At 50.8% G+C, this 128020-nt stretch overlaps 37 protein-coding genes across 37 annotated transcripts; 18 read left to right on the top strand and 19 right to left on the bottom strand.

Moving 5' to 3' along the window:
• Window positions 1-21015: 21015 nt before the first annotated feature.
• Window positions 21016-23963, top strand: CLAFUR5_05857 (uncharacterized protein; the record flags this gene model as incomplete). The annotated part of the gene is made up of 4 exons (XM_047905005.1): window positions 21016-21191; window positions 21283-22168; window positions 22221-22512; window positions 22567-23963. The coding sequence occupies 4 exons, from the start codon at window positions 21016-21018 to the stop codon at window positions 23961-23963; spliced, it is 2751 nt and encodes a 916-aa protein (XP_047762632.1).
• Window positions 23964-24220: 257 nt separating this feature from the next.
• Window positions 24221-24913, top strand: CLAFUR5_05856 (uncharacterized protein; the record flags this gene model as incomplete). The annotated part of the gene is made up of 3 exons (XM_047905004.1): window positions 24221-24571; window positions 24622-24689; window positions 24724-24913. The coding sequence occupies 3 exons, from the start codon at window positions 24221-24223 to the stop codon at window positions 24911-24913; spliced, it is 609 nt and encodes a 202-aa protein (XP_047762631.1).
• Window positions 24914-25372: 459 nt separating this feature from the next.
• CLAFUR5_05855 (uncharacterized protein) lies at window positions 25373-28264 on the bottom strand (the record flags this gene model as incomplete). Its single annotated transcript, XM_047905003.1, has 1 exon — window positions 25373-28264. One exon carries the CDS (start codon window positions 28262-28264, stop codon window positions 25373-25375), a length of 2892 nt encoding a protein of 963 aa, XP_047762634.1.
• Window positions 28265-29962: 1698 nt separating this feature from the next.
• CLAFUR5_05854 (uncharacterized protein) lies at window positions 29963-31668 on the bottom strand (the record flags this gene model as incomplete). Its single annotated transcript, XM_047905002.1, has 2 exons — window positions 29963-30765; window positions 30816-31668. The coding sequence occupies 2 exons, from the start codon at window positions 31666-31668 to the stop codon at window positions 29963-29965; spliced, it is 1656 nt and encodes a 551-aa protein (XP_047762633.1).
• A 1525-nt stretch (window positions 31669-33193) lies between these two features.
• On the top strand, window positions 33194-34492 carry CLAFUR5_05853 (uncharacterized protein; the record flags this gene model as incomplete). Its single annotated transcript, XM_047905001.1, has 3 exons — window positions 33194-33508; window positions 33558-33785; window positions 33836-34492. The coding sequence occupies 3 exons, from the start codon at window positions 33194-33196 to the stop codon at window positions 34490-34492; spliced, it is 1200 nt and encodes a 399-aa protein (XP_047762628.1).
• A 428-nt stretch (window positions 34493-34920) lies between these two features.
• On the bottom strand, window positions 34921-49550 carry CLAFUR5_05852 (Midasin; the record flags this gene model as incomplete). The annotated part of the gene is made up of 4 exons (XM_047905000.1): window positions 34921-42195; window positions 42253-46067; window positions 46192-49259; window positions 49348-49550. The coding sequence occupies 4 exons, from the start codon at window positions 49548-49550 to the stop codon at window positions 34921-34923; spliced, it is 14361 nt and encodes a 4786-aa protein (XP_047762627.1).
• A 229-nt stretch (window positions 49551-49779) lies between these two features.
• On the top strand, window positions 49780-50399 carry CLAFUR5_05851 (54S ribosomal protein L12, mitochondrial; the record flags this gene model as incomplete). The annotated part of the gene is made up of 2 exons (XM_047904999.1): window positions 49780-50019; window positions 50070-50399. The coding sequence occupies 2 exons, from the start codon at window positions 49780-49782 to the stop codon at window positions 50397-50399; spliced, it is 570 nt and encodes a 189-aa protein (XP_047762630.1).
• Window positions 50400-51196: 797 nt separating this feature from the next.
• On the top strand, window positions 51197-52969 carry CLAFUR5_05850 (Boron transporter 1; the record flags this gene model as incomplete). Its single annotated transcript, XM_047904998.1, has 3 exons — window positions 51197-51823; window positions 51869-52048; window positions 52079-52969. The coding sequence occupies 3 exons, from the start codon at window positions 51197-51199 to the stop codon at window positions 52967-52969; spliced, it is 1698 nt and encodes a 565-aa protein (XP_047762629.1).
• A 424-nt stretch (window positions 52970-53393) lies between these two features.
• CLAFUR5_05849 (Pre-mRNA-splicing factor 38) lies at window positions 53394-54131 on the bottom strand (the record flags this gene model as incomplete). The annotated part of the gene is made up of 1 exon (XM_047904997.1): window positions 53394-54131. The coding sequence occupies one exon, from the start codon at window positions 54129-54131 to the stop codon at window positions 53394-53396; it is 738 nt and encodes a 245-aa protein (XP_047761978.1).
• Window positions 54132-54376: 245 nt separating this feature from the next.
• CLAFUR5_05848 (Glucose N-acetyltransferase 1) lies at window positions 54377-55534 on the top strand (the record flags this gene model as incomplete). The annotated part of the gene is made up of 1 exon (XM_047904996.1): window positions 54377-55534. One exon carries the CDS (start codon window positions 54377-54379, stop codon window positions 55532-55534), a length of 1158 nt encoding a protein of 385 aa, XP_047761979.1.
• A 691-nt stretch (window positions 55535-56225) lies between these two features.
• Window positions 56226-58226, top strand: CLAFUR5_05847 (uncharacterized protein; the record flags this gene model as incomplete). Its single annotated transcript, XM_047904995.1, has 1 exon — window positions 56226-58226. One exon carries the CDS (start codon window positions 56226-56228, stop codon window positions 58224-58226), a length of 2001 nt encoding a protein of 666 aa, XP_047761836.1.
• An 840-nt stretch (window positions 58227-59066) lies between these two features.
• Window positions 59067-59511, top strand: CLAFUR5_05846 (uncharacterized protein; the record flags this gene model as incomplete). The annotated part of the gene is made up of 2 exons (XM_047904994.1): window positions 59067-59247; window positions 59303-59511. The coding sequence occupies 2 exons, from the start codon at window positions 59067-59069 to the stop codon at window positions 59509-59511; spliced, it is 390 nt and encodes a 129-aa protein (XP_047761986.1).
• A 3-nt stretch (window positions 59512-59514) lies between these two features.
• On the top strand, window positions 59515-60246 carry CLAFUR5_05845 (uncharacterized protein; the record flags this gene model as incomplete). The annotated part of the gene is made up of 1 exon (XM_047904993.1): window positions 59515-60246. The coding sequence occupies one exon, from the start codon at window positions 59515-59517 to the stop codon at window positions 60244-60246; it is 732 nt and encodes a 243-aa protein (XP_047761984.1).
• A 610-nt stretch (window positions 60247-60856) lies between these two features.
• Window positions 60857-62704, top strand: CLAFUR5_05844 (FAD-binding monooxygenase ktnD; the record flags this gene model as incomplete). Its single annotated transcript, XM_047904992.1, has 3 exons — window positions 60857-61035; window positions 61088-61524; window positions 61575-62704. The coding sequence occupies 3 exons, from the start codon at window positions 60857-60859 to the stop codon at window positions 62702-62704; spliced, it is 1746 nt and encodes a 581-aa protein (XP_047761985.1).
• A 125-nt stretch (window positions 62705-62829) lies between these two features.
• On the bottom strand, window positions 62830-63855 carry CLAFUR5_05843 (uncharacterized protein; the record flags this gene model as incomplete). Its single annotated transcript, XM_047904991.1, has 1 exon — window positions 62830-63855. One exon carries the CDS (start codon window positions 63853-63855, stop codon window positions 62830-62832), a length of 1026 nt encoding a protein of 341 aa, XP_047761982.1.
• A 237-nt stretch (window positions 63856-64092) lies between these two features.
• CLAFUR5_05842 (Carboxylesterase 1E) lies at window positions 64093-66102 on the bottom strand (the record flags this gene model as incomplete). The annotated part of the gene is made up of 3 exons (XM_047904990.1): window positions 64093-65415; window positions 65464-65800; window positions 65855-66102. 3 exons carry the CDS (start codon window positions 66100-66102, stop codon window positions 64093-64095), a joined length of 1908 nt encoding a protein of 635 aa, XP_047761983.1.
• A 1200-nt stretch (window positions 66103-67302) lies between these two features.
• CLAFUR5_05841 (D-amino-acid oxidase) lies at window positions 67303-68603 on the bottom strand (the record flags this gene model as incomplete). Its single annotated transcript, XM_047904989.1, has 4 exons — window positions 67303-68160; window positions 68217-68355; window positions 68410-68523; window positions 68572-68603. 4 exons carry the CDS (start codon window positions 68601-68603, stop codon window positions 67303-67305), a joined length of 1143 nt encoding a protein of 380 aa, XP_047761980.1.
• A 667-nt stretch (window positions 68604-69270) lies between these two features.
• Window positions 69271-69992, top strand: CLAFUR5_05840 (uncharacterized protein; the record flags this gene model as incomplete). Its single annotated transcript, XM_047904988.1, has 2 exons — window positions 69271-69510; window positions 69576-69992. The coding sequence occupies 2 exons, from the start codon at window positions 69271-69273 to the stop codon at window positions 69990-69992; spliced, it is 657 nt and encodes a 218-aa protein (XP_047761981.1).
• Window positions 69993-70077: 85 nt separating this feature from the next.
• Window positions 70078-71771, bottom strand: CLAFUR5_05839 (Sugar transporter STL1; the record flags this gene model as incomplete). The annotated part of the gene is made up of 4 exons (XM_047904987.1): window positions 70078-70284; window positions 70338-70450; window positions 70481-70828; window positions 70877-71771. 4 exons carry the CDS (start codon window positions 71769-71771, stop codon window positions 70078-70080), a joined length of 1563 nt encoding a protein of 520 aa, XP_047761693.1.
• A 307-nt stretch (window positions 71772-72078) lies between these two features.
• On the bottom strand, window positions 72079-73425 carry CLAFUR5_05838 (uncharacterized protein; the record flags this gene model as incomplete). Its single annotated transcript, XM_047904986.1, has 1 exon — window positions 72079-73425. One exon carries the CDS (start codon window positions 73423-73425, stop codon window positions 72079-72081), a length of 1347 nt encoding a protein of 448 aa, XP_047761691.1.
• Window positions 73426-74371: 946 nt separating this feature from the next.
• On the top strand, window positions 74372-76140 carry CLAFUR5_05837 (putative aspartic-type endopeptidase OPSB; the record flags this gene model as incomplete). Its single annotated transcript, XM_047904985.1, has 3 exons — window positions 74372-74588; window positions 74646-75104; window positions 75155-76140. The coding sequence occupies 3 exons, from the start codon at window positions 74372-74374 to the stop codon at window positions 76138-76140; spliced, it is 1662 nt and encodes a 553-aa protein (XP_047762091.1).
• An 829-nt stretch (window positions 76141-76969) lies between these two features.
• Window positions 76970-78247, bottom strand: CLAFUR5_05836 (putative acetate kinase; the record flags this gene model as incomplete). Its single annotated transcript, XM_047904984.1, has 1 exon — window positions 76970-78247. One exon carries the CDS (start codon window positions 78245-78247, stop codon window positions 76970-76972), a length of 1278 nt encoding a protein of 425 aa, XP_047762568.1.
• A 621-nt stretch (window positions 78248-78868) lies between these two features.
• Window positions 78869-79639, top strand: CLAFUR5_05835 (uncharacterized protein; the record flags this gene model as incomplete). The annotated part of the gene is made up of 1 exon (XM_047904983.1): window positions 78869-79639. The coding sequence occupies one exon, from the start codon at window positions 78869-78871 to the stop codon at window positions 79637-79639; it is 771 nt and encodes a 256-aa protein (XP_047762567.1).
• A 338-nt stretch (window positions 79640-79977) lies between these two features.
• CLAFUR5_05834 (Vegetative incompatibility protein HET-E-1) lies at window positions 79978-80538 on the top strand (the record flags this gene model as incomplete). The annotated part of the gene is made up of 1 exon (XM_047904982.1): window positions 79978-80538. One exon carries the CDS (start codon window positions 79978-79980, stop codon window positions 80536-80538), a length of 561 nt encoding a protein of 186 aa, XP_047762566.1.
• Window positions 80539-82364: 1826 nt separating this feature from the next.
• CLAFUR5_05833 (Vegetative incompatibility protein HET-E-1) lies at window positions 82365-83219 on the top strand (the record flags this gene model as incomplete). The annotated part of the gene is made up of 1 exon (XM_047904981.1): window positions 82365-83219. The coding sequence occupies one exon, from the start codon at window positions 82365-82367 to the stop codon at window positions 83217-83219; it is 855 nt and encodes a 284-aa protein (XP_047762572.1).
• Window positions 83220-84015: 796 nt separating this feature from the next.
• On the bottom strand, window positions 84016-84735 carry CLAFUR5_05832 (Transcription initiation factor TFIID subunit 9; the record flags this gene model as incomplete). The annotated part of the gene is made up of 1 exon (XM_047904980.1): window positions 84016-84735. The coding sequence occupies one exon, from the start codon at window positions 84733-84735 to the stop codon at window positions 84016-84018; it is 720 nt and encodes a 239-aa protein (XP_047762571.1).
• A 465-nt stretch (window positions 84736-85200) lies between these two features.
• CLAFUR5_05831 (3-hydroxyacyl-CoA dehydrogenase type-2) lies at window positions 85201-85989 on the top strand (the record flags this gene model as incomplete). The annotated part of the gene is made up of 1 exon (XM_047904979.1): window positions 85201-85989. The coding sequence occupies one exon, from the start codon at window positions 85201-85203 to the stop codon at window positions 85987-85989; it is 789 nt and encodes a 262-aa protein (XP_047762570.1).
• Window positions 85990-86052: 63 nt separating this feature from the next.
• CLAFUR5_05830 (U3 small nucleolar RNA-associated protein 11) lies at window positions 86053-86829 on the bottom strand (the record flags this gene model as incomplete). The annotated part of the gene is made up of 1 exon (XM_047904978.1): window positions 86053-86829. The coding sequence occupies one exon, from the start codon at window positions 86827-86829 to the stop codon at window positions 86053-86055; it is 777 nt and encodes a 258-aa protein (XP_047762569.1).
• Window positions 86830-87734: 905 nt separating this feature from the next.
• Window positions 87735-89559, bottom strand: CLAFUR5_05829 (Manganese transporter SMF1; the record flags this gene model as incomplete). Its single annotated transcript, XM_047904977.1, has 2 exons — window positions 87735-88587; window positions 88640-89559. The coding sequence occupies 2 exons, from the start codon at window positions 89557-89559 to the stop codon at window positions 87735-87737; spliced, it is 1773 nt and encodes a 590-aa protein (XP_047761958.1).
• Window positions 89560-90757: 1198 nt separating this feature from the next.
• Window positions 90758-91597, bottom strand: CLAFUR5_05828 (uncharacterized protein; the record flags this gene model as incomplete). The annotated part of the gene is made up of 1 exon (XM_047904976.1): window positions 90758-91597. One exon carries the CDS (start codon window positions 91595-91597, stop codon window positions 90758-90760), a length of 840 nt encoding a protein of 279 aa, XP_047761959.1.
• A 227-nt stretch (window positions 91598-91824) lies between these two features.
• On the bottom strand, window positions 91825-97045 carry CLAFUR5_20207 (Pectin lyase; the record flags this gene model as incomplete). The annotated part of the gene is made up of 6 exons (XM_059463044.1): window positions 91825-92438; window positions 92488-93080; window positions 95543-96375; window positions 96430-96570; window positions 96618-96658; window positions 96715-97045. The coding sequence occupies 6 exons, from the start codon at window positions 97043-97045 to the stop codon at window positions 91825-91827; spliced, it is 2553 nt and encodes an 850-aa protein (XP_059319003.1).
• A 1088-nt stretch (window positions 97046-98133) lies between these two features.
• Window positions 98134-99291, top strand: CLAFUR5_05827 (uncharacterized protein; the record flags this gene model as incomplete). The annotated part of the gene is made up of 1 exon (XM_047904975.1): window positions 98134-99291. One exon carries the CDS (start codon window positions 98134-98136, stop codon window positions 99289-99291), a length of 1158 nt encoding a protein of 385 aa, XP_047761954.1.
• Window positions 99292-100482: 1191 nt separating this feature from the next.
• CLAFUR5_05826 (uncharacterized protein) lies at window positions 100483-101886 on the bottom strand (the record flags this gene model as incomplete). The annotated part of the gene is made up of 1 exon (XM_047904974.1): window positions 100483-101886. The coding sequence occupies one exon, from the start codon at window positions 101884-101886 to the stop codon at window positions 100483-100485; it is 1404 nt and encodes a 467-aa protein (XP_047761955.1).
• A 582-nt stretch (window positions 101887-102468) lies between these two features.
• CLAFUR5_05825 (uncharacterized protein) lies at window positions 102469-103983 on the top strand (the record flags this gene model as incomplete). The annotated part of the gene is made up of 1 exon (XM_047904973.1): window positions 102469-103983. One exon carries the CDS (start codon window positions 102469-102471, stop codon window positions 103981-103983), a length of 1515 nt encoding a protein of 504 aa, XP_047761956.1.
• A 1434-nt stretch (window positions 103984-105417) lies between these two features.
• On the bottom strand, window positions 105418-106475 carry CLAFUR5_05824 (Glutathione S-transferase omega-like 2; the record flags this gene model as incomplete). The annotated part of the gene is made up of 2 exons (XM_047904972.1): window positions 105418-106203; window positions 106224-106475. 2 exons carry the CDS (start codon window positions 106473-106475, stop codon window positions 105418-105420), a joined length of 1038 nt encoding a protein of 345 aa, XP_047761957.1.
• A 678-nt stretch (window positions 106476-107153) lies between these two features.
• On the bottom strand, window positions 107154-108273 carry CLAFUR5_05823 (Carboxyvinyl-carboxyphosphonate phosphorylmutase; the record flags this gene model as incomplete). The annotated part of the gene is made up of 2 exons (XM_047904971.1): window positions 107154-107915; window positions 107974-108273. 2 exons carry the CDS (start codon window positions 108271-108273, stop codon window positions 107154-107156), a joined length of 1062 nt encoding a protein of 353 aa, XP_047761951.1.
• A 789-nt stretch (window positions 108274-109062) lies between these two features.
• Window positions 109063-110022, bottom strand: CLAFUR5_05822 (uncharacterized protein; the record flags this gene model as incomplete). Its single annotated transcript, XM_047904970.1, has 1 exon — window positions 109063-110022. The coding sequence occupies one exon, from the start codon at window positions 110020-110022 to the stop codon at window positions 109063-109065; it is 960 nt and encodes a 319-aa protein (XP_047761952.1).
• Window positions 110023-128020: the final 17998 nt, after the last annotated feature.

The raw sequence follows: 128020 nt of genomic DNA, 5'->3' as shown, positions 1-128020 counted from the left end.
CGTTAGTGCCGTAGCCTAGGCTACTATTGCCTAGGAGTTGCCTAATGTAGCTAGGCACCTCCGCGGCGTTTAGAGCTGAAGAAATAGGGTGAAGAGAGCTTCAAGCTGTCTAGATTGAATGAGATAGAACTCCCTTAGTCCTAGGGGTAGTGGCCTACTTTATATATCGTTAGAATGGCCTTTATCGTTAATATATAATTAGAATGTTCCTAGAGTATTGTATAGGCCGAAAGGCATTACTATACACTCGAATTAACTATAGCGAGTACTAAACGTAGTTTTCTATTTATAGCCCTCCGTAATACGAATACGGTTAAAGGTAGAGATGATATCGAGTTTAGTAAAGTACTTCCTCCTATTTAGGCGGTTTAGCGTTTCTTAGAATAGCGGTATTAGGTATCTACTTTTGACCGTAAGGGCGTTAAGAGCTCTATAGTCGATATAGACCCGTAGAACGCCGCCTAGTTTACGTATAATTAGTACTAGTATAGAAGCCGGGCTAGTACTTCGTTATATCGCTCTAGATTCTAGCTAACTATCGACCTACTTCTTAATTACCTTATTCTCGCGAGACGACATTACGTATAGCTACTTAAAAGGAGGTGACTTAGTTTCATCTTTAAGGTGTATTTTATAGTCTTTACTAGAGCGGTAAGGTAGGATCTTCGATATATCCTAACGGTTAAAATAGTCCTCGAAATCGTATAGTTCCTAGGGTAAGTAGACCTTAGTATCTTAGTCCTTATCTTTGCCTTTTATAAATCTATCGAAGTCGCTATTTACTATTATTATATATAGATTAACTAGTCAAGGATACTCGGAAGAGGGAATCATCGATCTCTGCGCCAAAACACGACACATTCGAGAGCTCTTATCAAGGCCATTCCAACGATATAAAAAGCAGGCCACTGCCCCTAGGACTGAGGGAGTTCTACCTCATTCAATCTGGACAGCTTGAAGCTCTCTTCACCCTGTTTCTTCAGCTCCAAACGCAGCGGAGGTGCCTAGCTACATTAGGCAACTCCTAGGCAATGGCAGCCTAGGCTACGGCACTAACGGCGCCTACGGCCCTACAGGCGAAGCCCCCCCAAGACAACTGGCAGCAACTTATAGAGGACGCAAAAAGCATGGAAACTAACGATCAGCTCCCTTACCGGTCTCTATAGGTAATGATCACTCAGCTACGCACGGCGCTTGTACTGTCGTATCACCGAGGGCAATAAGAAATGAGGACGACGTCCTAGGCGATTAGCAAGGCCACCCGGAATCAACACCCCCATAGCTGGGCATCGGTCGCGGCATCGATACCAGGCCCCCGCCCAACGCACGATGCAGTTACGATCCGCATTGCAGCAAAGGAAGACCAGGCCGAAGTTGCGAAGCTATCGAACAAGGAGCTCGCCTAACGAATCAACCAACTAGGGGTGGTCGCAGTGAACCAACAGTCCAACGGCACTCTACAGATCTATACTAGCTCTGCTACTGCTAGGAGGCACCTAGAGGCACAGCCACAGTGGGCATCTAAGGTTGCGGCATCAGCGAAGGTCTCAACGAAACAATTCACGATCCTAGTCCACGACATGCCTAAGGAGTTTGACCCAACCAACCAGGGTCACCTACGCGCTCTCTAAGAGGACAACCCGGTCACTCTTAACTCTCCAATCCAGAAGGCGACTTGGCTCCATAGGAAATGGCCAGAAGGCAAGAAGGCCTCGGCGCTAATAGTATGGCTACAAGACGCGAAAGCGGCGGATCTAGCGATAGAACAAGGCCTGGTCTGGCAATACAGCCTCAAGACAGTAGAAAAGCACTCCTCATCCTTTCGTGTCCTCCAATGCTTCAAATGCCAACAGTATGGACACCAAACCTACACGTGCACAAACAAGCAGGCCTGCTCGAACTGTGCAGGAGACTATATGTCTAGGGACTGTACATCGACTACGAGACGGTGCGCGAACTGTCCGGGGCACCACCCATCGTATAGTGCGGAATGCCCACAGCGGAAACTAGCGAAAAACAAGGCAATCACAAACAGAACCGTCGCCCCAAGATTCTACGGCGACCGTGAGGCTAGCCCACACCGGAACTAACTAGCGGCGGTCGGGCACAAGCGCCCTAGGGCCGAGAACGATATAAAGGATGCGCAGCCTAGGGCGTACGGGAGGCCACGTGCTCTACTAGCTACGGCGAGGGAATCTAACCAGGCCCGGCTCCCCTTTAGTACACAGCCGATAGGCGTAGACCAGGACGCACAGGGCAGTAGGACATAGGACGATACAGAGGAAATGATTGTCGATACCGATGACTAGCCTCGACACGCTTAGCATCATCCAGTATAACGTCAACCATAGCAAGGATATAGTCCAGAACCATTTCCTACACGAGGCGGACCCGCGCGTCCACCACGTCCTTGCAATCCAGGAGCTATGGATTAACCCGCACTATAAGAGACTAACGACCTGCAAGTCACCAGGCTACACGACATGCCTACGAGGCGACGGCAGACCCCGCACGTACTTCTATGTCAGCAAGGACATACTAGAATCCGACTGGGAGGTAGTATACTACGCAGACGAGGAAGGCGGGGGCGATATTACCTCCCTCCACGTGGGTAGCACCTGGATACACAACCTATACATGCAACCGCCAGCCTCGAGGTCTAGCCGCGACCTAGGGGTCTGCAGACACCTAGACAGTGCGCTCAAGAGACAAGGGTGCCACATCGTAGTAGGAGACTTCAACATACACCACCCTTCCTAGGAAAGCCTTATGCAGCCGCACCCTATAGCCGACGAAGTACTCGACTTGATGGCGAGCAACGCAATTGCCCTCAATACCCCGAAGGACCTGGGCACCTGGAAGAGAGGGGGACTCCAAGGCACGATCGACCTCTCCTGGATCTCAGATAGCCACTACCACACGGTAACCTACTGTGGGATCGAACATGAACTCGAGGCGTCGTCAGACCACATGCTAGTCAGGACCTCTATTGCGACACAGATACAACGCACACCAGCGAGAACCCCTAAGCCAAACTGGGGAAAGGCCCACTGGGCCAACATCCAGGCGTACCTCGATGACTCTAAGAGGCTAGTCCAGATCGCGCAGCAGCAATACAATAGTAAAGACGAGATAGACGAAGCAGTCCAGGGGTTGACAGACGAAATAAGAAAAGCGACCTCACTTCACGTTCCGCTTGCCCAACCAACGACATGGTCCAAACCATACTGGACGCCGGAGTGCACTACGGTAGTAAGAGAAGCAAGGAGAGCCCGCCGGGTGTGGACGAGCAGCCATAGCGAGGAGGCCTGGAACGTATACAGGGAGGCATGCCAACAGAAGAAAGCCATAATACGGAGGGAGAAAGCAGTCGGCTGGAGGGCCACAGTGGAAGAAATCGCCGGCAAGCCAGAGAGGATGTGGAAGCTAGCGAAATGGGCCCGACAGGACCCTACACAGGGCCCCTCCTTCTCTATCCCAGCGCTACAATCGCCTAGTGGCCCGGTTAGCGACCCCGAGGCCAAGGCGCGTCTACTGGCTAGCAAGTTCTTCCCACCCCCAGTCGAGGCTGATCTAAGCGACATAAACAGCTCTACTCCCCTAGCCCCTAGCATCGCGGTCCAACAGGAGGTGTCCGAGGGAGAAGTTACCGCTATGCTGAGGAAGTTGCCGGCGAAGAAAGCCCCGGGGCCGGATGGGATCCCAAACGAGCTACTAAAGAAGTGTAGAGATCAACTAGCCCCAGCAGTTGCAGCGATCTTCAACGCCTGCCTACAGACCGGATACCACCCGATAGCTTTTAAACAATCGACGAAAGTGGTCCTACGCAAGCCGCAGAAGGAAGACTATACGCAGGTGAAGTCGTACCGCCCAATTGCGCTCCTTAACACTCTTGGGAAGGCGCTTGAGAAGCTGGTTGCAACGAGACTCTCCGAGGCGGCAGAGGAACTCTCCCTACTCCCGGACACCCAGATAGGTGCGCGCCCATAGCGATCGACGCTATCCGCGATAGAACTTATCACCTCTCAGGTAAAGGCCATCTGGTATAAGAATAGGGACAAGGTGGCTTCCTTACTTAGCCTAGACATATCGGGAGCCTTCGACTACGTGTCACACCCGCGGCTTCTCTACATCCTAAGGTCGAAAGGACTCCCTGAGTGGCTTATTAACTTCGTACGGTCCTACCTCTAAAACCGTAGTACGTCGATCCTAGTCGGTTAGTATAAAAGCTTATTTCAAGTAGTCTATACTAGAATCCCGTAAGGCTTAACGCTAGTACCTATCCTATTCCTCCTCTTTATAGCGACGCTACTCCTAGCCCTAGAATCCTAGAACACCGCTACGAGCGGCTTCGTAGACGACATAAACATCCTAGCGTAGTCTTCCTCGACTAAGGAGAACTATAGGCTACTAGAAGAGAAGCACAAGATCTACGAGGACTAGGCTAGGAGGCACGGGGCTCGGTTTGCCCCAGAAAAGTACAATCGGATACACTTTACGCGCCGGCCACGGTTCCACAATATGCAAGTTTCTATCCAGATACAGGGGCACACGACTAACCCGGCAACTCAGCTCAGGATCCTCGGACTATGGGTGGACCCGGCGCTACGGTGGAGGAAGCACGTACAGGCAATATTACGGAAAGCTGAACAGAATATAGCATCATGCCAGAGGCTCACTGCGTCCACATGGGGGGCGGACTTCCGGCAGTCACGACTTCTATATACGGCTATTGTACGGCCAGTCCTTACCTATAGCAGCCAAGTGTGGTCCTTAGGCGAGAGGGCCTGCCCATCGAAGGGACTCGTCGCGCCGCTAGCGAAGATCCAAAACCAATGCCTAAGGAAGGTCACCGGGGCATATAAGTCGACACCAACGAGGATGCTTGAGCACGAGACCGCTATACCGCCGATCGACCTATACATCCAGGGACTACGGACCTCCTACTTAGGCAAGTCGGCACAGTACCCAGTATAGAAGGTCATCGCCAGTGCAGTCGCAAGGGCCCGCGAATTAGTACTAGCGCACAAGGGCATTCGACCCGGAAACGAGCCGAACTACCGGGCAAGGGACGAACAGCTAGCAACACAATGGGAAGGTGAGAAATCGTTTGTAGAGCAACTATGGAAAGAGAGGTGGAACAACCAGGATGTAGGGCATAGTGGACGCCCTCAGCCAGCGGGACAACCTAAGGAATGGTCAGCTACAAAATCCGCGGTCAAGCACCCCCCGAAGCTCATCTACTACCGCCTTACGAGGGCACAGAGTAGCATAGCAACCCAACTGCGAAGCGAACACATCGGCCTCCAGGGGTACCTATCATAGAGGAAGGTTCTAGGATACACGAATACTAGCTGCCCCTACGGCTATCGCTCCCAGAACGTACGGCACGCACTCCTCGTCTGTCCGAGGTGGTCGCTAGGAAGGGGGGAGTGGATGGCAAAGGCGAGGAACCGGACGATTGGGGCACTTCTTAACAACGCTGAAGACCTACGGCGCATTACGAACTGGATACTAGAGAAGGGCTGGCTAGAACAGTACCGCCTAGTAGGAGCAGTGCAGGAAGAGAGGACACGACGCAGCGCGACGAGACCGGCTAGGAGCGGGGGCTAACGGGGTAGTGACATGGACTACGTACGTTCAGAGGGAAAGCTAATCTAGACAAGGAGTAGTCGGGGGCGGGAAGGGTTTTCACCTATTCGGGTTTCCCTTTGTACATAACAATAGATATATACCTGCATAGGCCGGATAGGGTCCTAGAACAGGGGAATGACAAATCTATCTATCTATCTATTATTATATATACTATTAAGGGGTTTGCTAACTATACCTTTCGAAGGTTTATAGCGTAGAGCCTAGTAGGATCGAAGTCTTACCTAGTTACTACTATTACGTAGGCTCGTAATAGATTAGCGTAGTACTTCTAACTAGGTAGTATAATCTATATTATATAGACTTCCGCTCCTTTCTTACGAGCTAGTTTTACTACGTAGGCCGCGGAGATATTTACGATATCGATCTCTAGTTCTAGCTCGATAACTCGTTACTTTTATTTCGTATATCGGTACGGTCGCTTTAACGTCTTAACGCCGTCTACCGGTAACGGTTATCGAGTATATATACGGAAGTTATCCTCTTCGTCCTCGAACGTCGTATAGAACTATAGTTAGGGTATATACTTAGGTAACGATAGCGTAGGAGCGGTGACTTCGTCGGGGTTATCTTCTACTATCGGCGGTCGATAATTGCCTAATAGTACTAGCGTAGCTAGATAGTTAATAGATTATACTATTAGGTACTTATTAGACCTCTAGTTTGCCTTATAGGTACGGCATTTCAAATGATTTATTATTATAATGCCCTTCTCCTATTACATTATTAGTTCGGAGTCTATAAACTAACTAGAGCCGAGTACGATATTATACTCTAGTAATTCTACTAAATAGTAGCTAAGGATTTCGACGTAGCCGCCGATATTAAAAGGAAAGTACGTAGACTCGGTAATAAGCTCGTTAGCGGAGCCGCTATTAGCTAGTCCTAATTAAAGAGGTTCTTCCTAGAGTCGAGGAAGATTATATATACGAGCGTATATAGAATTTATATACTAAGAGGTAGCACTATAATTAAGGAAGGTAAGAGCTTAATTACTATCTATACTACTAGGTATTATAAGGTAAGGGGACACTCTCGGCCTCAGTACCCCTCGTATAATAGGCGGTATTAGAGAGCTTACTAATATACGTAAAGCGTACTCTAGTCCTTATATTACCGTATCTCGCTAGATTTCCTTCTTAGTATTATGTTCGTAAGTAGAACTAACGGTTATTATACTTAAGCGTTAGTCTAGCTATTTCCCTATTACTAAGGGTTAGTCGGTATCTATATTATAGAGCTAGTATTTACGCGCGGCGGAGGGCGCTTATACTACTTAATAGGGTAGTCTAGCGAGTATAAGTTATAGTCTATATAGCGGTAGCGGACATAACCGCCTACTACGATAATGCTAGCCTTCTCCTTAGGCTCGAGCTTCTTAAGTTCCTTAAATTCGCGCGGTATCTAAGTATATAGCTTAAGGCCTAAACCTTAGGCTACGCCGGGCGCGGTAGGTATAGTACCGTTACTACCGCTAGTACTACGAGGTAGTCGTAGTATAGCTAGGGTCTTTAACTTTAGGCGCTCGAACTTAGCTTCGAGCTTATAGTATAGGTCGACCAAGTCTTCGCGGTCCTTAGTCTCTATAGGCAGTGCCTCTATATATTTATAGTTAAGCTTACCCTCGAGTAGGCGGTAATTAGTCTTAGCTAATAGGTCGTATAAGTTACGCTATTCGTCGTACTTAGTAATAAAGATAGAAAATAACTCGTTCTTACCCTACTATAAGACCTAGAGCTTCTAGAAGGCCTTGCCTACGACGTCCTTCTTACTATACCGATCGATAAGGAGTTAGATCATCCTATCGATAGACTTAAAGGGGTTAACGTAATTGCGCTTAGTACGCTTAGAGGGTACTCGCGGATTATATAGCTAGTATAGGTACCCGTCGAGGTAGTTAAGGATATAGCGTAGTCCGTCCTTAATAGTCTAGAACTATATTACGGACGGCTTGATCTCTAGCTAATTGAGCTAACGGTTAAAGTTTATATTCTTATTATTAAACTTACTTTCTAGGTCCTTAACTAACTTGTTAGTATAAATAATATTAACGGAGGGTTCGATAGTAGTGAACTAGCTAACGGCGGTATTGCTAGTTACCCTAGAAGCACTACTAGGTATGCCCTAGCGTTCTCGTCGTAAGGAGTTACGGCGTAGATAACGGCGTAGTCGACTATTATCTCTACCCTTATCGTTATTAGAGTTGTCTCCGTCGTTATCGCTACTACCTCTACTACCTCCTCGTCGGGTACCTCTACCTATATAGTCCTACTAAGTAGGAGGCGTAGTTGATCGTAAAACACCGTTACGACGAAGGGAGTAGACGCGGATCTAATAACTACGGTTATTATTATTATTACCGTTAGTACCGCTAGTATCGCTAGTACCGTTCGTGTCCTTAGCTACTAGCTAAGCCTTTTGCTCTACTACCTCCTTGTTTAGAGCCTAATTACGCTTAGACAGGGCTTTAATGTCCTTAGGTGATATGCCTACCTACGACTCCTCGACCTATCCGAAGAGCGTATCGTTATCCTATCGGAGGCGCTAATTAGCTTCCTTAAGATCTTATATCTAACTCTTATACTTCTAGTATTTATTAAAGTAGAATGTAAAGAGGCCCTTAACATCCTTATCCTTTTCGAGTTGACTAAGACTCTCGGATACAATATTACGTTCCTTCTATATATCGGCGTACTTACGCTATATAACCTTATTAGCCTTCTTTAGGGACTCGACCTAGTTAAAAAGTATAATAAAGTCTAACTTTATCTAGCGAACGAGGTAAAACATGATCTCCGGGTATACTATAGTACGAGTCGCGAACTCGGCTAGGCTCTTAATAGTAGTATACTCTAAGGCAATTGCCTACTCCTTAGGTTAGCGTATATTATTAGTTTTACTATCTTATATAGATATCTTATCTCTTGACTCTATGATCTTCTACACCTTAATTCCTCCTTCTTCTAAGATCTATTCTTTATCGAGGAACTATACGAAGTTAATAGGGTCGGAGGTTAAGGTAAACTACTATTCTTTAGGTAGTAGGTCCTTCTCGATCTCTTATTATTCGACGGCGAATACGTTCGAGTCGTCGTCGGAAGGGAAGGCACCTAGGGCGCTATAAGTACCTAGGTTATCGAGTGTCTACGTTTTAGTAGATACGGTTAGGAAAAGCTTAGCGCGTATAAGCGACTAACGCTTATACTTACTAAGATCTAGATAAAGAGGTTGCTTAGGTAAGAGTACCCCGTTAGTAGTACTACCGGGTATAGTTATATTATACTATTACGTAGTAGATAAGACTACTCTCTTAGTAGGTATATAAGGGCCCTATAAGAGTAGGGAGGCGCGCGTTTCACGCGAAGGAGAGAGGTAATCTATTAACTTAACTAATACGCTTACTTACGCGACTATAGTTATTATTAATACGCCTATACGCGCGACTCCACGGTTAGTAACTATAGTAAGCTTAACCTACCTTAATACGTACTTTACTAGTACGATTTATTTATAACTACTAGCCTAACTAGATAGGCCGCTTATAAGACCGAATAAACTATTACGGGTAGTAATCTATAAGACGATAGTATAGGGTTACCGTAAAACAAGCGTTATTCGGTAAGGCTACGAAAGAGAAGCGCGAAGCGCGCGAGATATATAAGGAAGCGCTAAGGCGCTAGTACACGGGGATACGGGTTCCCCGCGGGGAAGAGCCGCGGCGCGACGTTACGGTAGTAGTAAACCGTAATAGCTATCGAAGTATTACGAGGCTATAGTAGACGAGTATAGTAGTAGTTTATTAACGAAGTCGATAGCTAAAGAGAGAAGGTAGTTCTAAGAGAGAGAGGGCTTCTTAAGGGAAGCCGCTCTCGGGTCGAGCTTAGTTATCGATAATACGTAATTACGAGTTACGTAACCCGATCCGAATCCTCTACTTACGGAGCTACCGTAATAATACCGGCGTATTTGTCGTATATCCTATAGCCTCTTAACGTAGTTTATTTTACGCCGTTAAAGCTAAAGTACTTATAATACGTACGACCTCTTAATAGTATTATTGAACTCGAGGGGTACCTATTATAGAGGAAGGAGGGAATTATCGATCTCTACGCTAAAACATAACACATTCGAAAGCTCTTATTAAGGCCATTCTAACGATATATAAAGTAGGCCACTGCCCCTAGGACTAAGGGAGTTCTACCTTATTTAATCTAGATAGCTTAAAGCTCTCTTTACCCTATTTCTTCAGCTCCAAACGCCGCGGAGGTGCCTAGCTACATTAGGCAACTCCTAGGCAAGGGTAGCCTAGGCTACGGTACTAACGGCGCCTACGGCCCTATAGGCGAAGCCCCCCTAAGACAACTAGTAGCAACTTATAGAGGACGTAAAAAGTATAGAAACTAACGATTAGCTCCCTTACCGGTCTCTATAGGTAATAATCACTTAGCTATGTACGGCGCTTGTACTGTCGTATTACCGAGGGCAACAAGAAATAAGGACGACGTCCTAGGCGATTAGTAAGGCCACCCGGAATTAAAACCCCTATAGCTAGGCATCGGTCGAGGCATCGATACTAGGCCCCCGCCTAACGTACGATATAGTTACGATCCGCATTGTAGCAAAGGAAGACTAGGCCGAAGTTACGAAGCTATCGAACAAGGAGCTCGCCTAACGAATTAACTAACTAGGGGTGGTCGTAGTGAACTAATAGTCTAACGGCACTCTATAGATCTATACTAGCTCTACTACTGCTAGGAGGTACCTAGAGGTATAGCTATAGTGGGCATCTAGGGTTACGGTATTAGCGAAGGTCTTAACAAAACAATTTACGATCCTAGTCTACGATATGCCTAAGGAGTTTGACCTAACTAACTAGGGTCACCTACGCGCTCTCTAAGAGGACAACCCGGTCACTCTTAACTCTCTAATCCAGAAGGCGACTTGGCTCTATAGGAAATGGCTAGAAGGCAAGAAGGCCTCGGCGCTAATAGTATAGCTATAAGACGCGAAAGCGGCGGATCTAGCGATAGAACAAGGCCTAGTCTAGCAATATAGCCTTAAGATAGTAGAAAAGCACTCCTTATCCTTTCGTGTCCTCTAATACTTCAAATGCTAACAGTATAGACACCAAACCTATACGTGCACAAACAAGTAGGCCTACTCGAACTATATAGGAGACTATATATCTAGGGACTATATATCGACTACGAGACGGTACGCGAACTGTCCGGGGCACTACCTATCGTATAGTACGGAATGCCTATAGCGGAAACTAGCGAAAAACAAGGCAATCACAAACAGAACCGTCGCCCTAAGATTCTACGGCGACCGTAAGGCTAGCCTATACCGGAACTAACTAGCGGCGGTCGGGTATAAGCGCCCTAGGGCCGAGAACGATATAAAGGATACGTAACCTAGGGCGTACGGGAGGCCACGTGCTCTACTAGCTACGGCGAGGGAATCTAACTAGGCCCGGCTCCCCTTTAGTATATAGCCGATAGGCGTAGACTAGGACGTATAGGGTAGTAGGACATAGGACGATATAGAGGAAATGATTATCGATACCGATAACTAGCCTCGACACGCTTAGCATTATCTAGTATAACGTTAACTATAGCAAGGATATAGTCTAGAACCATTTCCTATACGAGGCGGACCCGCGCGTCCACTACGTCCTTATAATCTAGGAGCTATAGATTAACCCGTACTATAAGAGACTAAAGACCTATAAGTCACTAGGCTATACGACATACCTACGAGGCGACGGTAGACCCCGCACGTGCTTCTTTATTAGTAAGGACATACTAGAATCCGACTAGGAGGTAGTGTACTACGTAGACGAAGAAGGCGGGGGCGATATTACCTCCCTCTACGTAGGTAGCACCTAGATACACAACCTATATATATAACCGCTAGCCTCGAGGTCTAGCCGCGACCTAGGGGTCTATAGACACCTAGATAGTGCGCTTAAGAGACAAGGGTGCCACATCGTAGTAGGAGACTTTAATATATACCACCCTTCCTAGGAAAGCCTTATATAGCCGCACCCTATAGCCGACGAAGTACTCGACTTAATAGCGAGTAACGTAATTGCCCTTAATACCCCGAAGGACCTAGGCACCTAGAAGAGAGGGGGACTCTAAGGCACGATCGACCTCTCCTAGATCTTAGATAGCTACTACTATACGGTAACCTACTATAGGATCGAATATAAACTCGAGGCGTCGTTAGACTATATACTAGTCAGGACCTCTATTACGATATAGATATAACGTATACTAGCGAGAACCCCTAAGCTAAACTAGGGAAAGGCCTACTAGGCCAACATCTAGGCGTACCTCGATAACTCTAAGAGGCTAGTCTAGATCGCGTAGTAGTAATATAACAGTAAAGACGAGATAGACGAAGTAGTCTAGGGGTTGATAGACGAAATAAGAAAAGCGACCTTACTTCACGTTCCGCTTACCTAACTAACGATATAGTCTAAACTATACTAGACGCCGGAGTACACTACGGTAGTAAGAGAAGTAAGGAGAGCCCGCCGGGTGTAGACGAGTAGCTATAGCGAGGAGGCCTAGAACGTATATAGGGAGGTATACTAATAGAAGAAAGCTATAATACGGAGGGAGAAAGCAGTCGGCTAGAGGGCTATAGTAGAAGAAATCGCCGGCAAGCTAGAGAGGATGTAGAAGCTAGCGAAATGGGCCCGACAGGACCCTATACAGGGCCCCTCCTTCTCTATCCTAGCGCTATAATCGCCTAGTAGCCCGGTTAGCGACCCCGAGGCTAAGGCGCGTCTACTAGCTAGCAAGTTCTTCCCGCCCCTAGTCGAGGCTAATCTAAGCGACATAAACAGCTCTACTCCCCTAGCCCCTAGTATTGCGGTCTAATAGGAGGTGTCCGAGGGAGAAGTTGCCGCTATACTAAGGAAGTTGCCGGCGAAAAAAGCCCCGGGGCCGGATAGGATCCTAAACGAGCTACTAAAGAAGTGTAGAGATTAACTAGCCCTAGCAGTTATAGCGATCTTTAACGCCTACCTATAGACCGGATACTACCCGATAGCTTTTAAACAATCGACGACAGTGGTCCTACGTAAGCCGTAGAAGGAAGACTATACGTAGGTAAAGTCGTACCGCCTAATTGCGCTCCTTAACACTCTTAGGAAGGCGCTTAAGAAGCTAGTTATAACGAGACTCTCCGAGGCGGTAGAGGAACACTCCCTACTCCCGGACACCTAGATAGGTACGCGCCTATAGCGATCGACGCTATCCGCGATAGAACTTATTACCTCTTAGGTAAAGGCTATCTAGTATAAGAATAGGGACAAGGTAGCTTCCTTACTTAGCCTAGACATATCGGGAGCCTTCGACTACGTATTATACCCGCGGCTACTCTATATCCTAAGGTCGAAAGGACTCCCTAAGTAGCTTATCAACTTCGTACGGTCCTACCTCCAAAACCGTAGTACGTCGATCCTAGTCGGCTAGTACAGAAGCCTATTTCAAGCAGTCTATACTAGAATCCCGTAAGGCTTAACGCTAGTACCTATTCTGTTCCTCTTCTTTATAGCGACGCTGCTCCTAGCCCTAGAATCCTAGAACACCGCTACGAGCGGCTTCGTAGACGACATAAACATCCTAGCGTAGTCTTCCTCGACTAAGGAAAACTATAGGCTACTAGAAGAGAAGTATAAGATCTACGAGGACTAGGCTAGGAGGCACGGGGCTCGGTTTGCCCTAGAAAAGTACAATCTAATACACTTTACGCGCCGGCCACGGTTCTATAATATATAAGCTTCTATCTAGATATAGGGGTATACGACTAACCCGGCAAATCAGCTTAGGATCCTCGGACTATAGGTAGACCCGGCGCTACGGTAGAGGAAGTACGTATAGGCAATATTACGGAAAGCTAAACAGAATATAGCATTATACTAGAGGCTCACTACGTCTATATAGGGGGCGGACTTCCGGTAGTCACGACTTCTATATACGGCTATTATACGGCTAGTCCTTACCTATAGTAGCCAAGTATAGTCCTTAGGCGAGAGGGCCTGCCTATCGAAGGGACTCGTCGCGCCGCTAGCGAAGATCCAAAACTAATGCCTAAGGAAGGTCACCGGGGCATATAAGTCGATACTAACGAGGATACTTAAGTACGAGACCGCTATACCGCCGATCGACCTATACATCTAGGGACTAACTTAGGTAAGTCGGCACAGTACCTAGTATAGAAGGTTATCGCTAGTATAGTCGTAAGGGCCCGCGAATCAGTACTAGCGTATAAGGGCATTCGACCCGGAAACGAGCCGAACTACCGGGTAAGGGACGAATAGCTAGTAATATAATAGGAAGGTAAGAAATCGTTTATAGAGTAACTATAGAAAGAGAGGTAGAACAACTAGGTTGTAGGGTATAGTAGACGCCCTTAGCTAGCGGGACAACCTAAGGAATAGTTAGCTACAAAATCCGCGGTCAAGTACCCCCCGAAGCTTATCTACTACCGCCTTACGAGGGTATAGAGTAGTATAGCAACCTAACTACGAAGCGAACATATCGGCCTCTAGGGGTACCTATTATAGAGGAAGGTTCTAGGATATACGAATACTAGCTGCCCCTACGGCTATTGCTCCTAGAACGTACGGTACGTACTCCTCGTCTATCCGAGGTAGTCGCTAGGAAGGGGGGAGTAGATAGCAAAGGCGAGGAACCGGACGATTAGGGCACTTCTTAACAACGCTAAGGACCTACGGCGTATTACGAACTAGATACTAGAGAAGGGCTAGCTAGAATAGTACCGCCTAGTAGGAGTAGTATAGGAAGAGAGGATACGACGTAGCGCGACGAGACCGGCTAGGAGCGGGGGCTAACGGGGTAGTGATATAGACTACGTACGTTTAGAGGGAAAGCTAATCTAGATAAGGAGTAGTCGGGGGCGGGAAGGGTTTTCACCTATTCGGTTTTCCCTTTGTATATAACAATAGATATATACCTATATAGGCCGGATAGGGTCCTAGAACAGGGGAATAACAAATCTATCTATCTATCTATAATACGTACGGGACTTAGCGCGTTAGCGCGTCTTCTATATTAATAAAAAACCTTCCTTCCGGCGTTTAAAGACGCGCTTTTCGACGTATTTACCGCGTTAAACTATAAGAAGGCCTTTAAGGCTATAGAGTAAGTTCCTATTAACGCGGAAGTAGTACTTAATCGCCTTAATATACGCCTACGAACCCCGCTAGGACTACCCCCGCCTTAGACGACATTATAGTAGTCTTAAACTCCGAGTAATTCGAAGGAGTTTACGTTATAATCTAAGCTTATATACGACGCTATACTAAGTAACTCTAAAACAGCTTATAATAGCTTCTCGTAGCTTATAAAAGGCGGTGAAGTAATATTATAAGAGAATACGCTTCTTAGAGCTCGTAACTCTAAGCTTAAATAATAAGTTCAGACTCTTATAAAGCGCCGATCTCGTAAACAAAAGCGTATCTAGTACGGCGGAGTCTTAGAGTATAGAGTTAGCTCGTTATAGGTAGTCTTTAAGTCGTTAAAGGCTATAGAATAGTTAAAGAAGAGTCGTAGGTCAGAGGGTACGAAAGAGGGCTAGCTAAGTAGACGGCGGTATAGTAACTACGGTCGGACTAGCTATAACGTACAAACGTACTAGGAAGATAAAGAGAATAATTCTAAATCGGATAAGAGTATTAAGTTCACTAGTTCTCTATTTAATGGTAGTCAAAACGATTAATAAAGAATACGAGTTAGTCGTACTAAGACAAAATTCCTAGCTTACTAGTGTTCCTAGCTTACTAGTGCTTTACGTTAGGTATAACTATAACTAATAACGTGCTTTACTACCGAGCGGACTATACTACCGAGCGGGCCACTTTTACTAAGAACTATACTACTTCTATAGATATAGCTATATAACTACTATTATAGCGTATATTATCTTTAAACGAGGCCAAACTGACCTTAGCTGTCTAGGCCACGAAACGCGACGCGATAATCACGAATCGACTTGCTATAAAGGTATATAACGCGTCTCGAACTATACTAGGGTATCGATTGAATAGACGACCTCCTCGGGGTGACTACGAGCCTAATTCGAAGAAGCTTATAGAGCTAGAAGAGAGGGTGATACTTGAGTATATACTCGAGCTAGATCTTAGAGGTTTCCCGCTATTAAAGGCTAGTATATAAGCAATAGCCGATTTATTACTATAAGAGAAGGGTCTTAAGCCCGCTAGTCTTAATTAGATAGACAGGTTTATTAGGCGGCATCGTGAGCTAAAGGTTTGTATAATACGTAGGTACAATTGTTAGCGAGCCCTAATAGAAGATCTAGACGTTATCGAGAAGTAGTTCTTACTTATAGGTAATATAAAGGAGAAGTATAGTATCCTTAACTAGGACACCTATAACTTCGACGAGACAGGGTTTATAATAGATATTTTTACGTCTTAGAGCGTCGTTACGGGTTTAGAAAGGCGTAGTAGGAAGAGGAAGGTCGTTTAATAGGGTAATAAAGAATAGGCAATAGTGATTAAGACTATCTATATAGACGGAATAGCGCTCCTACCCTACGTTATCCTTATAGGTAAATAGTATATTAGTACCTAGTACTAAGACGGTAACTTAGGCCTAGACTAGACAATCGGGCTAATAGAGAACGGCTAGACTAATAATAAGTTCGGTATACGGTAGCTAGAGCATTTCTAGAAGTATACTATAGCTCGTACGACTAGGGTATAGAGACTACTTATTATCGATAGCTACGAGAGCTATAACTCGAAGGCATTCTAGAATCTATATAAGGAATACAAGATCTTGGCCCTATATATACTATCGTACGCCTCGTACTTACTCTAGCTATTAGATATAGGTTACTATTCGCCTTTAAAGAAGGTATACGGTACTTAGCTCTCGGGCTTAGTACGCTAGCGTATTACTTATATCGATAAAGTAGAGTTCCTACGCGCCTTCCGGGTAGCCTATAACGCTATATTTAGACAGGAGAACATCCTATCGAGCTTTAGAGGCGCTGGTTTGGTTCTATTTAATCTATAGGTAGTAATAGATAAGCTTAATATTAAGCTACGTACGCTAACCCCTCTAGCTCCGGACTCTACCCCTTAGGAGTTAAAGATACTACGAACTATAAAAGAATTCGACTCTTAATCGACACTAGTAACGAACAAAATACGTACCCGGGTAGGTTTATTACTAAACTCGTTATAGGAAGGGGTATATTAGCTTATAAAAGGGAGTAGAGAGATAGCGTATTAGATAGCTCTTATATAAAGCGAGATTAGTAAGCTACGTAAGTCTAACGAGGCCCTTATATAGCGGAAAGCACGAAAGCGCAAGTATATTCAGTCTAGAGGGTCTCTAACCTTCGATAAGGCGTCGTAATTAATACCTCTAGAGGATACTAGGAGGTAGGAAGTAAGTAGAGAGTCGCTAGATAGTATTCGGCTAGTACTAAGGCTACGATACTATAAGCGATATAGCGAGTCGGGGCATAACGTACGTACCTATTAAGTATACTTACTAGATAGCGAAGAATCTAAAGAGTAATTATCCTCCTAGTAACGATTCTATAGGATATCGTCGTATTAAGATACCGTCGTAATTAAAGTAGAAGTGGTATAGTTCTTAGTAAAAGTAGCCCGCTCGGTAGATATTACGAGACTATAGTACGAGGGTGCAAGGGTGTAGTATTAACAAAGTCGATAGCTAAAGAGAGAAGAGAGTCTAAAAACGAGGCCTATACTTAAAGGCCGAGGTGTCGGGCGTCGGCATCGGGCCGAGCTTAGTCATTTGGGTCACGTGCCCCAGGGTCACGTGACCCGATTCGAATCCTTCACTTGCGGAGCGGCCGTGACAGTAGTATAGCCCGCTCGGTAGTGAAGTATGTTATTACTTAGTTAAACTAATTAATTTATATATATTCTATAGCTAATCGCAAAGCGATAAAAAGTATGTTTCTACCCTTGCTTTATTTATATATATCTAAATCGAGTATAGCACCGGGCCTCGTCCGGCGCCGCTATTGCTATTTTGAGTTGTTACACCGAAGTCGCTAATGGTCGTCCGTAGTCAAGCAGCCTTGGAGTCGACTCCATTCCTTTCCCCGGATCTCAGCCTGACGCTTTTGCTATTGCATCCTGCAAATCACTGGTCTTAACGAGATAGAAATACATGACACGACGACTTGCACGCCTCACGAGGATAATCCTGCCATACGGGCGCCGACACACTCCAATGAGCTTCCTTTACCACACCAACCGACCGGCCGCAAGCAAGAAGAGCCACACGATCGAATCGCACGACGACATGTCATCTTGCACAACACCGAGACGAATGCGACTCGATCGATGCCTGCCTGCTTCGACAAGTAGCACGATGGTCGTATAGCTTGGCGAAGCCGTCGTGAACCAGCAATGCACAGCGCTGCCCAAGTTTGGGGCCTCTGCTCGCAATACCTTGCAACGCAATTGTGAAGGGCATCGATGCAGCACGCGGCCAGTCAATGAGCTCAGCAGAACGACGTAAGACATAGGCGCATGATCATCGGAGCGTGCTTCGTGAAGAGGCAGCGAGGTCCATGGACTTGCGTATTCGTCCCACATTGGCTTAGACATGATTACAGGTACCTCGCGTTCCCAGGTGTGGTGTACGCAGCTGACCGGAATGCCGGCTCTCAGCTCACACTTTCATTCCAGCTCGCCGACGAAAGGCTAAAGAACCGCACAGTCTACGCCCTGCCCGGAATGTGGCGAGATCTGTCTTCAACGCACAAGGTATCGTGTGCTTATGGCTTGCAATCATGCGATGGCGGCATTCCACACACGTCTCCATTCTGCAGCAAGTGTTGTGTGGATCTCGTTGACTACTGAATTGATGCAGTCTTGCGTTCGCAGCAATCACACAGGTCGGGAGGCGGACTTGTGCCTTGTGGCACAACGCTTCCACAACTCACACGACACAGCTCGTGTTCCATCACGGTTGGCAAATGATGAATGCGAGCCACGGCAGCAGTCCCGTGCCAATCTTGGCGAAGCAGCGGATGTCTGCTTTTGCCTCAGAAGTCGAGCTTACAATCATCGGAGTCTGCCGCTTCGCCTGTTGCAATTACACGAGATGTACCTTTTCTACTTACTTCATGGTGGTTTGGCTGGGCAAAAGCACAGTAGCACACAGTGTGACCCTTCACTACAGGTTTTCATCATCGGTTTGTCCCACTAACTGCCCACGTCACGGGCGCCCTCTTATACCGCTGTGTACTGTGCACAAACCTTCATCAGACAGCGAGGCTGCCTGTTTTCAGGCAGCCAGCACACCATCGCATATGTCGTCTCACTGCATGCTGTTATCCACTCACGCTACACCATGCTCTTTGACTCTCGACGTAAGAGGCTCGAACACGATCACACCTGGGATCCCTACTCGACGCCACGCGGGACTGGCGAGACTGCGCAGCATGTGGCAAAATACTGCAGCCGGGCGAAGGGCAGATCGCAGAGACATGTCTGCTGAGCATGCCATACATTGTATGGGGCCTCAATCTAACAATAACAGAAACCACTGCCTGGGGTTGGGTGATGTGGCCCTCCATTCCCAGCGAAATGCCACGAGATGACGAGCCAGGTGAACCAGAATGTATCGGTACACACCTAAGATCCACTGTTGGGATTTCGATCTCCCGCATCTCGAGACAGAGCATCCCAAGCTTGTCTGATCGGAGAGCACATGTGGTCTGGTGGACTCTTGGCTTGGGACGGTATGAACCCTCACTGCATCGACTTTGAGAGTTCACGTCCGCGTGGCAGCCATCTCGACAAGAAGCAAAACCAACGCTCACAGTTGCCGAGGCCTGGCCAATCACTAAATGTGCGAGTAGTCCTGAGCGTTCACCGTCATCTCGGCAGGATGTTGCTGCACAGCTGCACCTTAAGATGACTATCAATCTACGCCACCACTGTAAGGGCCATTTGTGGGGTTCTGAGCAGTGTACCTCATCAATGGGACGCTGTGCGAGGTCGTCTCAAAACAGCCAGATTGATGCCCTCCTGAGCCCTACACAACAAGACCTTGCATCCGCGGACCATGACGGGTCGGTGGGCCGACATCAATCGCCTTGCCGCTCAGCGAACATGGTAGTGCCCTTTCCCTTCGAGCGGATTGAGGTCTTTGACCCGGTGACCGAGATCTGCCTTTCTCCTTGCCCGCGGCAGGATAGCCTCGTACTCCGCGATGACACGAGAATTATCCCCAGAACACGTCAGCAGGTGGCCAGCGAACCGCTTCTACTGACAGCCGACGATTCGAACTATACCAGCCTCCTGACTGTAGACTTGGAACATCCGCGTGTAGATATGGAGCATATTGGCTGGCGGTTCGCGAACGAAGGCGGGTCAGCGCACCAGTCTCCGACGAGGCGTAAAAGGCGTGCACGGATCGTGTGTCCATGACTGATGATGTTGAGTGGACTACATGGTGCCGTCTGATGTGGGAAGGCGGCGAACCTCACGGTTGCCTGATTGCCTGATTGCCTTGCGGCCGCATTACGGCCGAGACACTGTTGCATTCACGATGGATGCGCAATTTGTTATGTCCCGCATTCCTTTGAAGCAAGGTGAAGATGTATTTTCATGGCCGTACGCACCGGCATGGTAAGCGATCTCATGTGTGCCCGTGTGAGCGACTAGTTGTAAAGGGGCGGCCTCACAAAAACGAAGGGTGCGGCAGAAAGCCTCGCAAAAGTAGAGGCCAGTGCAGCGGGTGGCACACATGTGCATATGCGCTGCAGGAAACGCGAACCTGTTGCCTTCTTCCAGCGTTACTGTCTAGTTCGCCCCCGCCTCCGGGCAACGAGCTGAGCAATTCTTCGCATTCCGCACACCGTTTGAGCACGCCCTGTTGCGCCTGCCTGGTTCGCAGGAAGAACGATAACACGGCTGAGAAGCGCAGCTCCAACGCAGTTCCGTGAGGCTTGCTATCATTGTCAGCCTGCATTGTCGCAACTCGTGCCTAGACGGGCAACACCGACATCGCGGCGTCCACGTAGCCACCAGGCGCAGCGCTCCGGAACTTGGACCCTTTGCACGCGTTTCTACACTCGCGGCCAGTCTTCTCCTGCGAATGCGGTCGTTATCAAGGAAACTCACATCCGACTCATTCTTTGCATCAAGGTGAGGTTCGTGAATGTGAGGCAAAGGTCGTCGACTGAGCAGACACACAGGCCGCTGGTGCCGAAAACCACCGGGAGCCTCGGAAGCTGACTTGGTGGCTCTAGCTTGTCAACCAACACCTTGTGCATCGGGAGCAGCGACGACCACGCCAGTCTGATATGAATCACAAGGATCCATCATTTCCTTCATCGAGAGGCCAAGACCAGCGTCGAAAGCACCATGGAGTGCCACTTGAGCAATATGCCCGTGCTGGTGCGACCGATGCCTTCCGGAGCGACTGTTGTCATGCGACAATCTCGCCACAGAAGGCAACAGGGCATGGTCGTCGCGAGATGTACGTAACGATATGACGCATCATCGATGCAGCCTGATACTGGCCCTGCTGCGGCCTCCCGTGACGCCCACAGAGTACTGACAAAGCAAAGGACCAAGGGTGCATATAGCCCAGGGCCCACATACGATTCTCCCTCTGAACATTCTTCGGAGGAGGAGCTCATGGAACTTGATGACAACAACAATGCGTCTTCAACGGACTCAGACAGAGGCGAGAGTCCTCGTGCCAGTACCACTGCCATCTTGGGTCGATTATCATTAGATCAAGCTCGTAGCGGCAACACAAGTCCGCAACGACAGCAACAGCGAGGCATCTTGAGCGCCGCGGGCCATGTCACCAAACGTCGAGCCAGTATCGAGCTTAGCAGGCCAGGTGGACGACAATCGCTGAAATGGTCCGGTGGTGCCAAAGTCGCCGAAGCACTGCGGAGCCCTGAAGTACCGCCTAAGCATCAGCGACGAAGTCCATCAGATCGGCTCAACTTTCATCGGACCACGTCAGGCGAAGGCCTCGGAAGACGGATGATGGAGGCCAAGTGTCATGTGAGCCCGTTTGCTCAAAGTCACGAGAGACTGAAAGAATTCCCTGTCCGGAATGACTCCGGTTATGTTCCACATCCTTCGGGAATGAATACAAGCTCTTGTGTCCAAGGTGCCTCTGTGTCTCCAGGTGCTTCTGTCTCACAGGGTATCGCAGAAGATGTTGGTCAACTACGGTCGAAAGGACGAAAACAGCTGCCTCCTCATGGTCGATATCCGGGACTGATCCTCCAGCCCGACAGCTCCCCGATCTCCCAAGAACAGCTTGCTGCTGAGGTGAAGGGCATCTATGCTGGGCTTGTGATGGTGGAAGCTAAATGTATTAACATTGATGCTGCTCAAGCGGCCGATCCTAATTCGCAACTTGGAGCAGAGCAGTGGCAAGCGTTGATAGCATTACACCGTACTCTCCTTTACGAGCATCACGACTTCTTAATGGTATAGTAGTCAGGACGAATCACGTTAACAACAGTCTCTAATCCCATCACAGGCCACTCAACATCCGTCTGCTACACCGGCACTTCGAGGTCTTGCCACCAAATACAGCATGCCTGCGAGAATGTGGAAGCACGGAATACACGCATTTCTGGAGGTCTTACGCCATCGCCGACCTGGGAGTCAAGACTACATGCTCGCCTTCATTTATCTGGCCTATCAGATGATGGCCTTACTTTATGAGACTGTCCCAACCTTTACAGATACGTGGATTGAGTGCCTAGGAGACCTGGCGAGATATCGCATGGCCATTGAAGAGGAGAAGGAAGCTCACGCCATATGGGGAGGTACGTGTTCATGGCTGTGACCTCGCCCATCCTGTACACTAACGTCCTGCTCAGGAGTGGCTGCCCGCTGGTACATCCTGGCTTCCGACCGTCATCCAGCAATCGGTCGCCTCTACCACCATCTTGGGATATTGGAGAGACCCAGCTTGCGCAAGTTGTGTCTGTACACCAAGTCTTTGACTTGTGTCATACCGTTTCCAAACGCACGGGATTCACTATTGACACTGTGTAACCCAATCGTCCAAGACGAGCACACAGTGCAGACCAGCTTTCAATCAGCCGAAGCTCGTATCGTCACGTTTCACGCCTTGAACTATACTGGGAACCATGAGCGTGTCATCGACCTTGGACGCTCCGATGCGCTTCGCCTTCTGGTCGAACAGCCTACGAAGCTTCGAGAATTTGGTGCCTATTTCGCCATCACGAATTCTGCAGCGATTCTTGAATATGGATCGCCTACCAACCCATTGGCTCAGCAATACTCCATGATCATGAGTACGGTCATGCAGAAAGGTAGACCTTCTGGCTCATCCAACCACCCTCCCTCACCATTCGGCAACAACAATGACACGCCCGACGCCCAAGCATTCCTTTTCGGCACATCTTTCTGGATCGATAGTTTCAACCACGTCTTGCAACAGTACAACTTTGCCACCATCCTGGACAACGCTCTCGGCTTCCTTCACGTCAATCTTGTCTTTCTGCATAGTCTGCATTCTTTACGCCTCCGCCTACTTAATAGTCACCCCCAACATACGTTTCGGATGCCGTTCAGCACAGGGCGGTTGTCTTGGTCTGGTTTGGCGTCGTTCTTGAATGCTTTGCTACAGCATTATCCGATCAGTGCTCGCATTCTGGAGTGTTCCAGGCAAGGCGTCTTCCTGTCGCGCGATCCAAAGGTCGCGGTCCCTCCACTGAGCGAAGACTACCTCATCCGGGGCCTCAGCTGGACTCAATCCTACTTCCCTGCGGGTCTGTTCGACGCTCAATGCGAGGATGATGGAAGGGCTATCGAGACTTCTGTTATGCAGGATGCCAGAGCTGAAAGAGTATTGTGGCTGGCACTGTACCTTGCCTTCCACACTGAGGATCTGCAGTACAACCTGAAGACGAAGACTTTCTCAGGTGGTAATCCTGCTCGACCACAAAGCCATGCAACGCCGGTCCACTCTGCAGAAGCGGATGTCACTGTAGTATATACAGACCAAGTCTCCTCGGCCGAGTCTCCATGCTCTCGATCTTCGCGGACAGCGTCCTCCAGCCCCGAGAGTGACGACGGCTTCACGCTCGTCAAAGTACCCAATTCACAGCAGGGAAGGGCGTCGCCGCGTGAGACGAAAGGCAGGAACGTGAATGCTTTCGGAGTTGCTCGGAAAGGCGGTGTTACAGGTGAGGAGCGTCGCTTTCGGGGCGTGATGGAGGATATACGTATGGGCGGCTCAGGACAGTGACTGGACCGGGCTACTTTCTATGCTTTGCTTCCTGAAAGTTCTCGGTTTTGTGAGTATGGTCTAGTGTGTAATGATGTACATGAATCAGGGCCATCTTCTCCAGGCGACGATATCGGTCCCCTCGGTCGCATACCTCCCCTCTCCGACCAGCAGGATCAACACCTGCAACTTCTGCAAGACACGCGGTTCGGACCGTTGCATCATGTATCGCATGCATATGAGCTCTCCAACGCGTTCGGGGCATTTCCACCATCACAATGTTGTTCCAGCGTCGAGCTATCGTAAGTACAGCACGAGCGCTCTATCCAAACGTCCCACGACCACCCACGACTCTACGAGCATTCTCTACGACACCGGCAACCAGGGGCAAAGACTCCAAGGTCTCGCGTGATCCTCCCAAGCATGAGATGGTCTACTTCCCCAAGCTTACCTCGGAAGTGAGAGCCTTCGGACAGTTCAGGAAGGTGTTACATACCGGCCTCTACAGTCAAGTCGTGACGATGGAGGTCCCAGTGGGAGGTGACATCGGTGACGAGGTCCACACTGTCGATCAAGTCCTGATTTTCACAGGTGGTGAGGGGAAGGCTACAGTGGCAGGCAAGGACCAGGCAAGTGGGAACTAAACGCGTATGCTTGGCTTCCCGCTAACAAGAGGCAGGATGTGAAAGCATCAGACGTCGTTGCTGTACCAGCAGGCACACAGCATCAGTTCATCAACACCAGCACGTCGCAGCCACTCGAGCTTGTGACAAATCTACAGTCCAGCAGAGCACGACCCACAGACCGTCCACAAGACGAAGGAAGGGGGCGATGAAGAGGAAGAGAGCGGCAAGGACGAGGCGCCAGAGTGGTTGCAGCAATCAAAGGATGCGAATGAGCAGAATGGTCTGGTCAAGGAAGAAGGTGGACCATACGAGAATGGCGATGATGGAAGACACCAGATGTCGTAGGAGTACAGAACTTGTAAGCTATGACACTTGGAATGAACACCGCTAGTTAGATATGAGACGATATGAGGTATTGAAAGCAGAATCCCTATTTTCAGAGTACATGATTAGCCAGCGCCGTTCCCCGAAGATACTGAGACACGACTCAGCCATTGTGGCTATCGCGAGGAACCAATTCCCATCCGAAAACAATTAGCCAGCACCCTTTCCCCGAAGATACACAGGCACGACTCAGCCATTGAGGCTATCGCGAAGAAACAATCCAAATCATAATCCCAGAAGCCAGTCGATGTTGTACATATAAAGCAGAAAGATGCCAGTCGTTCTCAGCAAGCGTGAGATGAGCATGACACAGCTCGGTTGGAGCTGGCCTCTGTTGGAGACGAGGACTTGGTAAGTGTTTTTTGAAAGAGTGTCGTGCAAAGAAGGTGTCGGTCCAATCTTTGGTGAGAGCGTGTGTTGTTAGACGTAGTAGAGGGTGTCGCAAACTCCTTGAGCGATGGGTTGAAGGCCAGCCGTGGGGTTCAAATTGCCCGCAGCGTCCCGTGCGAGGTGAAGTTCGGCTCTGTCTGCTGCGAGTCGGGCAAGATGAGTGGGAACGGGCCACTTGGTGTTGTAGAGACCAAGGTGATCGTCACGGAAGACACTGGACAGGCGTTCCAATGCGTTCGCGAAGGCGTTGGCTGCGTTCTGAGCGTTGGCCGGATCAACCAAAGCACTTCGATCCTCTTCGACGGCTGCTGAAGCAACAGAGCCACCAATATGTTTGATAGAGACAGTAGCGGGCGCTCGTGTGTCCTTCGCCAAGCTGACGTGTCGCAGCGAAGCCTTTTGCTCACGCATGGAATCATGGATGTTAGTCGTTCTGAGGACTGTGGTAGCCTTGGGTGTTCGACCAGCATCGGTCCTCTGAGCAGTCGCCTGTGTTGGATCTGTAGCACCGATGATGCTCCTGTCTTCGCCGACAAGAATGTATGCTGCCTGAATCCGCTTCTCTGCAGAGAATTCCTTCAGGTGGCTCTCAAGCTGTGCAAACTCGCGTGCAGCGGTAGCAGTCGATACTGTATGAACATCGGGTGCCTTGCTCGGCTTGACACGGAGCGCGAGCTGAGCACCATGCTCAGCGGCATGCTTGTGAGGCATCACGCCGGAGCGGAAGACGGTGATGCGGTGCTTTCGTCCACCCTTTGGCTTTCCAGCGTGTGACAGAAGGAACGCGACCTTGCGCATTGGATCCATCAGCATTTGATCGTCGACATTGACCAGCGAGATATCGGTGTAGTACTCCGTGGCACTTTCCATGCTACGAGCGACGATGGAGATGAGGAAGAGATCGCTGCTGAGGGCGCCATCCTTGTTCTTTGATATTGGTGCAATATGTACCGCCACAGCCAGGTCATAGACTTGGCCCTTGTCAGGATTGTGAGGCAAAAACATTGCCGGGTTGCGTAGACGCATTCTGTGCAGCACATTACCAGCAGGAGACTTCGATGAAGCGGGCTTGGATACCAGCTTCCCTGAATCGATGTCCTTGTCCAGCTTCTGACCAAGGGTACCAGCGCCAACGATAAAGCTTTGGAGCCCGACAGCCATGTCACATATGTTCTTCAAAGCCTGATAAATACGCTTGTTGTGCTGGCCGGCTGGGATGGCTGCGATCAAGAAGTGCTTACGATCCGGCCGTCTTTCCTTTGCGAGCTTGCTCAGCTCCTCGGTCCACTTATCAATGAGCCCTGAGTCAGCAGGATCGAAGTTGAGCGACAAAGTCTTACACTCTGGCTCGCAGTCCTTCACTCGTATGTGTTCGGCAAGGTCGTGCTGTAGTTTCGTCCAACTGCAGGTTTCAGCACGCTCCCCGTGAGCCATAGTGACTTCAACGAAGAGAAATTCCGGCTTCATTTCTTTCGTGTAAAGGCGCTGGAACTGGGTATCCAAAGTGCTCGCGTCAGGCTTTTTGATCGATTGGGAGACGACGTTGTCTGTGATCTCTGTGTTCTCGTTCGTATTGGCAGTGGACGTTGTTGCCTGCCCGAGTTCTACAGCTGCAGCCCCACGTTGTGGTCTTATACCCTGCTTCGTCTTGATGCTTTGCATGGGAGTCAAGGTGCATAGCTCCGGTGGCATCATGACTGGCCGCTGCATGGCACCAAGGTTGAGTGCAGGCATGTAAGGGAAGAGCAACATGTTGGCTTTATTGTTCGGCCAGTCCTTGTGCTTATGTTCTGGCACGACAGCATGTGACAGGTCGCCAGGTATCTCAGCTATAGCTTTGGTCTGGCTGGAGGTCCGGACGAATCTGCCTCGCAACGTAGAGCGCATGTTTTCGAGATAGAAATCATCTGAGTCAGAACGTGGCTGTCCGAAGCGGGTTTGCAAGAAGTCCGACACTGGTCCCATCGGCAAAAAGGAGTTGGTGACTGACCTGCTCAACATGACCACCTCGCCTACAAAGTTGATGCCGAGGATTCGAGCAGCACCTGTGACACGCTTGAGACCTTGAAGGGTCTCGGTTCGCTTATCGGTCAAATCATAGAACTTGTTGTCGTGACGAACCACACTCTCCGAGCTGATGTACTCCTTGGTCAAGAAAGCGTTGACCAAATCTCTTGCGGCATTAGACTGGAAGATGTTGTTGGCAGTGAGCATGAGACCCACAAGATCGCGAAGGCTAACTTCCTTGGTATGGATCTTGACCTCAACCTGATAGAGGCGAAAGTCGGTGATCTTCTCAGACCCAACCTTTTCGTTGATCTCTTTTTCGAGGACGTCATATTCTACATCCAGCTCGTTGTTGTCATAGGCCGTGTCTTGCCACAACTCGACCTTCGACCACCTGAAGCGTAGGCCATGGGTCTGACGAAGCCTGTGATCCTCTGGCAGGTACATCCGCTTGTAGTCGTTGCTGAATATAGGCCGAGGATCATCGGGCCCCGACGACCGACCAGAGAGATCATCGTGTCGGGTTCGGTATGGATAGCCTTTGGTTTCGTACACCTTCAGAACCGCACGAAGACCTTTCATTTCTTTCAGCACTTCAGCCGCTTCTGGATACGCCTGAGGATCAACGAGAAAGCGAGTCTTACCACCGACGGTAGCCCAGATGTCGAAGCCATTTCCGCCGAAGTGCTCTCTCGCGTACTGCACCATGCACTGGCTGATGTATGCTTCTTCGGCTTTGGTCAGTCCAGATCTGTCCACGACCTGGGCCGCCTGGTCGATTCTTCCAGTGCAGGCAGTGTCGCAGTACAAGAAGGGCTGCTGGACTCCGAACTTAGTTGGCTTGAAGACTTCGTATTGGGTCTGGACATCGATTCGGTCGATGTCATGCGCACTCTGGGGTTGTTGTGTGTCCATTTTGACAGACAGATTCCGGCAGTAGACTTGGTGTTTCTGAATCTTCCTGAAGACTGTGATTTCCAAAGAGGTAGGAGGAGGGGGAAAGAGTTGCAGGTCAAGAGCTGATTGCAAAGCTTGGTGAGAAGAAAGTCCTGAGTTGTGACGAGATGGCTAATCTATATGGGTCACGGCTCAAAGAAGCTCGTGTTTGCTTGGGAGAAATCGCTGGAGCATGGCAGCTTTGATGACTTGTTGACAATCAGAGTGGAGAAAAGAACCATGTTTGCAACGAGTGTGCCAGAGCGAAGGAGACGACTCAGCTGGGAAAAAGAACATTGGAGCAGGTAGGAGAAGCGTTGTTGCCTTGCCGAACATGCTTGGTGATAGGACGAATGTTTCCAGGCCTGCTGTGAGTGTTCATTGAGGGCATATTGGCGCCTGGCGAGATGGCGAGATGGCTCGGGAATCGTGCAGGGAGGAGAGGATGACGCCTGTCATTCTCGAGACTGTGCGCCGTTAGTGCTGTAGAAATTGCAGTGCCGACCATCGTGAAGTTGATGTTCTTCTCTGGTACATTAGGCCATGGTCTGCAAGTGTGTCAACACATGCCGTACATCAGCATCGTGTTTGTAGTGGTAAGGAGTACTGCTTACGACGGAAGAAGTGCGAGTCCAGCCACTTGTCGAGGGTCGGATCGATCATTTGAGCGTTGGAATCATTGTTTGATACTCGAATTTCGCACTCTTTCTGTCGGACTCGACGAAATCGGAGATCAATGTTGTGATGCAGACAGCGCAAGAACAGTTTGGAGATGAGATTGCAGTTTGGAGCTACGAGTCACGTGGAGTTGACTTCACCTCGTCGGGTCCAGCCGTTCACGCGGAGGCTTGGCGTGTGAAAGTCTTTCACCAACACCACTCCACGACCTACGACGCCTAGCAGCCGACAGACGTGCTTGATACGGTATCACGGACCTGAAAGTATGTGTCTGACTCGGTGGCTCAGAAGACTTGGCACGTAAACGTTCTCTATCTGTCAGTCGTCCAGCCTCGCGCTGTTCAGCTTCCTCGACCCGAGCTGTCATGGTGGTGGAGTAATATATATCATTTAATTTCCAAGTTGTTCATCAGCAGTGCACCAGCAAAGCAGCACTATCATATGGTGCATTCATGGTCTAACGGGTACACATTATGTTTCCCATTGAGAATGAACTCAATATTAACGACCTTGAAGTTAGGATTATCGCCTTCCATGTGACAGCGATAGGTAGGGGTTCGACTCCCCTTGAATGCAAAGTTACACATTTATTTTTGGTCGTAGAATGAAACCAATTGGTCCCCCCACTCTTGAGATATTTATGTGATTGTTTCACTTTTTGCTTCCTGCCGTTGAAATCTCGACACCCGCCGATATCCAGCCATAAAGACCTGATCATCCGCTATACAATGAGCTACTCTCGATGTCTTTACGTGCACTATAGCGCGCGCAGTCGAGGTTGATAACGACCTGATGATGTGTATGAATTAGTCTCGTACAAAGACTCACCACCGCCCTGTGTTCATTTGAGCTGGGTTGCGAGAGCTTTGTCGCCGGTCTTGACAGTACCTTGAGGAATCGATCATGACATCGATGGCCTGACAGCTGGAAAAGCCTTCCTTCAAGCAATACAATAGGTGGGTGTCAATCATTACATTACACGGCTGTTTCCCTAACATATCATATCTTCTTCACCAAAGCCACCGGTCCATCATACACAAACCTCCCCTGCACGACGTAAGTCACCATCGCAACAATGAAAACTCCCACAAATATGACCGGTGCCCAATTGAAAGACTCCAGATTTTCACTAGTCGTGCCAACCAGCGTTGTATTCGGCCAGAAGGACCAGAAGCAGGCAAAGGCCGAATAAAGCATCGCGACAACATTTATGGGAAGCCCATACCGTCCAAGAGACCATCGTGCCCTTGGTAATGAGTCCGGATCCTGGATCTTGCGAATCACGACACAAGTGATCGCGATCAGGTAGGATGCCATCAGTGTCGACAGCTGTAAGCTCAGGATGGCGTTGAAGGCTGCATTCGAGCCCAGTTTTATGAGCGAGAGCAGAGTTGTGCATGCTAGCGTCAGGTAAGTTGCGTTGACGGGAACATGCACCCTATTATCCATCTTGGAAATCCATCTCGAGAATGGCAAGCCTCGATCGCGAGCAAAAGACCAGGCCTGGCGAGCGCAGGATGCCGTGAAAGAGATATTGCCAACCATGAGCATTAGCACCGGCACAATTGTCAAGATGTTCGTGCCGACGTTGCTGTTTGGCATGGCCACCTTGTACATATAGAGGAATGGGTAACCAGTGGGGTCGGCAACAGCGTCTTCGACAGATGGGATTGCGAAGAGAATTGTAACCAAGAAGATCAGGCCCGTGCTCCCATTTATCATGAAGGTCCACACCATGGATCGAGGTACTGAAAGACTGGCATCGGAGACTTCTTCGCTCATATGTGCTGCAGCATCAGAGCCTTTTTGGAAGTCAGCAGAAGTTCCACGGTGTAGTGCAAAAGATACGTACACCCAAGTGAAGCAATAGCACTGATTTGACCGACCATCACGCTCAGCCCCATTGATGACCAGCCACCCATGTCCGAGAAGCCTATGAAGACTTCTCGTGCAGGAGGGTGGGGTGCAAGAACCCATAGGACAACCACCACTGCCACAAAGCCCGTAATATGGAACGTCATCGAGATATTATTCATCACCGGAAACCATTTCGAGCAGAAAATGTTGAAGATGCCCGAAATCAGCACCACAGCCAGGACGCACATTGTACTTTGCCAGTTGGGAGCTGCATAATCCGGGTAATTGACCATGGCCAGGCATTGAATGACCGTTCCTGCTAAGAAGAAGCCAGAAGCATTTCCAGCCTGGTAAGACATCGAGCTCAACCACCCAGTAGTGTAGCTCAAGAACTTCTGGCAGCTACTTGGTGCAAACTCGGACACCCAATGATATTGGCCGCCCGACGTTGGAGCCATCGACGCCATTTCGGCCATACTCGCGATAATCAGACCAAATCCAACTAAAGTCCAAAGGTAACTCCAGAAAAGTCCTGCCAGGCCACCGGCAACCAGTCCTTGGGTGTTTGCGGTGAGTAGAAACTCCCAGGTGCCCATGATGACACAGGTAAAAGACAGAATCGAAAACTGCCTAAAGACTCTTCGCATCTCCTGCTTCTTGCCCATGCGCGTCATATCGAATTTATCATGCCTGGTGATTTCTCCAATTTCGCCACGTACGGTCGGTTCAGTCATAAACATGTCGTCCAGTGTCGCCGCGCTCATCGTGGGATTGACGCGCATGCTTTTTGCGCTTTCGTGATACATCCTCGTGAGATCCAGAGAGGACCGCGAGCGATGTCGTGGCATGGCTGCTACTTTCACTTCTTCTCAGTGTGGGCGAGACGCCACAAAACCGCGTACCTGCATGACGAGCGGGAGAGAAGGTGGTACAAACGAAAAGTCCAGCCTACAGGATCGACAGGTCCACATCTTGGCCCATGGCCTTTCATCTGTCATCAGCAAAGAGGGTCTTATTAGCAGTGAGCAGACACGTCGCCGGCCTGTGGTCCAGAGGTTTGCTAGTGATTTTGTTGGCGTCGTTGGCGGGCTTCCGAGACTTCCAACCAGCTCAAACGCATGCCGCAGAGACAGACAAGGCTAATCTGCGCGGACGTGATCCCTAGTCTTTGGTCGGCGGTCGGCTCATCATCAGGTAGCTGGATAGCAGGGAGGAAGATACCCCAGTCATCTGGGCCACACGCTCGAGGGCATGGTGCGCTGCGGGGAGCTCAATTGAGAGAGCATGTCGCAGATGCGTGTTCAGGTTCGATGCGGTCTGGGACCAGACACGCCAGAGTGGCTCTTTTCCCTTCTACCGCGCCTAGGGACATAACGTACTTCATCCAACAGACAGACTCGTCGTTTCGGCAGCCACGATGTTGCGAATCTTCACATTGTCCCCTGGCCCCGGGCATGGTGGCTGCAAGCGCATCGCGCCGGACATCCACGTGGAAACGGCGTGAATCTGCTGCTGCGGAAGCTGGCATCGATCCGGCACAATAACGATTCTCGATGGAGTAACGGCGGTCAAGAGTCGTGAGATGAAACGGAGAGGAGTCTTGGGCCGTTGCGAATTAAGGCTGTGGGTCCCTCGGCTCCAGGCGCGTGGTGGCCGGGTCATGCATCTTCACACTTTCAGACGTCGCCTCCTCCTTTCCATCATGGCAACATCATATTGACCATGGGACATCTCGTGATGGCCATCTGACAGCTCCTCGACAGACCATAAAGCTGCAGATGCGTGCTCGTGTGCTACGGTGCACTTCGCAACAAGACCGGGATGGTCCTATCCTGGTCCGACACGAATGCTCCGATGTCTCTGCCAAACACTTAGCACACTCCTCTGTATGAGACGCTAACTGCAAGCACCGTCTTCATCGCGGACCGGACGATCCACATCCTGCTCGAGCTCTTGTCTGTCGACGAAGACGTCGCGCTCGCAGTCGTAGCCATGATGTGGTAAGTTGGCCTGCGAAGCAAAGGCACAGAACACACTGGCAAGCGTCGAGATCTCTTCTGGACGGTACTGCTCACGTCTTGAGATTCCGAAGAAGGTGACATGGGCGAGCAGATATCCGTCACTCGCCTGCAGCTAGCAAATACCGTTAAAGCCTCCGCTGGCCAACCTTGGCAGATAGATGAAGTACAACCATGCTCGATACCTATCACGCCGGCTTGGGCCTTGCGCATACAGCGGAAGCAGATCGCATATTCCGATCCCACTTTTTATGCGCCGTCTTATCTAGCACTACCTGTTGCTGACTCTGTCCATATGGAAGACCTTCTGTTTGACCTACTCTTTCAAACATGGTCTTGAACAACAGCACCTGCCATGTCGTCGGACGGCTATGCTGCCATAGACACTGCGAACTGGATCCCTGGAACACGGTACTTTACACAGATCACTGAAGAGGATCATTCGGCGTGGCTATCCATCATCACTCTGCTTTCGTTCGTCTACGCTATCATAGCATTTATCATCAGGTTCATCGTCAAGTATGGCATGTATGGACATGACGATTGGGCCCTTCTGGCGTCAACTGTTCTAGCGATCGGGCAATACATCTCCGTTCTAGTCGCCGTGGCTAAAGGCCTGGGCAAGGCGAGTGGTTTGCTGGAGTATGCGGTCGTCCAGGAGATACAACGGGTACGTATACACTGAGTATTTTCGTCGCATAGCTGACTTATCATCATAGTATGCTGCTGCGCATGCATATTTCTTTGTTCTTGCACACTGCTGCTCCAAGGTCTCGACCGCCATATTGACCCAGCGGCTTTTCGAGAACGGGCGGCGTCGCAACGCTCAAGTCTGCTGGGCTCTTGTCATTGTCGCAGCCTCCTTTGGCGTCATATCTGTCTTGGCTTTGGGAATAGACTGTGTAGATGCGGGATACGTTAGCATTCCTGACCACTGTCCACACAGAGTGAGTCAAGCGTTCCACGTCTCTATTCCTCTGCTGACCGCCAAATGTAGTTCACGCGATGGCAGATCCTCATGGCCGTAGACATCATTACAGAGGCATTACTGGTCATCGTACCAATTGTGCTCCTTCTGGACATCCTGATCAAACCCTCCGCGAAGTTAACAGTGACCATGGTCTTCGGTGTGCGCCTCTTCAACGTCCTCTTCGCCGCCATGAACCTCGCCCACATCGCCAACATGCACGACTCCAAAGACGTGGCACTAGATGTAATCCACTCTCTCATGTGGACCCAGACTGAGTTGCTCTGGTCGATTCTCGCAGCATCACTGCCCTGCTTGAAGACGTTCATGCGCCCCTTCCACAAGATCGACGACGATACGTGGCGCACGCAGAACCAACACTGTCCCTCAGCGCGATCCGCGCGATCCGGGCGAAGCTGGAGGGACACAATCAATCGGGCTGGGTTGGTAGCGCTGGGTGATCTCAAGATAAACAAGGAAGAGACAGGACTGAGCGCTCCAGGGTCAGATTCGATGGATTTGCGTCCTGATGTGGCTGGTAATAACGTTGAGATTACAGGGCCGGATGCGAATTCCGAGGAGATCAGGCGCAGTTGGGGAAGCCAGGAGCGGATCATTATCAAGAAGCAGGAAGAGTTTGAGGTGACGATGGGGTCAGCAGACAGGATGTCGTATCAGATTCGATGAATAGCAGGGTCGTGGCTTGAAGCGTGTTGAAACATGATCAGCCTCCATGGGCTGTTGACAGAAGAGGTGACCGGTTAACTCTCAAGAACAGAGCGATAATGACCTGCTAGAAGAGCTCGAAGCAGCTTCGATGTTCTGGACATTGTTGGATAACGTGGTACACCGTGGTGCTTCCACTTCAGAAGCAGTCGCTGTGCTGCGGTGTTACTCTCGTAGCTGACAAGCAACGGTCCCGCTGTTGTACAAGCGGCCAGCTCTGATGTCCAGAGCCCTTGCTCAGTCATGGAAGATGGAAGGGGGAAGTGCACGACAGATACTAGAGAAGGTCAGCAATATCAGAAAAGACTTGTTATTACTACATTGCGCATGCTCCCTATGTGCACAGGTACCGCTTCGTGGCTCGAAGCACATCGCGCGCTACCGTATATTTAACCACTTTCCACCACCTCCGAAAACCATTGCCTCAACGCCCCAGCCAATACACTTGGTAACTCCAACACATCCCTCACAATCAAGTAGTACCTGAAAGGGAAGTGATCCAGATACCGGATCATTTCTAGCTCAGACTCACCATTGACAGTCGTGAATCTTGCCTCTTTCAGATCCATGATACTCTGCTTTTGATCGGCTGCTCCGGTCGCTGGCGCTGTAGCATCGACAACAATGAATACAACCATGATCTGCTCCTCATGAGCTTGTCTTACAAGCTGTCGAATACTCGGGTGATCCTCGCAATGGCCATCTGAAATGATCAGCTGTAATTGCCAAAGATCGCTCGCTGACCCAGAGGCTTTCAGCCTAGCAGTACGGAAGAGGTCGATGGACTGCTCAAGAAGTTTGTGGACGTCAGTCTTGGTCTGAGCGAAGCTGAATTGACGATAGACCTCTGCGCCGGTGTCGGAGGTGAAGGGCATGCTGAAGTCGTGGTTGATGTTGACGGTCTGGCCGAAGCCAACAATACAGAGCTCACCGACTTCGAGCATCGACATAGCCTTCGAGACAAGGGCCAGAGTATCGAAGGCAAGACCTTTGCGTTCGCTTTCGTCCATGGATTCCGAATCGTCAATTGCCAGCATGATTTGATAGGAGCGCTTGCTTGGTACGGAGCGGCGCATCCAAATCTTGTCGCGCTTGTAGGATGAGGCGATGTAAGGGATGATCTTCTTGATGTTGAGTCGCTTTCCTGTTCGGAAGTCGCCGCGCATCTTTGTGGCTTGTGTTGGCTGTAGAATGAGACGCAGATGTTCAGTCAGCACAATGGCCATGTTGCGGGTTCTGCTCTCGTGTTCATTCCAGGCCCGACGAGCGTCCTCGATTGAGAGCAAGTCTGGTCGATCGGAGTCCAGATGGGTTGCCGTTAGCTGCTGGTCCATGTCATCGAGATCCTCAGTCTCATGTTGCTGCAGTTCGTCTTGCCAGGTCATGTCAACATCTGTAGGCTGCCCAACCATGGCTTTGTCTTGTCTTGAAACCATGTCTCCGCCTTTGCTGTCAGCGCCGCCTCCTTCGACATCTTCCTGATCTTGATCGACGGCCTGCTCGGCGTCATGCTTGAGCTCTGCGGCGTTGTCTCGATCATCTTCCTGCTCGATCGGTTGTGCATTCTGCTGATCAAGTGCGCGAGACTGCTCAGCATCAGCGGCACCAGTTGCCTGCATCTCGGTCTCTGCATCATCGGTATGCTCGAAGCGGGCATCATCCATGGCCTCACGCTCTTCGGTCTGCTCAGTCGGCTCCGTAGCGTCCTTAGCAGCCTCGATGTTTCGATGTTGATCGTACCATTTCTTGAGCACATCTCCAAGCTGCTTGTAAGGAAGCGTTTGCTGATCTTCCTGGCCGGCTTCTGCTTGCCCATTAGCAGTGTCTGCTTGCCGACTGCTGCCACCCTCGGCTGTGCCATCTTGCGCACTGGCTTCTTCTTGTTCATTCTCCTGCTCCATTTGTTCCGCGTTCGAAAGTGTACCATTGCTCTTCGCATTGTCTTCTTGATCGTGGCCCTGGCCAGCGTCTGCGGGCGCGGAATCTGCATGATCTTGTTCCGTGTCGTGCTTGTTCAACATGGCAACGTCAGACTTCGAGTCATCCTCGTCGTTCTCAGGCGCTTGTTCGTCCTGTTCTTGTGCGGTGGCCTCGCCATTCTCCTCAGCTTCATCTCCTTCGTCTTCACCCATCTCCACGTCGCCATCGTCCCGTACAGCCTCGTCATTATCCTCAGCAGCCGCATCGTCCACATTCTGGAGATCGTCGCCGTCGTCATCAGAGATCTCACTAAGCTCGTCTTTTTCACCATCCATGTTGATATCGTCAGGCAACTCCAGGTTCTGCTCATCAGCCATATGTGGGTCCGCCTTCTCGGTCTGGCCGGGCTCTGCTTCGTTGTCGACCTCGTCAGCACCGGCGTCCGCGTCAGCATCGGCCTCGGCGTCGTCCTCCTCCTCCTGCTCCTGAGGTGTCTCGTCTTCTGCGTTCTTGGCCTCCTCGCCAGCCGCCGCAACATCTTCAGTCTTGTTGCCCTGACCCTTATCGGCTTCTTTCTCTGGCTCTCCCGACTTCTCGTCGTTCCAAGTCTTCTCGTCAACAGCTCCATCGTCTTCATCTACGTGTCCTGCTTCTTCATCAACTTCAGCATCAGACTGATCTCCTTCTTTGGCTTCATCCTCGTCCTCGGGGCCAGTTTCTTCGTCGAATCCCCCTTGCAAGTCTTCATCAGCCATATCGACCGCATCCTTCTCAGCCTCGGTTTCGCCCTCCTTGTCCTTCGAAGTTGCATCTTGGGCAAGCTCAGACAAGTCCTCGTTGTCTCCGATATCTTTGCTGATGTCTTCGCCACCCTCGCCCTCGCCAAGCCCAGTGCCACTCTCAGCTTGACCAGCGTCTTTTTCGTTGTCTTGTGACTTTTCCGAAGGCTGGCAGAATCCCTGGCGGGCAAGCTGAGTGAACATCGTCGCAAGCCGATAGGCCATCTTGCTGGTAGCGGCGTGAAGGTCGCATGCATTGACTACCGACCGAATCGAGATCTGGGTATATGCATCCAGAATTGGGATGATCTTATAGCAGATGGCAGCGACCTCGCCCAGGTTTGTGGCAGGGTCCGCAACATTACCCAACGAAGCAAGCATTTGTGTGACGTGATCAGACAATTGCTCGATTTGGAGCATATCGATACCGGCTTGTTGCTGGCTCGACTGTTCAAGTAGCCAAGCTTCCTTGCCACGGCGCTTCTTGGTGCTCTCGCTGGCAGCTGTTGTGACTTGCGCATGAGACATACGCAGGTTCTCTAGAGCTTGTACGAGAGCATGGGCCGTGATCTGTACGTCTTGTCCCGCCTCGTGCGCAACGCTCTTCGCGCTTGTGTCCAAAGGCTTGGCCCAGTTGACCAAATGTGAGAGAACGGGTTCCAGTTCAGAGTGTTTGCCGCTGATGAACTTAGTAGTGTCAGGAATAGTGCTACTCACAAAAGCCGAATAGCGGTCCTCAAGCGATCTCAGAGATGCATCATTGACGCCCGCGGGAAGATCAGGTCGCGCGGCAAGCTCAGTACTAATGAGGCTTAAGTCTGCATCGTGACTTGTCAGTTCCGCGATAGCCTGCGAGTAGTCGTTACCGGCAAGCTGGGCTTGATGATCGATGCATCGGATAGTGGCTTGTAGCACAGCGCTCAGTGATGCTGTCTCTGCTTTGAAGTACTCGATCGACCGCCGTGTTGACTCTACGAGCTGGGCTGCTTCGCCCGAGGCGAAATTCTTGAGCTGCTCGATACCGACTTGCAAAGCTGCCACATTCTTGAGATAAGCTTGGAGCTTGTCGTGTTGCTCGCAGGTCATCTGAAGCATACTCTCAAGGAGTGACTTCGCTCGGGCAATTTCAGCCGGCGTAAGATCCTCATTATGCTTGACGGCACTTTCGCGAGCGGCGGGCATGATATGTAAGAGCCTGTGGAACTCTTGATCGGCCGCTTGGGCATTAGCCGTAGGGGCGTTCAGAGCCAGAGGTGTCGTTCTGGCAAGCACTAGATGAAGCGAGCTTTGCTGAGCCAGTACATCCTCGCTGACGTTGGTTTGAAAGCCCATCAGCTGTATATCCTTGAAAACGCTGGCTAAAAGCTTGCGCTTGCGCTGCTTGAGGAACTTGATCGCCACCTTATTGTCTTCAGTGGCTGTGTTTGGAGTCTCTTTCCTTAGCTCTTCACTGTCATCGTGCAGTTCTTGCAGAAATCGTTCGATCTTTTTCGAAGCCCTGTCAGAGGTCGTAGATTTGGTGATCTTCGTGATGAATTCTTGAGCGATTATCTCGGGCTTGCTGAGCAGCTCAGCATACGAATTGAGCCATGGCTGGGCAAGAGGCGCTGCTCCAGGCTTATCAGTGTTCCAGTCAAGTACTTGCGAGGCCTGGGTCTCTGATGTCTCAAACTTCACCATGATGAAGTCGGCCTGCACAATGGACGTGACAGGGTCAGCCAGAAGCTGTCGATACTTCCTCACAACTCTGAACAGCTTGTTGTGCGAAGCCTTCGCGCTCTTCTTCATTGTCAGGATGTTCGTATCTTTCCAACTTGCTACCAGGACAGCATTCTGGATATCTTTCTCGAGCTTCGCACGTCGCTGGCTTAGCTGCTCTGCCACTGTGGTCTCGAAGCGAGCGTAGAAAGATATGAGGTTAGCGATTGCTTCTCGAACTCGAGCGAAGCCGGGCTCGTGCATTGCACGAATAGCGAGGGCAGCTTCAAAGTCTCGTAACAGACGCAGACGAACGCTGTACTCTCCTAGGCCACAATTTGTGAGGAAGTCGCCAAGTGTCTGAACCAGATCGTGGGTGAATTGACCCAAGGCTCCCGGCCTCTGAGCTGCATACTCTGAAGCCACTATAATTGCTTCAAACGCAACGAACCACCACGAGGCGGCAGTTCGTTGGCATTGCTCATCTTCGTATCCGAACATCCTATGCCAGGTTGAAAGCTCAAGCTTGCGCCAGCTGATGATCAAATTGGTAATCTCCTCGAGCAGAGTGGCTGCGGAAAATTCAGAGCTTGCCACCTTCTGCCACTCGTTCACAGTGGCATGCAGCTTCTCGACTGAGGGCAAGTAGCGCATAAGAGGCTCAGCATGGCCGAGAGTAAGGATCTGATCACATGCTCGCAACACTTCCATCGGCGTCGCGTGCTCCGGCCACGCTTTGTTGATAGTACCGAAGCGGTGCTGCAGCTTATGGACGATCCTCACCAGGACTCTGCTCTGTTGGATGTTCGCTTCCGTGTAGACGTTTGCTTTGCGTGACTGCTCTTCTGTAGGTGCAAGCTTGGCGGCAAGTCGTCGTAAGCCGCACAAGACTGCCGTAAAGTCCTTGGTGTGGCTTGATTTCGATGGCATCGACGCCGCAATTGCAGCAAAATCATCAAGCAGGGCGAAGAGCTTTTCTGGCGATGTTCCACTCGCATGATAAACAGCATGATACAGCTCAGCCAATCGTGGAGCCACATCTTGAGCTTTCCTCGTCCCAGAGTCGGGCGCTGCCTGATGCGTACCATTGTCGCCGTCTTCGTAGGTTGGAAACAACTCGTTGAGCTGCGCCTGCTCAACCTCATCTTGGTCATCGTCGCCACCACGGTACTTGAACAAGCTCGACTTTGCAGCGTTGAGCCTCTGCTCAGAGCCAAGCTCGATCTTCCAAGCTCTGTAGAAGTCTCCGAATGCGTTTTCGACGGCAACTTGCATTGCAGGAGAAGCTCGAGAAAGGGATGCAACACCGGACCGTACGCCCACGGCAGCGAGCCAGAACAGCTGCTCTTGGCGCGACGGATGAGCTTCGCGGACCTTCAGAAAATGCTCATCTGACATATGCAGAGGGAAGATAGCATTGACGAGAGGCACAATGCTGTCCAGCGATGCATCTCCACTTCCAGCAGGTGTCTCGTTCTCCGCGACTGACTTGAGTCGTCGAGCCACCAGCAAACAGTCGATGAATCCGCATACTGGAGTGGTGAGATCCGCATAAGGTCGGTATTGTTCTGAGAGCCGGATTCTGATGACTAGCAGATTCTGCCAAAGGTCTGGTTCGGTAGTGAGCAGCTCACCACGTTGACACAATCCTTGCACGACACGCAACAGCGCTTGGAATTCGCTATGCAACTGTGACAGTTTTGAAGTCTGCGGCCTGCATATCTGAATCGTCTGTGGACCTGGTCCCAACGCCTCAAGATCGTCTTGGAGGACGCGTGCTCGTAGAGAATCGCCTTTGCCGGTCCATAGCAGTCTGAATTGACGCAGGGCAGCGAGATTTGTTTGCAGGTAGTTCTGGGCTTGGTGGTGCACAGAACTGCGGATTTCTGCTACCTGGACAGGATCGAAAAGTTGCTCTGGTATGAAGTGGTCGAGACAAGCTAGCGCGAAGGCTGTCCATGCCTGTGATTGCTGGAGAGCACTCTCGCTTTCGAAGTCTACCGACAGACTAGCAGGTAACTCGAGGTTCTGTAGTCGCGCGTACGATACGAGGTGACGAAGACAGGCGCCGAGGATCGGCACGCTGTCGACCTGGAGTCGGTGTGCTTGTGACGCAAGTGAGCGACCAAGATGCTTCGCCTCGTCCTCAAGCAGAGCCATGTTCCGTAGATCCACAGACTTTGTGCGAGATAGGCTGTGCAATACTTCCCTGGACAGCGTGCCGGCGGTATCAGATGATGCTGAATGATTCGAGCTCAACCGGAGCAGGCGCAGTGTACGCTGAACAGCAGTCATGTTCTGCAGAACCCCGAAAGAATCCTTGGTCTTTCTGAGAGCAAGCGCTTCTAGTGCAGTGATTTCAATTGCTGATGGAAGTGGCTCTCGCATGGAGAGCAGCGCAAGATGTTGACAGATTTTTTCAAAACTGCTCGCGAAATGTGGACGTCCACGAGTACCATGATCGTTATCCTGATCGGCTGTGTCGGCCGGCATGACGGCCGTTGCCTTTGCTGCGAGGTCATCCAGATCGTTCTCTGCACGTGAGCCTAGAGCCAGCGTTTGACAGAACGCTTGTCGTAATTCCACGATCTGCTCAAGAGGAAGCTGAAAGGTTGCCATGGCATTGTCGAAGCGCTCGACGACTGCTTCAAAGCGAAGCATGGCTTGTAACCCATCGTTACTGACGGGCATGTCGGGTCTCATGGTCTGCCATAAGATGTCGTAGCCCTGGCCCTTGCTACCCTCCGTCGTGCTTGTGAGCCGAGAAATGGCTGAAGCAAAGGCTTCGAGTAGATCTGCAGCTGTAGCAGATAGACTGCCTTTTGCGTGACTGTAGATGTCTTTTCCAGCGATGAGGCATGCTGTGAGGAAAGCGTGGTCCAGTCCATCCAAACCCACTGCCTGTGTGAAGACCTGCACAAAGGACAGCATCTTGACGATGACGGCCTTCAGGCTTGATAGCTCTACAGCATCACTTGGCTCAACCTTCTGTTGCAGGTACAGTTCGACAGGCTCAAGCATATGCTGTATGGCATCGATGACCGCATTATTCTTAGCTTTGCTCGAGCTGCTTTGTCCTTGGTACAACGAGCGCCAAAGTCGTGCTAGACGCTCTGTACTCTTGCGATCCATGCGAAGCTTGTTGAAGGCTTCGTAGCTGGTGTTATAGAGACTGGTAGTGTCATATTTTGCTGCCAACGACAGAGCAACAGCAAACGCCTGTTGAGAATGTTGCACAAGCGGTTGATTATTGAGAGGGTGAAGGGTCTGGAAGAAAGGCTTACCGTCAGCATTGATACTTACAGGGAAAGCTGGGCGACTGACCTGTACACAAGCATAGTCAGCAGGCACCTGCAGGTGGCTTATCGCTTCGCCGTAGTAGGATTGCAGTTGACCTTCAGCCTGGCTCGAGGCGTCAACGTAGGGCAGCTGAATGATGGTCCCGTCAGAGCCAGCGAAGAGCCCGTCACGGAGCTGTTGCTCCAACGCGGGTACAAGAATTTCGTCTCTCGAGCTCAAATGGTCACGGATGGGTCCGTGTGTAGCTTGATCGAGACCAGCAGTCTTGACGGCACGAAATCTAGCCATCGTGGACTCGCAGTCCAAGCCATCTGTGTTTGCCAGCTCCCGTGGGCTATAGGTGTGCTCAGTCACCAGACAGAGCTCGACAGCGCGGTTGCGCATGGCTCGCGATAGCTCGCCCATCTTGGGATCGACTGTGAGGAAGATCCTGAAGTTGGGATGTGGTCGGAGGACCCGAGCCTGGCCGTCAACGTCGCAATGCTCGTTGATTATGAGCTCGCCGTCGGGTTCTAGAAGTGAGTTCAATCTGTCCAGCACGGAAGGACTGCAAAGGTTAGCATTATCTAGAATGAGCCACTTGCCCTCTTGTAGCACATCGACGAGTGGACCGTCGATCCATTCAAAGCGTGCTTTGTCGATAGCTTTGGTACTGTCAGTCAATTGGCGCAGATCGGAGCGCAAGTTGTCACTCAATGCCGCCGGTAGGTGATGTAGGAGCTCTTCGTGGGTCGCTGACTTTCCTGACTCCAGCAGCAACGACGCTGATAGGACTGTCGCTGATTCGTCTGGTCGGCCTGCGGACGTTAATGCTTTGCAGTGCGATTCGATCTTCCCATGTATCGAGCGCAAAGCCTGCGACGCCTGTCGATGAGGGTCGGCCTGCTCGTAGCCTCCTATCAGATCTAATGCATCTGTCTCAGCACTCATGCCGAGTGTGAGCACATCGGCACCGACACAAGCAGCCAGTCGCTCGATCAGCTTGGTCTTGCCACTGCCTGAAGAGCCTACTAACACCACCGGCCAGCTTTGCTGAACCGACAACATGATAGTTTGCAGTATCTCAAGAGTGCATGCGTTTGGCGCCAGAGAGCGAAGCCAAAGGTCTTGAGGCGTTGCAGTGAGGTCGTTGCGAGGAAGAAGGCCAAGACCGACCTGCAGTGTTTGTGGCGACATGTTGCAGAACAAATCGGCTTGTTGTACCGCCGCGCCAAAGATGTCACTGAAGATAGCTGTCACGCGCGATTGGTCAGACGCGCTGCGAAAGCGCTGTAAGAAGAGCGAAGTGATGAAGTCCTTAAAAGTTCCAGCTCGTAGCAGATCCCGACTCGAAGAGGCGAGCGTTAGCCAGCGTTCGATATCGCGCAAGTTAAACTCCCATGGACCACCACTGGCGCCGAAGGTCTTCCTGTGACTAACCTCCTCGTTCAGCCTGGTAGTGAACGCCACAGCTTGTTGAAGATATTGCCGGTCAAGGTCTGGAAATTTGCCTCCACAGATCAGCAAGAGGTCGTCATGCCGCAGAGACTCCGCATAGACGACTGTGAAGCGATTGACAAACGAAGCAGGAAGGCCCTTGCGCCCTCCACCTTGGTGATGTGGGTTCTGTGCAGCAAAAAGCCGGAAGTTCTGGTGTCGAGTAAAGCTTTGGCCCAGTTCCGGTATGTAGACCTCGCCTCGATGATCTAAACAGGCATTGAGGCCTTCCAGTACAGATTGAGAGGCAAGGTTCATCTCGTCGAGCAAGACCCATTCTCCGTTCTTCATGGCTCGGAGGAAAGGGGCATCGCGCCAGACGAAAGTGCCAGTCTGAGCTCCTTCGACTGGCGCATCAGAGCCGAAGAGATCGAGTAGATCAGTCTGGTCTGACAAGTTGATGCGTGTTAGTGGCATGTTGACTGCCTTTGCGATAGCAGCGACTAGAGTGGTCTTGCCTACGCCAGGACTGCCTTCAAGCATGACAGGCTTGCTGAGTTGCAGCGCCCGAACCACGCGCATCGCATTAGAACGGGTGGTCGGTGGATTGAACGTGAATGTGTCGTTGGCGACAGATACTCCCGAGGGCCTTGGTATGCTGAAAGGACCAATGGCGAATGCAGCATCATTCGATGTGATCTCAAAGGTATGGCCATAGATCACGCTTGCATCGACGTCTAGCAAACTTCCGAGCTTGTTCAGACACGCCTTGCGTTCGTCATCGATGCTCTGCGAAGTGAGTGTAATGAGTCCGGCTGGATTCGCCCCAAGTGTGTCGATGTACACCATTGCTGCTCCGTGAACGACCGCTGCTGCGACATCCAATTTTGCGAAGACATTGACGAAGTCGATCCACGCGAGAGTGTCTCTGATGGACACTGATGCACTTGCTGAAGTGTCAAAGCGTGACTTGAACCAGCTGGCAAAGGCCACCATTGCATCGGCATGAGGATGAGCCACGCTGGTGAGCTTTGCTCGAACGATCTGCAACACATCGTTCATGTCGGAAAGCGCGGGCACCCATATCTCCGTAAAACGGTTTCGCAGCGCAGGAGATAGCTCGCGCTTGCCATAGTCGCCACCAGGGTTCATTGTAGCAAAGAATTGAAAACCCGGCGCCGCGCTGACAGCTGAGTCTAGGCTGCCTTTCTCTGCCAGTAAGATGGTCCGCGAGGATTCGAGGACACTGTTTATCCTTTCAAGAACCGAATCGTCCGCCAGAGAGATCTCGTCAAGCAGAAAGAAGTCGCCGTTGCGCATAGCATGCACTAGGCTTCCATCAGCCCACTCGAAAAGTGCTTTCCACCGCGTCCGCGCAGCCTGTATCTCGAGATGGGTGGTACTGGCTGTGTATCTGGCTTTCTGTTCTGGCTCCGCAGAAGTGATCGCTTGGTCGTATGCGGTCAACAGTGCATCCGTCGTATGTATAGCACCATGTGCCGAGACTCGCAAATTTGACGAGTTGAGCAGCTTCTCTCTCAGATCAGCCTCGGTAGCGGCACGATTGCGAATGGGCCGCTGAGATCCAATGAGATCACCCGTCTCGGTGTTCTGGTGCGCGTTGATCATATGTAGCTCCTGTTTGACAGCATCTGCGAGCATTTGGCAGACAGTGGTCTTGCCACAGCCAGTCTCGCCAACAAGCAGCACTGGCTCGTTGTTAGCGATTGCGCGCGCAACCAGGACGTACAATCTTCGCATCGCGCGAGTCCACACAACGCCGGGGCTTGTGGCATTATGTTGGTATTGATGCACCTCTGGCGCGCCCTCGCCGTACAATGCTTCTTCATCGATGCGCACTTTTGGTCCTTTCTCGCTCATGACCTTCTCAATTGTGCTCTTGAGAGCAGCACGCTCCTCTGACTTTCGAACACGCTCGCACAGCAGCATGAAGCCGTTCGCCGCGAGCTGATCTAGGGTGTCGTTGGGCCGCAAAGCCCATCTAAACAGATCTCGAAGAGTTGCAAAACTCTTCTGCTCGAAGAGGCGATTTTCTTGGCGTAGAATCGACAGTTCTTTGTATACGCCTACGATTCGTCTGCATCTAGATTCAGGCAATTGTGTTCGACGATGTAGGATCTCCTGAAGTTCGTTGACCGGGATGTCGTCGAAATGTAGCTCGAGGAAGCGATTGCGGAAGGCCCTGGACAGTGTCTTTCGTCCGCCGTAGAGTCCTGCAGGGTTCTGTGTAGCAAAAAGCATGAAATCAGCGTGAGGTCGTATTACCTCTTGAGTCTCTGGGATCAGTAGCTCTCTATTATCGTCCAGCAGTCGATTGAGGGCCTCTAAAACATCAGTGGGCGCGAGATTCAGCTCGTCAAGAACAATCCAGTGCCCTTCTCGCAGCGCTTTGACCAGGACACCTATCTTCAGGTCAGCAGCAGTCAGACGTAAGGTGCTACTGTGCAAGAGCGCGCCAGACGCGCGCATCTTCAATGCAGTGGCACTTTCTGGGGCGCTGTTTGCCTCTCACGGGTCATTACATACCTTCTTGAAATTGTAGACGGCCATCTGTACCGGAAACATAGGTCCCCAGATATTCCTGAAGATCCGTGTGTTCGTGGTTGTTGATACGCGTGAAGGTATGTCCGGTACGTTTGGCAAGATACTCGATCATACTCGTTTTGCCACTTGAGGTAGGTCCTTGAATAAGCACGGGGAAGCGACGAGTGCTCGACGCGCGCACTAATTTCTCTAGATTACGTTCGACGAAGTTCGTAATAATATAGTGCTGCTGTTCTTGAAGGGGGTTGGGTCCTTTACGGAGCCAGTGCTTGCTCCTTGGGTGACCTTGGACGTGCGCACGACCGTCGTCCGGCTGTCGGAGCGCCTTCTTGAGCTCGGCGGCCACATTTGTGCGTCTGAAGAGATGCTGTTCAATCAAAGGCTGTACCAAGTTCACCGACTCAACATCTAGAAACGTCAGGAAACTCATCTGAAAGCCTTCATATAGAGCGCGCCGTAAGCTACACATAGACTGTATGTGCTTTGCGTAGCTCAAAGTCCGGGTCAGCGTACGGAGAGAGAAGTGTGGCTTCTGACCAGCGCAGTCCACAAGCTTATTGGCATCAGCTAGTGCGATGATGCTCTGGTACAGCTTGGTCACGTCCGTTGGCACAGAGGCATCGGCCGCGCTCTCTTGTCTCAGATAAGCACGAACAATACTTTGCAAGCTCTTTGCATCCTTGTCGGGACTCTCCACGTATAGCTCGGTGAAGCGCGAACGGATCCCGGGTGGAAGGTCCTTCTTTCCTACGTCCGTGGCCGGGTTCATGGCAGCGAACACGCGGAAGTCAGGATGGGCCTTAACGCGTTCTATCTCTCCAGCCTCGGTGAGCAGTAACGATGGTGCATCCGCGTCTAGTAGGTCAGCGATCGATTCCAAGGTGTCTGGTGAGGCCAAGTTGATTTCGTCCAGGAGTACCCAGTCACCCTCGCGAAGCGCCTTCACAATGTTGCCTTCTACGAACGTGAAAGCAAACGCATCACCACTGGTGATCAGCTTCCGTTCAATGACTTCGACCTTCTGTGAGAAATGATCCCACCTCGCAAAGTCGATAGCCAGCTTGGAGTCAACTTTACGCTTCTTAGCAGGACCTTCGCCCTCGCGTGGAGGTGAGGCAGCGCGCTGTTGGTCCACCATCTTCAACGCTTGTCGCCAAAGCTTGCAGACCTGCTTCCAGTTGCCCTTGATCGTCTGCTTGGCTAGGAGATCGATGAACTGCTTGTTCTTGCTGGCGCTGAAGCTCTCGCTGAAAAGCTCATCAAAGTCGTCTTTCATTGGAACTAGCAGAGTCCGAGCATTGACCGGCTTGAAACCTCCCAGCAGGTCACCTGCTTCGCTCTGCTGTGATAGATTGAAAGGCACCAGCTTCTTGCCAAGATGGTGGGCCAGGTGTTGTACAGCCGTCGTCTTGCCGACACCAGTTTCACCGACTAGCAACAGAGGCTCGTGATTGACGACAGCCGCAGCAACACGCTCCAACATACGAGTGGAATGGGGATTGGTTGAGAATGAGCCATCTCCTGGCTTTGTGTGCTTGAACTTAGGGACAGAATATCGGCCGATCGCAATTTTGGTCTTCTCTGCATTGTACTGCACTTCGCGCGAGTCCAGTAGGTAGTCTCGACGCTGTGGGTCAACTCTGAGCTCCTCGGCGATGACTTCCGAGAACGACGTCCGCGTAGGGCCTGGAGACAGGGCACCAACAAAGCAGTCTAGGGCCTCCAGGTAGATGTCATCAGCCTCGCGGCTGGTGAAGTTCTCGCGTGTATCCAGAAGTTTTGAGACTCGTTGACACCACTTGTACAGATCTCGTGGACTTATGGGCCTGGCGACACCGGTCTTGCTCTGGCCTGCTAACCGCTGTCGGGTGTCAAGGAGACGTTCGTACACTGCCATGAACTGTGGAAGGAGCTGACCGAGGCTTGGGAACAGTGCCTGGGCTATTGAGGAAAGTTCGGACACAGCAGGCATCGCAATAGACACAGTCTGCCAGTGCCTGACTCCAAGCATATGGGACAAGGGCTTACTCTCCTCTCCATGATGATTCACATTGCTGCGTACGGTAGCTAGAATCCGGAAGCCTTCAGCAGCATGGATTGTTTCTTTGCGATTGGGGATCAGAAGTTGACGTTTTTCGATCAGTGGCAAAAGAGTGCCCAATACTTCCTTGGGTGCCCTGTCGAGATCTTCAATCAAAACCCAGCGGCCCTCCTGAACAGCAGTAGTAAGAACGCCTGCCTTCCAAAGAAAAGATCCAGGGGTGGTTCCAGTAGTGTAGACGCCTAGCAGGAGCTTGGCATCGCTTTGTTCGTTCAAATGCAGTGTGACCATGGAATCCAGCTTTCCAAGTCTTTGAGCAGCGCTGTGAACCAGCCGAGTCTTGCCGGAACCTGACAGGCCTGTGAGCAGGAGGGGCTGGCTCGATTTCAAGGCGCGCGCGACTCTTCGTAGGTTCTCCGAAGTAGTTGGCGTGCTAATGAAGCTCGCATCCGTCTCGGTGCCTTTGTCGCTGGCGCGCGGCAGGAGAATGTCGCCAATCAGAGCACATGATGGGTGCAAGAGCTCCAGTGGTATCGTGCGTCCTGGTGACGTTGCGACCAACCTTGTGAGCCTGGCCTCAGAGATGAGTTGGAGAGTCTTCGCGTGGCGGTCTTCCTCCCACAGGCTGAGAAAGCGGTAGTTGATCGTTCTTTCGTCCCATGTGCCTTCAAGCTCAGCAATATTGTCGTTCAGATAGTGCTTGAGCGTCGTCTCAAACCAGTGATCCGAGGCCTCGTGGTGTATCTGCAGGATACGGACGATGAGGTATCGCGCAGGTGCGCAAACGTGATTTAACGCTCGTGTGAGGTCAGCACACGTCACATACTTGCGGAAAACGCGGTGATTAACCCGGAGAAGCCGCCACAGTCCCAGCAGGTATAGAAGGTCGGCCTCATGGTCGTTGTTCTGGCCAAGTGAGTATTCCTCACTCAGGAGGCGTATGGCGTAGGGTGTCAAGTATGGCGCATACGGCAAGAGCCGCCCTATCGTAGCTATCGAGGAAGGAACGCTGCGAAGCATTAGCCCTGCACGAAGCGCGCCGCATAGCTCGAGCGCAGCAAGGCCTTCCAAGCAGCGAATGCGACTGCTCCACGTACCTCCCCAGTGCTCGAAGCGACGCGCATATATGAGGCGCAATATGCTCGCAATGCGCCAAAAGAGCGTATGTATGGCGAGGATCCAGTGCTGTCCGTGTCAGGGCCTGCAGATACTGCTCGTCGGTGCCCATTCGGATAATTTCGAGCAGCTCTCGAGGCAAATCGCTGCATCCAAGCAGCGCATCGTCCCACCGGCAGTCCATTTTCGACACCAGCGATGGGGCGACAGCGGTCGATGGAAGAGTCCAGTCGCCCAAACTTCAGGTTTGCCTCGACAAGTTTGACTTTTGTGCCAAGACATCGACCGGCTAGGCCCGATGCGATCGATGCCCGCGGAGGTTGGGAACTTGGGGGTGCAATGAGATTATGCATGGAGACGCACACGACAGGCGACTCTCTGCCAAAGCATCCCCTTCTGAGCAGCCAGTCGTCATGTCTCTCGCTCCATCTTTCGTCGCACGGCAGTGCACGCAATGTCTTCGATCAGCGCGCTCCCACACACTCCGGTACGCAGCCACGACTCCACGCAGACGGCACGAATCGAGGAGATGGCAATCCACAGACACAGACGCAGCCGTCGCCGCAGCCGCGGACCCCAAGATATCCGGCATTGTTGACCAGATAAGTCAATTGACTCTGTTGGAGACTGCAGATCTGGTCTCGACATTAAAGGTACGCTATACTTGAACCGACTTTAGATACAGACACTGACGGCATTGCAGTCCCGCCTAAACATCCCCGACATGCCCATCGGTGGTTTTGCCGCAGCAGGGCCATCAGTCGCCGCCGCAGCGCCCGTCGAGGAGCCCGAAGAGGCCGCACCAAAACAGGAGGAGAAGACGCTGTTCAACCTGAAGCTGGAATCATTCGACACGGCAGCCAAGCCCAAGATCATCAAGGAGATCAAGGCAATGCTGGGCCTGAGCTTGGTGGATAGCAAGAAGTTTGTGGAAAGTGCGCCGAAGATGATGAAGGAGGCTGTGCCCAAGGAGGAGGCCGAGAAGATCATTGAGACGCTGAAGGGGCTGGGAGGTGTGGTCAAGATGGAGTAGAAGCGCTGTGTAAAGAGCATGTACGAGGGCGGCGTTAGACGTGGCAGGTGACTGCAGGCTCGGGTTGGTATCGCAAGCACATAAGAGCAGCTGATGATGTACAGTATGGCACACACTTCGTGCCAAATTCCTGTCCACAAATCTGGCCACGCGATCCCGTGTACTAATCTGCGAGCTTTGTGGTTAGCAAGGCATTGGCGGGCACGCTGGAAAAGGCATTTTCAAGGAGTGACTCTGGCGTCGAGACCGAGAAATCCCATCTCCGGTCACTGTACGACTATGAACGCAGCAGTCTCGCTCTTACAACATCGAACTTCGCTCAACACGACTGATATACCACGTGGGGGGACTGATGTCGCAACACTTTACGGGATATCCTGAGAATGAACACAAGGATATGATAGTTCCACCGTATGCATCAGCGCATAACAGCAGACTTTACGAAGCCAAGCAGAACAAGCATTCTGCATCCCTTCCAAGCCAGACCACGTGGGCAAAACTCGTTCAACAGCTGGAACACAACCTCGCGTGGCAACAATCTTGGCCAATAGGCGCGGCAGCATATCGAACACTCAATTCGTTCGGTGACACACACTTCAATGCTTGAATACCATGGCCATACCACAATGCTCTGCTTTCTTGGCCAACATCGTAGCCACAGACGCGCCTAGAACGTTGGCACAACTACGAAAATATGTGTCGAAAGTGCCGCGGTAGTGCGACCATGAAAGAACTCTTTGTCAACAAATAACCGTCAGCGACACCACCAGTCCTTGAGACGTAAACCTAGCACCACCATGTCTGGCCCGGAACGAAAATCCTCATACCTCTCAAACGCCCTCAACCCATTCCGCCGCAAGGACGGCCTCCTCCGTCCTGGACGCCTCCTCCACCAAGACCTCAAGAACTACACGCAAAGATGGCCCTCCGACTGGACCATCTTCAACCAACTGATCTTCGCCAGCGTCGTCTACCTCTTCTTCACCAACCTCCTCCCCGGCATCACCTTCGCCAGCGATCTCTACAACCTCACCGGCCAATCCTGGGGCGCCATCGAAATCGTCTTCAGCACAGGGTTATGTGGAGTCATTTTCTCCATATTCAGTGTGCAGCCCCTTACGATCTTGGGCGTGGCCGGTCCTTTCTCTGTCCTGGCGGAGAATATATACGCCCTTTGCGAGAACTCTTTCCAAATCGATTTTTTATCCTTCATGGCGTGGACCTTGATCCACGCGGGCTGGATGCATATCCTCCTAGCGGTATTGAATGCACACGATTGGACGATGCTGTATGTAACGGAGTTCAGCTGTGAGGTCTTCAGTCTGCTCAACTCCATCATTTACTTCCACAAAGCATTGCAGGAATTGGAGCGGGCACATGCTAGGCTTGACATGGCTGCGTTCTTGTACGCCATCATCGGAGCCGTGGGGACATTCTAACTTGCACTCTTCCTCAGCACAGCTGAACAGTGGCCACCGATCTTCCATCGCTACGTTCGGATGGGGCTGAAGGAGTATGCCGCGGCCATTAGTATAATCTTCTTCATCGGAATCCCGTATGCTGGTGAGCTGGCGCAGCTGGACAAGGATACACTGTATACGAGCAAGGATGCGTTTCGACCGAGTAAACCTGAACGGGATCATTTCTATGTGAGGTTCTGGGAGCTGGAGGCGAGGTAGGCAGCTGCGGCGATGATTCCGGGTGCGATCATTACGATGCTGTTCTTCTTTGATCATGAGATCAGCAGTATTATCTGCACGATCAAGCGGTATGGCACCAAGAAGCCGACGGGGTATGCGCAGGACATCGTTGTTCTGGGACTGACCACGGCGTTGTGTGGAGTGCTGGGGATACCGCCGGCGAATGGACTTTTGCCGCAGGCACCACTTCACGCGGAAAGTCTCATGCACGATTTCAAAGGCGAGTATATCGAGGAGGAGGTCGTGGACAGACACGGCGTTGGGAGGATTGTGCAAAGGCCTGTTCAGGGAGTCTATGAACAGCGCTGGTCATATTTCATACATGCTGCAGCGATCCTGGTCTTCATCGCTCCGCCACTGCATCACGTTCTTGGTCTGGCGCCGACTTCGGTTCTTGCGGGATTGTTTATCTTCATGGGTCAGCAATCGCTGTCTGTCAATCCGATCCTGCACAGGACATTCTGGATCCTCACGCCCGCGTCTGAGCTTCCACCATTGCCGCAGGGCATCAGGAACTGGTGGGCAGTGCACACTTATACGCTCTTTGAGATCGTGATGGCGGTCGTGGTGTTCATTGTCACTTTGACAGTCGCGGGACCTGCTTTTCCGGTGATTATCGTGGCTCTGGTCCCTTTCCGACTGCTAGTCATGCATAGAATATGGAATAAGGACGTTTTGAGGTATGTAGATCGGTGGGCCTGTAGGGAGGGAAGGCCAGAAGATGAAGAGGAAGGTGCGGATGGTGATGCTGGCTTGGATGGGCTCCGAGCAGAGGACACGGAGCTGAGGGTAGACGGCAGAGATATCGAAAAGGGCCCCGTCGAGCATGAGAGTGTTGGTGCCAGTAGCGCGGTTGATGGGCTTAAGTAGATGGTCGTGAAGAGCTGATGTATGTCCTACTTCTAGAAGCCTCCCAGATCGCGCGTACCAAGCATACATGCCCACCATTGCGCTAGATCTGCCGGGATTCAGCGTCCTTGCGCGACTCGAATGGCCACAGGACCTCTTCGAAGGTCAAATCGTCGAAGACATGCGGTGCGGCGATGAGCGTGCTGAGCGTGCTGATCATGCGTCGATGCCTACCATCAGACAGTTCGACTTTTCGCCGCTTCGATAATTGGTTAGGCCGGGCCAGATGATGATCGAGTTCATATGGTGATGGCATCCTGGAAGGCCTAGACTGCCGCGATATAATTGAGGTGTTCCTCATCGCTCCACAGCTCTCAATAGCCACCCAAAGTGCTCATTCCCCGCCAGATTCGATGAATGTAAAGCAAAGGGGTATAGAGGCGTCTCAATCGGCATCGCTCATATCATCAGCGCTCCTCTTCCTTGACCCTTCCTCGTGATGCCCATTGCCGTTGAGCTGCACCTCCTCGACCTCTTCCACCTCTCCCTCACTTCCCTCATCCTCCTCTCCGCGATCAAGTTCTTCCAACTCATCACCCAAAGCACTCTCCCGCGGCTCCAGCCGATCCTCATCCTCCAAGAAAGTCCTTGGGTTGATCTTCGGCAAAGTCGTTGCGCACACTCTCGTCTTCAACAAGAGGTCGTCTATGAACTCGTCGACATGTGTCATACTGTAGCTCTCTCTTGTCCGTCTCTTGAGCTTTCTGCCGTCGGACATGTAAGGCTCAAGTGTCTTGTAGACCTCGTCATCCTTCTCCCATGCTAGTCGGATGTAGAATGCTGCGAGTGCCCTGAGATATTTGAACTCCTCGCCCGCGTGTTGTAGGTAGAACAAGATGATCTCGTCCTCCGGGGTGAGCTGCAAGAGCTTGAATGCCAGACAGAGGAAGGCTGTTGGTCTCTGCGCGATGCCGTAGGTGCCGCCGATGGATGACAGCTCAACTGCGCGGTCCAGCAGCGTCGCGGCATTCAGACCGAAGCATTGTTCTTTCCAGTAGTACGAGTCGACGATGCGGTCGCGTACGGGCTTTTCGAAGAGCTTGAGAGGGTTGTCGCCGCGGATGAGTTTGCCGTGGTAGCCACGTTCGTCCAGCGCTCGTTTCGCATCTGCCTGGTGGGCCATGCTGTGGTGTCGATGTGATCGGTGACACGTCTGCTACGGCGCAGGCTGTCTGCATGTAGGTGTAATAGACGTGATGCTGATGCTGCTTGTCTTCACTTCTTCGCTACCTCCCAGGTAGCGTCGGCATTTTTGGCAGGGTTCACGATTGTTGCTCTGCCGACAGTCTCATCAACACTTCATGCAGGCGTCCACATGAAAAATGCATTGGCTAGCATTCCTCACAGCGGCACATCAATGTACCGAACATGCCTTCACGATTATTGTTATCGCAGTCGCAAGTATCAGTCGTAGTTTCGTCCACCGTCGTCGTCGTCTTCACCCTGCTGCTCTTCCTGGCCGGCTACTCGATACAGCAACGCGAAGTCCAAGGCTTGAAGATCGCCATACAACCACGAATACCGAAGGCACCGCAATCCTTGGCGACCTCGGAAGATACGACGCAACAGCATTTTGAACCATCGAGGCTGTTTGGGAAGAGAGATGGGCGCATAGCATACACCGACTTCGACCGACATGTCCACTCCAGCGGCGCTGGCGCCAACATCAATTGGCAGAGGCTGGCACATGTCCAGCTTGTGCGGAGACACCACGATGTGTGTAGTGCAATCATGGTCTTGGCGGAGCTACATCGCATGAGATCGCCTGCAAAGAGGGTATTGCTCTTTCCAAAAGCATGGGCGGAAGAGAAGAAAGCTGGGAAGGGAGACATCTCTGATCCGTACTTGGATAGCACGAGACGGTTGATGAAGCTGGCGGCGAGGAGGTACCACGTCAATCTACAACCTATAGATCCTATTCGAACGAGCGACGACGGCGACACATACTCGCTGGCAAGCGCATACGCATTGACGCATGACTTCGACCGCCTGCTCACGATTGAGACGCCTGGACTGTTGCTTGATGCAGAGCCATTGGATGCAATTCTTGGGTTCAGCGAGAAAGCTCCCTTCGTCATGCTGCACGACACAAACACCAAAGACGGCGTCCACTCTGAAGACCTCTTCCTCCTCGAGCCATCGAAGAGCCGACATGCCGAGCTCACGAAGCGTTTGGTCACACCAGAAATGTCCCAGTACAACGACACACACCTCTCCACACTTCTCACGGAAGCGATACTCCTCGCGTCAAGCAATGAAGACACTGCGCTGATCCGGTCCGTCGGCGCCCTACACGACGTTGGACCGGACTTTAATAAGACATCGTTCATGTCAGATGTGGCCTACATACGCTTCTCGGACCCTAAGCTTCCTGGGCCTGAGTATGAAGTGCCGTGGGCGGACAAGGTCGCCGCGAGGCCAAAGAACAAAGATGCAGACTGGGCTTGGACGAGTCTGTATGGAGACTTTGCACAGAAGAGAATGGAGATCTGCGGGCTGGACCTAGAAACTTGGAGAAAGTATTGATTGGGTAGTTGTTTTGGGAAGCGATGGCGTTGGAGGGTTTGCTTGAGATTGTAGACGGCTTCGAGGAGGATGGACTAGGAGGTAATGACAGGTCAATACTGTACAGTATCACAGAAAAGCTCGCGGTTCGGCCGTTAGAGACGTGCCAATGCCAATGCCAATGCACTTCGGTCCCTTTGCATAGACGGCGTGATATGTACGTCGGACTCGGTGCGATCGACTCGGGTCCGGACCTTACAGACATTGCGTAGCGTGACAGTGATTGAGACCAATGAAGTTCATGTTCAACACCGTTGACCAGTGAGCTCCCAAGAGTCGCCACACAGTCAGTCATGAACATTGCCGCAGGCATGATTGTTCGCGAAATGCCTGCAAATGCCCAAGTGCCGTGAGTTGAGTTGGCTGTGACAGCTCAGACCCAGACCCAGACCCAGACCCCATAGCCTTGGCATCACCGTGATGGTCTGAGCCTCTGAGGATGTCAGTCGCGCTAGCAATCACTCACTCTTGCTCTTCGCCTTCACTTCCATCCATGTCAACTTCAATGTTGGAAAGAACATTTGCCGCGCACTTCTTCTTTGACATCGTGCGATTGCTCTTCTCCTGAAACGTGCTTCGGGAGAATATGGTCCTCCGTCAATCGTGAGACAGTCGGCCAAGTATCGACATACACCTCATTGCATCCGCCACAATGCCACCCATCACTGGACTTGCCATACCGGTGTATCGCGCATCACCGGAGCGGCCACTCACATCGCCAGCGCGACCACCTACAAAATCACGCTACCAGCCTAGATATTACCACGATGCACCACTTCCGATCAGACTGTCAGATCATGCACCTCGCCAAGCAAAGATCACAGGTCGAGTCGCAACACCAGACAAAGTCGCGTACTCCATAGAGATCGGCCGTATGACTGTGGACGACATCGGCATAGACGAGGTTCTGGACTATGTATCTCCATACGAACTGGAACGTTTCGAGACACAGCAATTCGAAGAAGAAATCGAGATGGACAGAATTGTCCAGGAGGCAGCAAATGCAGAGGCTGAACGCAAGCTGGAGCGGCGAAAGCTCAGAGCTCAACGGAAGGGTGTTGTGATCTTCCAGGACCTGGACGACGATCCCGCAGAACCCCAAGAACCCGTGGACGCTGGTAAATATGGTCGCGCTCGCCCCACCTACAAGCACATGTTCAAGAAGATGAAGCAGCGTCAACGTCGGAAGCGCGATCCGCTTACAGGCGAACTCATGCCATTGAGTGGTGATGAGGACGAAGGGGCTGCGGATCTTGAAAGCAGCTCTGGAGGGGAGCAACTTGCACCGGCGACAACGCAGGCTGGACTACCCGAACCTCCCAAGCGCAGACGTAGGAAGCGTGACCCTCATACTGGAGCGCTGCTACCTCTGGATCCAGAACCACAGCAATCCGGATCGAGAAACAGAGACGAGCTTGACGAGGAGCTCGCACTTGGCGTGCCGTATAAGCGTCCACGCCGCAGACGACATCCGATAACAGGGGAGTTGATGCCGCTTGGTTGGCGCTACGACCCCAAAGCAGAAGACGAACGACGTGGAAGTGGCGCTGGTAATGCAAGTGTGGAGTCCATGAGGCGGTCGAGTATCGTTCGTGAGCCAGAAGCGAAACGTCCTAGACTGGCATCGGCATCAGCATCATCTTCCGACCCCCGAGCACAATCTGTTGATCCACTTCGATCATTCACGAATGCCGACGGAAAGCAGCCTACATCATCATCAAAGTCGAGCAACATTGTCGCGGAGCTAAACTCTTCTAGCTTAGATGAGTCGGAAGATCAGTTGCAACGCCCATCACCCACCAAACCAACTCCGACTGGCAAGACATCTATGATGCAGCCGAACCATAAGTCAGCAGTCTCATCAGCTGCTGCGTCTTCTCGAGCAGACTCTTCGCCGGAACCAATTACGCTAGCTTCGTTCTTGAAATCATCGAAGAAGCCAGGTGAAGAAAAGGTAAGCTCGGACGAGAGCTCGTCGTCGAGCAGTGCCGCCCAGGTCAAGAAGATGCCCACGCCAGGGAAGACCAGCATCATGAACCCAACTGGCTCTCAGACAGCGAAGGGGGTGGAGGAGGACACGGAAGAAGATGACCTCGATGAAGATGAGTACATTGTCGAGTCCATTCTTGATCACCATTGGAGCGATCCACGAAGCCACCCTGGCAAAGAATCGACTCTGCTCTACAAGACAAAGTGGGAAGGCTTTCCTGATCCCACATGGGAGCCCGCAGAGAGCTTTCCCGATGTTGGTGTCATCGCATCATATCGAAAGCATGCCGGCTTGGATCAACCAGAGAAGACTCAGATCTCTACCTTGGTGACTAACATGCAGAAGAAGGAGGCAACCGCCAAAGGCAAAGCCGATATCAGACCGTTCCTCAAGACTGCCGCTGCGCCCCAGAAAGCAGACACCGCATCAGAAGATGACGATGAAGACGAAGACGAAGACGAGGAGGATGAGGAGGCTTATGAAGTTGAACGCATCTTGGCCCATCAGAAATCCGATCCGCGAACGCACCCCGGCAAGCCCATAGCCATGCTATATCAGACGAAGTGGAAAGGGTACGCAAAGCCAACATGGGAGCCGGCCGATAGCTTCACAGACCGTAAGATGCTTCACGACTACCAGCGAAAAGCCGGCTTGAGGTCTTGAGAATCGATACAAATCGCGTCTGCGACCTCCGACAGACGCATGGCAGCTGCGACAATATGGCCACGTGATGGCCGTTTCTGGGAGGTTCACGCTATCTTGGCACGGCCAAGCTATCTCATGCATCTTAGAGCGAATTGCTCCATCATCATGCATGAAGGTGCAGCGTTCTAATAGCAAGCGCGAACGAAGACATGATACTACTCTCTCTCTCTCTCTCTCTCTCTCTCTCTCTCTCTCTCTCTCTCTCTCTCTCTCTCTCTCTCATTGGATGGATACACACGGCGTATCACTGCGCGCCTGAGTAGCTGACCTGATCGCAAAGGCTCGCGTCCAAGCTTTATGCTCTACCTAGCAGCTTGTGGTCATCAGCTTAGAAGCTGCTAGATCTTGAAACAATCAAAACATGCTCAGCGATCTGTTAAAGTCTGGCATAGATCTTTGATCAAGTACCTTGATTGACTGCCGCTTCAATGCTGAGCTCGGACATGCTGTCAACGCTTGGTTTATTCGTCGCGGTGGCGACCGTGAGCACGACCGTTGGTCGCTGCTAATAAAGGCTGGCAAAGTGTCGTGAACAGAGCCCGGGTCCTCTCGTATCGGTCTAGTCATCATGGAGCATCGTCACGGAAGCCGACATCGATGATGCAGAAACAACGATCGCACGAGAAGACGCGGGAAGCTTCGCCGAGGAATTCATTCCCTCCCAGCCGAAGATACCTTCTGGTTGGTGAACACGCGCAAGCATCGTTGCCAGGCTCAAATTGAAACCCGGAAGTCGATGAGCGAGGCACAGGACACATCAAACTTACGCCTGAGCGGAAGACGATTGATCCAGAGCATATGGGTGATCATGTCACAGCGACTGGCTTCAGTGTGGAAGACATCGAGTTGTTAGGAGACTTACCCGACTATGCCCGACTCAGCGGCATTCCACTGCCAAAGGCTTACACGAACTTCAAGATCGACCATGCTTTGCCACGACCCTATAGACCGTTCAGATGGGGTTACTTCCAGAACATGTGTAAGCGCGCCGTCTTGCACTTCTCAAGTATTTTTGTCCCTGGCAATACTGCCAGCCCTGTCAAAGATGGAACCTGACTGGTGGTTCGAGCTGAATCGCGACTATGGAGAGACCATCAAATATCGCCAAGCATTGTTTGGAGAACGTGGCCCGAGAGTTCTGCAGACACTTCCCGGGTGCGAATTGGCCGCCAAAGAGTTGATGGAGATGGCCCTACAATTCTTGTGTGCTCGTTATCCTAATCTCTTTTACCTAGACCAGTAGACTATGACTTTTCAAAACGAGATCCTAGGTACTACAACGGATCTCAAGTCGACCCAACCAATGGACTTCCTTCTAAACAACATCCCAGAAGACTTTGCAATCATGACCCGCAGTCCCGAGACTGGTCTTTATAGCTTCCGGGGAGGGATCATCATGGGCAGTCTGGGCTGGGACCTAGGCTCAAAGATTGGACTCCAACTACACGAGATCCACACTCCAGTGCCGGATTACAAGGAGAAGATGCAGTTCTTGATGGACCGATTCTTTGCAAAGATGCCGACTGACAAACCAATACAGCGAGGGTCCTGGGGCCTCGAAGTCGACAAGCCAATGTATCTGCCTTTAGACGAATGCCTTCCCTCACACGGTGAACAGGATCCGGACCTTACAATTGATCGAGTACACCTTCGAGTAGACTGGCAGACTCTGCGGCGACTCCCGTTATCTGGAGCGATAGTGTTCAACTTCAAGTGTCTCTTGACACCAGCAACGGAGCTTAGGGATGAACCCTACATCCCGAGTCTGCTGCTGAAACTGCTGAAGGAAGGGAGGGAGAACTTGATGGCGTACAAAGGGCATCAGACTGATCATGTCACGATCCCGGCTCTTGAGGTGTATGAGAAGGAGCAGCTCGAGAAGGGATTGATTGAGAAGGACTGGGACCCTCATACTCTGGATGAGTCGCCTTCCTTCCCTGGATGGAGGGAGAAGTGGCGTCGACAGCAGGGGGTTTGATACCTTGATATCAACACTTTTCTGGAGCGGTAAGAGGTCCAAGACGCTCTGTGGCACGCATGAACGAAGAGCGCTAATGGTGGCGATCCGGGAGGAAGTCCACCAATGAGCCGACACATAGGGCATGTTGTCAATGATACAGGATCTTCTCAATGAGGACCTGAATGTCCTAAAACCGCTCCTTATCGTTCGCGCTGCTGCTGATTAATCGACAGCCAAGGGTAGCCAATAAGGGCGTCTACATCACGAGTCATGCAGCGTACAGTGTGCCCTGCCCGGAACTCCGTTGACCTCACCCGAGCGTGATGTCCCCACCTTCTCCGCACTTCACACATCTCTCCCCTCTCGATGGCACACCTCATAGGCGCTTGGCTTCTCATAGTAGCACTACCACTGCGGATACGGCATGGTCGCCATGCAGAGCACCCGAGGATGCACAGCTTCCAGCTCCTCTGATGAGGCTTGACAGATGGTCATCGAGTAAGCTCGTTCCTTCCTTCTCCTCTGTACGCAAGAACGCTTTTCTGTTGTCTGCAGCCTGTAGCTCATCAATCGATACATCTACCATACAAGCCACCGCACAGCTTCTCGTCGTCGTACTGCAGTCACCATGGCCGGAGACCTCGCGTGGCCCGAAGTGCCTATCGGCAACAAGAACCATGCAAACGCAGCGGTAGTGATCATAGGCGGTGGAATCAGTGGCATGTGTGTTGCTATTGATCTACTCAAGCGCAATAAATGCCGAAACTTCATCATCTTGGAGAAAAGTGCTGGTCTGGGAGGCACATGGTATGCAGTACAGTCTGCGATTTCATCGGATAATGCTCTGACCGCTTTACAGGAATGACAACAAGTACCCCGGCTGCTGTTGCGATGTCTGGTCTCAGCTTTATAGCTACTCCTTCGCTCAAAATCCGGATTGGACTAGGGAATACCCGGGCCAAGAAGAGATCCTCGCATATCTTCAGCGCGTAGCACAAGAGTACAAGCTCCTCCAGCATTTCAGGTTCAATACCGAAGTGAAAGACGCAACATGGGATGAGAGTGAGAAGAAGTGGAGAGTCAATGTCAAGACTGCGTCTGGAAGTAAAGAGGCGGAGTACAACCCAGAGTATGAGATCAAGACAGATTTCTTGGTCAGCGCTGTTGGGCAACTCAATGTACCACAGTGGCCAGAGATTGAGGGAATCGAGAAGTTCGAGGGAAAGAAGATGCATTCGGCGAGGTGGGACTGGAGTTATGATGTTACTGGAAAGAAGATTGCGTTGGTGGGAAATGGTACGTTGGCTCGAGGACAGCACGAGAGGGGGGTTCTAATAACAGCCTAGGATGCACTGCCGTTCAGATTCTGCCTGAGCTAGCAAAGGTCGCCGACCATGTCACAGTCTTTCAGCGAACACCGAATTGGGTCGTCCCTCGTGCGGACGCTCCAGTGAGTGCGACTTGGAGGAACATCTACAAGTACGTGCCGGGCGTCATGGCCCGTAAACGAGCGGCTTTGATGGACTTTCGAGAGTGGACGCATGGTTTTGTTGCAGACGCCAACTCGGACACCTCCAAATTGTTCGCACAGATGTCGAAACAGATGCTCGAAGAACAACTCCCCAACCGTCCAGACCTACACGAGAAGCTCACACCAAAATACCAACTGGGTTGCAAACGCATCATCATCAGCGACGACTACTTCCCAGCCATAGGTCAAGACAACGTGACCCTTGAAACACGGCCCATCTCCAGCATAGACGGCCACGCCGTCAAAGTCCACGATCCAAACGGCTACCCCGTCCCAGCACGAGAAGACTACGACCTCCTCGTCTGCGCTACAGGCTTCAAAACAGTCGACTTCATGCACCCCATCAAACTCACCGGCAAAAACAACCTCCCCATCGGCGAAGTCTGGAAAGACGGCGCGCAAGCCTTCTACGGCATCACGGTCTCCGAAATGCCCAACTTCGCCATGCTCTATGGCCCTAATACGAACCTCGGCCATAACAGTATTATCCTCATGATCGAAGCACAGTCGCGCTACATCAACGGCTTGATCTCGCCAGTCCTGGACGCGAGGAAGAATGGTAGAGCCATCAGCATTACGCCTCGCAATGAGCCGATGGAGGCGTACAACGCCATGATTCAGAAGGAGTTGCAAAATAGCACGTTCAACGATCCAAATTGTCAGAGTTGGTATAAGAATGAGAAGGGAATTATTACGAATAATTGGAGTCGGACTGTGGTGGAGTATCAGAAGATGGTCGAGGATGTGAAGTTTGAGGAGTATACTGTGGAAGGGGATGGGAAGGAGGAGGTGCAGAGGAAGCAGATACATGTTGGACGCGTGAAGGAGGAGACGGCGGTTAGTGATAGGGCTTTGATGGTGATGGGAGCGCTGGGGACTGCTGCTCTTGTTGGTGGGTGGGTGCTGAGGAACACGAGGTATTTGCAAAGTGTGAGGGTTAGGTGAGAATGTGTTCATGTAGCATAATGCGCGGGGTATTTACGAAGAATAGACGGCTGCCTTGATGGGTTGCTCTGAGGCATGTATAAGTGTTATGGCTAGAATCCGTCGTCCCCCTTGCGCCCCCGACCTCACAGCTTACTCTCCTTGGCCTTATCTCTATTCTCCTGCGCCTTGACGATCAACGCATACATAGTCTGTAACCTCGGCATCTCAAACCCCTTCTCCCTCGCAATCCTGATCGGATTACCCAGAATCACCTCCAACTCCATCTTATTCCCCTTCTCCCAATCCAGCCACATACTTGGCTTACTCCCACTCGAATTCTTCTTCGTGGAGTTCAAAATCTGCTCAGCACTCGCCAACTTCGACGGCAGCGGCTTGCCAAGAACCTTCGGTGCAGTTTCCAGAACCTCTTTCATGATCCCTTCCAGATGTCGCGAGAGCTCAGGGTCCAGGGACATTTCCTGGTTTCCACAACCGCCCGAGAGGACAGAGCTGGGATTCATGGCGGCGTTGATGGCGATTTTGTGCCATCTTACGAATTGTAGAGCGGCATGATCGTAGGACTCTGCATCGTTGATCCCGACTTCCTGTAATAGTCCCACTAATGCATTATTCTTCTCAATCGCAACCTTATCGCCATGCGCAGCACCACTTCCTCCATGATCCAAGTGCGGTAAATAAGGCCCTATGGAAATCCTCGTCCAGCGATTATGCTGAATTACACCATGGCTAGGCTGTGCCGCAGACGCAATCGTCACAGCACTAAGAATCGACGCCTTCGGGAAGCGCTCCTGGTAAGGCTCCTCTACACCGAGCCCATTCTGCACCAAAACGATACTCGTCCCATCGCTCACAAGACCCTCTATAAGGGCACTATCATCGCTCACGTCCGGCAATGCCTTCGTCGCCACTAGGAGATAGTCCCACTTGATGTTCGCCTTCCGTGCCTCGTCGGGTGAACTGAACACATGTTCCGGTCGAAAGACTTGTTCGCCATATTTTGGAGACGTCACTTTGAAGCCGTTGGCTTTGACGGCTTTGAAATTGGACCTGCAGAGGGCTGAGACGGCGGTGTTGGGGGCACAGGCGAGTCGGGATCCGTAGAATGCTCCGATGGCGCCGGCACCGACTATGAGGATTCTTGTTGGCATTATGATGGCGATCAGACTGTCGAGTATGGATACTCAATCTATGATGCGATAGATGTCGTTGTTACCGCGAGACAATGGAAGTTGCTTGGGTGGATGTTGCGATTGCACACCTCGGCAAAAGTCGGCCGAACCCTTGCTCATCGATTGTACGGAATATGTCACTCGAGCATATTCTTGCCTTCTATTCTAACAGGGGTTATCGTTATTATGCACATATCTATGACTCTGTGTATCTATCTATTCCGGCACAATCTCGCCCACAGACTTCCAGGAGTCACACCTGACACCCCTGCCGCCCTCCCACGTATAAGCATTCACCTTCCTAAAGTCATTATACGTACCGGCCCCAGCACAGTAAAAGCGATCCGCAGACCCGACTTGCCCAATCGAGATCCTATTCTCACCGCAAGTTGTTTTGACATCGATCTGGAACGGCGCTTCGATGCTGTATGGCGGCCACGCGGCAGCAGCATTGCTCGCTGCCGCATCAAAAGGATCGGTCAAGCCATTCGCAACGGCGTTCGAGACTGAAGGGTTCGAGTGGATGACAAAGTTGCCATACATCTGGGAGAAGGCTGTGGCCAGATCACGACTGTGCGGTTGCGTCAACGTCTCGTTGTCTGGAGCATTGGCCCATGCGTTGATCTCGTCGCCGTGCAAGCCTGGGACCACAGAGAACTGATATTTGTATGCAGAGCCGCCATTTCTGGAGTACGCCCCAGCGAGCCAGTAGCTGGGGCAAATGAACGTGGTTTCGGCATAGATGTTGTTCGCGCGCTGCTGCTGTCCGGTGGCCAAGACGCTCTGATTGACGGCAGTAGGATTGCTTTCGCCGGTGGTTGCGAATAGCGGCGCGGTGCTGTCAACTGAAGCGTTACTGCTAGGATAATAGTATAGAATCTTGGCGATGTCGTTGGTGCTGAACAAAGGGAATGTCAAGCGGAGCCAAGCTAGGAGATCTTCCTCTGTGTCGATATGCTGTGGTACGAAGTAGGCGCCCTCGTTGGCGTTGTTGCCTGAAAACATGTTCTCTCCATTGACCTCGCGACGACCGAGCTGGCGACTTGGAAGATCCTGTATCAAAGTTCCGTCCGTGACAGGAAGGAAGGCCCAGGTGCCAAAGTTGCCAGACTGAGCAATCGTAGCACTAGCATTGATGAGCGCCTCGGAGCTGACTTCTTGTAAGCACTCGAAGATTGGTCGAGAGCCATTCGCGCCATATGGTAGCATACTGTTGCATCCAGCCTGGGCAGCAAATGAGTAGTATGATTGTGTTGGTACCCAGTCTTTGTACCCATATTGCATTGGCAAGAACGGGCTTGCCGCGATGCTGTTCTGGAACAGTGACGTGCCCAGTGTCCCGCCATATGCTATGTCCAACAACATGACTGATCCAGCGCCCGCGCTTTCGCCTGCTATTGTGACTCTCGTAAAATCGCCATTGAACAGGTGGATATGCGACTGTACCCATTGCAGTGCCAGAACCTGGTCCAGAATTCCAGCGTTCACTACGCCCTTCCGGTAGACTTCGTCGGAGGATAGAAAGCCAAATGCACCCAGCTATGCTCTCGTTAGCACGGACCACGGTTCGGAGACTGTGATGCTTACTCTATATTGTATGATGACGCCCACAAATCGGTTTCCATTCGTGTTGATGAATGTCTGCAAGTCCTGCTGGCCGTTACCAGTCCCGTAGCCGCCACCGTGAATCCAGAAGTGGACAGGTAAGGGCTCAGTAGCATTACTGGGTGTATACACGTTCAGGAAAAGGCAATCTTCCGACGTGCCAGTCTGATTCACGGCTTGTATACGGCCCGAGGAATTGGGGTTTTGCGGACATTCTGCTGGAAAAGTCGTTGCGTCGAAGGTCTCGGTACGGTTCACGGCGGGTGGTCGAGGTGCTTGCCATCGTAAAGATCCTGTTGGCGGCTGTGCGAAGCGAATGCTGGGACCAGATCAGCTAGAAACTCTAACTAGCTTCTTCCTTGTCGTTCCCTACCCTTTGTATACATCTTGGCCTGTGCTGGCATTGTGGTAGCCCTGATAGATGCTGTATCCAAGGTCGACTTCTGGCGAAGCCGTCTCGCCATTCACAGCACCATAGCTGTGTCGCACTTGCAAAGAGCTATGATACGGCTGCGGGTTGTGTTTCGTTGGCTTTGCTACAGCCAAGGCTGCAAGTATCAGTATCCCACAGAGCATCTCAACAAAAGGCCAAAGTACAAGAGAGAGCCTACATCCTGCCATGCAGCGTGGCAGCGACTTATATACTTCAATATGGGCCTCATCGGTTCCAGCTGCATCTCATCAGTGACGCATGCCCTACAAGAGACATGCGAGGGGCCCAGCCATCCTGACGGAAAGAGCAGCTTAGGTCTTGCGGTCGCGCTTGTGGTTTAGGCAAAGCACGCCGGCTCCTGATGGCAGCCGTACCTGCATGCAGCGTGCATCGTTTCGTGTGGTGATTAGCAAGCATCGTAGCAGCGCTTGAGGTAGCGCGAGATGGGACGGGCGCGGACAGGACTACCGTAAGACGTCCGCCTGATCGAGGTACATGTGTTGATGTTGATGTTGATGTTCTTGCGGAGGAGTGCTGAGGGGAAGTCGTCAGGTTGGCCGAAGTGGACCCGAAGAAGTTGCACCTTGCATACTTCTATCTGTCCTCCATGTCGCTGCCATCACACAACACGCACTTATGCCGTGCAATGCATGGCGATCACATTATGCTCGGCATCTCCACGAGCGGAGAATATCGCACGCAGCTGTCAAGAACTGCCGGATGGATTCAGCCGGGGGAGCATCTCTCCAGGCTCCAGCCCACACACCCAAGCGAGCTCAAGCTGTACACCGATATGAATTATTAATGTTAGCAGGCAACCGCTCGAGCCCAACCTCCACCGGGTCATACCTTCCGAAGCGGACCAGATCGTCCTCACAAGCAGAGTGATACCCAGATCCCGTCCGGCAGCTGGCATGGTCTCTATAATAACATCTCTGAGCACCCGCTAGCCATCCTGCTCTCCAGTAGGCACTATGCTCTTGGCGAGTCGTTTGTGCCGACTCGTGCAGGAGAGGAGGACACGTTCAAGCAAAAGGAGGGGGAACTGTAGATTGAAGAAAGCATCATGAGGTGCAAAGAGATACTCGACCCTACTACGAATCGAACGTAGCTCTTCTGAGTCCAAAGTGCAATGTGCTATCAACGGGTTGCCGGCGTGGCCAGCGAAGCGATCCATACGGTACTTGTCTCCCTCTTATGCGTTAGACGTGCTAGCCGCTGCACCATAGGACCTTCATGAAGGCAATGGTTCCTGCAGTTTCTATATGCCATACACTAATGCTTCACTTGGGTCTGGTAGTGATGACACTGCGCGACATAGCATGATACCCACAAGCTTCACTTGATACCGGTATTACAGCTGATGAATTCTCGAGAGTCACCTCTTCTCAAAGCCTCGCGCTCACGACCCCCATCGACGACGTCCCAACACTCTCCTCCACCAACTTGACCACTTTCCTCGCACACCCAACCGAATTCTGATACCCTCCCCCGGCATGTCCATACGCATGTACAACCCTCCTCCCGCCCACAACCTCCCTCTCTGTCCTCGGCCCTCCCTCTCTCCCCGGCCTCAACCCAGCCTGCGCACTCATCACCTCGAACCCGTCATTTCCCCCCGTCAAAAGCTCCGGCACCATCCAACTACACCTCTCCAAGATAATCTTCGTAGTCTCCGGATCAGCTTTCTCACTCCAATTCCCCTTCTCCTTGGTCCCGCCAAGAATTGTCGTTCCGGATCCAGGCCGAGGGATGCAGTAGGAACTTGTGCCAGAGCCAATGGTGCCTGCGTGATAGCGTGTTCGCGTAGCTTTCGCCTCGCCTTTCACAAGCACTGTCTGTCCTCTGATTGGAAACATTCTATCGTCAGCGCAAAGCTTCATTGCTCCAAGGCCTGTGCAATTCACGAAGCAATCTACTTTTGCTCTGCCAATGACCCGAGCTATGCCTTCAGCTGTGGTGAGGGCTTTCTCGAAGCCGCCATCGGTAGGAAGCTTGGATTTGAAGACGATTGTGCCGCTCTTACGAGCGCGTTCCTGGAGGTAAAGGAGGTATTGGGGAGTATTAATGGAGCAAGCTCGGGAGGTGGCGCCCCAGATTATCTCTGGGGCATGAGCTGGGCGGTCGCGGTTGATGAACAAGATGGGGTCGTGGAAGAGAGACAGTTGCGCGAAGTCTTGGACTACGGCTGCCCACCATAAATCTTCTTTGAGTTCGGTGTCCCAGTAGTGGAGGGATTCTTGCACCTGTGTTGTTCCACGTCAATTTCCATGACCTTCTGGTGAGACGTAGGGTGGCTCGCCTTCAATCCACTCTTAGGAAGCTCAGAATCACGCTCTTCATCCTCGCGTATCTGGCGCCAGTAGTCGAACGTCTGGGCATCCCAATCGCATTGTTCAGGTGTATCAGGTGTAGCATGCGTTCTCCAGTGCGCGCCGGCCCTACATGGCGGTCAGCAGTGCGATACCTGTCCAGCAGGCACCGATTGTAGATACCATGGCGATGTATACTCTACACTGCTATCACCAGGGACATGCGCAGCTATTACAGTGACCGTGTAGCCAGCCTCAGCTAAAAAGACAGCATTGGTAAGACCGACAACACCGGCGCTGAATTTTGTCAGTGTTGCGCTGCAAGAAGGGTAATTTATTACGTACCCAATGATCACCACGTGAGGTTCTGCGGACATAATAGCTATCTTGTCAGTAGCATCCGAAAACCAGTATCGTGAAGTCTGGTCGTCGTTCTTTATGTAGATGTGGAGTTGGCCGACCACGGCCCTCTGACACAGTTCCTTGGCCGAATGCCGGTGGCTTCCAGCTATTATGTGAAGGGCGTAAACAGGTTGACAGAAGTCGGGTGAATGCCCGTCATCCTTCTGAGCCACGCATCACCATGCCACTCCTTCTCCTTCTTGTCTCCAGCATCTTCACAATCAGTGCTGCTACCGCCTCCAGCAACAGCTCCACCTCCTCCTCCACCACCACCACCACCACCACCTCTAACCCAACACACAGCCAATCTCATGGCCATTGCTGTCGTTGAGGTCCACAAGATCCTGGTGCCAGTGGGAGCTGTCCTGGCTGCCGGTGTCCTAGCATTCTAGTCCTGCACCTCAAGAAGTCGGGCTATGATCACGCCTACCGCTGGGGGCGATCTCCAAGGTAACGACCATGCAGTGTCCGTAGATCCAAAACATTACTCTGGTACACTTGTGCCGCCTGCTTGCGACAACAAGGAGCACGGAGGCTATCGTAGCAAACATAAGTCGTGCTACCAAAACAGAGACTGCTCATATAGCCCATCGCGCCATACTACCAGCCAGAGCCAGTCATCTGCTTCGACAACCCATCACCATGCCACTCCTCCTCCTCTTTAGCATCTTCACCTTCATCCTCAGCACCTTCGCCACAAACAACAACACGACCGCCACCTCAAATCCCACCCGTACCATCTCCATCTCCGCCGGCTTCTCCGCCCGCGTCCCCGTCTCCCTCGTCTCAGCCCCCATCTGCGGCCCCACAACCCTCGCAGTCGACATCTGCGACGTGCAAATCTGCACAACCGTAAACGGCACCCGCTTCCCCAGTGGTCTCGTCAGTGACTAGATCCCCCTTTTCATACAAAACAACCCCCTAACCAGCCACCTAACGCTCTCCAGGCCCATGTAACGCTCTCCACCTCCCTCTACCACCTCCACTTCGACTTGATCGCCACCAGCGATACTGCAACTTGGACGATTTCAGGGAGCAGTACGTGCTCGTTGCATGGAGTGCCAAGCACCATCACCTCGAAGGTGTGCACAGGCAGGGTGTCGGCTTGGATCCCGGATGTGACGACCGTGTCGTACGCTGCGAATGCCACGACGACTACGGACCTTGAAAAACTGGGGATGGGACAGGTCTTGGTTACTGGTGGTCTTGAAAAGCTACCTGCGCCATCTGCGTCTTGCGTGACGGGAGCAACGGCTTCGGGAACGTCGTCTGGTATGGCACTCGGCTCTGCTGTTGTTGAGGTTGTGAAGGTGTTAATGCCGGCTGGGGCTGTCGGGATCGTGGGGGCTGGGTTGTTGTTGTAATGTCCGATTTGTATGCACAGAATGTCTCCAGATTTGAGATGTTGTTAAGACTACGTATTGTAAGCTTCGGTAATAGGTCGAAAGTCTATGCTTTCGACACTTGTTCGATCGTTGCGATCTCAGTCTTGCCTTCCGCGGCATCTGCAGCACGTCGCAGGTCCTCGTCAGCCTCCCCTGCGTCAAGCGCTTGGGCATACTCCTTCTCATCCGCCTCGGTGGCGCCATAGTAATGCACAGCCACTGCATCCCCAAACTCAGCATTGATATCTTCCAGCGATCTATTCATAGTCTCCTGCAATAGATATCAGGACAACCGCTTCCTCTCGCGTGTCACATTGCACATACAGGAAAGAAAAAATAAATCACAGGGATATACACCACAGTAGGCACCAACAACACCAAAAAACCCTCCACCCAATCCTCTCCAAGGCAATAGGTCCCGCAACCACAATCGCAACCTGCGCAGCATACTGATTAAACATCCCCACGGCCGTCCCCTGCCCTCTCACCGCCGTCGGGAATATCTCCGCCCATATAGAGGTACTGCGTCGCATCGAAGCAAGAGCTCCAGAACACGATGAAGAAGAAAATAAAGAAGATGGCCGCCTTTTGGACGGCGGTGTTGGTTGTGTTGGTGTAGAGGGCTTGGAGGATGTATTCGAATAGGAGACCGATGGAGAGGCCGACGGCGCCTACTAGCATGAATTTTCGACGGCCGAAGCGGTCGATGTAGAGGGCGGTGAAGATGTTGCCGGGGAAGGAGGCTGTCACCCACAGCGCGAGGAGGAGTAGGGGCATGGCGCCGGTCATGCCGAGGTTTTGGAAGACGATCGTAGCTGTGGTGATATGAGCTTTGCGCTGCACTCTTCGAAGACTCTACAAACCATAGTTGGCGATGATGAGCACGCCAGTGAACATGCTGAACCACATCATAGCTGCGGCGATAGCGGCTCTTTCCCTGTTGGAAGGAGTCTTGAACACCTCAAAATGACTGATACTGTCCTTGAGCTTTCGATCTTCTTCGAGCTGTCGCCTCATTTGGTAGTACTCCTTGACTGCTTGCTCATGATGTGTATCGTCCTTACGGGTGTGCAATCTCTTGAGAACCTGCTCGGCTTCGTCGAATCGTCCCTTCTGCATCAACCATCGCGGACTGCAAGGTAGCCAGTATGACCCGACAAGAAGCAAGAGTGCAGGAGCCGCCTGAAAAGCGAGAGTGAACCGCCATGGGAAAGTGGAACTAGAGCCAGACGCAGAAATGAAGTACACCCCGAAGCCGATCCAGGACGATAGCATATAGCCGATAGCAAACATTATGCTGTGCATCGATCCCATAAAGCCTCGAGTCTCCGGTGTGGACACTTCAGCTTGGTACATGGGGATGCAAGTGACCAGAACTCCGATGCCAAAGCCCGCAACAAGTCTGCCAATGACGAGCATTGTCGCGCTGACAGAAGCGGCATTGAGAGCGGCGCCAATGCTGAGTATAACAGCGCCGATCTGTATCGTATGCTTTCTTGAAAGCGCATTCGCGGACCACGAATTAAAAATTGCTCCAATGCAGGCAGCACCGCTCGAGACGCCATTGAAAGCAGCTATCCAGTTGGCTGTCTTGTCGTATCCGGGCTCACCTTGAGCCGCAAGACCTAGGCTACTGTAGAACGAAGGCTGTCCGATGGTAGATCCAAGTATGGCGAGACCGTAAGAGCAAGCTGTGGATCCCAAGGCAACATAGACCACAACCGCGAGGTTGAAGGCATTGGGTATGTACTTGCCCATGGCCAGATTTCCGATTCACCGCAGAGAAGCGAGAGACAGGCAGAGATAGCAGCATCCGTCAGAAGTAGTCCCAAGTTGGACGCACCTTGCACGTCGCCATAGCCGGATCAGGAGCACGTGGCGGGGTAGAAGAACATGCAGGGGTGCAGGTACCTCCCACGTGGCTAAGAAGTGAAAGTACCGGTCTGCATGCGCTGGCACACGACTCGTCTTGTAGGTTTCGCTAGCGTGTAGAGCACGCATGCCATGAGTATGTGCAGCGCCATTTGAAGGGAAGAGGTAGAACAGCCAATCAGTGCAGATGGTCTTAGGTGGCATTGGTAGGCGATCGTTCGGTGACAGTAACATCCTCAGGTGCCGCTTCTTCCTCCTCCTTCTCTTCATGGTTGACGAAGAGGAAGCTAAGCACGACGATGCACGCTCCAAGCCAATACCATGGTCCAACCGTCTGATTGTTGAGCACCATCTGTGCGATGAGCGAGCATGGGATCGTCAAGCTGAGCCCGACAGTAACGACGATGGGTGAAGTGAGCAACACTGCATACGCCCATGCCATGTCGCTGACCAAGCTTCCAATGCTATTGCATAGGATGATGACAGTAACGAAGCCGGTAGGAGGCATTTCGAAGGTCTCGATGCCAGTCTTGTGCAGGATGAAGAAGCCAGGCCAGAGGATGAGAACGTTGATGATGCCGACCAGGCCGAAGAACACGGGCATGTCGACACGCGTCTCATCTGAGATGCGCTTCTTCATGAAGACGGCATAAAGACCGTACATGATGGCAGACAAGAAGGCCAGCAAGTCTCCCACAGCCATCTCGCGCGTGCTCTTTTCCGGAAAGTCTCCGCGATGTTCATCGTCGCTGTTCCTGCCGGACAAGTCGATGGTTGAGATCAGGATGATGCCAGCCAGAGAAGCCGTCACTCCGAGCAGTTTGCGGATGGTGAACTTCTCCACCTTGAACATGGCGCCAAAGACGAGGGTGAAGACACTGCTGGTGCTGGTGAGAATCGTCGACGAGGCGACAGTGGTATACTGCAGACAAGCGGCAACAAAGTAGTTGGCGAGGAACCACAGCATGCAGAACTCCAAGGCGAGCATGCCAGTCTCGGCCAGGGTCAGAGGCGGTGCTGGTCCTGGCTGTGCATCCTCAAGCATATCCTTTGGCGGCAATTCCAAGCTTCTCTCCATTGCTCCGCCTAGCCTGATGTCGGGCATGGGTGATCTCGAGCTCGTCCTCGTGGTTGTGAGCACTGGGCTGTCATGATAGCTGGGCGCTTCAGCATCGTCTTGCTGCACGGCCGTATACTGTCGGCGAATTCTTGTGCTGACTTCCTCTTTCCATCTCCTGAGTTCCTCCGGGTTTCGATATGCCTTGTTGATAAGAATCGGGATTAGGGGTAGGATGAAGAAGGATGTGTTGACGTAGGTGACGAAGTAGGGTTTGCTGTAGGTATCGTCGGCGAAGATGGTCGAAGCCAGGAAATTGGTAGCCGTCCAGAGCAGGACGGTGATGGCTAGCAACACCAAGCCTGCCACTCGCCGCCATTTGCCTAGGTTCATGGCCTGATTCGTCGTGGCCGTAGTGTGTATGCTAGACGCGCCATGCTCTTCATCGGCCTGGCGCGTCGCTGCCTCCCCTGAATGAGACATTTCCGGACGCTGTCGGAGGCGCTGTGTGCGGCGGCATATGTGTTGTATGCGAAGGAATGCTGCGGAAGGCGCGCCAGGCGGCTGTGAGATGGCTGAGATGTGCTGCAGTAGTCAGATAAAGAGTGTGGTGCGTGATGGTGATGTCCTTTCACGCGACGAGTCGATGACCGCAGCGCGCTGTCCTGTTCGCCGCTGTACGAAGCCAAGCAGAAACATGGTGCCTACGCCGCCTACATGACGACACCTCTTCTACAGCTGTCAGATCAGTAACACTGCATACACCGTACATGACAAGACTTGTGGCTGCATCTTCCAGCTCACAACATGTCTTCATCATCTTCTATCTAGAGCTCTTGGGTATGCCTCGCACCGGCACTACCTTCCCTTTCTTGCCTTGATTCCCGATTATCAAACCTTGCAGCACGAAGCTTGCGCGTCTTGCAAGCGTTATCCGTAGCCTGTAGGGGGTAGTGATGTGCTGCTACGCCTCCCGCGGTCCTCCGGCAAGCAAACCTGCTTGCTCCTCCACATGATCACATCCAGTCGCTCTGTGAATCCGAAGCAACAGTCCTCGGAGCCTGGACCATCTCGTGTCCAAGCACTAGTTGTAATAGACTGCCGACCAAGCTTTACAAACTACTGCTGTCTTGTCGCTGCCGATGTAGCACTGGTAGAATGAACGACTGCCGTTACGGCCTCTTGCCGCAGCTTCCACTCGCTGTGCACCTCAACTCGTCTACATAGCCATCTCCTACTTGCCTGCTGTTTGTCTGTATACATATCACAATCATTCGTCTTCATCGCCAGTTCATCGTTTCGTACAGCATTCACCATCGCATCCTTGTCTGGCTGTAGGCTGTAGGCTGTAGGCTGTAGGCTGTAGGCTGTAGCTCTAACAGGCCTCCCCTGCACAGCATCTCCTTGGTGTGCAAGGATACGATCTGGCATGAGGTCCACGACACTCACGCCTTTGCTTCTTGCATCGGCCTCTGCTCTCCCCGAACTGTCCATCTCCAAGCGCGACAAGCACAACAATGGCCGGACCAATGTCTTTGCACGCGCCGTGGAGGCACTCACCTTCGAGAAGCGACAGGACGGCACGGTCTCGACGAATGTTTTCAACGTCCTGAGCTGGAGTGCTGGAGGCGCATACTACACAAACAGTACGTGAGATGCGAGCTGGAGCTTGCAGTGTCTCCATACTAACTCCCGCATTCCAGTCACGGTCGGTACACCACCGCAAGAACAGACCGTCATCATCGACACCGGCTCCTCCGATCTCTACTTCGACGCGACCAGCGCCGCCACTTGCAACCTACCGAGCACTAACGCGAACTCGTGTCAAGGCGGCACCTACGACCAAACGAAATCGAGCTCCTACAAGGAAGTCGAAGCTTCTCCCGCTTTCAACACAAGCTTTGGCGATGGATCATCTGCAACAGGCCCCTATGGCTCTGATGTAGTTGGCATTGGCGACATTCAGCTCTCTCCTGCCCAATTTGGCGTCGCGGAGACGGTGGACAGCACAACCGGCTATGCTATCGGCTTGCTAGGCTTGGGATACACCACGAATGAGGCTGTCACGGACCCACGAAACTTTTACCAGAACCTCCCCGAAGTTCTCAAGGAGGCAGGTGTCATCAACAGCAGACTATACTCTGTGTACCTGAACGATGCTCGTAAGTGAAGAGTACATGGCACGGTATACAACAACATCTAACCCACTCAGGCGCGTACACCGGCACTGTCCTCTTCGGTGGAATCGACCGTTCCAAATACACTGGGCCCCTCGCCACAGTCGACCTCATCCCAGCAACCTACGGCAACCAAGTCCTCAACACAGTCAACCAATTCATCACAACAATCACGGGCCTCAGCACCTCCGTCAGCGGCAGCAACAGCGACATCTTCTCCGGCGGAGCCCCAGGAGTCGAAACCTACTCCCGCAACAGCGGCTCCCTCCCCGTTCTGCTCGACACCGGTAGTACCGCCTTCTCCGTATCCACAGGAATATACCGTGCCATCGTCCGCCAGTTCAGTCACGTCGACCGCAACGGTTACGTTCCCTGCTCCTACGCCAACTCCGGCGATTCCATTTCCCTCGAGTTCGACGGCAAAATCACGATCAAAGTCGATGCCAGCGATTTCATCGTCCCGCTCATCAACAGCACCACCCGCGAGCCGGAACCTTACAATAACGATGAAGATGCATGTCTTTTCCTGATCCAGCCCTCACAAATCGACGGTATCGGCTTCGGAATCGCCGGTGACGCGGTCTTGAGATCTATGTACGTTGTCTTCGATCTCGACAACGGACAGGCTTCGATCGCACAAGCCGCCGTGAACAGCACCGCAGACCCAGACATCGTCACCGTGGCAGCTGGACCTACTGGTGTGGCCGCCGCCGTCTCGGGCGTCAGTACCCCGGCGCCGAATTCCTTCTCCATTGCACAGGGGATCACCACGGCGACGCAGTCGTACGCGGCGAGTACAGTCTCACCGGCGGTTGGGCAGGAAACGGGCGAAGGCGCGATTCCAGCGGGGGCGCAGGTAGACGGGGAAGACACGGGTAATGGTGGTGGTGGTGGCAATGGTGGGAAGCATTCGAAGAATGCGGCTGCCGGGCTGATGGTGCCGAAGATGGAGTGGAGTGGGGTGTATGTTGTGGGGATTTGGATGATGTGTGTGATGACGGGGGTCGGGGTTATGGTGTAAGCGAAGGGAAGAGATATCGACAGCAGTTGGACCTAGACAGCACGGCATTAGAAAGGGAAGGAGAGAGACACCTGAGAGGTCGGAAAGAAAAGATGGACAGACAGACAGAATATACATCCCTAGCGTTCTTAGCGATTGGAAGATGAGGAACGGCGTTGCAGTTGTATATAGACCTGTGGTAATGCGATTTTTGATAATGCACTTCGGATCCAGTCTACTCACATATCAGGTATTCGTCGTTGAACTTGAAGCAAAAACAGACAATCACCCTTGGCCCAACGGTTACCAGACACGATAGCCTCGAGCCTGGAACAGGACTGTTCGTAGCAGCAGACCAATAGTTTGTTCTTGCTTCCGGCGAATGCTTTCGAAAGTAAGGTAGCATTGCCTTGACCCTTGGGCCAGGAGTGATCGCTGGAAAAGGGACTTTTTGGTGTAAATATATATCTTCAGTGCAAGCAGTCACATGTCCTATGGTCCGACTTTACCAAGGCGGGTGACAAGGATTGTGGGATCAGTGAGCCGTGTTATATTGGTTAGGAAGATGTGCCTCCGAGAGTCCTCATTGGCTTAGTGGTATACCTAGCTGTGGCTGTTTGCTTTACAGTGGTCAGGCCATGTTAGACGTAAAGCTTGGTACGATTACGGGATTCGTGTAGTACTTTCCGAAGATGGTCCACAGCGTCTCTGGGCCAATGCGGATTCTTTTTTGCTATTTGTCTCGATTTCAAAGCCTTTCTCCTGTGACATCATGAGCCCTATCGTATATCCTTCATGTTTTGTCCTGAAACCCCATGGTACTTTTATTTCACACGCTACGCATGCGAAATCACGACGACGACGGCCTCCTCAACTCATCCGCCCCCTTTGCACACTGCGTCGCCATCTCGACCTGCTCATCCGTCTGACACACCAACACCCTCTGCCTACTCCCCTTACTCCCAACATCAACCACAACCCCATCGCCCGGCTTCTCATTCCTCCCCTCATCAAGCTCAAACCCCAAGCACCTCGCCTTCTCCATCACAGCCTTCCTCAACTGCGCCCCTTTCTCCCCAATCCCACCCGCAAACACCACGGCATCGACTTTCCCCTCCAGCTTGACGTAGTAGCTCCCGACGTATCCGCACAAGCGATCGACAAGGATGTCAAAGGCGAGCTGGCATTTCTCATCGCCTTCGGCGGCTTTCTTGAGGATTGTGCCGAAGTCTGTGGTGCCGGTGATGGCTTGCCAGCCGGACTTTTTGTTGAGGATTTCTTCCGCTTGGGTGATGTTCATGTCCTTTGTGCTGCTGGGACTGAGTTTGCCGGCATCGTGTGTGAAGTGGAAGATTAGAGAGGGGTCTACGTCTCCGGATCGCGTTGCTCCGGGGAGGCCAGCTAGGGGTGTGAGACCCATGGAGTTGTCCATTGATTTGCCATTTTTGATGACACAGGCTGATGCGCCGGAGCCAAGGTGTAGAGCGATGATGTTGGTTTGTTCGGGGGCTTTGTTCAAGTGAGATGCTACGCTTCGCGTGATGAAAGCATAGGAGAGACCGTGGAACCCATATTTGCGGAGCTTGTTACGCTCGGCGATGTCTTGGTTGATGGCGTAGGTTCTGGCAGCTTTCGGGATCGTGGCGTGGAAAGCGGAGTCGAAGAATGCGACGTTTGAGGCTTTGGGACACTTTTTGTGTACAGCTCGAACGATTGTCAGGGCTCCTGCATTGTGGAGTGGTGCCAGGTCAGAGAGTTTCTCGAGGTGGTGGTATGTATCCCGGTCTATGCGGGTGGGACGGTCGTAGTCGCCGCCGTGAACTACGCGGTGGCAGGCGAACTCGATGTCATCGGGGTGGTTTAGGACGTCCAGGCCAGGGTCGGAGGTGAGGCGCCTGATTATGTAGTCGAAGGCGCCTTCTTGGCCTTTCACATCGGAAAGCTCTTGGCCTTTGATGTGTTCGTCGCCGCGGTCATATTTGAGGGTGGCGAGAGGCGCTGTGAGGCCCGAGACTTGGATTGCTGCGAGCTCTTTGGGATCTGATGTTTGGCCGGCTTCGTAGGAGTAGACCGAGACTTTGACGGAGGAAGAGCCGGCATTGATGGCGAGTATGATCTTGTTAGGCATATTTTTGGTGGGTGGCGTGCGAAGCGCGTCGTCTGCTGTGAAGAGACCGAAAAGTTGATGAAGGAGATGATTAAAATGTGCTGTTGGCGGTTGTGAACCTCCAAAGGTAAGCGTAGCGGAGTGGAGCTCTCTACCAACCCTTCTAGACTGCAAAGTAGCGTGCGATCCACGCTACCGCTACCCGACGTACAGTGCTTATTATACGACGACATAGGCGTTAGCGACGAGTATATGTTTGCGAGTTCGCCAACAGGCACAGTGCGGTGGATCACGTGACCCCAAACTTGAAAGTTGACCAATCAGAGCGGGCGCCAAGGCTAGTCGAGGGCTGGTATAGAGCTTCACTCCCTCGCTGACGCCTCACCTACGTACTCGCAAGCTCGTACTCCGGTGTGGCTAGCGCTCGGTCGCTACGCTTAATGAGAACCTCACTTACGCTGAATGCCACAGTGACAAAATGCATGTGCTTTACAAAGTGCAGGAGTGACGTTGCCTCCCGCCGCTTTGGTTGAGCTTCCTTGCCGAGAGCCTCCGTGGTGGCGTACATGTACATACATGTAGTACTCCGCCATCTCGACGACATCATCCGACCCATCAACCGAGACATCAACATCCATCACCATGGATTCTTGCACTCTTTGGAAACTTCCCCCAGAGCTTCGTGAACAGATTTACGCCCATGTCTTCACCCCTGGACCGGAGCACAACTGCTACCTGTCGAAGCCACGGCTCCAGATCAGGAGTGGTAATGTTTACCTCAAGCCAAGCACGTTGCGGTCCATAAGGAAGTCGGATGTAAACGGCCAGGCATTGCTACGGACTTGCAACACTATATATGCGGAGGCGCTGCCTGTGTTCTATGGCTTCTTCGAGTTCGACTGCGAGATCAACGACAGTCCGGAAAACCGCAACAGCCAGCCCTTCCACCAAGATGACATCAACAGCGCTTTCAACATGGGCAGGCTTGAGAACTGCGCTCTCATCCAGCATATGCGCCACCTGAGGCTGATCATCGATCAGCGAAGGCTGCATGAAGTACCCTTGCTCCAGCGCAGACTGGAGCTTTTCATCGATGCACTTCAGACCAATGGCAAGCTAAATGTCTGGCTGCTTGCCTTGAACTTCTATCCAGAGACCAGTGATGCACTAGGAAATCATGCTGGCTACGGCGACCCCATCGCTGAAGTGCTTGGACGTCTTAAGGTTCAGAATCCAGTTCGCATCAACATTCACCACAGGGAGGCAATCGCCGCAAGCAGGTTCGAGATGCTAATGCATAATCTGAACGGTGTGGATCTTGGGGGTATGGCTGGAAGAGGAGGGTTTATCAACATCTTCAATCCTGATGAAGCAGTTGGACAACAGGCATCATGCAACCTGTCCCGTAGATGATTTCCTTTGTCTTTCGAGACGGCCATCGTCCAATACCGAGTTTGCGAGAAAAGAGTAACCGTCAAGACGTTCCCTGACTGACTCTAGAATAAGACGACGGAGACATGGAGAAGCGGGAAATTGCGAAATCAGCACATCAAGCTACTGCAGTCTGGCGTTACACAGCATTATGCAACAGCTCCCGGTGTGCTGACTGTGCAAACACAGCGTCAAATTTGCCGACCTGAAGCCCGGAGCAACGGACAAGCTTGACGGTACCAGCACAAGCTGTGCTACAAGTCAAGCTTTCACCGACCGAAATTATCCACAGGAAGAGCGAAGTTCAGCTAGCATACATCATGCGACTGATCAATACCAAGACATTGAAGCTGTCCGAGTTCCCAGATTCCCGATGCCCAAAATACGCAATACTATCACATACGTGGGGGAGCAAAGAAGTCGCCCTGTCTGACTGGCAGCGACTCGAATATCGAGCCACTCGTAAAGGCTTTGCGAAGATCGCTGGGCTCTGTAAGCTGGCATCTAGCGTCTACTCTCTCGACTATGCGTGGGTGGATACTTGCTGCATCGACAAGTCCAGCTCTGCCGATCTTTCCGAAGGCATCAACTCAATGTACCGGTACTATGAGGAAGCGGCTGTATGCATCGTGTACATGAGCGACGTCCCTGCAAGTTGTAACGCTCTCGAAGACAAAGCAGTCAACCAAAGCAGATGGTTCACTCGGGGATGGACTCTCCAGGAGCTTCTCGTGCCGAAGCATGTAGCATTTTTTGGCCAAGGCTGGAATCTGCTGGGCATTCTCTCCTCAAACTCAAAAAGGGGTGAGGCCAAGTCCATCGCAGAGTACACGAACATCCCTGAAGAGGTTTTGAAGCACGTGAAAAGACCTTCAGGGTAATCTGTAGCCACACGCATGGCATTGGCTTCAGAACGTAAGACGACGAGACTAGAGGATCAAGCGTACTGTCTGATAGGCCTTTTCGATGTTTCCCTGCCGCTGATATATGGTGAAGGTGACAAGGCCTTTAGGCGCTTGCAAGAGGAGATAATTTACAGATCTGTGGACCATTCTATCTTTGCATGGCAAGGTCGCTCGCCACCCTACTATGAAGATCCAAGTTATGAATACCTACTTGCCAAGTCACCACAGGATGCTCGGCATGCCCGGCATGAACATGTGGTCCCTCTTTCTGGGAATATACGAGCATGGGGAGGAGCTTACTCCGTGGACAATCTCAGATTACGTCTGCCCTTGGTCTTAGTCGATTGTCGCTCGATGTACGACACATCCCATGGCGGAGCTGTTCAGCGCCGATTATCCCATGCAATACCCAATTGCCGTTACCAGAGTGACCCCAGTCCGCTAGCTATCAACCTTTTCTGGCTGGACGACGGCGAGGACATTGATCTAGAGAGGCGCAGTACTACATACCTGTAGATTCTGGCGCCCGCAGCTGTGAACATGTGTTGCGTAGCATGGGCCGCATAGTTGTCATGACTGACGGCTGTCTGCCTGCTACCTCCACAAGGGACATAATCATGCTAAGGCAGATGCCTCCTCGGGTTTCCCGCGGCTATGATGACAAGGATCTGAAATTGTATGTGAATTTCCAGGCTCTTGCGACAGTAGCGGGTGGAACAAGGAGTCAAGACCGTGCCACATGCTTATCCGGCAAATCCAGCATACTCGTGGCTTTTGATACACCTCGAAGGCACGATAAGCTCGGCTTGTAGTTATCGCGAGACCAGAATCGACGTGACCACGATACAGCAGGTACAGTACGCCTTTGCATAGCGGTGTTCCACTTCACGGTCGCAGACGAGGGCGGTGGCACAGCCGGAACCAAATCACTATTGTATTGACGGAACTCGCTGATGAGCACAAATCAAAGTCCGAGACGCACACCTGGAGCCTGAAGACTGGAAGACCAGCGAATGTCAGCTGTGCACTTGAAGAGATCATTTTGACACTCGATCTGACTGCGAAGAGCTGGATGGGCTCCACCTTTGCCACCTTGGCTATCAAAGCACGCCAAGCACCGTCGAACAATAGCGTGAATAGAAGACAGAAGACAGAACGATTATGGTCTGAGGCAGACGATTCGGCTGGACGAAGCTCTGGAAGTATCGAGGTGGTATTCCTCCGGCCAACTTGATGCATCTCTATACGTTCGGTTCCTTCTATGCATCCACGGTGCATCACTGCCTATCAAAGTCAGTCCATGGAACTACCAACGACTCACAGATGCCAATGAAGAGATATCGCTCTGTTAACATGGCCGAATTGCAGCTGACTGCGCATGTGTTCAGCACCAACAATGACAGCAGGCATCGAGACATACATGATAGCCTCGGTGAGTAGGTTCGTGACGCTGCTGCGAAGTCTGATTGCTTTCGCTCTTGGTGGTACGGTGTACACAGGTCATCAAATTTCGCGACACTGACAATCTGACTAGCCACTGGGTAGCCTATAGTCCGAAGCAAATATAGGATGACTGCGGACATTTACTGCACGATTCTTCGCATCAGCGACACTGCCTGCGTATTGATAGAATCCATGTCTCGCAGCTCGCTTCGGTCTAGACCTTGGTCCTGCTGTGTGACCGTGGCGTTCAGCTGTGAGGAGCTCTTTACTTTCAAGCACAGCACATTCAGCTCCAAGAACAGTCGGACGTTCAGGGTTCTGCAAGACAACGTATCGCGCTTCAAGGCCCTGACAGCGATATGCGTTTGATCAACATACACACTGGACAGATGAAAACTTTTCTTGGGTCTGACCGTCCGCCGTACGCGATTCTATCGCATTGCTGGGGAACAGAGGAGGTCTCTTTCAACGCATGCACCGCAGCATTGAACAATGGAGGGCAACTCCCGAATAACAAAGTGACCCAATTCTGTGCATATCTCCGGAGCGGTTCCTCCCAGTCGACTATCCCAAAGGCGATAACGTGGGCTTGGATCGACACATGCTGTATAGACAAAGAGAGTAGCTCGGAGCTTTCCGAAGCTATCAATAGCATGTACAACTGGTATCAAGACTCTTGGGAGAGCATCGCATACGTGCAGGACGTTACTGCTGCACCTTGCGCTGAAGGATGTCGTTCCAGATGTCAAGAATGCATTGCAACACTTCGTCAATTCGAAGAGTCAAGGTGGTTCACACGGGGCTGGACCTTGCAGGAGCTCATCGCGCCGCAAAAACTGATATTCGTCAACAACAACTGGCAGAACTTTGGTTCCGGAGCTACCATCGTCCCACGGATCGAGTTGCCTATGTCACAGATCATCGAGAGAGTTATCAGAGTCCCTCTGATTCTCTTGGAAGACCCGGATCAATTAGTCGATTATAGCATGGCGCAGCGCATGAGCTGGGCGGCCACACGCGACACTACCAGAAGCGAAGATCAGGCCTATTGTCTCATAGGTCTCCTAGGCGTCAACATGTCATTGTTGTACGGCGAAGGGGGCCAAGCTTGGATTCGACTCCAGCATGAAATAGCAAGGACCTGGAATGATGAGTCCATCTTCGCCTGGGATCTCGACGACATTGACGAACAACCGTTGCTTACTTCGATTTGATCACCGGCGCCCTCGTTCTTCCAATCGTCGGGTGGCGTCCAGCGGCGATCTATGTTCAGTCGTGCGCCCTGGACTGTCACGAATCAGGGGCTGGAGATCAAACTTGGGGCTGGGTCAGCCCTTGTCGCGGAGAATAATCGATGGAGTATGGTTCTGATGCCACTGAACTGTGTCCTGCAACCAAGGTCGCAGCCCCAGCAACCATGCCTTCTGCTCCTCGCGCAAGTGCCTCAATGCATTCACTACTCGAAGTTAGCGTGCGGCACTCCCGATCACGTTGTTCCAAAGGCCTTAGGCTGGTCACTTGCATACAGAGATTGCGGTGACGAGACACTCTACAGTCACGACCGTGGCACTTGCCTCGACATGTGGGACTTTGGCAGGAATGGTCGCCCATCCGAAGCCAAGGACGTGATGGCAGATCTACACCAGATGCTGAGAAGCTACAAGCCTTCTTCAAGATACGAGAAGGCTGTTGACATGATGATTCGGAGAATCTCGCAATGACGGCTGCGCTAACATTTGCCAGTGCGATCATGGTTCTGCCCTCAAGCCTTTGCTCATCAACGCCGCCACAAGGACCCATTGGATTTTCTGGCGTTCATGCCATTGTCCCTGTTGGGACGTGGGAAGACAGAGCACGACACTTTATCAAACTCCTTTTGAAGCTTATCCAGTGCCTGGCTAGCTTTCGCAACCAAAGCTGTCGTTCGGGTATATAGCTCATCAGCAAGCCAAAACAATAGCCATTCCATCCCCAACGCCTCGCTAAAGCTCAATTCACACGTCTTCACCCTCAATCCTGCGTCATATTCGTGTCCCCCTCCCCAAACACATCCTCCATCCTCCCCGCTCCCTCCTCATCCTCATCCTCCACCCCATCAACACCCCCCATCTTCTCATCCTCCCTCTCCTCCGCCCTCACCCCATCCTGCTGGATCGGCACATCCTCCTCATCACTCCACTCCTCCCTCAACCCCCACCCAACTCCCGTCAAACAATACTTCTCCGGCGGCAACTGCATGCCAAAACCCCTCTCAATCTTCGGCAGCGCCACCCGATTCCTCTCCGCCGCCTCATTCATCATGAACTCCTTCGGCAACGCGCCCGCGAACGTATAGCTCATTCTACTGGCGATTGCTTGTCGAAGCGCTGTGACAGTGATGTTACCCTCGTCACCTGCGCCAGCGCCTTTTTTGTTGCGGCTTTCGTTTGTGTTGGCGTATCCTTCTGATGCGAGGCGGAGACTGTCGGAGAGTACGCCGGAGGTGTAGCGGTAGGCGAAGTCGAGGAGTTGGAGGGGAACGCGTTCTTGGTAGGAGTGGAGACCTTGGGCGTGGAGGATTAGGTGAATTAGGCGGGCGTCGCGGGGACGGCGGGAGAGACCATCGTCTTGTGTTGAGGATATGGGAGCGCTGTCGTCGAGAGTTGTCGTTGTGGTGGGTTTTGGGTCGGGAATGGAGACAGACGCGGTTGTAGGTGGTGGTGTTGCTGGGTGGCCGTTGGTTGTGGCCATGGCGGTGGGTGTTATGCGCTTTTTGTGATAGCAAGCTGAGTGGTATGTGGCGATTGGATTGAATGTGTGCGCAGAGAGGTGGTTCAATGTGTTGGTGGCAGCATATGAGTTTCTGATGTTGAAGTTCAAGCTCAAGCTCCAGAAGTCACGCGAAGTGAAGCCTCAGGTCTCAATTGTGGCTGGTGCATTGACTTTGCGGAGAAAGGCGGGCATTCACATGCTTGAGCTGGTCACTTGACACTCTTCGCGCTTTCACATCAACATCTTCATATCAAAGCGAAAGGCACTCAGCTTCGGACAATCCAACTCTGTGGAACAACATAGAATATACTGTAGAGCTAGTTGCAGCACTGCAGGTCGTACTTGACCTCTCGGCTTTAGGTCAGCATAGTTACCTCGGCGCTTTGCCTGCTCTGCATCATCTCAAAGCTGTCGCATTCTTTCACTTCTGACACCACCATCAACATGCAGATCAAAGACAGCACCTTCATCATCACCGGCGGCGCCTCCGGCCTAGGTCTCGCGACCGTAGAAGATCTCTACAGCAATGGCGGCTACACCGCAATCCTGGACATGAACCCTGCAAACGGCGAGAAAGTCATCAAATCCCTCGGCGAACGAGCCAAGTTCTTCGAAGTCGACGTTACCGAATCTGAAAGTCTAGAAAAAGCCATCAATGGAGCAGTCGAGTGGGCGAAGCAGAATGGCAAGCCTGTTCGTGGTGTGATGCCGTTTGCTGGTGTTGGTCTGCCGGGCAAGATCATCGACAAGAACTTGAACCCGATTGCGATGGAAAAGCTGGATTTCGTGATCGATATCAACCTGAGGGGAGTCCTGAACACGCTGAGATTGGTCGTACCGCATATTGCCAAGAACGATCCAGTCAACGAGGATGGCGAGAGAGGTGTGATCGTTATGGTGTCATCCACTTCGGCTTTCGAGGGACAAGTTGGCCAGCTGTCGTATGTTGCGACAAAGGGCGCTATTCGAAGCATGACGCTCGTACTGGCACGAGATTTGGCCCCGAACGGTATACGCGCATTGTCGGTCGCACCCAGTCTTTTCTCAACCGCGATGTCTGCTCAAATGTCGGACAAGGTGAGGAAGGCGCTGGAAAATACTGCCGAGTTCCCGAAGCGGCTGGGCCACGCGAAAGAGTTTGCGCACATGGTGCGAACGTGTGTCGAGAATGGATATCTCAATGGAGAGTGTATCAGGATAGATGCTGCGACGAGGATGCCGGCGAAGATGTGATCAAGCTCCGTAGCAATGTATCTCCAGCACGATGTAACGATCATAGTCAGACTTGCTGATAGCTCATCGCTTCCGTTGTCGAGGCTTGAACGACACTCCGTTCTTGTTCACTCCACCAATTGTGCCATTCATTTTCGCCCGTTGATGATCGAGTCCATCTAATGCAGCGCTCAGCTTCTCTTCCTGCTCCTTCAAGGCATCCAGCTTTCTTCGCTTCGTCTGCAAAGCATGTCGTTTCTTCCTCTTCAATGATCGTTGCTCGGGCGTCAGATCTTCGTCATCGGATTCATCATGCTCGCTGGCACTCTCGTCATCGAAGCCATCCAGGTCCATATCGAAATCCTCATCTTCACGTTTAGCCGGCGCAGGTAGGGCAGGCACACCCTCATCATCCTCATCATCCCCAAACACAATCCTCCCACCACCCGGCTCCAACTTCACACCCCTCTCCCCCAACAGCACATCCTCTTCCAGCCGCTTCCTCTCCCTCCTCGTCCTCTGCAACATAGTCTGCAAGTATCCCTGATCCTGCGTCTTCATCAAGTTGACCACATCCAAATCCAAACTCTTCCCTCCTCCGCCCGCATTCTCCTCTCCACGCTTCGATCTCCGAACTCCATTCTCCGTCGTCGAGGACATCATCCCAAAGTAGAACTCATCTTCGTTGCGTTCTGAGGCTTTCGTCTGCAGCGCTTTGATTTTGCGCTGCTTGGTTTTGTGGTCTGCGGCGCGGAGCTTGTAGTCTTTGCGCTTTTCGAGAAGACCCCATTTTTTGCGTTCCGTGGGCTGGTCGCGCTCGCGATGATTGCGGCGCTGGACGGCGTTGCGGAGGGAGGACATTGTGGGTGGGTGCGGTGGTTGTTGGAGGGGAGAGACGAATTGATGGAAATTTGGACGAGGGTGGAGTTTAGCTCGGAGATAAGCATGCAGGTCTGTCTCAGTACATTCAGACCCTTATCAGTACTGTACTCACTTCCTCCTTCACACCGTGATACTCGTCATACATGTGCACGAAGTCGTAGCATGACAGAGAGTCGACATCACTCACATAGCTACCTCGGAGGGTCTTGAAGGGGAGCATCATCGACTTTTCATAGCTCTCACTGTCCGACACAAGCCACCTACAGTGTCCACCCCCATTCCCTCCCCATACCGCCTCTTCTTCCAAACAATAGACCCCATAATCGCAACCTCCGGAATCATCGTCCACCAATTCCCAGCGGTATCTTTGGGCAGCTATGCCGCTCATCCAGTACTGCCTCCCACAACAGAGACACGACTCCTTCTGGACGCCATGAGCACTTGCTTCGCCTGCTTTACATTCATGGAGATCTTCGTCCTTCGAGCAGCACCCCACAATCTTGCTGGCTGGAAAGCTCTCGAGGCTGGGATTCTTATCACGGACTTTGGGATGGTTGCAGCTCTTCTTCGAGCTTTGATCTCGGCGGGTCGATATTGGGATCACTGTTGCTGTTGGGATCATCAGGGCGATGTTTCTGCTGGGCGTGGGATTGTCAAAGCCGGCGAAGAAGAAGCTGTAGGAATTGAAACAGGGCCTCTAGCTATACGTTGGTGGGTTGGGGATCAGCCATTATCGATGACGAGCGGAACGTGCTGCAGTGTTGATACATTTCACCGGTGAATACTTATCACCCTAGTGCACCTTGCCATGCCCACCATTGGCTTGCCTTCTGGGCTCGAAGCCTAGCTCTCTAAACAGTAAGTGGTGCTTCTCACGAGTACCTTTAGTTCTTGCCAAGTCCAGTCAGAACGATGTTGGCAACGTTCATGATGACAATGATGATCCAGATAGCCACCCCCAAAATGGTCACAGTCCAGTGATTCTTCATCTTCACCTGCGTCGGGACCGCGTTTCCGTACTCATCCACCTCGTTACGAGGGTTGCTGCTAGAGCCTGATGTGATGACTGTCATGTACTTGTTGCGGCAGGTGTAGTAGATCAACGGAGCTGTGACAAACGGCAAGATGACACTGAGCGCCACTTGCGACCCGACTAAGGCCTCTGACAGGCCCTTCTTTCCGATGGTTCCAGCGACTAAAATGGCTGGAACGATGGAGATCGATCGTGTGAGCAGTCTGGTGACCCAAGGCTTCAGCTTCCAGTTCAGTTGACCTTCGCTGATGATCTGTCCAGCCATTGTGCAGACAATACCGGCAGAGCATCCGGACAGCAGAAGTGCGACCGCGAATACGGTGGCTGCGGCGTGGTTGAGCTGGTCGCGAAGCAGGTTGTAGATGCCGAAGAGGTCTGCATCTTGCGCCCCGTCGACCGAGTAGAGCGAGGCGCCACAGACGATCAGGATCGCGCTGTTGATGAATAGGGCAAATGTGAACAGCGAGATTGCAAGCTCGATGATGGAGTACTTCATGCAGCTGTTAATGGCCTGGAGCGACGGTCTGTACTTCTCTGGCGGGGCCATCGAGGTGTCATCATCGTCGCTGTGCTCAATCACAGTTCGACTGTAGTTGTTGTGTTTGATGTCGAAGTGTTGGAGTCGTGGCTGGTTCAATGCGCTGCCGAGATACAACGAGTGAGGCATGACAGTAGCACCTAGAATGCCGCATGCCTGGTAGAGTCTGCGTTCAAAGTAAGCGGCGAAGTTCTTCTGCCAATTCGGGCGGACCTTACCCTTGATTTTCCACCAACGCACTTGAAGGCAGGTATCCTTTAAAGACATCGCCGACAGAGGTGTTTTTGATTAGCGACATTTGAAAGCAGAAGCAAATCGCCACACCTAGCACCAAAAGCATGACGAAGCCCTCAAATAGTCGCAGCGCCTTCATCGAGCCTTCCGGACGATAGAGAAGAAGAATGAACATTACATCGAGGATCGATATAGCGCATCCAGCTACGATCGGTAACTTGGGCGCAAGCAGGTTGAGTGCGATTGCGAATCCAATGACCTCCGCTATATCAGTGGCAATGACCGCGGCCTCCCCAAAGAAGTAGAGGACATAGTTGAGCCAGCGCGGACAATGCGCCTTGTTCATTTCGGCCAGGTTGAGGCCAGTGACAGTGCTCATCTTGATGCAGAGCGACTGTAGGAAAATGGCGAAGATGTTGGACAGTAGGACCATGAAAAGAAGCCTAAATCGATAAGAGGCTCCAGCAGCAGCGTCGGTAGCATAGTTGCCTGGGTCGATGTACGCCACTGCAATCATGAAACCAGGACCAACAAACTGCATGAATTTCCACATCACTTGTCCGCTTCGCCTGAATGGTGACCGCCAGAATGGCAGTCGTGGGTTTGGAGGGCCTGATGTGCCGAGCGTTTGCCCGAGCATCTGCTCTCCAAACCCAGAGTGGGCGATGCTTGCTCCATCGCCTTGAGACTTCCTCCTTCGCATTCCATCGGCATCGCTGGGTCCGCCCAGTTGCGTCAATTCGACATTTGGGCCGTCCTTGGTCTTCAACTTGTGGTCGTGTTGGATTCTAGCACTCGCCACCTGCCCAAGATCACTTCTCGTCGTGGTGTCTGCGGCCAGAGAGTTGGGGCTCTGATTGAACCCAGATGGGATCTCAGGATCGGTCCTTGATGGGCAGTTCATGTTGATGTCTGTAGGTGTGAATATGTGTTGGAGGTCCTTTGTCTTAGGGCAGTAACGTGAGGAAGGTGATGAGGTGTAATACACAAATCAGCGCATCCTCGGGAGCGTACACCGACCAATAATCAGTAGGATCTGCGAGTGTCTGGGGTTGGCGGGAGGTAAGGTTCTGTGCATCGCATAACACACCTTGGTGACTCACTGACATGGTTGCTCATTTACAGGGCCGGCCGCCGAGAATGGCCGAATCACACTAAACTTCCCTAGTTGCTAAAGATGGCAGTCTCGGCTGAGAGATCGGGAAGGCCCTCAGCATGACATTCTGATGTCGCAGTATGACAGTATCCCGGCCATGCCAAGCGAGCATGTAAGTGAATGAGCATCGAAACAACCACGCGAACAAATGCAATGCTTGACCTAAGTCTTGGTTCAAGAGAAGCCAAACAAGGGATCCGGAAAGTGCCGGCTAGAGCCTTGGCAACTGCTATGTCGGTCGAGCCTGCCGATCGAATCCTGGAGCCGGCATGAAGCTAGCCGCAGAATGTCTCGCGCGCTCTTCTGGATTGCGTGAGACGACACGACAACGTCGCTGTTGCAATTCCATCTTCGTTCAGCTGAGCAATAAGCTGATATCACGACACGACACGGTGTGAGCGTCACTGTGTCCACGACCGGACCGAGCGGTGGAGCTAGATGCTCCCCACCACGGAAATCCACAAGGTGCTTTGGGAGTCAGGCCCATCGATTGGCTTTCAAGAGGACGGGTGAAGCAAGTGAAAGTTGTACAACATGATGGAGATGGACACACAACGAGATGTTTGGGCAGGACGAGCGCGTGAGAGGACCGTTCCAGGACAGAAGTGCTGCTGGTCATGCCGAAGTCAGGTCATGGCGATATCGATCGAACCAGTCAGAAAGCAGCGTTTGAGATTCTCATACGCCTGTCTCCGTATGTTCATCGAGCTAAGGAGCACCAAGATACCTCACCTGCCATGGCTCAGTCCATAAGCAACGAAGAAGACCAAACATCATCCATGAGCCATGCTCTCAGCTCTGGCGCTACCTCGTTGCCGCTCCTTTTCCTGGGCGATTGCACCCTGTGATGACCTCAGGATACGTACGGAGACGGGGTCTTGAAGGGGTCCGAAACCATCCACAATGCCTTCTGTTGACGTGCCCTCGACTCCTCGTAGCGGCGGGCTTACTCCTCGCGATAGCGACGATGCTTCTCATCGTTGTCCGCGGCCGAGATAGCAAGCGGCGTATCAGTGAATGCCTTGTCATAAGACACTTCGATGATCATGTCCACCAGCTCCACGCTCAGTCGATGTCCGGCCACTTTGGGAACCACGATGCAAGCGATCTTTTTAGCATGCAAGGCTTTGAGATAACGCAGGGTATGTGGCCACATCTTGGCTTCGATATTGCCTCTAGTGATTGAATGACCGTAGTAGAAGTGACGTGTTGGTGGTCGATTGGATTGGTAACTTCCACCAGTCTTTCGTGTCACTGCTGGATCGCCAGTGAGCAGACCCTCAACGTCCAGGTCGAGCTCCCACTCCAAAAGCTGTGTGGACGTCCAAGCGGTGACCTTGGTGTGGTAGAAGAGCAACATCGTACTGTCATAATCCATTTCTCCACGGCTTGGTGGGTGGTCACCTCCGTACAGGCCGCACATTTCAGTATACTCGAGACCGAACTCCTTCACCAGATCCATCGCCTTATCAAGACCACCAGGAAAGTCGGCAATGTACTTCGCGTCCCTCAAGAAGTCGTAGTACGGCCAGAACTCCGGCGGTGAGTCCCCTTCGCCTCTGTACTCATCGACCATGCTGCGAATGCCCTGTACTAGGTCTGTGGCATTTTTCTCGTGCTCTGGGGTGACGCGGAGGAGGGTCGACTTTGGTACTTCTGCTTTTGTCAGTGCCCGTCGGTGTTTACATTCGTACTTGCGCTTACTCATGAGCTTGTTGGCCTCTTTGATGACTAGGAGCAAGGCCGCCATGTCCTCTGCAGTCTGCTTAGCACCGGTAGCCGCCATGTTGCAATTGGATTGCTGGGCTGTGTGGGTGGTTTCAAAATTCAGTGTGTTAGATTGGTTGATGTCACCTGGGTAGGTGCGGGAGAAGGAGAATCGAAGAAGGGGCGAGATGAACCTGAGACGCGAGTGGCTGCCTACAACGGCCATCTGAAAGAAGCAGGCGCGCTCAAGCTGCACCTGCGCTACCAACACGAATCTCATCCGAACTCCACTTGGCAAGAACCCGCTCAAACAATCAAGTCCTCAACGCCACCAATCCAGATCCTACCACCAATAGACCTAGCCCTGACACGCCTGGTGCTAGTCGAGGTCCTGCTAGTCGAGCTCAAAGACCCAAAGCCAGCACTGCTCGGCACATCGCTCGCATCAGCCGCCGCATCAGCAATCGTCAACCCACTAAATTTGCTCAACACCGACGTATCGGTCCCCTCTAGCGCTCCGGAGCCCGTGAACGTAACAGCAACGCAAGCACGTCCCAGTCCGCTCTCGCACGCGCTCGAGGCGGAAGTTGGTGCGAACATCGCTCCGTTGAAGTCCTTTGCAGGGGCCTTGACGTTGTCGAATGTGCTACCCTCGGTCAGAACGTAGCCGTCCTCGCCCTCGAAGGCGTGGCCGGCGTTGTCAGCCCAGTAGTTGTTGACGGCGTGGAGGAGGGTGCCCATGTCGACCTTTGGGGAGCGGCCGGAGGTGTTGTGGATGTAGTTGCCCTTGAATGTGATTTGATCGTTTTCGCCGGTGAAGTAGAGAGCCCAGTAGTGGCTACCGTCGCAGGAGGCAGACCAGGAGGTTTTGCCGTCGATTTCATTGTTGGAGATGGTGATGGCAGTGTTGGTTTCGTAGCCTGACGAACGTTAGTGGAACCCTCACGAACCAAGGATGCTCCTACTTACCAGCAACGATGTGCTGTCTGCCGATCAAAGAGGTCTTGACGTGATCGATCCAGATGTTGGAGCTGCCATCAAGAGTGATAGCATCTCCACCCCATACATAATCCGGGTTGAGCTCAGTGATATGGATGTTCTGAACGATAATGTTGGAGACGCCGTTGGCGAAGCGGAGGCCCTTGCCCTTGATGACGCCTGAGCTACCTTCACCAATGATGGACTTGTCGCTGGCAACATCGATGGGAGTCAGAGCTGCCTTCTCGTAGGTGACCGACACCGAAACCGCATCAGACTGGTAGTTGTCACACCAATCATTGGCATTGATGGCGAGCTGACAGCCCGAAGCAGTTCCCCAAGGCGCGCAACCAGTCTCAGTGGTGGAACCTTCGCTGTCGGAGAAGTCGAACGTCTTTGTGAGGACGATAGTAAGAGGGTCCTCCGATGTCAGGTACTCGGTCAACTCGTCGATGCTAGTCGGCGTGACAGTCTCTCCAGCGGCACCACCAGTCGTGCCCTCAGCGAAACCTTCCGGTGTTCCGCTGACGGATTGAGCGAGAGCTGAAGGGAGCAGAGCGACCAGCGCTACTGCCAAGATGTTGCTGTGCGTGTTGAAAGAGTGAATTGCAAAGGAAGGGAAAGCGAGTATGCACACAGAGCAGTAAGGAAGTCAGTACTCACATCAAAGGCTTGTCCTTCTTATATCAGTCTCGGCAACGCATTCGCGCCAGCTAGGATATGTATTGCCAGATTGGAAGCCATCAGTTTGACACGTTGGCGAGCTATCTGTTGCGATAGCATAGGCGAAGCACGCTCGCGGTGTGACGTCCCCTCTGCAGTATCGCGTTGACGATCGTTGGTTTATAGATTAATCTACGTTGTCGTGCTACGTGGGAGAATAGGTTCTGCCGTGCTGTTAGCAATTGCACTATAGCCGTCAAAACATGATTTGTCGCCTTGCGAGGATGGATTGAAGCAAGGCGAACGTCCGACAGTTGAAACCACTGCATAGCTCTCATGGTGTTCGGGTCGCACGTGTCGATATAACAGACACAATGACTTGCTCCAGTATGCGAGTCTTCGCTGTGGGTCGAATCTCGCTTCCGTTTGAAGCATGCATCTGCGGAAGGGTTGCCTCATGTGAACGTTGTCGCGACTATCTGCATATAGCTGTACTTGACCATCGTTCAGCAGCTCATGATATGCGCGGATTGAGGTTGTCTACCTTCCAGTCTTGTAGATGCCGAGGATGATATGTCGTTCATTCACTGTCCACTGCCGATCGCTGTTCGTTGCCGATGTTCCTTGTCCCCTGTCGTTGACCAAGCCGTCTGTGCACGGCGATGTGGACCCGAATGATGCCGTACCCGAAGCGCAATCCACGCGCGACATGTGCCGAAGCGCTCGGCTTTCAGACGTTGGTTGACTGTGTGCTGTCACATTCATGGGTGCAACTGCGTCCTGTTACTGCAACTCCGCTGCCAACGCCATGACGATCGACCATTGTTACTGCCTCTTCAAAACATGAGATGGAATCGTTCTGATGTCCTCGTAGCCTATACTGAACTTCTAAGCCTCAGAGATGCAGTCCACTTGGCTGGGGTCGAGCTTGTCCTCCCAAGACAGTACCGCATCCAGCTTCATAGGAGAGTTCAAGCATCCCGACAGGAATTGATCAGCGCACTTGGATCTTCTACGGAGCCCGTCAATCTGGAGGAGCGGCGCCTGCGGCTGCAGGGAGATGAGTCTGCGCTAAATGCACAAACAGTCGAGCAGGCTAAATTACATCAACGTTTGTGCAAGCTCGAGTCGAGCCAGCATAGACATGAGCATGTCTTTTTCGAATCACTGATGGAGAACGTACACAAGACTGGCATCTGGACGTCCGCTAAGTTTGACCTGTTGTGGATGCTGCGCGGTCTGACTTCGACATCGCATAGCGATACGTCATCTAGCCTAGAACCGTTACTGGAGAACTTTTACGATAATGCGGCAAATGTTGCCCAGATCGTCGAGGAATCAGCGAAACTCGACTCTGAACATCGACGAGCAACTGTCAGCCGAAATGTGAATCTGGATCGGGGAGTTGAGCTTTCCATCACCAAACACGACTTCGAAAATGAACACACAGCTAGACGATGTGCCATAGATAAGCGTCTTTCCCATGCTGTTGAGGCGACTGAGAATGCCAAACGGGCCTGCCTCTCGGCTGCTGTTGACCATCAGGGCGCACAATCTCGTTCCAGGCAGCTTGATCGTGAATTCGGTCTTCTGGACGAGATTTGCAACGATGCATTAGATCACAAGCTTATCGATGGCAATCACAGATATATCTCGCCACCGCCATCTGTGCCGCAATGTCAACAAGATCTGACGGATGAAATCTTGTCGAGGGAGTCTAGCATTGAAGACCTCCTTGCTCTCGGCGGTGGCCCAGCTGGACGAAGTCGTGACGTGTCATCGCGGGTGATGGAATGGAGGGAAGAAGTAGAGAGCGTACTAAGCAGCCGGCCGACTTGAGTTCCACACCTCGAAGAGGTGTCAACTGTTCCGGAGCTCAAAGAGATACCCATATCTGTACAATATTTATTGCACTGGAGGGCAGCTGTAACCCAAGGTACGTATGTCGTGGAGACGTTATTGATCATGGGCTCTCACGACTCCTTGCACAGCAATGGTACAGCGTTTGCTTGTAGTCATATCTGTTGTTGATCCAGTTGAGATGGCATTGGTGCGGAGCTGCAGCACCGTACAATGTGCATATTACCTTGTCTTGCCAACGCCGCTGAGTGGTATCGACTAGACGAAGATGGAGCAAGTAGCCGGATCCTTCGGTTACCAGAGCGAAGCCAAGGCACCGCAGCAGCCGAGTGAATTTGCGTGATTGACCATGACATGAAGTGCTGAGTACATCGAACAGTACCCCCAGGTGCAGTATCGAGGACACGACCAAATTACTGGCCGTGCCCTCTCGTATTTGTGCTGATACACGAGTATGTTCATGATGATGAGCTAACCCATGCGTAGAGGCCACTCTAATGATGCAGATTGTCAAGCAAGATACTGGCGAGCAAGATTATCGGCCTCTTCTGGGCTCACCCTTTGTGTGCGCTGAATCACATCAACCAGCAGAGGCCATGCCTGCGTTGTAGAGTAGCCTTGTTCGCGCGTCATTCGCCGCCAAGCTCGTCGAGCCTGTGTATGGTATACGTCGGACTGTGTAGGGGCGGCGTCGTCGTCACCAGCACGGCCCTGCTCGTCATCGTCGGCGTTGGCATTGGCATTGCGCCTACGCACTGCGGCTTCACGCTGGGCTTCTGTTTCTTCCCGAGCGCGTTGACGACGGTCAGGGAGCTCCGCATCGTCGTCCTCCGAGATGGCTGCTTCCGTTCGACCTTGGCGTGCTCGTGCTGTTGCGCGCTGGACTTCCGCTTCCTGTCTTGCGAGTTGTTGACGCTCGGCCAACCTGGCATCTGCACTACCCTCTGCTCTGACAGGAGCCTCGCCACGACGAAGAGCTGGTACAAACTGTTGTGGCTGTCTGGCAGCACCTCGTCCGACGGGCGTGATGGGTGCATTCAGGTCTTGCTGAGTGAGCCATACTTGATGGAACTGGTTGGCCAGAGCATCAAGTCTTATGACCATGCCAAAGGGCTTGACTTTTAGGTTGTGCTCAATCGTGTACACTTTGACGTAGTTGATCTTCGCGAGTGAATCAAGCTTGTCTCCCGGCTTGACAGGGTCTATGCGGATAGGAGGTTGGAGCATACTTTCATGAGGATTGATAGCCTCTTCTGCCGGCAACGGGGAGGGCGGCTCCATGCCAGTGTATACAATCGCGTGATCACCTTTCCTGATGCCGGCTTTGGATACTCCTTGGCTTGTGTAAGTGGTTATCTGCCTATCAGATATGAGCTTGCGATCGATATCCTATGCGATATGCGCTTAAACGGCTGTACAGAATGTTGAGCCTTCCTTAATCACGATGAAGCGGCGTATGCGGGAAAAGACAGCTTCATTAAACCTGACCCTGGTAATCTCGGTGTTCATGTCTTCACGAGATGTGGGCTCTGACCATAGCACAAGTAGAACCTGTGTCGTTCAGCAAACGTGAATGAAGGCGTTTGATCTTTACCCACCTTGCCACGGCTGAAAAAGTTGCCTGGGCGCTTCTTGAAACCTTTGAGTTGTCAGCGATTACGCGACTGGCTTACCTGAAGGCATGTCGGCACTGACCTGGGTCCAACCTTTCAGTTTCTGTGTCAGTACCGAAAAACATCTTACTCGCTACAACGCCATTTCTGTACAGCACTGGGTCTGTGATGGTTTCCTTGGGGCCCGTTGCCGAGCTTGAAGATACCCCATTTCGATCTCGAGTCTCGTAGATTCCCAGGAAGCGAGAGGTGTTGCTCCTTGGCGGACTCAAGGTAAGACTTTGGAGACCCTGGTCAATCGACGACTGCTGTCCAGTTGCCTGAGGATAATCTGCGCCATAGACATAGCCTCCCGAGTTTGGTCTTGATTGCGGTCGATTCTGAGAGAGGTTGTCTTGAGGAGCTTGCTGCATGTAACGGGGCTCACTGCTGTCTGTTCTCACCTGTATGTATACCTCCAGTCGCGAGATAAGGTATTACCTGGCAGGTGATGTTGATGCGAGTGAGGCTGGTGGCAGAGGGATCCGTGTACCATTCTGCAGAACGCCGAAGCTACGGCCATTCTCTGTAGCCGGAAGATACCACTGGTTGAGTATAGGAGACCATTGCCACGGAGAGGAACTGCCAGACATGCTGGGCACACAGATTGCTGTACTTTGTTACAAGAGATTGATCTTGCAACCCTTGTGTTGCCGCACACGGTAGCATGTCCCCACGTTAATAAGTCATGCGATGAGGCTCTGCTTCTGCGCGGAGACGCTCCTGCCGCGCATGCTCCTGCTCCCTGTCCTGCTGCATACATGTACTGCAAGCTGAGCTGGCCATTGACCCAAGGCGCGGTGGCATGTGAGCATCGTAGGTAGGCGGCAAAAGCACTGGGACGGAGGGTTGGGTTGGCACGCTGGGTGGCTGCAGATGACACAGCTAGCTTGTACCAGGCATGCAGGATCGAGCCGCGTGGTGCTATCGACGGATAGGTGTCTGTTTGGCCAGAAGATGTGCACGAGTGCGAGTGGCTGAGATTAATGTCCAAGCTCATTGGCAGTACGCAGCTCATTCGAGCTTTGCAGAGCCTCATGTCTCTTCTCTGCCCCCCAGTCGTGCTCTACCCGCTCATCTCTGTGCGCAATACATAGAAATGTTGTTCGTCGACAATGCCGATGCCCACGCCCATGCAGGATTCTTGAGATTCAGTACGAAGCATCGATCGTTGAGCCAGATGGCATAAGCACATGATCGCCCTGCCCAATTGCCGACTGCGTAGGGTCCACTTGCACACCTGCTGTCACGGCGATACAGATGGGCCAAGATGGGCCATGAACAGACGCTTGTTCGGCGACAGCGACAGCGACAGGACCAGGACTATCCAAGGCAGCATGAGTCGCTCGGACAGGAACTTCTTGCCGTTCCCACTGATGGGGCGAGCCGGAACGACAGTGCTGTTTCGCGACATTGCCATAGACGTGGTAGATGCCCGCACGAAGGGCAAGAAAGCGAAGAGATGCGAGGCAATGTGCCACGAAGCAACTTTCCACATCCGAATCCCGACCGTGCCGACGGAATTGCCACAGACTCTTCAAGTCGTCACTATACGACACATTCCCACCATACATGTACAGCATCTCGAACTTCACGGCGTAGGGCTCGCTCGCCTTCCAAAGAGCAACTTCAACGCCGCTACGAGGCCTTGATTGCAGCTCGCATCGACGTCTCCGATTACCGTGAGCAGGCCCAGTTGGAACACGAAGAACTGTGCCACGAGCTTGTGGAGATATCGCAATCGCAGGGGGACATTTTGGACGAAGAAGGCAACGCGGCGCAGTCTCATGACCCTAAGCGTTTGTTCGACTTGCAAAGAAGTGCGAAGAGATCTCTTGACACTTACAATGCTCGCCTGGCCAACATTCGTCAGCTCCAGCGACACTTGGCTAAATTAGAACAGACCTTGGCAGAACGCGATGCTGATTTTGTCGTTGCTGCGGAGTACTTCGCGATCTCAAGACCTGTCCGGACGCCTGTAGAGCACAGCCTGACCTCCGCCGAGGTCTTGCACTCATTAAAAGCCGATGTGGAAATCCTTCAAGAGCGACTCGTGGAGCTGGACTACGCCCGTCATGAGGATGAGATTTATCGCAACTTACTGCTTGACCGGGATGAAGTACTGTCTGTCGCAGATGACGACTTCTACAAAGCGTATTCGACAAAGCGTGAGGTCATGCAACGAGACCTTGAGCAGGCAGAACGCGCCGTCATCGAGCATGAACGAACCGTCGGCACGCAACGGGGACCAGATCAATTCCGACACATCATTCCATCTCAAGCACAGAGCAGCTGGTCTGGACAAGGTGGCCAGCATCTGGATGCTACCATTGCTGAATCTGACTTTGGGCAGCCAGAATCGACGAAATCTTGGCCCACGAACTCCTACATCTTACCCGGAGATGCAGTAAAACGTTCGTTAAGGCAGTCAAAGGCCCCGAGCTCAGGAAGTCAGGACCGCGTCTATGACTGGATCGATACTGTCAGGGCATCCCGGGATGGTCTCGCAGTAACGCGACGGAATTCCCTCAACGATCTTCTAACGCTGGACGACCCCAACCGATCTGGAGCATTCCATCTTGTCCATCAAGTGTCGGTCAAACGACGTCGATCGTTCTAGAAGTCCACGGTGAAAAGCGGCGGATATCTTGGAGGCAACAACATTTTGGAATTGCACAGCGGCTACTACGACCCGCAACCGCGAAGAAAACATTAAGAATCCTGCACCTCTATGACGACAATGCCAAACTACGTACCAGCAGCCACGCCCTGAGGCCCAGATCCTGGAGAGCTGCGGGCAAGCATGAGGCTCGACACCGCTCTTGATCAGGGGACGAGAACAATCAATATAATACGTCTATCAGTAACATCGTGCAGCATCCCGTGCGTCGTGAGCACTGAAGTTGTGTCAGTTCTGAAACAACCACAAGGTAACATCTGAAGCCCACACCGTGGTACTATGTTTCCAGCCGTGACGCTATACCATCTTCGAAATAGCTTTGGGGGCCAAAGGCTCAGACACACTACGGCTCTTGGTTTGTTGTAAAACGCCTCATCAAGGTGAGCACCCATCCTGCACCTGTAAGAGTGCCTCGTGAACACATGCCAGGGAGCTCTCGGAACTGAGTGAGTGTCATGTGCTCAGCAGCTCGAAGCCATAGGCAGGCAGACCTGCAAGACAAGGGCTGAGAGTTGTTTGTTCGCATGAGGTCGGCGAACAGGGTACGCATGCAGCAGTGCCTTTGTCACACCTAGAAGGTGCGGCCCGAGATGTCGGTATGGTTCTACCGACATATGCATGATACAGCAAACCGCAACGAGTGCGGTGGGTTGTATTGGTGTATTGAGGCCTGAGGCCACATTATCAAGGTGGGTCTAATAGTCTAATTCAACGTCATGCCATCATACTGGTAGACGTATATTTGTGAAACTACAATCGCAGAGCTAACGAGGCTCATGCTGAAGCGCAATATGTACAAGTAGTCGCACAGCCAACAATGTCTCTTGTTGCCAAAGGTGAGGCTTGATCGGCACAAACATTCCGCTATGAGGAAGTACTGATCCGCCATGTCTCAAGTCGCGAATGAACCATACGGAAAGCCAAAAAACGCACTTCGTAATGAAAGATCGGCCGTTGTCATGATATCCAGGCGGCGCAGGGGCTCACCACGGAAGGAGTAGTAAAGTATCGTGGGTACTGTAGTATTCAGCCAAGTGTGACCAACCGGCCCGTTCGCAAACGTATAGTCGTTGAAGAGTGTAAAGCGAACCATGAGTCGTCGGCATGTCGTCGCGGTGTTGTAATGAGAAATCATTCTGTGTCAGAATCAGGCTCTGGTGGGCGGTAATTGAGCCTGGCACGAATCTCGGCAGTAGCTCCCTCTTTTGAAAAGCCTTGGCCTCGTAGCTGTGAGATCAGCTGCGCGATAGCATCTTCTCTGGAGTGACCTTGCCTAGCCATGCGAACAAGAGCTCGTTGCGCCTGCAGAGCTCTTTCGGCTTCTGCCTCATCGTCTCCGGACCCGTCGTTGTTTCCAGCGCGTTCGCTTGGCCTTGCTTGCTCCTCGCGTGCGCGCAACATTGCCTCTGGTACAGCTGTAGGAGGTGCTGCTGCGGCAGTCCTCGAACTTGACGCTCTGCCCGAGGAGGCCCATACGCTATCAAACTGCGACGTCAGTGCATTCATTGAACTTGGGTGCACCATGCCCATAGGTCTAGCCTTGATGTTGTGTTGCACAGTATGGATCTTCCCGAAATCGATCCGGGATAGGGGATCCAGGAGCTCGCGAGGATCGTCCGGCACAACCCTGATGGGCATAGATCTCATAGGTGACTCTCCCGCTCCTCTGGCTGGCGCCTCAGAGGCTTGTGGCGATGGTGCATCGCGCCCGGTGTGGATGATAGCGTGCTCTGACTTCTTCACACCAGGCTTGCCAACACCTTGTGAGCCGTACGTGGCAATCGGTAATGCGCTACAGTAGTTGGCAGATGCACGCACCACCACGAAACGGCGCACCTTGGAGTACACACGCTCGCCCATTCGTCCACGAAGTACGCTCGGGTCAGCTTGCTCAGCTGAGGTGATGACGGTTCCAGTCTCACCCATAGGCTCTGCCCAGAGAACAAGAAAAACTCGACCGACACAGAAGAAACTATGGTGTTTGATCCGGTAGTTTGGATAAAGTTGTTCTGCTTCGCCCCCACCACTTCCCGTCAAGTATCGGTGAGCTAGAACGCCCTGCTGTAGTAAACTGGAATCCGTGAAAGCCGCCGCGGGCGAAGTGCCAATCGAATTGCGAACCAGACTATTGGGGTTGCTAGTGTCTATGAAAGTGATTCCATTCCTAACGGTGGTGTTGCTCGTGGGAGCTGTACCGACATTGAGTCCCCCCATCGCCTGATTTAACGAGGTAGTGGCGGCTTGTGATGCAGATGAACACGAATCAGCGCGCGATCCCCGTGACAGGCGGTACTGATTTGGTGGCGAGTCGGCACTCTGCCAACCAGCATCGTCATTCGTAGGGCCAGAAAATGCAGATGGCTGCTGAGGCTGCTGCTGGCCCACATTGGTCGTACGCGGTACGACGTCTTGGCGCGAAAGACGCTGCCCGTTCTGGTACACAACTTGATTTGTACGGGCATCATATCGGTAGTACATTCGTCGAGTGTGATCGTACTGCCACGGTGACTGCTGGCCGCCGGCGGATGAAGCCATAGCGGACGGAGTCAGTCGGTGACCATGGCTGGAACGTGTCAGCTGCTTGTGGATCGTATTTGAATCAGAGGCGGGCTATGCGGCTCTGCGCTCGGCCTGCAGCGCACGCAACCACAGGCATGTGGGAATAGTAGGAGTACACGTGGGATGTGGCAAAAAGCCGAGCGTCCAGCTGAAGAATGGAGGCTGCGAGGCTGAGTGACAAAAGGTGAGGTCGCGGCAGAGAGGTGTGAAGATGGTGTGGGGCTAGAACTATGCAAGGCGAGGTGCGAGCAAGGTACATGTACAGTAGAACTAGACTACATGTAGCAGGAAGTCACTTACGGAGGTCCTCGCCTATCAAGAGATGCAGCGGACTGCCGCAGGCTGCAGGCTGTCGTGTGAGAGGCTCGGCAGCACATGCATGATGCACGGATGCTTTGTAGACCTAGCCCCCAATCCCATGCGGCTCTGTGTTTGAGTGCGTCCAAGGATTCCGAACAACAACGCGTCTGATGGTCCCGATGAGTTGGCCAGTCTTGTATTCCGACAGATCGCTTGCTGACGCCGCCTTTGCCACGCCCTGGCACTCAGAGGGCGAAGATGCCCACATCGCCGCGGGTGCATGGACAAGAAGGAGCACCGCAGCACATTCTCATGCCATCGACACCCAGTCTTCAGTCAGACGGCCGTTCGCCGAGCCATGGAGACCGACACGACTCCCACTCGCCGAAGCCATCCGATGTTCACGACCGAAGTGAAACAACAACACCCGCAGCATCGCAGCCGCGAGATGGAAATGCAATACGCTTGATCGCCGTCGACGAGGTCACACTATCGAGGCTACAGACATGTGAATCGCATTTGTTGAAAGAGCTTGGCAAAATATCCGCCGCGCGAGCTACCATCACGCGACTGAGTTCGGAGAAACACCATCAGATAGCAGCTTGCCTGTACACCAATGGCTACATGAAAGAGAGTCGGCATGCTCTGGATCAACAGATACACACTTTGCTCGCGCCCTCGGTCGCCCTGCCGGGTGCAGCGTTGCCCGAAGAGTATTGGGCACACGAGCAGGAATACGTCAGTCTAGACCAGAAGGCATCTGGGCTGACTGCTGCCACCATAGACCCTTCGGTTGATTCGCTACATGAAACGTACAGTGTCTACCACCAGGATCATCTTGATCTAGATCGCCAATTGCGAGAATTGCAAGATACCGAGCAACACATGTTGAGAGTTCAGGGCCGCCTGCAAGAGAAAGATGATGCTGTACAGGCTAATGTGCGCGAGCTACTATCCATGCTGAAACAACTAGGATTGTCCGGGCGTACTGAGGATAACCTTGACGGAGTCTCCCATCATGGCTCCCAACACTCTTTGTCAGTTCGTCTCTCAGAACCGGAGGTCCACCCCCTGGCTCAAGCTTACTACGACGCCTGTGGATACGTCAATATTCTACACGAGAGATTGATGAAGGCGAGGGTAGAGTACGACGAGGAACGTGGATATCGTGCTCTACGAGTAGACCGTGATGAAGTGCTCAGCGTTTCAGATAGCTGCTTTGAGAGGAGCTACGAAGAACAGTTCTTGCAAGCCAAGCAAAGTTTAGATGCTGCAGTCGTAGATGAGGGGCTAGCTAGGGAAGCTTACGCTGCAATATCAGCGGATCTCGACGCGCAGCCTGATAATACGACTTTGCGCGAAGAGCGCTCGATCAAAATGGCGGAAAATTGGGCCACAGGCACCAATCCTCTTGAGGAGTACGCCGAGTTCCCCCAGGAGTTCCAAGCAAATCCAAGTGAGAGACCCTTGAACCGCTCGAGGCATTCAGTACAAGATCTGATGCATCTTCCTGATGCCAAAGTACAGCCAGAAGCCTGGCCTATAGCGTTGGAAGCGCAAGAGCAGAATCTCCGACGAATGCAGCTGCAGTTCGCCAGCTCAGCGCCAGACATAAGTAGCCCTGACGCTGGGAAGTCCTCGCTCAGAACTGGGCGCAGACAATCGTTCACGACTCTTACGGCTCTTGCGCGGGAGGATGTCCGACCTACACGCCACGATTCTGGCCAAGTCGACATGAAATTGGACGTGAGACTACCGGGCGCGCCGACCTGAAGACTTCTTTGCTTGTGTGCCTGTTCTCTGTTGCTCAAGAGCGATCTCATCGCACCACACAGCAACACTGTCGGTACAAGGGGCCTGGACATCTTTTACATTCTGAACATGGGACCTAGCCTTGCGTCAGGCCGCGGAATTATCCTCGCTCAGAAGGATCGCTCCCGAGGGACTTGCAACGTCGCACAGCAGCAGTTGCTTTGTCGCCGACCCAGCGGCACGGTAGATAGCAAGCGCCACGCCCAAAGCTAGGCATCCCGCGTGCGAGCCGAGACGCGGCAACTGCTCGCCGGTCAAGACCAGCTGACTTTTCCCGAGCAACTCACACACCCTGGAATCGCCGTAGTGTGGCCGATACTCGATGGTATTCGTGGGAATTGTATATCTAGGTGGAGATGACCTGTATCATTGACGGCATATGAGGAATCTGTGCCGAGGAGGTCCGCGTTCGAGCCTGGGAGCCATAATTATGCGCTGCAAGCATGTACACCAAGCGAGCGAGTGAGTGAGCGTGCTGCGGCTGTATCACCAGGTATCCGGTGCTCCGGACGGGTACGGGTCGCGCCTCCTTTGAAGTTACGAGATGAAAGCAGTGCCGGCATAGACAATGCAATGCGAACTGTGCTAGCACGATGAGATCACTTGACTTTGCCGCTGCTTGTTACGGCGCCGTCTCTTCTCCGGTATCCGTCGTCGACTGCAGAGTCAGTGGCCACGTAACAGTGCTTGAAGTTTGCGATCAGCCAGACATCAAGCTGAGACCCTCTTGTGATGGTAGGCAGCGCTTGTAGCACCGCAGCCTGAGTGACTGTCGTGCGGGGCCATGCATGATTGACTGCTGCCTCTTGCTACACTGCTGTGGTGACCAATGATATTCGTGAGACAGCCGCTCTCATGACCAGTTTCTGCAGGCCTCTGGCACATGCTGGACAACGCAACGCTTGGTCCGAGCTCATGCGTGTAGTATATCGCACCCATGTGTGCACGCACATTGCTGACAGCGAAGCACGCGTGCCAATACCACTATAAGCTCAGAGCTGGTGACTCCTTCCAGCGCTGGAACTGAAGCGCTGTGTTCTAGCTCTATTCTGGCTCTGATCTCGAGGCTCCTTCAAGCGTCACGGAAGTGCATGTCGGTATTCACTCCGAGCTCCACATTGCCTGCACCACGAAGCGAGCTGAATGCTGTGCACCGCTCGGTAATGCTGCGGCCAACGGATGGACCAAGTACGGATGTCGCACGAAAATTACTTCAGTTTGGCGTAGCCCGGTCGTGGCAGCAGTTGACACATTCGACTGCCGCTTGACTTCTTCACGCCTCTGACGCCACAACATGCGAGATATGACCAGTTGCATTTAATGCGACTTGCACTTGACGTATACTGCCACTGATGTGTATGGCAAAGAGTTGTGTGCCCAAGACACGTGATGTTTTCACAGCCGAACCTCCTTCTTCAACCTCTCCTCACACTCCACAACCTCCGGCATATCAACTTTGCCAACTTCAAGCTTGCTCAGATCCTGCTCGAAACCCTTCTGTATGTTCGGCCAAGGCCCCACTGGCGTGACGCCCTTCGGATTCACTCCCTTGTGGGACTTGGTGTAATTCTCCTTGATGTGCCTGAAATCCGTCGTCTCCCTAAACGCCTCATGTTCCCAATAGATCCTCCTCAGCCAATTATCAAGATGGGGATAACTGTACCTGATCATCCCGAGATTACACTTGAAATGCTGGAAATACACCACATCAAAACGTATAAGCGTACAGAAGACGCGGATGTCGACTTCTGTTAGGGTATCGCCGAGGATGTAGGGTCCTCCGTTGGCAGCGGTGAGGGCTTCGAGGTAGTCCAGAATCCCAAAGACAGGTGGAAGGTTCTTCTCATAGGTAGCTTGGTCGGGGGCGAAGCCAGCTTTGTAGACTCCTGTGTTGAGGTCGCGTTGGAGTGGTTCTTCGAGGGCGAGGATCTTACTCTGCATATTTGATGGGAAGAGATCGATCTCGTGAAGCTCGGGAGGGAGCAGTGTATCGAAGCAATGCTGCAGATCGCGCAAGAGTTCATGCGACTCATTGTTGACGATAGTATCGAGTTTCTTATCCCACAGAACGGGAACGCTGTATTTGCCCTTGTAGTTCTCGTCTGCTTTGAAGTACACTTGGTTCATGAACTGGAAGCCGAAGAGTTTCTCTTCTGTTGCGCCTTCGTAGTGCGATTCGTCCTTGTGGTTGAAGCGCCAACCAGGCCATCCGGGCGGCTTTCGTGGTCTTCTTTTGGATAAGGTTTGACGATGCTCGTCTCGATACCGGCATATTTGTGCAGTTGCTTGAGATGGACAATGATATTCGCGCGATGGGCAAAGGGACAGAACAAGCCGATGTAGAGATGGTAGCGGTCCTTTTCTGGCTTGAATGGTCCTGCAGGTGTGATCTTGCCGTGGAATGAGTCGCCCGGTGAGGAATGCCATGAAGATGGAAGGTTGCTTGATGCCATGGTTCGTTGCTGCGATGCTGTTGCCGGTGTAATAGTTCTTGTGAGGTGCAACAAGCGCTGTAGCATCAGTGCAGATCGAGTTCGTTCGTGGGTAAAAGTCTCGTGTAGTACAAGCGATTGTTATTTACCCACCATGCCTCAAACAGAGGATGCTCGGGGAAGGTATCGTAGATATAGCAGATGACGAACGAGTGCGGAGCTGTTCCGGATCGATTCGGGGCCGACATTTGTCAAAAGAAAGTGAAGGGGTGCCTATTGAAGTCAACAGTCTGCGTGTCCCTGCAGGTGAGTTGTGCACTGGATTTGTGGCGTTGCAGTGGCATCACTGACAAATGCTGAATACAGAATGGAGCCCACCAAAAAATGCTATCGACCTTGACAAGGGGACTGAGCCTGTCATCTGTTGAACCCTGATGGACGAACAGCACGGCTTTGGACTGGACTATGAAGCCATCGATTTTACAGCACCAAATCGCTGCCATGAAGTACTTTGAGGGAAAGTGGTCCGCGAAGATATACGTCGAGGGTTCCATGAGGCAGTCGTGTGAGGGTCCCAGATTGAATTTGATAGCTTGTTCGGAGGTTCAGCATCGTGTTATGTGTACGACAGAATGGCGTAGCGTACCCCCCAGCTCAATGATTGTGATTCCGACGAAGGATGCTGGGCGTCTCCGATTTTTAAGCCGGTCTCATACATCCTCCAGCCTCTCGGTCCAGCTCCTGTGCCTCCTGTAACCCACAAACATCGAGAATCGTCTTGGGCTTCACGTCTTCCGGAATACCCGTCACACCCTCATGCTTAAGCTTCTGCAAAGTCTCCCGAATCGCTACAAAGGCCGGGCCAAGACACGCAAACGAGAAAATCATGACCCTGTAACCCATGTCTTTTGCCTCTTTCGTGGTGATAATGGGCGTAGCTCCGTGCTCCACCATGTTCAGCAACAGCGGCATAGGCGCGAGATCTTTCACGGCCTGCCTGGCCATCTCCTTACTCGTCGCACCCTCCAATTGACCCACATCTGCACCCGCCTCCCGCGCAGCTCGAAGCCGCTTGATGGCTTCATCGTAGCTGTGCTTTTGGAGAGCATCGGTGCGGCCAATGATGACGATGTCGCTGGCAATCTTTTCTTTGGCTTGTTTGGCGGCGCGGATTCGGACGAGGTATTCCTCTATCTCGACAACATCCTTCCGTGCCAGATGACCGCATCTTTTGGCTAGCAGCTGGTCCTCGATATGGAAAGCTGCGACTCCGGCGCGAGAGTATTCTTTGACGGCTCTGTCGATTAGCAACGGCCCGCCGAATCCAGTGTCCATGTCTGCAATCAAGGGGATGCTTTCGTCCAAGTTTGCGATCATCTCAGCGTGCGCTCGCATATCTGCTAGCTGGGCGATGCCTAGGTCTACCTGCCCTAGTCGCGATGCTGTGGTACCTGCGCCGGTCTGCGAGCGGGGCGTTGATTAGCAGGAAGCACTTTGGCCGAAGGATCCAGTGGCCTACCATGTACAAGGCATCGAAGCCTACATCTAGGGCGATCCGCGCACTTAGACCGTCGTAGACGCCGGGACACACGATAAGCTGGTCGCTATTTGCGAGCATCGACCGCAAGCGTGTACAGGCGCCCACGTGGTGGTGTGGCTCTAGGGCTGGGACATTCAACCGTCGACTTGGCTTGCTGTCGCCGTCGCTAGAAATTGTAGCTCCCTTGTCGATTTCTGAAGTCACGACTGGGACCGGAAAGTCCTCAGTCAAAGTTGCGTGTGGTGTCATTACTTTCGGAAGTTCAAGGTCTGTGAGCATCTGAGTTCCACAAGGACGAGTGTCGGACTGCGTTGAGATGTTGAGGAAAGATGGGGTGCAATACTTAGATGGGCACTCGCTCCCTAGTATATGCTACAGTCACCGTCGCTTGGCCGTGATCGAACAACCATCCGGCTACCTTCCTGCTCATGCATAAGCGAAGAATGTGCGCCATATCGTGAGCCAGAGGAACAAGGATGCAGCTCATTGGCGAGTGAACTGCTCTTGCTTTGCGATAGCTGTCGTGAAAGCATCCTCCGCCATGAGACGAACACGTTGTTGGGCGAAGGTGGAAGCCTGGACTGTCGGTCCGTCAGTGCACTCCGACAGATCCTAACCGCATTAGGGAAATGAAGACTTTTGAAGAAGTTCTTGAGTGGTAGATTCTGCAGCGGTCCGTGACGCAGGTGGACCGCAAGCTTCTCGTGCGTGGCTTCAACCTCACGGCGATCAATCGTCGCGATCCGAACGATCATTGTTCTTGAATTTCGAAGTACGCCTCCGCGTTCGCGATGGAGGCGGTTTCGGTCCAAGCTGCCACACATGCGTAAGCTGACACTGCGGTCTCTTCGCGCGTATTTCGTGCACGATCTCACCGCCAATGACGGTCTGCTCAGCCAAGGGTACCATCGCGTGAGAGCAACGAAGAATACCAATGCGATAGCTTCAATCTCTCCCATCAAGCAACACCTTGACAGTATCACACGGGTTGTGACTGGTTGAGGTCGAGTGTATGCCACGCACAAGCTCATGCCGGGTGCGATGGCCAGACAGCCTTCGTGTTGTGGATCATCCTAGACGAAATGGCAACCTTCTGTGAAGGCGCATACTTATTTCAACAAAATCTCGCTCATCTTCAGCGGTGATGATGCCATGGCGGATCAGGAAGTCGATGAGCACCGCGCCTGAGTCTGGCTTGAACTCCTCGTTGAGCAAAGCCGTTTTGACCTCGTTTACACTCATCGGATAGAAAGCGGTTACTTCATCGTCGTGCGGTCTTGGCTCGATGTCCGAAGGTAATGCCATGTCGTAGACGTAGACGTAGTCAGGCACAGCTAAGCCTTGCTCGCCCGGAAACCCCTTGCCAGTGGTGGCCATGTGCGAAATAACACCACGTGAGACCGCTAGCCTTCGTACGAGCTCCTCTGGCAGGGACGCTTCTTCGTCTGCTTCTTCTACGATGATCTGGAAGGGCGCCACGCCCGCTTTGACGCCCCCAGCAACGGTGGTGTCTAGCATCGAAGGGTAGGTGTACAGATGGGCGGACCTTCGAGGGATCCATATACTGTCAATGGTGCCATCTAGAGCAGATGAGTAGGCGACGAGATGAGCTCCTCTGCAGGTTAGCCCAAAGAGCGATGCGGCAAAACGCTCGATCTTGATCGAACCAGAGTTGTACGTGGCGGACACGACAGATATTAGCTCGCTATGCCGTTTGCACAGTACGTGGAACAAGTCGCGCTCGATGCAAATATCGATTAGGTCTTGGAATGCTTTGGTGATGGCGTCTGCTGTGCTGTGGTCATCAGGAATGTCGACCAACTCGACTTTCCGTGGCTTGTGGTGCGATACTGCAAATGCAGACGACCATGGCATCTTCTCGACAATACCGGGAAGCATGTAGCCATGAGGTTGGTCATCATGTGGTAAGAAGAGCTGGTAGTATTCATTCGCTGCCGGGCCGTATGGGAAGTCATCGCGGAGGTTCACGATGTCCAGGAACGTGTTCTTTGCCGCGCTTTCTGCCATGATGGCGATGGTGGCGCGTCCGTGATGCCTGGGCGTCCGTCGAGCTTCAGGAGGCTGATGGAGATGGAGACGAACTGCATGTGTGTGGCGCCATGATGGCCATTTATGGCTCGAGCAGCCTTTTTGATGCTTTTCGCGGAAAGGAGACGCGACCTATTCGAGCCGACAAAAGGGTCGGGACGAATTGCGCTCGGGATCACCAAATCTCTAGGCCTATAGCAATATAGCAACACTACCTTATATCTCTATATATAGATGTCCTATTATGTTTATTAAGTCCTTGTCTAATAACGTGCTTCACCGCCGAGCGGGCCACACCACCGAGCGGGCCACTTTTGCCAAGAACTGTACCACTTCTACGGATACAGCTATGCAACCACCATTATAGCGTGTATTGTCTTCAAACGAGGCCAAACTGACCTTAGCTGTCCAGGCCACGAAACGCGACGCGACAATCACGAATCGACTTGCTATAAAGGTATACGACGCGTCTCTAACTACACTAGGGTATCGATTGAATAGACGACCTCCTCGGGGTGACTACGAGCCTAATTCGGAGAAGCTTATAGAGCTAGAAGAGAGGGTGATACTTGAGTACATACTCGAGCTAGATCTTAGAGGTTTCCCGCTATTAAAGGCTAGTATACGAGCAATGGCCGATTCATTACTATAAGAGAAGGGTCTTAAGCCCGCTAGTCTCAATTGGACAGACAGGTTTATTAGGCGGCATCGTGAGCTAAAGGTTCGTATAACACGTAGATACGATCGTTAGCGAGCCCTAATAGAAGATCTAGACGTTATCGAGAAGTAGTTCTTACTTATACGTAATATAAAGGAGAAGTATAGTATCCTTTACTAGGACACCTATAACTTCGACGAGACAGGGTTTATAATAGGTGTTATTACGTCTTAGAGCGTCGTTACGGGTTTAGAAAGGCGTAGTAGAAAGAGGAAGGTCGTTTAATAGGGTAATAGAGAATAGGTAATAGTGATTAAGACTATCTATATAGACGGAATAGCGCTCCTACCCTACATTATCCTTATAGGTAAATAGCATATTAGTACCTAGTAATAAGACGGCAACTTAGGTCTAGACTAGACAGTCGGGCTAATAGAGAACGGCTAGACTAATAATGAGTTCGATATACGGTAGCTAGAGCATTTCTAGAAGTATACTATAACCCGTACGACTAGAGTATAGAGACTACTTATTATCGATAGCTACGAGAGCTATAACTCGAAGGTATTCCAGAATCTGTATAAGGAATACAAGATCTTGGCCCTATATATACTATCGTACGCCTCGTACTTACTCTAGCTATTAGATATAGGTTGCTATTCGCCTTTAAAGAAGGTATACGGTACTTAGCTCTCGGGCTTAGTACGCTAGCGCATCACTTATATCGATAAAGTAGAGTTCCTACGCGCCTTTCGGGCAGCCTATAACGCTATATTTAGACAGGAGAACATCCTATCGAGCTTTAGAGGCGCTAGTTTAGTTCTATTCAATCTATAGGTAGTAATAGACAAGCTTAATGTCAAGCTACGTACGCCAACCCCTCTAGCTTCGGACTCTACCCCTTAGGAGTCGAAGACGCTACGAACTATAAAAGAATTCGACTCTTAATCGACACTAGTAACGGACAAAATGCGTGCCCGGGTAGGTTTATTACTAAACTCGTTATAGGAAGGGATATATTAGCTTATAAAAGGGAGTAGAGAGATAGCGTATTAGATAGCTCTTATACGAAGCGAGATTAGTAAGCTACGTAAGTCTAACGAGGCCCTTATATAGCGGAAAGCACGAAAGCGCAAGTATATTTAGTCTAGAGGGTCTCTAACCTTCAATAAGGCGTCGTAATTAATGCCTCTAGAGAATACTAGAAGGTAAGAAGTGAGTAGAGAGTCGCTAGATAGTGTTCGGCTAGTACTAAGGCTACGAAGCTATAAGCGATATAGCGAGTCGGAGCATAACGTACGTACCTATTAAGTAGACTTGCTAGATAGCGAAGAATCTGAAGGGGAATTGTCCTCTTAGTAACGATTCTATAGGATGTCGTCGTATTAAGATACCGTCGTAATCAAAGTAGAAGTAGTATAGTTCTTAGTAAAAGTGGCCCGCTCGGTAGTATAGCCCGCTCGGTAGTAAAGCACGTTAATATATTTATAGATTAGTCTAGTATCGGGATCTTTACTAGCGGATAGGTCGACGATAAAGTCTACTACGATATACTTCTATTCGTAACCGGGCGTATAGTATAGGGATAGGGTGCCTTACTTTATTAGTCTTAATAGAGTCGAGCGCCTTTATATTAGGTAGTATCGTACGTATCTTACGACGTTACTTACTATACTAGGCTAGAAGAGGTTTTGCCTCTATAGTAGATCAAAAGTCGTTACTATACCTTAGTAGCTAGCTACTCTACTATTATAGTATTTGCGTACTATCCGGGTACGGAGGTTCTAAAAGGCTAGGATATATAAGGCTTTATCGACGTATAGTCGATCCGCGATAATTTTATAATCTAATACGGCGATCTTCTATTATTATAGCTATATGTTAGCGATCCCCTACTAGAGATTAGACTTTAGTTTAAGTATACGTATCGTTAAAGACCGGCTATTATATACTTCTATATATAGTTCTTCTTTATATAACTCCGTTTACTCCCGTTCCTCTAGTAGCGTAGGTTCGTCTAACGGCTCTATACTTCCTTCGATAGGTTACTCGTTACTAGGCATCTCTTCGACTAGGACTCTATTATCTAGTTCCGAGTCGACGTTACTACGTGCCTCGGCGTCGTTTAGTTCGAGTAACGGCTATATTACGTCTCGCTAGGTAGGGCGGTTTAGTCGCCGGGGGGTAGCGATATTACTAGTATAGTAGTCTTCTTATTTATCGTCCGAGTCGTAAATTGATAGTACTTAATAGTTTATTAGTAGGTCGTCCTATACTTATATAGCGAACTAAGTAATAATATCTAGGTTATAGGGTTTTAGAATAGTCTATTAAATAGGTACGAGTTACGTAGTAGTAGAAGACGGCGGATTATACGAAAGACGAAGAAGGACCTAATAGGATAGCGTATATCTACTATTATAGTCTCCCTATAGAGTGTATAGAAGGTAGGGACAGAAGAGCCTTAGAGTACTTAGAAGTCGTTAAGAAGTGAAAGTCTAGCTTAGTGTATAAGCGCTAAGAATTATATACCCCGTAACATTTACTACGGGACCTAGCCCTCTAAATTCACTACTCTACTAAACCTTAATAGATTTACTTCGGCTCGTAACTGTGTGACTCACGGTACTCCCGCGAGCACCCGCGACTGCGCTAGACCCTAGAAGAAGTACGTAGAAGACTCGGAACGTAGGGTAGGTTAGAATAAGGTTTTAAGTAAAGCTACTAAGCGCGGCTTCGTACGGGTTAGCCCTATTAATACGGGGACACGTACTTACGAGGGTCGCGTATAAGTATCTAGCCTTCCCTAGGCCTCTCTTACTTTCTTCGTCTTTCGTTTTATATAGTAATTATACTATACCCTTTATATCTATACTTTATACCTATATTCTCGCTTTTACTCTTATATCTTATAGGCTAGGCTCTCGCGCTAATATCTATATATAGTATCGCCGGTATTAGTGTAGGTTTTAGTTATAGGTGTCTAGATGTTTCCTAGCCCGGGGCTAGGAAATAATGGTCACGTGCTTTATTACGTGATCAATGATCACGTGACTAAGTACGGGTCCACTAGACCTATATATTTCGCCCTACTAGCCTATATATTCTCAACACTCCTACTTAGGTCAGAAGGTCTCTAACAATACCTTATATAAGCTAGAGCTACCTTATAAAGTTTTGAAACTACTAGCTATTAAGAGACTTTATTAGCCTATTAGTAACTATGTCCTTTATATAGTAGTAGTCCACTATAATCTTCCTCTACTACTAGAGATTCCTAATATAGTAATATAGTATATTAATATGCTTTAACCTTTTATAAATATAGGTATCTTTAATAAGAGTCAAAGTAGCTTAGTTATTACCTATAAGCTTTACTAGTCTTAGCTTATTAACAGTACCCTTACTTACCTTAATGTTTAGTTAGAAAGAACATTCTCTAACTAACTCTAGGCACCTTATCTCCCTAAGGACTGTAGTAAGGAACTATAACTACTTAGCTACTAAATTTATAGCTATGAATTCAGCCTCTATTGTTAATGTAGTAACAGACTTTTGCTTCCTACTTATCTAGGACATAGGTGATCAATATAGGAGCTACATATGTCTAAGGATTAAGACTCTGTCCGCCTTGTCTATAGCGTAATCAGAATCCGAGTACCCTTAGAGAATACCTCCTCCTCTCCTATATATTAAACCTAGGTTAGGATATAATCTTAGGTATCTAGAGAGTTTCTTCAAAGCTCTAAGGTGTAGCTTTGAAGGGTTAGCAATATATAAGCTGATTCTCCTAAGGGGAAAAGTAAGGTCTAGTCTTGTCATTATTATTAGCTATATCTAGGTACTATTGTTACTCTAGTATTCCTGTTTGTCATATCTTTCCCCTATAGGACCTGTAGGTTTCACGTTATTGTAGCTATCTATAGGTGATTATGTTAGGTTAGCCTTCTCTAGGGAGATACCTATCTTAGTAAGGTTGGTTTAGATATAGAATCCCTAATTAAGCTTAAGTATACCTTAGGACCTGTCTCTTATAATCCTCATTCTAAGGATCTTCTTAGGTTCCCTAAGATCTTTAATCTTGAACACTTTTCCAAATTTAGCCTTGAACTACTAAACATCTAATAGCTTAGGAGCTATAATAGGGATGTTATCTATATAGGTAAGAACTATAATGTCTCTCCCTCTATAGATAAGTAGGTATAGATCTACCTAGGACTAGGTGAATCTAATCTATTCTAGCTTTATAATATAGAGCTTGTTCTAGTCTCTAGCTACTTACTTAAGTCTATAGAGGCTTCTAAGGACCTTCAAGACTATATTTAGGGGAATGTCAATACCTAGAGGTGGGATTATATAGATGTCTTTAAGAAGGCTGCTTTTAGTAAAAGCATTGTTTATATCTACCTAGTACATCTTAAGATCCTTTTTATACACTATAGCTATAAAAACCCGGAGGGTATTATGCCTAATAGTAGGCGTAAAGGTCTCTTCGAAGTCAACACTATATTTCTATAAAAACCCTCTTGCGACTAGTCTTGCCTTGAACTTTTTAATAGCACTACTAATTATCCTTTTTATATTAATAACCCGCTTTAAGGTAACTAGGTTTATACCCTTTGGCGGCACTACTAGCTCTAGGGTGTTGTTGCTTCCTAAGGCAATAAGTTCTCTCTAGATTGCCTCTTTCTATATATGTCCCTAATTAGGGTCTCCTACTGCCTCTCTATAGGACTTTAGGATTGGCACTTCCTACTAGTAGGCTATAGCCTACCTAACAGTAGCAAATATATACTCCTCTATATTATTTAGGATTTCCTCTACCTAGCTTATAGTTAGATCAAGATGAAACATCTAAGCAATTAATGCTCTATAATGTTTAGCTTTATACTTAGTAGAGCTATCATCTTTATCCCCCCTTAACCTCTTATTGCCTATAACTTGAGGTGGCTATTAAGGTTGTTCCTCCTAAACAATCTCTTCCTCGCTTTGTTTACCTAGAGTCCCCTTAACTCCGATCTTCTAGTACTCTCTAATGTCTTTTAGAGGTAGGGGAAGTTATATAAACAGCGGCTTAGCAGGTTGTAGTAGCTATTATAATAAATTAGGAATGTCACCCCGGCGGTATAACATTTCTACTAGGCGGCTACTTCTAAGAACTAGACGCCTAACTAGATTACGCTATAGCGCTTTGTTTGACTAGTTAGTAAAGGTGATGCTAAGGTCTATATCACCCCCCTTCTTATTCTCAAACTAGTCAACTTGGCTATAGGCCTTAATAGCTCGTATGTTAGGCTCCTAGAATAGCTATTGCTTTATAGAGTTCTTATTATAACCTATAAAAACAGCTTCTTTTCCTCTATTTATCAATTTGTCTTTTCTTAAGCCCTAAGGTTAGGATCTTAGGTCAATATAGATCACTGCTTTATATCTCTAGACTCTAAGATAGTCAACTAATAGTACCTAGCTAGTAAAGGCTTCTTCCGGTAAAAGAGCGACACTATTAATAATTAGGCTATTCGGTAGTCTGTTCCGAATTATAGCCTAAGCAATAAGGGCTTCTAGCTAGAATTTAACTAGTATGTTTAAGTCCTTAAGTATAGCTCTAACTATGTTCTTAGAGGCTTAAATTGACCTTTCTATAGGCCTATTCTGAAGTGAGTTATAGGCATTAGTTGTGTCTATCTAAATGCTAAACTCCTTCTCCTACTGTTTTAGTAAGGCGAGAATCTCCCTTACACCGTCACTCCTTATTATAGAGAGAAAGCACCTTAAGCCTTTCTCTGTCTTTATCTTCTATTTCTATAGTGCTATAGGAGCGTCGCTCCTAGCCTTTAAAGGGATTACCTACTTCTTACGAGAGAAGTTGTCTATAATCTTAAGCTAGTACTTATACCCTAGTCTTAAGACTGCGCCCTAAAAAGGCCTATAGATGTCAATAGAGACAAGGGCTAGCCTTTCTCCTTTTCTCTCTATAGTAGGTCCTTTAAACTTCCTTATATTAGCAAGGGAGCATACCTTATAACTTAGGTGTTTAGAAGGAATAGGGATAGGATCTTTCTTATTAGTGACTCTATAAAGGTTTCTTAGTAGTCCCTTACTAAGGTGTGTATATCTTCTATACTATAGCTCCTACTGATCTTCAGACTTAGTATTAGCTATAGCGGTACCGTCACGTTCTTAAGAGAGTATACTAGTATACTATAGCTTAAGAATTTCCGAGATTAAGTAGATAAACAGTACTCCTCCTCGAAGTTTGGTCTAGACAACGGGTTTACTAGACAAGGATTTTAGGGTGAAACTAGGTAGTTAGACAGCAAACTGTTAGCTAAACTAATTCTACGAAACAAGACTAACTCTAAGGCTAGGAATAGATAGGACATTTTCTAAGACAATTTACTTTCTAGAAGGACTACCTATTACTACACTTCCTATATATGTAGCTTATAGATAGCCACCCCTAACCTTGATCTACTTCCTCTTTTAAAGAGGCTTTAGTGTCCTAAATAGTGAATCTTAGTCAGTTATATATAATAATGTATAAGAGTTAAGTAACTACTCGGACGAGGGGTACTTGCCTTTAGCTTCTATAGTAGAATAGGCAACCTTATTAACATCATTATCTTCTAACGGTATCTTAGAGTCTAATACGTCTTCCTAGGTCGTATAGGCCCTTATAGGCTTCTTACTAGAGGAGGCCTTTGGCTTACGGCTCTCCTTTATCTACTTTATAAGGTCCGTTATTACCTTAAGGACACTACGAAGGTTTAGTAATAATAACCTCCTACGAGGTAGTAACGGTTGTCTCTTAGTAGGGTAGGTAACCCTAGCTAGTTTGTCCTTGTTCCTAATAGCCTACTAAGCTGTAGAAAGGTGTGGGCACCTGCTTATAAAATAGTTACTATTATAGAGATAGTACGTAAGCTTGCCCTAGAAACCCTTCTTAGCGAATATAGCTATCCCTTAATAAATTATTAATTCTTACTTCTCCCTAAGAATTGTAAGAATGTCTTGTAGTAAGAGATTTATCTAGGCATCAATTGCATCGCGAATTGAGCCAAATGAGTCTAGTAGAGCTACTAAGAGTTACTAGATCTTTCTGTCCTTAGTCTTAATGTCTTAGAACTAAGGCGAGATTGAAATAGCCCTTCTTATAATTGAGCTAAGCTCCTACTAGGCGTCATCTATTAACTAGTCCTCTGTCATTACGAAATTAGTGTATTGCTAAAGCAAACTTCTTCTAGTAGCGAGAAGTCTTCTCTTATATTTAGCTTTAGCCTATTCCTATAACTCCTTTATATACCGGATCTCGTATATTATCTCTTAGTTATCTATCGACAGATAGATATACATCTTATATAGGGCCGTTACATTGTGCCGTCTATACGATGCCTTCCTTATCGCTTAATCTAAAGGAAGGGATGACTCCGATAATATAGAGGGTGTCGCTATAGATAGGGTTATAGCGGGAATGTCCGTAATAATGTCTTCGAGGACCTAGTTAACCTACTTTAATACTAGGGTATTCTTAATAGCTTGAACTATGTTTCGTGGTTCTCTCTTATTAGAATAGGTACTACTCTCTTTCTTATAAACCTAGTCTTGTTCTCTATTTTTTGTAAGTAAAGGGACAGGTTAGCTACCCTTAGGTAAAAGGATGTATTCGGTCGTACGCGATCGGATCGAAATAGGATAAAACGAACGCGAGGTTAATAGCGGAGAGGATAGCTATCCGCCGGGAAGAGGAGGAAAGTCGGTCGGTAAGGATCGTATTAGTACTAAGACACTATAGCGTAACTCTCTTAGTAGAGGGGGTTTCTAAGACACTACGGCTCTCTTAGAATAAACAGTTAGTCGATACGAACGCGATGTCCGGAGAGCGACTCTTCTTAGTAAGCTCGCCTACTTATCTAAGGTATTAGTATAGGCTCCCTAACTCGGAGTCTAATAGTACCTTACTAGGCTCTTTTACGTCTTATATATACCTATAGTACGGCTATAGCTTTCTATATAAGGCGGGTACGGCCTCTAGTCTGCCTTCCTTTTGGTCTAAAGAGGAATAACTCTAATACGACTTTGTTAAGGGTGAAACACCGAGTTACTAACCCGGGCTTATAACCTATTAAATAGGTACGAGTTACGTAGTAGTAGAAGACGGCGGATTATACGAAAGACGAAGAAGGACCTAATAGGATAGCGTATATCTATATATAGTATCGCCGGTATTAGTATAGGTTTTAGTTATAGGTGTCTAGATGTTTCCTAGCCCGGGGCTAGGAAATAATAGTCACGTACTTAGTTACGTGATCATTAATCACGTGACTAAGTACGGGTCTACTAGACCTATATATTTCGCCCTACTAGCCTATATATTCTTAACATAGTCTACTATTAATACTACGTTCTAGTATCGTCTACCCCCGCCGGTATATCCTAAGAGCGACGGGTAAGACTATCTAGTTTCGTTCCTTAGGCGCCCGGGCGATAGGTAATCTTAAAGTTAAACTAGGACAGAAACTTCGACTAGCGTACCTAGCGCCGGTTAAGCTACTTAGTAGTTATAAAGTACTTAAGATTACGGTAATCGGTAAGTACCTAAACTAGTTTATCGTCTATAGCGCCGATAAGTCCCGGTTACTATTCCTCGAACGCCTTAACGATAGCTAGTAGCTCTTTATCGTAAATATCGTAGTTATATTCTTATAGACTAAGCTTCTTCGAGTAGAACGCTATGGGTCTAAGGACGCCGTTAATTATCTATAATAGTACCCCTATATTAACCTAGTCGCTAGAGTCTATTTCTACCTAAATCTACTCGCCTAGTTAATAATAGGCTAGTATACCTACTTGGCTAAAGCGCTACTTAAGTTCCTTAAAGGCTATATTATACTATTAGGTCTATACGAAGGGTAGCTCCTTAACTACCTTACCGTCGACTTTACTCTTCTTACCTATCTTCGTAAGGTCTATAAGGTACGCGGTTACTTTAGAGAAGGCGTAGATAAACTTCCTATAGAATCTAGTAAAGCTAAGGAACGTAAGAACGTCCTTAACCTTACGAGGCACCTCCTAATTTATTATAGCTTTAATCTTTATAGGGTCTATCTTAATACCCTCCGTCGTAATAATAAGGCCTAGGTATTTAATCCGTTTGACGAAGAATTTATACTTGTCGATATCTACTAGTAGCCCTATATCCCGTAGTCTATATAGAACCTTTTATACGTAAGCTCTATAATTATTTAAGGGGCCGTCCGTATAAATTAGGACGTTATCGAGGTATACTATAGCGAAGTCGTCTAGGAATTCTCGGAGGATGTTGTTAATCTTCCGCTACTAACTACTAGGGCTATTATAGAGGCCGAACGGAAGGACCTTAAACTAGTACAATCTATACCTAGTAATAAAGGCGGTTATCTATTCGTCCCCCTTACGGATACGTATATTATTAAATACGGCGACGATGTTAAGCTTAGTAAACTACTTAGCCTTAGAAACTCGCTAAAGTGTCTATTACGGCCCTAGCCCTAGTGAATAGACAGCGAGCACATAGGTCACGTGACCGCGCGTACTAGCGTAACACCTCGGCTTATATATAGCCTCGGCGTACCTCGCGCTCCTCTATCCTACGTACCTAGCTACTCTATATTAATACGACTATAAACCGCTATACTTAGCTAGGTCGCTATATCCGTAGAAGAGCTACGACGGGATCTATAAGAGTATAGATTATTAATAACCGTAATAAGACATTATAGCGTACGTTAGAAAAAACGTACGACTCGGTATAAGAGACTACTACCTTAGGCTAAGTAGTACCTAATATAGTACGCCCTTAAGGACAACGAGGCTTACTACTAGCTATATAACTAGTAGTATAGCGCGAGTCTATATATAATATATAGACTCTAGGATAGATATAGTAGTAGTAGTAAACTACTAACGACGCCTTATAGTATAAACTCGAGAGCTTATAGCGACTAGTTACCGGCCTACCGCCTAAGTTTAACCTATACGACCTTCTTTCCGATAACGAGATCTAGAATGTCGATAGTATAGCTACGGCGGTAGTTAACTACGACGACGACGGCGCTACCGAAGAAGGCGAAGGAGAGGAAGGTAAGACATAATAATAAGTCGCGAAGACCCTCCGAATCCCTATTAACGACCTCTTATAACTCGATACTAATCAACTCGTTAAGCTCGTATAGGAGCCCGAGAGGGCCGCGGCTATCTACTTTATCCTACGACGTACCGAGTAAGAGTATAGGAATACGGTATAAATAGCGACTATACTCTACGAGTAATTAGGTAAAGTAGGGTAAGAGCTTAGGAGATAGAAGAGTCACGATTAGTAGATACGTAACGAGTACGACATACTAGTTAAGAATCGCAATATATAGAAGATATAGAAGGAGGATACTATTAAGTACCGCGACGCTTTCTAGAAGGACCTAGGTACGGTATAAGGAGAAATAGATTAGGCTAAGTAATAGCTTACTTAGGTCTAGTAGGAACTCGATAACCTAAAGGCCTAACCTAGAGTATCCTTAAGTATAGTAATGACCGCCGAGATTAGCTCGCTTACTATAAAGAACGATACCCTAAAGAAGTAGGCGAAGGAGGTACTTTAGTAGTTATCTAATAACGACTCGAAGATTAAGGCCCTTAAATTTGACCTTAATATATATAAGATAGAAAAAGGCGTGAATCCGGACTATCGATCTCTACGCTAAAACACGATATATTCGAAAGCTCTTATCAAGGCCATTCTAACGATATATAAAGCAGGCCACTACCCCTAGGACTAAGGGAGTTCTACCTTATTCAATCTAGACAGCTTAAAGCTCTCTTCACCCTATTTCTTTAGCTCTAAACGCCGCGGAGGTGCCTAGCTATATTAGGTAACTCCTAGGTAATAGTAGCCTAGGCTACGGTACTAACGGCGCCTACGGCCCTATAGACGAAGCCCCCCTAAGACAACTAGTAGCAACTATTAAGAACATATAGGCCGTAGGACAAGTATATAGGTGTGGGTGTGTCATGTGATTAGATCACGTGACTAGGGTTTACTAGCCTATAGGCTAGCAAACATCCGGACACCTAGTATCTACCTATACTAACACCGGCGATACTATATATAGATACACGCTATCCTATTAGGTCCTTCTTCGTCTTTTATGTAATCCGCCGTCTTCTACTACTACGTAACTCGTACCTATTTAACAGTAACTTATAGAGGACGTAAAAAGTATAGAAACTAACGATTAGCTCCCTTACCGGTCTCTATAGGTAATGATTACTTAGCTACGTACGGCGCTTGTACTATCGTATTACCGAGGGCAATAAGAAATAAGGACGACGTCCTAGGCGATTAGTAAGGCCACCCGGAATCAACACCCCTATAGCTAGGTATCGGTCACGGCATCGATACTAGGCCCCCGCCTAACGTACGATATAGTTACGATCCGTATTATAGCAAAGGAAGACTAGGCCGAAGTTACGAAGCTATCGAACAAGGAGCTCGCCTAACGAATTAACTAACTAGGGGTGGTCGTAGTGAACTAATAGTCTAACGGCACTCTATAGATCTATACTAGCTCTACTACTACTAGGAGGCACCTAGAGGTATAGCTATAGTAGGCATCTAAGGTTACGGCATTAGCGAAGGTCTTAACGAAACAATTTACGATCCTAGTCTACGATATACCTAAGGAGTTTGACCTAACTAACTAGGGTCACCTACGCGCTCTTTAAGAGGACAACCCGGTCACTCTTAACTCTCTAATCTAGAAGGCGACTTGGCTCTATAGGAAATGGCTAGAAGGTAAGAAGGCCTCGGCGCTAATAGTATAGCTATAAGACGTAAAAGCGGCGGATCTAGCGATAGAATAAGGCCTAGTCTAGCAATATAGCCTTAAGATAGTAGAACAGCACTACTTATCCTTTCGTGTCCTCTAATGCTTAAGATGCTAATAGTATAGACACCAAACCTACACGTGTATAAACAAGTAGGCCTACTCGAACTATATAGGAGACTATATATCTAGGGACTATATATCGACTACGAGACGGTACGCGAACTGTCCGGGGTACTACCTATCGTATAGTACGGAATGCCTATAGCGGAAACTAGCGAAAAACAAGGCAATCACAAACAGAACCGTCGCCCTAAGATTCTACGGCGACCGTAAGGCTAGCCTATACTAGAACTAACTAGCGGCGGTCGGGCATAAGCGCCCTAGGGCCGAGAACGATATAAAGGATACGTAACCTAGGGCGTACGGGAGGCCACGTGCTCTACTAGCTATAGCGAGGGAATCTAACTAGGCCCGGCTCCCCTTTAGTATATAGCCGATAGGCGTAGACTAGGACGTATAGGGCAGTAAGATATAGGACGATATAGAGGAAATGATTGTCGATGCCGATAACTAGCCTCGACACGCTTAGCATTATCTAGTATAACGTTAACTATAGTAAGGATATAGTCTAGAACCATTCCCTATACGAGGCGGACCCGCGCGTCTACTACGTCCTTATAATCTAGGAGCTATAGATTAACCCGTACTATAAGAGACTAACGACCTACAAGTTACTAGGCTATACGATATACCTACGAGGCGACGGCAGACCCCGTACGTGCTTCTATATTAGTAAGGACATACTAGAATCCGACTAGGAGGTAGTGTACTACGTAGACGAAGAAGGCGGGGGCGATATTACCTCCCTCTACGTAGGTAGTACCTAGATATACAACCTATATATATAACCGCTAGCCTCGAGGTCTAGCCGCGACCTAGGGGTCTATAGACACCTAGATAGTGCGCTTAAGAGACAAGGGTGCTACATTATAGTAGGAGACTTTAATATATACTACCCTTCCTAGGAAAGCCTTATATAGCCGTACCCTATAGCCGACGAAGTACTCGACTTAATAGCGAGCAACGTAATTGCCCTTAATACCCCGAAGGACCTAGGTACCTAGAAGAGAGGGGGACTCTAAGGCACGATCGACCTCTCCTAGATCTTAGATAGCTACTACTATACGGTAACCTACTATAGGATCGAATATAAACTCGAGGCGTCGTTAGACTATATACTAGTCAGGACCTCTATTACGACATAGATATAACGTATACTAGCGAGAACCCCTAAGCTAAACTAGGGAAAGGCCTACTAGGCCAACATCTAGGCGTACCTCGATAACTCTAAGAGGCTAGTCCAGATCGCGTAGTAGTAATATAATAGTAAAGACGAGATAGACGAAGTAGTCTAGGGGTTGATAGACGAAATAAGAAAAGCGACCTTACTTTACGTTCCGCTTACCTAACTAACGATATAGTCTAAACTATACTAGACGCCGGAGTGTACTACGGTAGTAAGAGAAGTAAGGAGAGCCCGCCGGGTGTGGACGAGTAGCTATAGCGAGGAGGCCTAGAACGTATATAGGGAGGCATACTAATAGAAGAAAGCTATAATACGAAGGGAGAAAGCAGTCGGCTAGAGGGCTATAGTAGAAGAAATCGCCGGTAAGCTAGAGAGGATGTAGAAGCTAGCGAAATAGGCCCGATAGGACCCTATATAGGGCCCCTCCTTCTCTATCCTAGCGCTATAATCGCCTAGTAGCCCGGTTAGCGACCCCGAGGCTAAGGCGCGTCTACTAGCTAGTAAGTTCTTCCCGCCCCTAGTCGAGGCTAATCTAAGCGATATAAACAGCTCTACTCCCCTAGCCCCTAGTATCGCGGTCTAATAGGAGGTGTCCGAGGGAGAAGTTGCCGCTATACTAAGGAAGTTACCGGCGAAGAAAGCCCCGGGGCCGGATAGGATCCTAAACGAGCTACTAAAGAAGTATAGAGATCAACTAGCCCTAGTAGTTATAGCGATCTTTAACGCCTACCTATAGACCGGATACTACCCGATAGCTTTTAAATAATCGACGATAGTAGTCCTACGTAAGCCGTAGAAGGAAGACTATACGTAGGTGAAGTCGTACCGCCTAATTGCGCTCCTTAACACTCTTAGGAAGGCGCTTAAGAAGCTAGTTATAACGAGACTCTCCGAGGCGGTAGAGGAATACTCCCTACTCCCGGACACCTAGATAGGTGCGCGCCTATAGCGATCGACGCTATCCGCGATAGAACTTATCACCTCTTAGGTAAAGGCTATCTAGTATAAGAATAGGGATAAGGTGGCTTCCTTACTTAGCCTAGACATATCGGGAGCCTTCGACTACGTGTTATACCCGCGGCTACTCTATATCCTAAGGTCGAAAGGACTCCCTAAGTAGCTTATTAACTTCGTACGGTCCTACCTCTAAAACCGTAGTACGTCGATCCTAGTCGGCTAGTATAGAAGCCTATTTTAAGCAGTCTATACTAGAATCCCGTAAGGCTTAACGCTAGTACCTATTCTGTTCCTCTTCTTTATAGCGACGCTGCTCCTAGCCCTAGAATCCTAGAACACCGCTACGAGCGGCTTCGTAGACGACATAAACATCCTAGCGTAGTCTTCCTCGACTAAGGAGAACTATAGGCTACTAGAAGAGAAGCATAAGATCTACGAGGACTAGGCTAGGAGGCACGGGGCTCGGTTTGCCCTAGAAAAGTACAATCTAATACACTTTACGCGCCGGCTACGGTTCTATAATATATAAGCTTCTATCTAGATATAGGGGTATACGACTAACCCGGTAAATTAGCTTAGGATCCTTAGACTATAGGTAAACCCGGCGCTACGGTAGAGGAGGTACGTATAGGCAATATTACGGAAAGCTAAACAGAATATAGCATTATACTAGAGGCTTACTACGTCTATATAGGGGGCGGACTTCCGGTAGTCACGACTTCTATATACGGCTATTATACGGCCAGTCCTTACCTTTAGTAGCTAAGTATAGTCCTTAGGCGAGAGGGCCTACCTATCGAAGGGACTCGTCGCGCCGCTAGCGAAGATCTAAAACTAATGCCTAAGGAAGGTTACCGGGGTATATAAGTCGATACTAACGAGGATACTTAAGTACGAGACCGCTATACCGCCGATCGACCTATATATCTAGGGACTACGGACCTCCTACTTAGGCAAGTCGGTATAGTACCTAGTATAGAAGGTCATCGCTAGTACAGTCGTAAGGGCCCGCGAATTAGTACTAGCGTATAAGGACATTCGACCCGGAAACGAGCCGAACTACCGGGTAAGGGACGAATAGCTAGTAATATAATAGGAAGGTAAGAAATCGTTTATAGAGTAACTATAGAAAGAGAGGTGGAACAACTAGGGTGTAGGGTATAGTAGACGCCCTTAGCTAGCGGGACAACCTAAGGAATAGTTAGCTACGAAATCCGCGGTTAAGTACCCTCTAAAGCTTATCTACTACCGCCTTACGAGGGTATAGAGTAGTATAGTAACCTAACTACGAAGCAAACATATCGGCCTCTAGGGGTACCTATTATAGAGGAAGGTTCTAGGATATACGAATACTAGCTGCCCCTACGGCTATCGTTCCTAGAACGTACGGTACGTACTCCTCGTCTATCCGAGGTGGTCGCTAGGAAGGGGGGAGTAGATAGTAAAGGCGAGGAACCGGACGATTAGGGCACTTCTTAATAACGCTAAGGACCTACGGCGCATTACGAACTAGATACTAGAGAAGGGCTAGCTAGAACAGTACCGCCTAGTAGGAGTAGTATAGGAAGAGAGGATACGACGTAGCGCGACGAGACCGGCTAGGAGCGGGGGCTAACGGGGTAGTGACATAGACTACGTACGTTTAGAGAGAAAGCTAAACTAGATAAGGAGTAGTCGGGGGCGGGAAGGGTTTTCACCTATTCGGGTTTCCCTTTATATATAATAATAGATATATACCTATATAGGCCGGATAGGGTCCTAGAACAGGGGAATAACAAATCTATCTATCTATCTATATAAGACAGAAGCCTAGACCTATTAGAGCGATATCGAGTAGCTTAATAAGTCGTAGTAAACTTAGGTAGATAAGCTTAAGAAGTAACTCGACGACCGCCGAGGCCGCTCTCGAGTACGATCCTTACTATCTCGCGCTATATTATAGCGCCGTGCCCTACAAAACAGCCGAACCCTATCTAAGGACAAGAATAATAATAGTAGAGCTAGTAGAGCTAGTAATAAGGACCGCGGTAATAAGTACGAGGACAAGGTAGCTCGCCGTACTACTAGAAAGAAAGCTAAGAAGTCTATACGTAAGCTAGATAATAGTAACGACTCCGATCTATTATCTAATAAGTTAGAGGAGGCCTCGGAGTCGGATAGCGATACTCGTACTTATTGCCGCTCTTCTAAGAAGGAGCTAGTCTACGACTTCGAGTCTCTAGTTAAGTACGATCCGGACCTTAGCTAGCCCTTTAAGACTTAGCGTAGTATAGATAAGCCTAAGAAGTTTGTCGGTACTATTAATAGTAAGCTATCTAGACCCTCCCTCGAGAAGTTCTTCTCCGAGTTAGAGACTATTATCGACTATATAGTCTTCCGCGATAAGAAGGTAGTACTTAAGTTTATATACGACTTACTAGCCTCGCTAGGTAACGCCTAGGAGTTAGTTAGACCTAAGATCTATACTATCTTAGGAAGCCTAACTAGTAGTAAGAAGACGTATAAGGGCCTTAACGTCCTAATTAAGGAACTCGCTAAACGTGTTATAGGCGACCCGCGCTACTTTACTACCGAAGCGTCGGCCCGGCTAAACCGCGGACCTTCCGTATCGGGTTAGCGCGGCTTAGCGCTTCCTTATAAGTCCGCCGCGCCTCGCGCTCCTCTTTCGTAGCTTCGTAGAACAATAACTATCTCAATTAGACTTTATAGTACGCGCGCCCTTATAGTTTATTCTACTACCCTACCTAGATTACGGATTTAGGTAAGGGACGCGTAATAATAGGACAGAACTCGAATCGCGAGAGCGCGACACCCTAGAACACGGTAAGGCGTATTGCGCGTAGATGCCTAGAGAGCGTAACGCGGCGACATTATTAGTAGGTAGTCGCGCGTTAGTAAACAGTTAGGATATAGGCATCGTTACGCCTCCCCCGAACAACCTAGATAACATAACCTTATAGATAGATAGCGGTATACCGCTACCCTAGAAGCCTAATTAGAAGGGTAAAGGTAAGTAGTAACGCACCTCTCTTTTCCCCGACCTCTCCTCTTTTCCTTAGAGTTAGATATAGGACGATAACCGGCGTGTTATAGTCAATACCGGTATCGCGTTATAGTAAGAGATTGACGAAGTATACTAGAAGGCTATCGACCGAGTAGTAGCTAGCGAGATTAACTTTATAGAACTGTTCGAGT

This window comes from Fulvia fulva, chromosome 5 (genome assembly GCF_020509005.1).
Source record: "Fulvia fulva chromosome 5, complete sequence".
In the NCBI taxonomy this organism is placed as follows: Eukaryota; Fungi; Ascomycota; class Dothideomycetes; order Mycosphaerellales; family Mycosphaerellaceae; genus Fulvia; species Fulvia fulva.
Note: the sequence above shows the minus strand (reverse complement) of the source record. Positions and strands in the feature narration are given on the sequence as shown.